Here is a 142,066-nt window from a genome sequence, read left to right as displayed (position 1 = left end):
GCACAGCGGGTTAAGTGCAGGTGGCGCAAAGCACAAGGACCGGCTTAAGGATCCCGGTTCGAACCCCGGCTCCCCACCTGCAGAGGAGTCGCTTCACAGGCGGTGAAGCAGGTCTGCAGGTGTCTATCTTTCTCTCCTCCTCTCTGTCTTCCCCTCCTCTCTCCATTTCTCTCTGTCCTATCCAACAACGACAACAACAATAATAACTACAACAATAAAACAACAAGGGCAACAAAAGGGAATAAATAAATAAAATAAATATTAAAAAAAAACAACTTTAAAAAAAAAGAAAGAAAGAAACTAAAGAAAAAACGGGAGTCAGGCAGTAGCGAGTTAAGCACACATGGTGCAAAGTGCAAGGACCGGTGTAAGGATCCTGGTTCGAGCCCCCGGCTCCCCACCTGCAGGGGAATCACTTCACAGGTGGTGAAGCAGGTCTGCAGGTGTCTGTCTTTCTCTCCCTGTCTCTGTCTTCCCTTCCTCTCTCTATTTCTCTCTGTCCTATCCAACAGTGACAACATCAATAATAACTACAACAATAAAACAAGGGCAACAAAAGAGAAAAGAAAAAAAAAGAGACAGAGAAAATGTGCCTACCCATGTCTTATCTATCTACATGCACATATGGACACCATATGAATACACACATACACTATGGGAGCCTGTTAAATGGGCATTTCAATAGAATGTTAAAAATAAAATTAGTGTACCATTAAAATGTAAATGGTTGTATATATTTAAGCATGTTATGCACTTAAATTGGTGGTTTTATAGACTCCCATAGTCCATACTTTGAGCAGCAAAGGTTTTAGATGAAAACCTCCCTTTCATGGCTGGGGAAATGGCTCAACTGGACCTGCAGGCTTGAGGTTCCCAGTTCAGTCCCCATCACTGCATGTACCAGAGTGGTGTTATAGCTCCTCTCTCTCCCTCTCTCTCTTTCTCTCTCCCCCGTTCCCCATCCCTCTTCCCTCCCCCTCCAGAAAAAAGAAAAACAGAAAAGTTGTATCAGTACAAAAACCTACATACCAATGTTCACAACAACTGCATTCTTAATTGTCAACACTTGGAAGCAACCAAGATGTCTGTCTTTCAGTAGGTCAATGGATAGATAAATTGTGGTCCATCAGACAGTGGAATATTATTCAGCACTAAAAAGGAACTAGCTAACAAGGCAATAAAAGGCATGGAGGAAACTTATATGAATATCGTGAAGTATCACACACTATGATTGGACACTATGGTTGTCAGAAAAGTCACAGCACATTTTTTGCATAGAAAAACAGAAAAATACATCATGACTTTTCCAACAAACCAATATATCTGTATTCTGTAGATTTTCAAAAGCCTGAAAACCCTCTGTATTTTACTAAAATGGCAGCTACCGGTCATTAAGCATTTGTCTAGACTCAGAACATACACCACCAAGAGTGAAACTCTCTGTGTACTGCTGACTTTGGGTGATGATGATGCGTCAGTTATAATGAAAAAAACCTTTCTAGTGGGGATATGGGTAATAAATGGAGGGCAATCTGTTTCAGGAAACATGGGGTGTATTTGAAATCTCTGTGGTTTCCCCTCAATTTTTCTGTGCACCAAAAAACTGCTCCATAAAGATAAAGTCTTGTGTCCTGGGAAGCAGCATAGTAAATAAAGTGTTGAGGCCTCAAGCATAAAGTCCTGAGTTCGATCCCTGGCAGTGCCTATACCAGAGTGCTTCACTGGTTCTCTCTTCCTCTTTCTTTCAAATAAATAAATAAATAAATATTTAAAGAAAAAAGTTGGGGCCAGGCAGTGGCTCATCTGGTTAAGTGCTCACATTACAGTGCGCAAGGACCCAGGTTCAAGCCCCTGGTCCCCACCTGCAGAGGGGAAGCTTCACAAGTGATGAAACAGGACTGCACGTGTCTCTCTCCCTAGCTCCCCCTCCCTTCTCAACTTCTTTCTGTATCTCTCCAAGAATAAATAAATAATAAAAATAGTGAAAGAAAAAAAAAGAATCACTTTACAGAAAAGAAAAAAGTCAAAGGCTTCCACCCTTTTTTATTTTTTTATTTTTTCACAATGTCAGGGAACGAACTCAGGACTTCATGCATATGTGATACTGAACAGCTTCCTTTACCCGTTTTTTATTCTATATTTTTAAAGAGAAGGAGAGAAGGAAAACTAGCAAAGCACTGCTCCACCATCCATAGGATTTCCTTGCTGCTGTCCTTGCTGCTTTCTTGTAGTAGCAGAGATTAAAACAAAAAGTATGTGCTTTCTCCACTGAGCCACCTCCCAAGCCCCTAAAGTACGACCTATCTATCTCTATCTCTTTCTCTCCTTTTTTTTTTCCTGCAAAAGTTTTACTGGGACTTCATACCAGCATGATTTCATTGTTCCTGGAAGCCTCCCCCCCCTTTCAGACATCCGGTGAGAGACAGGGAGAGCAAGACAGAGGAGGAGGAATGCTACCAGCACCACTCCATCATTCATGAAGCTTCCTTCTCATGGTGCCAGGGGTTACAAACTAGGTCTTGAGCTCAGTAAAGTGCACACTCTACTAAGGCAGCTCTCTCTCAGCCCCCCTAAGGTGAAGTCTTAATGCATTTTTAAAAAGCTGGAGGAGGGCCCCTGAGTTTACAAGGAAGCACCAGCTGTGAGCTGACACCTCCCTGTCTTGCCCAACCACCTTTTGTGGTTCTGTCCCCACTTCCTTTGGTTAAATGCCTTAAGGTGGTGGAGGGGTTTCTCTTGGGCAAGACCACTTCTTCCTCCCTTGCTCCCCTCTGCTTATCAGGGTCTTTGTTCCTTGTTGATGACTGTGAATTGCTCAAACCTTCTCTAGCTCTGGAATTGTGCAAGTCACTGACCAAGATAATCCTCTACCCACATGGACCTCTCGGGTCTATAAAGTGTGTGCACAGACTTTTATCAGCTGGATCTCCTCAAATTCATAGGCTAGACTGGGCCAGGAGAAACCATGGCCTGGGCTGGCCAAACTCAGGGCTCTAAGTTAGGAAGTGGCAGGCTGAGGACTCTCTCATTCACTCTTCTTTCTCCATAATAATCCTGGTGTGTGGCACCAGTTGCAAGACAGGATTTTTACCTCCCTCATCTCTTTGCTTCTCCCCAGCACCTCTCAAAGTTTACCATGCACAGAATCCCCCGGGCAGGATGACAAGGTGCAGCTTCTGATGACAGGTCATAGATGGGGCCCAAGATGTCGCATTCCTCATTCTTCCTTCCTTTCTCTTTTCTTTCCTTTTGCAAAGGATTTATTTTATTATTTTTTAAATATTTATTTTATTTATTTATTCCCCTTTGGTTGCCCTTGTTGTTTTTTATTGTACTTATTACTGATGTTGTTGTTGTTGTTTTTGGATAGGACAGAGAGAAATGGAAAGAAGAGGGGAAGACAGAGGGGGGAGAGAAAGATACCTATTGACCTGCTTCACCACCTGTGAAGTGACTCCCCTGCAGGTGGGGAGCCAGGGGCTCGAACCGGGATCCTTACGCCGGTCCTTGCACTGCAGGCCATGTGCGCTTAACCTGCTGTGCTACCACTTTGCTCCTGCGAAGGATTTATTTTATGAGAGTCTAAAGTAGTTCTCCAGCACATACGGTGCCAGGAATCAAACTCCAAACCTCATGTTTGTAAGCCCAGAGCCGAATCACTGTGTCACCAGAAAGACTCTGTTCTAGCACATTCCCAGGCAATGTTTGAACTGCTTAGTTTAGTGGCCTACAATTGAATGGTGTCCCACGGATCAAGAAGCCCTACCCTCAATTTTTTCAGTAAACAATGGAGGCTTCATGGGCTGAGAGAGAGAGCCAAGACCACCCAGGTGTCAACAGTGGAGCAAGACTCAACCCTAGGTGTCTCTGGGCAAATGCAGGGGGCTCTCGTCTTCAGTCCAGCTACTTTGCATTGGGGTCAAGTCACAGTTGGTCCACATCACTGAAATCCTGTGGTGTCACCCTGATGCCATCACCACCAGCTGGGCTGGGCTGCTCAGATGGCTTCACACTCGGTCTGGGCACAGACTTCAAACCTCATGGCCTGACTGCCCAGCTAGGGACATGTTGTGACCACAAAGTCCTTTGTGCATAGAATTACTATGAGATCTATGTTAAAAGCACAGCTTGAGGTGGGGGTGGTCAGGACTCAGCTTATCTGGTTTGACGTATAATTTGCCATGTGTTAGGTTTTGGGCTCAAGCTCTGGCACCGCCACAGATAACACTGGGGAAACTCCATGGGTGGCACTGTGATGCTGTAGTGTTCTCTCTCTCTCTCTCTGTCTTTCTCTCCTTCTCTCCCTCCCTCCTCTCCCCCTTCTCTCTTTCCCTCTGCCTCAAAAAAAAAAAAAACTGGATTCAAGAGATGACTCACAGTATTGTGCATATGCAAGGCCCTGGGCTTATTTCCCTGTGCCTCATTAAAAAAACAAAATGTAGTGTGGAGAGCTCAGAGAGCTTGTAGTGCGGAGAGCTCAGAGAGCTTGCACAGTGGTAGAGCACAGGACTTGGGCTTGCATGCATGAGTCCCCACGTTCACCTGACACCACACACACCAGAGCTGAGTGATATGTTATCTGGCCTCTTATTTTTCTCTCTCTCTCCCTCTCTCTAATTAAATAATATTAAAAATGCACCCTTGGGGGTCGGGCAGTAACGCAGCGGGTGAAGGGTATGTGGCGCAAGGCACGGGGACCGGTGGAAGGATCCCGATTCGAGCCCCCAGCCCCCCACTTGCAGGGGAGTCGCTTCACAGGCGGTGAAGCAGGTCTGTAGGTATTTATCTTTCTCTCCCCCTCTCTGTCTTCCCCTCCTCTCTCCATTTCTCTCTGTCTTATCCAACAATAATGACATCAATAACAATGATAATAATAACCACAACAATGGTAAAACAACAAGGTAACAAAAGGGAAAAAATGGCCTCCAGGAGCAGTGGATTCATGGTTCCAACTCCCCACCTGCAGCAGGGTCTCTTCACAAGTAGTGAAGTAGGTCTGCAGATCTGCAGGTGTCTATCTTCCTCTCTCCCTCTCTATCTCCCTTTTCCCTCCCGATTTCTCTCTGTCACATTGAATAAAATGGGACCCCCCCAAAAAAAAGGAAAAAAAGGCTACCAGGAGCAGCAGATTCATAGAGCTGGCACTGAGCCCCAGCAACTTGAGGCAAAAAAAAATGCACCCTTGATTAAGAGAGTCTGAGAGATAGTCCCACATGTCATTCAACATGCCAAGGGTAGCTATGGGTGCTGTGCTGGGTTCCCTGCAGGGAGACTGATCCATGGGCTGGTTCACCTTGAAGTACCTATTGCCATAGAGCTGAAGCTGGGAAAAGTCATTCCATTTTATTTACATTTTTTCTCTCTCTCTCTCTCTCTCTCTCTCTCAACAGCTTTATTAATATATAATTCACATGCCATAAAATGCTCAGTGCACAGCTTCGTGGTTTTTTAGTCTAGTTACAGAGTTGTGCAACCGTCACCACTCAGTCATTGAAGAATATTTTTATCACCCCCTAAAGAAACCCCATACTCATTAGCTATAACTCCCTGTCCCTCCTCCCCTCAGCTCCTGGCAACGGCTAATCTACTTTCTGTCTCCACAGTTTTGCCTATTCTGGACATTTCCATAGAAAAAGAATCATATGATATGTGGCCTTTTGTGTTTGGCGTCTTTCACTTAACCTCTTGTTCTCCAGGCTCATCCATGTTGTAACATGTACCAGAACATCACTCTTTAGGATCAGATAATGCCCTGTGGTACAAACATGCTGCGTTTTGTTTATCCACTCGTCAGCATGCAGGTTCCAGTTTCTCTGCTGTTTGTCTTTGTTCGTATACTTTCAAAGCTTCTCAGTGGAAACCAACACTTCCATCTGAGCAATGCAAACAGGGCCAGATGCACAATGAGTGTGAGTGAAAAAGCAAGGCTGTCCTTGCCCTTACCCTCGCCCTTGGGAGCCAGCAGACCTGGCTTTAAGGTTGATCTTGCTTTGTGATTTGTTCTCCTGGTAATCATTAGCGTCTCTGAATAGCTTTTCTTTCTTGAGACCAAAAGAAGTCACAGATAAGTAGAGTTTGAGATGCTTTGAACTACCTTCTTTTAAATTTTAATTTATTTTTCTTTGATTACTTTTTAAAAGATTTATTTATTTATGGGGTGGGGTAATGAGAGCATCATTCTGACATGTGAAGAGTCAAGGAATGAACTCAGGACCCCATGTTTGTAAGTCTAATGCTTTACCCACTGTGCCACTTCCTGGACTACTTAAGTTACTTTTCAGAGGGAGTGGGGGTGGGTGAGCATATGGTGGTACACTTGGTTAAGCACACAAGTAGTAAGCACAGGGTTCAAGTCCCTGCTCCCCACTTGCAGGAGGACGCTTCACAAGCGGCAAGCAGGTCTGCAGGTGTCTCTCTTTCTCTCTCCCTCTCTATCTCCCCCTCCTCTCTCAACTTCTCTCTGTCCTACCCAGTAAAATGGACCAAAAAAAAATGGCCACAGGGAGTGGTGGATTCATAGTACTGGCACCAAGTCCCCACAATAACCTGGAGGGAAAGAGAGAGAGAAAGAAGTAAGTTATCAATGATGGGGATCAAACCCAGGGCATCATGAATTTAAGATGTGAACTTTACCACTAAGCCACGTCCCTGGCTTCTGTGTATTTAGTTATTCTGAAATAACGTTAGTTTACAACACTACATGGTTTTAGGTGTACAGTGTCACACCTCAGTATCTGTGTGTTCCACCCACACCCACAACCAAGGGTCTAGTTTCATTTTTCTTTGTAAAGATTTATTCATTTAGGGACTGGGTGGTGGCACACCTGGCTGAACACACGTTACAGTGCATACGGACCCAGATTTGAGCCCCCGGTCCCTACCTGCACGGGGGAAAGCTTTGCAAGTGTTGAAGCAGTGTGTCTCTCTGTCTTTCTCCCTCTTTATCTCCCCTTCCCTCTCAATGTATCTGTCTCTATCCAACAAATAAATAGAGATAATTAGAAAAATAAAATTTATTAATTTATTTTATTGCCACCAGGGTTATTGCTGGGGCTCAATGTATACACAACAAATCTACTGCTTCCTTTCTTTTTTTACTAGTATTTTTTAATTTCTTTATTGGGGGATTAATGTTTTAAAGTCAACAATAAATAAAATAGTTTGTACATATATAACATTCCTCATTTTTCCACACAACAGTACAACCCCCACTAGGTCCTCTGTCATCCTGTTCCAGGACCTGAACTCTCCCCTCGCCCCCACCCACCCCAGAGTCTTTTACTTTGGTGCAATACACCAACTCCAGTCCAAGTTCCACTTTTCTCTTCTGATCTTGCTTTTCAACTTCTGCCTATGAGTGAGATCATCCCATAATCATCCTTCTATTTCTGACTTATTTCACTTAGCATGGTTTCTTCAAGTTCCATCCAACATTGACTGGAAATGGTGAAATCACAATTTTTTAAAAAATATTTTATTTATTTATTAATGAGAAAGATAGGAGGAGAGAGAAAAAAACAGACATCACTCTGGTTCTACCGGGGATTGAACTCAGGACCTCATGCTTGAGAATTCAATGCTTTATCCACTGTGCCACCTCCTGGACCATGAAATCACCATTTTTACTCTGAAAATGTCCAATAGATTTAGTTTATCTTTCTCTTTTCTTTATTGATTTTCTGCCTGGGTGATCTGTCAAGTTGAGAGAGTGGGGTGTTTAAGTCCCCTACTATTATTGTGTTATTGTTAATATATTGCTATAGCCCCCCCCCCTTTTTTTTTACCAGAGCACTACTCAGCTTTGCAGGGGAGTTGAACCTGGGAGTTGACAGAGCCTCAAGCATGAGAGTCTGTTTGCATAACTATTGTGCTATCTAACCCCCCCCCCCCCCGCCACACACACACACACACACACACACACACACACACCTGCTGTAGCTCTTTCAGTAAATGTTTGATATATTTAGTTGAATTCTACTTAGGTGCATAGATGTTGATAATTATTAAGTCCTCTTGATTGATCCTCTGAACACTAAGTAATGTTCATCCCTATCTTTTTAAATTTTATTTATTTTAAGATCTATTGTGTCAGATATGAGCATAGCTATTCCTGCCCTCTCCCTTTTTTATTGTGGTCCGTTGCTTGTATGGTAGAAATCTACTGCTTTCTTTTTTTTTTTTTCTTTTCCTTCTTTTTTTAGATAGAGATAGAGAAAAATTGGGAGGAAAGGGGGAGAGAGGGAGAGAGAGAGAGTCCCCTGCAGCACTGCTTCACTGCCTTGGAGCTTCCCTGCTATAGGTGGGAACCAAGGGTTTAAACCTAGGTCCTTGCAAATGGTGATGTGTACATTCTACTGGGTGTGACACTGCTTGTCCCCAAGATTCATTCATTCATTCATTCATTCATTCATTCATTCATTCATTCATTCATGATAGCTACAGAGAATCAGAGCATCACTCTGACACATATAACACCAGGAATTGAACTCAAGCTTTCATGCTTGTAAGTCTTTTACTCTAGCCACTGCTGCTTTTTTTGATTTTGCTATTTTTCAAATATTGTATTTATTTGATTAAAGAGAGAGACCAGAACATTGCTTAGCTCTGGCATGTGGTAGTACTAGGGATTATGGGATACTGCCAAACAACCTTCTTGGCTCAATTTTTTTTCTTCTATTCTGTTTACTTCAAGAGATGTAGAAGAGAGACACCAAGGCACTGATCTACCATCCATGGAATTCCCTTTGGTGCTGTCCTTGGCACTGCCTTGAGATGCCAGGGCTCACACATGGTAAAGAGTGACTCTACCTGTTGAGCTACTTCCTGGTCCCTAGTAGCTGGGGTTGTTGTTATTCGTTTGCTTGTTTGTTTGTTTGAAAGTCATCCATTCTCAAAGGGTTGTAAATTCAAACTCACTTTAAGAAGGAACCCACTGGAGTGAAGATTTACTTGTTAAGACATAGATCTAGAATGAATTCCCAGCTCTGTCTCTTGCTCTCCATGACCTTGGACTTGCAAATTTTACCTTGGATTTTTCTTCTGTGTAAAAGGAAATTAGATACCACATCACAGGGATGTTGTCAAGATAAACTATCTGTGGTATGCCTGCACCAGGTGGTAGACACCACTATTAAATCATGAAGGACCCATTTATTCCACCAGTACCAACCAGATTCCTACTGCTATGATACAGAGAAATTAAGACCTTAACCATCTGCAGATACAGGTGGGGGAGCAGACATGCTAACAAGTGATCCAGCATCTCAGTTTGATAAGTATACAAGAGGCGTGTTTCAAGTTCTTTGTGATTGGAGAGGAAAGGTGTGGAAAGCAGAAGGAAGTGCCCCTGGGAAGGTCTGAATGGATCTGGATCAGGTGGGAGAGGCCCCTTTTCTGCACCATAGACAAGAAGGTCAAGGGCTCCTGGGGTTGTGGTCTCTCCAAACTACACACTCACTCAGACGCATCAAGGATCTCGAAATGGCCTGTCTGCAAAGGCCAGAAAGGCAGGCCTCTGCCTTATAAATCCAGATCAGATAGAGAATTAAACACCCTTCTTTTTATGTATATATATTTATTTTCCCTTTTGTTGCCCTTGGTTTTTTTAATTATTGTTGTCGTTATTATTGTTGTTGTTACTGATGTCGTCGTTGTTAGATAGGACAGAGAAATGGAGAGAGAAGAGGAAGACAGGGGGGGGGAGAAAGATAGACACCTGCAGACCTGCTTCACCACCTGTGAAGCGACTCCCCTGCAGGTGGGGAGCCGGGGCTCGAACCAGGATCCTTACAAGGGTCCTTGTACTTTGCACTATGTGCGCTTAACTCACTACTGCCCGACTCCCTTAAACACCTTTCCGAAGTACACACCCAGCATTCTGTGTGTCTAAGGCCCAGTGGCCATGGGCCACTATGAATGTATGCAGAGTAAGTATATGGGAGAAAGACACGTACTGTAAACTGGATTGGGGAGGTTGGCAGAATGGTGCAGAGAAAAGAGCTACCAGTTATGACTCTGCCATTTAATAGCCTATTATCTCTAGCAAGTCACAACTGCTCCCTAGAGGAGCCTTAGTTTCCCCACCTGCGTAACAGGGCTAGCTACAGCCCTTCCCATACAGTAAATGTGAAGATGGAGAGAGAATCCATGAATGTGCCACTGCAAAAATGAAATACATGAGAGTTGGTCACTGCAGTCAAATGAATGGCAGGAGAAAATGTGAACTGGCCACACCGTGGACTAGCGAAGGAAGGAATGAGCTACTCATCCCTCTCACAGCACAGATGAAACTCAGCAACTCATGCTAAGTGAAAGAAGAAGAGACACAAGGATCACATACCATATGATTCCTTTTCTAGGAACTGCCCAGAATAGGCAGACAGATAGACAGGTAGCAGACTGGCAGCCATCTAGGGGTGGGGGAGGTGGGGAGAGACTGCTAGTGGGGATGGAGCGTCTTTGGAAGCTCAACAGTGGTGATGTTTGCACAGCTCTGTGTTTGTGCTCAGATCGACTGGATTGTTCTCTGTAGAGACTTTACGTAAGTGAAATGTGTGTGAACTACATCTCGATAAAGCTCTCAAGAAAACAGAAGTAGAATCTAGGTGGGGGCGTAGAGTGTTATTCAGAAAACTGAGAAATGTTTCACATGTACCAACACTGTATTTTACTGTGGACTGTGAACCATTAATTCCCCCCAATAAGGAAAAGAAAGAAAGAGAGAGAGAGAAAGAAAGAAAAGAAAACAGAAGCATAAGTATTTGTCTTCTAGCACTCTACATGGGAAGATACTGTGGGGTAAAGACAAATGAGTAATTGTATTCACTAACTTGGTGTGAAGTTTTCACGTGTTCTTCTTTGAGATTTTTTATTAGCTTATTTATTTGCTCACTTGCTTTACTAACATGTAAGGCTGCCAGGTCCTGTAGCTGTAAACATTTGCAAAGCATCCAGCTGTGCTGAGGACAGTCCTGGTCGCCTTGTCTGGAGGTGGGCAGGCTAGCGCTTGAAGATGCTGGGACAGGGAGGTGGCTCAGCAGGTGGAACACAGGAACCGCATGTTCCAGGTATGAGGCTCAAAGTTCAACTCCTGCCACTGCATATGCCAGGAGTGATGCTCTAGCCTCTCCCCCCCCACACACTCTTGTTAGATAAATAAATAACACACATTAAACAAAAAAGAAGAATGGAATCTCAAGACAAAAGGCTCCTATATTAGGGTGAAGAATCTGAGCCGTCTCCCGAAAGAATCACCATTCACAGGTCAAGAGGGTTCTCAGGGGTTCAGGGTCAACTCTACTGAGAAAGTTTAGTGTCTTGGGGTTTCATACAGCTGGCATTTGGGGGTCCAAACTCACATACTGCCTCCTGTTAGCCAAATAATCTTGATGAAGTTACTTAACAATTGTGTGCCTCAGTTTCCTCCTCTTGTCAAATGAGGGGGAAAAAAAGCACTGGTAACAACTGAATTGTTGAGAATAATGAACTAACCATCATGTTACTAGAATCTGAGAGATCTAGCCTGGCCTTAGACAAATTACTTAACTCCTTTGAGCCTCGGTTTCCCAATCTGTGAAATGAGGGAGAATAATAGGAGCCACATCAGAGAACTGAGATAAGGACGTAATACGGTTACGCACTGGTCTAGTGCTTAGCACCTTGCCTGGTGCAGAATAAGAGCTCGGTCAGCCTGTGCTCAGCTGGTGGGGATTCAGGATGTGAAACGGTGGTGAGGTGGGCGGGCAGGCATGGGTGGGGAGGGTTCTTTTTCCAAGTGAAGGTCTTGGTCTGATGGGGGAGAAGGGAGGGTCCTTTGGAGTTAGGAAAAGAAGACAGACAAGAAAGGCCTCTGGGCTCAGTCTGGTTGGCATGGAGAGGCTGGAAACGCAAGCAGAGCTGGAAGGCAGGTGTGCAGACAGGTTTGGCAAGAACCAGGAAAGTGGGAGTTCATTGTTAGACACTGAACAGCAGGGCGACACACTGAGAATCATGGATTTGGGAAACAATGCTAGGGGGTTTGTATGTTCTCCTTTGTCCTTTTCCCATAGTTTCAAACTTGAACATTACTATAATTTTTGAATTTTAATGTGAAATGCATGCTTTAATATATAGAATTGCATTATTAACTATATGTACGGATACATTTATCATGTGTATATTTGATCTGTTAGAATAGATACTTTGTTCAAATGAATCTTAATTGAAGAGGTATGAAAAGGTTTTCAGTAAAACTCTACCACTTTAACCTCTATTTTCCAACCACCCATCCCATCTCTGAACAACCAATGCTACTCATTTCCTGTAAATCTTTCCAAAGAGATCTTATGTCTGGACCAAGATGTACTTGCTTTAGCATTAAAAATTATGTGAATAATAACACTATAAAAGACCAAAGGACCCATGCAACAAAAGGAAAAAAATACCGGGCTTCAAGTATGCTAGAAATGTTGGTTCTGGGAGCCGGGTGCACCTGGTTGGTTCTGGTGCACCTGGTTGAATGCACACATTACCACATGCAAGGTCCTAGGTTCAAGCCCCTGGTTTCCCTATTGCAGGGGAAATTTTCCATGAGTAGCGATACAGTGCTACAGATCTCTCTGTCTTTTCCCATAGTTTCTAATTTGAAAACCATCACTATTATTATTTATACCTACATATCTATCTATTCCCCCTTCCCTCTCAATTGCTCTCTGTCCTAACATAAATAAATAAATAAATAAATATGTTGGTGTCTCAGAATATATTTTCAATGGAGAAAAATAAAGTCAGTCAATAGGATGGGAGGAAATATTTATAAATCATGCATCTGAGGAGGGATTAATGCCCAGTATGCAGAGAACTCCTTGCCCATAGCGATGCCAAACGGAACGTGCCCAATCTTGTCTGATCACAGAAGCTAAGTAGGGTTGGGCCTGGTTGGCACTTGGATGGAAGTCTCCTAAAACTCAACAACAACAAAAAGGAACTAGATTCAGTGGGCAAATAACCTGAATAGACATTTTTCTAACGAAGAGAAACACGTGACCAAGTAGCATCTCACTAATCCTTAGGTACATCTTTGGGCAAAGGATGTGGGAAATTGGAAATCTTGTGCACTGCTGATTGATGCCTTAAAAAGAAGGAGACTGGGAGTCGGGCTGTAGCGCAGCGGGCTAAGCGCAGGTGGCACAAAGCACAAGGACCAGCATAAGGATCCCGGTTCGAACCCCGGCTCCCCACCTGCAGAGGAGTCACTTCACAAGCGGTGAAGCAGGTCTGCAGGTGTCTATCTTTCTCTCCTCCTCTCTGTCTTCCCCTCCCTCTCTCCACTTCTCTCTGTCCTATCCAACAACAACAACAACAACAATAATAATAATAACTACAACAATAAAACAACAAGGGCAACAAAAGGGAATAAATAAGTAAAATAAATATATAAAAAAAAGATTTTAAAAAAAAAAGGAGACTCTGGCACGTACCACAACGTGGATGAAGCTTGAGGACATTATGCTAAGCCAAGTAAATGACTCAGAAAAAGAGGTAAATACTATGCTTGCATGAGTGACAAATCTAGAGATATCAAGATGATAGAGACAGAAAGGAGGGTGTGGTTGTCAGAGACTGGAGGAGGGAATAGGGAGCTATTGTCTAGTGGATATGGATTCAGTTTTGCAAGGCAAAACGGGTTGGGATGGTTGCACAGCAAGGTGCATGAACTGATGTCACTGAATTGCATACTTAAATATGATTTTTAAAAATTATTTATTTATTAATTTTATTTTTGTTGTCTTTGTTGTTTTTATTGTTGTTGTAGTTATTGTTGTTGTCATTGATGTTGTCATTGTTGGATAAGACAGAGAGAAATGGAGAGAGGAGGGGAAGACAGAGAGGGTGAGAGAAAGATAGACACCTGCAGACCTGCTTCACCGCCTGTGATGCGACTCCCCTGCAGGTGGGGAAGCCGGGGGCTTAAATATGATTAAGATGGTAACTTGTATGTTTAGTGTGTAGTTTAACATAACAAAAAATAGGAGGTGGGTGAGAAGACACAGTGTCAGGAAAAGACTAGGACTGGAGATAACAGATCTGGACATCATTCCCATGAATATAGTAGTTAAATATGGAGGAGAATTAGAAGCTTAAGAAAGAGGGTACAGGGAGTCAGGCTGTAGCGCAGCGGGTTAAGCTCAGGTGGCGCAAAGCACAAGGATCGGCATAAGGATCCCGGTTCGAACCCCGGCTCCCCACCTGCAGAGGAGTCGCTTCACAGGCGGTGAAGCAGGTCTGCAGGTGTCTGTCTTTCTCTCCCCCTCTCTGTCTTCCCCTCCTCTCTCCGTTTCTCTCTGTCCTATCCAACAATGACAACAACAATAATAACTACAACAATAAAACAACAAGGGCAACAAAAGGGAATAAATAAAATAAATAAATATTTAAAAAAAAAGAGGGTACAAACGGAGAAGAGAAAGAAAGCAGCTGAACACTAGCACCATAATTAGCACAGGGGCTGCGCCACTCTGTAGAGTTAGTCTAAGCTCTGACCCTCCACTGAGCCACTTGCCTTCTCTGAGCCTCTACTTCCTCACCTGTCCAATGGGGATGCCATTCATAACCTACGCCACTGTGACGATAAAATGAAATAACACCTAAACAAGACTTTTGCCATGGTGACTGCCACATGGTAAGATACTAAAAAAAAAAAAGTCAACCTCTAGTAGAGACACTATGGAAAACATTCAGAGATGTAACACAGGTCTCAAACTATTAAACAGCGTCTTTAATAAACAAATGCAGTCATCTTCCTAGACAATACTTTCAGTCTACCTGCATGTTAGTTATCAGGCTCAGGCAAAAATTACTGAAGTCATGGGCCACATGGAACATACCTAAAGTAGATTTCTATCTTCTTTCCACATGAAGATCCCCTAGTTTCATCTGCTCTGTTCCTACTTTTGGGTTTCTATTTACTGAACAATTTCCTCTGTATCTTACCACCTTTCAGCCACCAAGTTGCAGATGCTACTATGATGATGCCATTCTGATCTCCCTGGGCAGACGACCTCACCAATGTGTCCCAGAACCTCACCTCTCAAGAGCCCTACCCCACAAGGGAAAGACAGAAACAGGATGAGGGTATGGATCCACCTACCAATGCCCATGTCCAGTGGAGAAGCAATTACAGAAGCCAGACCTTCCACCTTCTGCACCCGATAAAGAATCTTGGTCTGTACCCCCAGAGAGATAATGAATAGGGAAGCTTCCAGTGGAGGGTATAGGACATGGAACTCTGGTGGTGGGCACTATATGCAATTGTACCCCTGTTATCTTACAATCTTGTTAGTCATTATTAAATCACTAATTTAAAAAATAAAATAAAATGAAATAATAAAAATAAGCAGATTCAATTCAAGCTTCAGTGTGGGGGAGGGACAATAGGGGAGACGCTCAGTGTCTCTATAAAGTCTCCAGAAAGTCTGTTGGGGGAGGGAATGTGCAACAATTCCAAATGCTGTGTAGGATGGCAAGACCTGAGTGAAGCATTCAACTTACTAACCTCAAAGGAGTCACTTTTAAAAAGCTAAGGGTCAAAGGGGAGTGAGTGCAAGGTCAGCTATCTGATGCAGACCACTTATCCTCTAGAGGGATCTGGAGATAAGAGCGAGTCAGGAATATGGAGTGCATTACCCACCATCAGACAATCTTACACAATAGTTTCACTGCCCTAATTACCCTTGCTACTTTCTCTCTCTCTCTCTTTCTCTCTCTCTCTCATCTGCCCTTGGAAATCAAAGGTCATCATACATCTTGCTGTCTCCGTATTTTGCCTTTTCTAGATGTTATGTGCTTGGAATCATGTAGAATACAGGTTTCAGATTGGCTTCTTTTGCTTACTGATATGCACTTAAGGTTCCCCTGTGATCTTCCAGACCTTGGTAGCTCATTTCTTTTGAGCCATCACTAATGTTTCATTACCTGGATGCAGTGCAGTTTATTCACTCACTTACCTCCTGAAGGTGTTGACACGTTGGGTTGCTTTCAAGTTTGGAAAATGCTGAATAAAGCTGCTGTGAATACCTGTATGCAGGTTTGTTTGTGAACATGTTTTCAATTTCTTTGGGTAAAAATATCAAGAAACGCAGTTTCCAGATCACAAGATAAGAGCATTCTAATTTTGTAAAAAAAACATCAAATTTCCAAAATGATTCTGCATTTCCACCAGCCATGAATGAGAGGCTCTGTTGCTCCATAAAGTGACCAGCATTTTGTGCTTTCAGTGTTTTGGATTTTAGCCTATCTAATAAATAGGTGTATAGTGGTGTCTCATTTTAAAAATATTTATTAATGTATGTATTTATTAATGAGCGGGAAGAAGAAGAATCAGAGCATTACTCTGGAACATGTAATGCCAAGAATCAAACTCAGGACCTCCTTTTTTTTTATCTTTATTTATTTATTGGATAGAGCTAGCCAGAAATCGAGAGGGAAGGGGAAGACAGAGAGGAACAGAAACAGAGTGACACCTGCAGCACTGCTTCACCACTTGTAAAGCTTTTCCCCTGCAGATGGAGACCTGGGGCTAGAACTCTGGTCCTTGCACACTGTAACATGTGCAGTCAACCAGGTGTGCCACCACTCAGCCACTGGGACCTTCTGTCTGAGGGTCCAACACCTTATGGATCGTGCGACATCCCAGGCTGCTCTCATTGTTATTTTAATACATATTTCTCTGGAAAGAAGTTCTGTGACTTTCAAGTGGCCAAGGTCATCACCCTGATCAGACCTGATGGAGAGAAGAAGGCTTATTTTCTACTAGCTACTCACTACGATGCTTTGGATGCTGTCAAGAAAATTGGGATCATCTAACCTGAGTCCAGCTGGCTAATTCTAAATATAATTTTTTCTTTTAAAAAAAGAATTCTTTGTACATGTTGGATCACAGTTTCTCTTCTGGTTTGTTTTTCAGACAAGGAGACCCAAAAAAATGTTTATAGGCAGATGAGCTGCCAAGATGTTGAAGAGAAAATAAAAATTGTAGGAATACAATACCACAGATTCTGATTTGAACTTTGTTTATTTATATTATTTGTAACTTAAATTTTATATAATTACAAATGTGTAGGAAATTACAAGAATTGAAAGGACTCTTGTATACTTGTATTATACCCATTGTCACCAACTGTTTACATTTTTACTTAAATTTTGTAATTTTCTTTTTTGCGTTGGAGTATAATGGTTATTATCAGTATACACACAAATCTCAAGAGTACAGGCCAATGAATCTTGCATATGTGGAAACTCATTGTAGTCGCCAGCCAGATCAAAATATAGCGCATTCCACCATTCTAGACATTTCCCTGGAGCCCCTCCCAGTCACTAACTCCCGTCAAAGAACCTCCATTCTGGCTTCTGTTACTGATGGATTTTTGCTTATTTTAGAAGTTAAATCGAATCATATTGTACCCATTTAAGAAAAAAATCTTTTAATAGTATGTCTGTGAGAGTCATCAATTAAAAAGGAAGACAACTTTATTGAGATATGAATAGTCATATATATCATATAGTTCATTCTTTTAAAGTATGCCATTCAGTGGGTTTTTTTTCCTAGTCTATTCATAGAATTGTGCCAACTATCCTTACAATTTAATTTCAGAACTTTTTTATTGCCAAAACAAAACAAAAAACCCCCACAAAAAACAAAACAAACAAAAACACAAACAAACAACTGAAACCCAAACCATTTTATTTAGTAACTTCCCATTCTCCCACCCCACCCCATCCCTACCACCTCAGTCTCTGGTAACCTATATATATATATCATCTGTTAATCCACCCCTCAGTCTCTGGTAATCTACTTTTTTGCCTCTATAGCTTTCCTCATTCTGGACATTTGTCTCTCAACCAAGTACTAAACAGACCCACCTTGCTTAGCTTCCAAGATCAAACAAGATGGGGCGTGTTCAGGGGGGCATGGCACTAGACTCATTTGGGATATCTATGTTGATTTTTCTTTTCTTTTTTAATCTTTGAGAAGAGAAGGGGGAGGAGGAGGGAAAGGTGGAAGAGGGAACTAGAATCTCATCACTCTGGTACACATGTTGTCAGGACTCAAACCTGGACCTCATGTTTGAGAGTTCAGTGGCTTATCTGCATTGAATGGCTCCACCTCCCAGGCTGAACTTATTTATTTATTTATTTATTTATTTATTTATAAAATGGAAATATTGACAAGACTATAGGATAAGAGGGGTACATTTCCACACAATGCCTACCATATCTAGTCCCCTCCCTTGATAGCTTTCCTATTTTTTTTGCCTCCAGGGTTATTGCTGGGGTTCGGTGCCTGCACTATGGATCCACTGCTCCTGGAGGCCATTTTTTTCCCTTTTGCTGCTCTTGTTGTTTTATCGTTGTTGTTATTGCTGTCATTGTTGCTGGTTAAGACAGAGAAATCGAGAGAGGAGGGGAAGACAGAGAGGAGGAGAGAAAGACAGACACCTGCAGATCTGCTTCAACACTTGCGAAGCCACCCCCTGCAGGTGGGGAACTGGGGACACAAACTGGGGAACTGGGGAATCTTTGTGCTTGGAGCCATGTGCACTTAATCTGCTGAGCTACAGTCTGGCCCTGATAGCTCTCCTATTCTTTATCCCTCTGGGAGTATGGACCCAGGATCGTTGTGGGGTACAGAAGGTGGAAGGTCTGGTGTTTGTAATTGCTTCTCCGCTGAACATAGGGGGTTTGGCAGGTTGATCCATACTCCCAGCCTGTCTCTCTCTTTATCTACTGGGGCAGGGCTCTGGGGGGCTTCAAGACATGTGGTGGGGTCCTCTGCCTAAAGGGCTGTAACTTTTTGAAGCTGATTTCTTTCATTTAGCATGTGTTTGCCATTCATCCACACTGTAGCATCTATCAGAACTTCATCCTTGTTTATTGCTGAATACCGGGATGCATTGGATCAACCTTCTCGTGGTGCATCCTGTGAGTACCCATTCATTGGGGAAACTGACGATCCTTCCTAGCCGACTGAATCCACATGGATCCCAGTCACTTTCAAAGCCAGCAACAAGCAGCTCCTGACAGCTTTCAACCTGACGCTGTTGACTGGCTATGGAAGAAGGGCAAACGCTAGAAGAAGAAGCTGAATACTATTCCACCGTGTGAATGTCACTTATACCTTCATGGACATAGGAATCATTATTTCTTTGACAAGTAACACTATTTCTCTTTTATTTCTCTGTAGTTACTATATAACACACTCAATTGATCCATGTATGTAATTACTGTCTAGCAGTTTACAGAATGTCTTTTTTGGTCTAAATTTCCTGTGTCCCTCCCAGTAGCCCTGCAGGCTGGGTGAGGCTCAGTGATTGCTATGCTCATTTTACAAATGTGGAGACAGTCGCTCTCTGAGTCTTTTCAAGTCTTTTAAAAAATATTTTATTTGTTCTATGTTAGAGAAACAGAGAGAGAGGAGTGAGGGAGAGAGAGAAAGACTGAGATTAGAGCACTCCTCAGCTTTGGTTTATGCTAGTGCTGGGGGTTGAAGGTGGGACCCTGGAGCCTCAGGTGTGAAAGTCTTTTTAATAACCATTATGCTGTGTCCCCAGCACCCTGATCAAGTTTTTACTTTATTGTAAATAGAGACCTGAAAGAAGCCAAGAGGTAAGGAGAAAATAGACAAGGAGAAAGACAGAGACATCTGCAGCCCTGCTTCACCACTTATGAAGCTCCTCCACTACTGGTGGGAACCAGGGCTTGAGCCTGGGTCCTTCAGCATGGTAATGTGTGCACTACACCAGGTGCACCATCACCTAGCCTCCTGCTCAAGTCTTAATTGAGATAATTTTTTTAAAGTTTTATTTATAAAAGGGAAACACTGACAAAACCATAGGATAAGAGGGGTACAACTCCCACCACCAGAACTCCACATCCCTTCCCCTCCCCTGATAGCTTTCCTATTTAACCCTCTGGGCATATGGACAGTATACAAATGTTTATCTGGAACCAGAAAAGACCTAGCATTGCCAAAACAATCTTGAGAAAAAAGAACAGAACCGGAGGCACCACACTCCCAGATTTCAAACTGTATTATAGGGCCTTTGTCATCAAAACTGCTTGGTACTGGAACATGAATAGACACACTGACCAGTGGAATAGAATTGAGAGCCCAGAAGTGAGCCCCCACACCTATGGACATCTAATCTTTGACAAAGGGGCCCAGACTATTACATGGGGAAAGCAGAGTCTCTTCAACAAATGGTGTTGGAAAAAATGGGTTGAGACATGCAGAAGAATGAAACTGAACCACTGTATTTCACCAAATACAAAAGTAAATTCCAAGTGGATCAAGGACTTGGATGTTAGGCCAAAAACTATCAGATACTTAGAAGAAAATATTGGCAGAACTCTTTTCTGCATAAATTTTAAAGACATCTTCAATTCTTCTTCTTCTAGCATTTGCCCTTCTTCCGTAGCCAGTCAACAGCGTCAGGTTGAGCCTGATGTAAAGTTTCGAGACCTCCTTTGAATCTGGAGAGGTGGCAGTCGTTGACTATGTGGGTCATAGTCTGTCTGTAGCCATAGGGGCAGTTCGGGTCGTCTCTGGCTCCCCAGCGATGGAACATAGCGGCGCACCGGCCATGGCCTGTTCGATAGCGATTGAGGAGGGCCCAGTCATAACGTGCTAGGTCAAAGCCGGGTTGACGCTTGCAGGGGTCTGTGATGAGGTGTTTGTTCTTGACCTCAGCTGACTGCCAACTCTGTTTCCAAGAGTCTGGAACAGAGAAGTTCAGTGTAGGCATAGGAGACCAGATTGGATGACGAGACGTTAAGCGTTGAACAGGGTGGGCGAAGATATCTGTGTATATTGGCAGATCGGGTCGAGCGTAGACGTGGGAAATGAACTTAGATGATGCCGCATCCTGACGAATATCTGGCGGGGCGATGTTGCTAAGAACTGGCAGCCATGGAACCGGGGTGGAATGGATGGCTCCAGAAATTATCCTCATGGAGGAATATAATTTGGAATTGACCAAGTGGACCTGGGGGCTACGGAACCATACTGGGGCACAGTATTCTGCAGTGGAATAGCATAATGCCAGAGATGATGATCGTAGTGTGGAAGCGCTCGCGCCCCATGAGGAGCTGGCCAGTCTTGCAATGATGTTATTCCTCGCACCCACCTTTGCTGCAGTTTTTATGAGATGTTCGTGAAATGACAGTGTGCGATCGAGAGTAACGCCAAGATAGACTGGCTGGGCTTCATGCCGGATTCTCTTATCGCCAAGCTGCACATTAAGCTCACGCGAGGCCGAGGCATGGTGTAGATGGAAAACAGATGATACCGTTTTTGCAGTGCTAGGGATTAGTTTCCATTTTTTACAGTAGTCAGATATCAGAGACATGTCTTTCGTGAGTGTTTCCTCGAGGATGTTGAACTTGGATGCCTGAGTTGCACAGCAGATGTCATTGGCGTAGGTGAACTTCCTTGAAGAAGTTTCTGGGAGGTCATTGATGTAAATATTAAATAGCGTAGGAGCCAGAACAGAGCCCTGGGGGAGGCCACTTGAGACAAGTCTCCATCTGCTAGACTTGTCACCCAGATGCACCCGGAATCTTCTGTTTTGGAGAAGAAACGATATAGTGTTGGCCACCCATGGAGGCAGGCATCTTGAGATCTTGACTAGGAGACCATACCGTGCCATACCGTGTCATAGGCTGCTGTGAGATCAACAAAGACAGCACCCGTCTTTAAATTCTTCTGGAGTCCATTTTCAATGAAATGAATCCAATTACAAAGAAGACTAAGGCAAGCATAAACCTGTGGGACTACTTCAAATTAATAAGCTTCTATACAGCAAAAGAAACCACTACTCAAACCAAAAGACCCCTCACAGAATGGGAGATCTTTACATGCCATACATCAGACAAGAGGCTAATAACCATCATATATAAAGAACTTGCCAAACTCAACAACAAGAAAACAAATAACCCCATCCAAAAATGGGGAGAGGACATGGACAGGATATTCACCACAGAAGAGATCCAAAAGGCCGAGAAACACATGAAAAAATGCTCCAAGTCTCTGATTGTCAGAGAAATACAAATAAAGACAACAATGAGATACCACTTCACTCCTGTGAGAATGTCACACATCAGAAAAAGTAGCAGCAGCAAATGCTGGAGAGGGTGTGGGGTCAAAGGAACCCTCCTGCACTGCTGGTGGGAATGTCAATTGGTCCAACCTCTGTGGAGAACAGTCTGGAGAACTCTCAGAAGGCTAGAAATGGACCTACCCTATGATCCTGCAATTCCTCTCCTGGGGATATCTCCTAAGGAACCCAACACATCCATCCAAAAAGATCTGTGTACACATATGTTCTTTTTTAAAAAAATATTTTATTTTATTTATTTATTCCCTTTTGTTGCCCTTGTTGTTTTATTGTTGTAGTTATTATCGTCGTTGTTGGATAGGACAGAGAGAAATGGAGAGAGGAGGGGAAGACAGAGAGGAGGAGAGAAAGATAGATACCTACAGACTTGCTTCTCCACCTGTGAAGGGACTCCCCTGCAGGTGGGGAACTGGGGTTCGAACCGGGATCCTTATGCCGGTCCTTGTGCTTTGCGCCACCTGAGCTTAACCCGCTGCGCTACAGCCCGACTCCCTACACATATGTTCTTAGCAGCACAATTTGTAATAGCCAAAACCTGGAAGCAACCCAGGTGTCCAACAACAGATGAGTGGCTGAGCATGTTGTGGTATATCATCTACACAAGGGAATACTACTCAGCTATAAGAAATGGTGACTTTACTGTTTTCAGCTGATCTTGGATGGACCTTGAAAAATTCATGTTAAGTGAAATAAGTCAGTAACAGAAGGATGAATATGGGATGATCTCACTCTCAGGCAGAAGTTGAAAAACAGGATCAGAAAAGAAAACACAAGTAGAACCTGAACTGGAATTGGTGTATTGCAAAGACTTTGGACTTTGGGGTGGGTGGGTGGGGAGAATACAGATCCAAGAAGGATGACAGAGGACCTAGTGGGGCTTGTATTGTTATATGGGAAACTGGGAAATGTTATGCATGTACATACTATTGTATTTACTGTGGAATGTAAAACATTAATTCCCCAATAAAGAAAAAAAAAAAAAAGAAAAAGAAAAAGAAACACATAAGCATGGCCAGGGTAGACTGCAGTTGGCATACCTTTATAAGGATTTTCCCTTTGACTTAGAGTACAGCGTCCACAGTGCGTCTGCAGGACCTCCACTTCTCGAGTCCGGTACACAGAGGCCAGCTAGTGCTCCAGGGATCACTGATTAACCACATGGCCTCCCTGGCCAGCCCCATCGTGCCTACCTGACTCATGAGCAGTGAGCCTGCATTTCAGTCCCACAAATGACTCATCCTGCAGGACAGATACTGTTACTGTTGGTGGCCACATTTCCAGAGGATGCTCATTCCTGGCCCTGTGGGTGAGTTGATTTCTAGAGCATTTGTTCAGTAGGTGTGGTGGTGGCCTTGCAGTTGGGGTGGAGGGAAGTCTTGACAACCATCGGTCTACTTATATTTGTCTTTACCTTTTATAAAATGGGTCTTATAGGTCCTTTGTATACAGCCTTTCACGGAGCATGGTGTTTGGAAGGTTCATCTATGAAAGTGTCAGTACAGATGCCTTTCTCTGGTCATCATAGGACCCCTCCCAAGCTCAGTGAATGCTTGAGACCAAGGCCAGGACCAAAGCCTGTGTATGCAAGGATGGCACACCTTTGTGCCTCAGTTTGTAGGAAATCCAGTTTGTAGGGAGTTGGGCGGTAGTGAAGCAGGTTAAGCACATGAGGCGCAAAGGGCAGGGACCAGCATAAAGATCTGGGTTCAAATCGAGCCGCCGGCTCCCCACCTGCAGGGGGGGTTGCTTCACAAGCGGTGAAGCAGGTTTGCTGGTGTCTGTCTTTCTCTCCCCCTCTCTGTCTTCCCCTCCTCTCTCCATTTCTCTCTGTCTTATCCAACAACAATGATATCAATAGCAATAATAACTACAACAATAAAACAAGGGCAACAAAAAAGGAATAAACAAAGATTTAAAAAAACTTTAAAAATATTTATAAAAAAAAACCCAGTTTGTAAATTAGGTACATCAGAACATCTAAAATAATAATAAAACAATCAGCAATATACTTAAAAAACCAAACAGATAAGCCAAAAAGAATTCATATACCAAAGTATAGTACCTATCTACACATTGATGCAGTGCCTTTAAATAAAATTTCTTTATTGGGTGATTAATGTTTTATAGTCAACAGTAAATACAGTAGTTTGTATATGCATAACATTTCTCAGTTTTCCACACAATAGATAGTGCCTTTTATTTTTTTTAATTAAAAAATTTTTATATTTATTTTTCCTTTTGTTGCCCTTATTTTTTATTGTTGTTGTAGTTGTTATTGTTGCTGTTGTTGATGTCGTCATTGTTAGATAAGACCAAGAGAAATGGAGAGAGGAGGGGAGACAGAAAGGGGGAGAGAAAAAGAGACACCTGCAGACCTGCTTCACTGCCTGTGAAGTGACTCCCATGCAGGTGAGGAGCCAAGGGCTGGAGCCAGGAAGATAGTGCCTTTTAAACCTCATTCTCTCTGAGACATTCACACACACAAACACACACACACACACACACACACACACACACACACACTGAACAGAAGTGAGAGTGTTGTCCTAGCATTCTATAATTTGCAATTCCTCACAGAATATCTTAAATTAATAAATACATATCTGCATAAAATTGAATGACTTCCTGGTTATTTGTCATCAGTCTCATAATTACTGTATCTTTATTTTAATAATATTTTAATAATTTGCTACTATAAATTACATTGCAAAGAGCTTTTTTTTGGAAAATGTCTTACTTTTATAAAAACAAAGCATGTAAGCTTTCACCTTTTAAAATCTGTCTTAAGTTCTTCCTAGGAACAATTAAAGTTTGAATATTTAAATGCCACGGTTATAAAATCTAGCAAAGAAAAAACTGAACAATGACAAAGATACATGCGATCTCACCGGACACTTACTGAGATACCTACATACTAGGGCTCTGACTTCCTGTACAGAACGGGTCTCAGGTCCCTTGTCTGCAAATGGAGGCAGTAGACTAGATAATCTATAAAGACTCGAGGCACGTGCGAATTTATAAACTACTGACTAATTTTCCTCAAATTGCTCCCCCCCATTCTGACATCCTTAAGGCAATGACCTTTTAAACTCATAACTATGAACTTTTAAAATGATGAATTCTCAAAAGAAAGTTGATTAGTTTATTTCACCACCTGAATCTATATAAATCCTGGCCAATATGGCTTTCAAAAATTTGATAGGTGAATTATAGTATCCTTTTTTGTGTGTTTGCACTGTCAACAGTAGTAATTCGTTGTCACTGATGTACAAAACCTTCCCTCCTCACACGCTTTTCTTTTGCCTGTAGATCATATTTTTTTTCTTACAAAGTTCACTTGGAAGAATAGTTTAGTCACAATAGCAGGAACAACATTAAAACAGGAAGGAATGGGAGCCGGGTGGTGGCTCAGGGTTAAGTGCACACGAGCAAGCACAAGGCTGGCTGGAGCCCCCGGCCCCCACCTGCAGGGGAGTCGCTTCACAGGCTGAGAAGCAGGTCTGCAGGTGTCTTTCTCTCTCTGTCTTCCCCTCCTCTCTCTTTCTCTCTGTCCTATCCAACAACAACGACAGCAATAATAACAATAATGACGATAAACAAGGGCAACAAAAGGGAAAAAAATTTAAAAAGGGAGCAGTGAAATTTGTCTTTTTAGCTATAATATGTATTATACATTTACCATTATTAAAATAAGGTGGAACTGGCACAGGAATACAGAGGAAGATGGCTGAATACAACCCAGAAACAGATCCAACCACATGTAAGAATGCCATAGGTGATGAAGACGGTACCTGAAATCAACGGGGAAAATACTGATTTTTTTAATCATGTTTATTTATTGGATAGAGACAGAAATTGAGGGAAAGGGGAGATAGAGAGGGAGAGAGAAAAAGAAACACCTGCAGCTCGAACCCGGGTCCTTGCCACGGTAACATGTGCGCTCAACCAGGTGCGTCACCACCTGGCCCCAGGAGAAAATATTGTATGGACAATGGGCTATTATGCTTTTGTTGTTTGTTTTTAATTCAGAAAAAAAAAACCTTTTGTAGTTATATCTAAAAATGAGAAAAAAAGTGTCCTTTGACTATTTTACATATAGTTTATTTTCCCTTTTTTGTGATAAATTTCTGAAAAGCAGCATGTGCTTAATCACGTAGAGGTAAAGCGAGGCTGGGAAAGGCATTCCTGGCAGAGGAATGGACTGGAGACTGAGCCTGCTCTCCAGAGGCTCAAGAATCAAACTGGGCGCCCACCAGGGATCTCTGGCTGAGTTCATGTCCGCCTCCACAGGCCATCGCAATTATGTAAAATAGCACTTTTCCCATATATGGTACTTAAAATCGGTACTGGTAGGATGACACGGGGCTGGGAAAAACAGTCTGGGGCCAATCCCTCTGAACAACCTTCTCCCGCGGGCGAGGCCCAGGCACAGCACCAAAAACCCAGTGACTCTCGCTTTGATTGGGCTTCTCTTGTGTCAATCTTCCTGGGACCCTGGCTCCGCAGGTCCCGCTCTAGGGGGCGGGGCTCCCGCCAGGGACTGGAATGGAAGGAGTGGCGCCCTCAAGGTGCCTCCTTTCCTTCTCATTGGCTAATTCACCTGTCTATCAAGACCAGCAGCGGATTGGAGTGGATGAGGCCCGTCTGGGAGGTGGGAACATCCCTCAGGCCCCGCCCCCGAGCGGGGCTGGCGGGGAATGGCGATAATTGGAGGCGGGGCGGGAAGGCGCCGAGGAACGGAGCTGGGTGCGGTGAGGCGCGCAGATCACCGCGGTTCCTGGGCTGGGCACAGAGAGCTGAGCGAGGTTCATCTGCTGCGGCTCCGTCTTCGAGCGCTCGCCCCACCCGCCTCACCGGAGCGCTCGAGAAAGCCCTCTCAGGGGGAAGCGGCGCCTGTTTCCCGGGGCAAATCCAGGTTCAGGTGAGCGGGTCCCGCCGCCAGGCTCCGCCCCGGGCAGCCAGCCGGGGGCGGCGGGGACGGGACGCGCGGCGGGTCCGGGTCCGGGTCCGGGTTGCGCGGCCGGGCGCGTGGTCCTCGGCCTGGGCGGGCGCCGCATCCTCGCGGGAGGCCGGGAGCCGGCGTGGAGTCCCGCCGCGGGCAGTGAGGCTCGGGGAGGCTCCGGGGACCCCCGCACCCCCTGCCCCCAGCTCGCTCCGCGGGGCACCCGGCGGCCTCCACCGCCCCGCGGTCGCCGGGGCACGAGCCCCGCCCTCGCCTCGCCTCGCCCTGCGCCCAAGTTGGGCAAACTTTTTAACCCCTTCCGGGGAGCGGCTGCTCCCCTCGGACCCGGCCGATCGATCTATGTCCCCGGGGCGGGGGCGCGCTCGGCGCTGCAGCCCGCTCCTTTGCGAAGTTTCCAGTGGTTTTCCCGAGACGAAGGTAACGGGCAGCCCGGGACCGCTTGGCAGCTGTCAGGGCGTCCTCCGGAGTCAACCCCGCAGACCCGCAGCAGACATTGCGACTGGCTTCGGGTTTCCGCCCTCGCTCGCCACTTCCTCATTCGCCCGGCGGGGGAGGGGGGCCCGCCAGGCACCCGGCGGCGAGGCAGGAAAGACGCCCCCACCCTCCAGGGTGCTTCTCACTCAGCTGCTGACTTTGACCTCTGCTCCCCAAGGCAGGAGGCCCCGGAGGACCTGCAGCCACCGGGCGGCCGGGCAGCACACCTGGCTCGGCCGCACCTGGGGGCCACCTGCACCGGCGGGAAGCCGGGTCGGCTCCTGCGGGACCTGCCCTGGACTGAGACGCCCCCCTCCCCCATGGGGCCAGATCCGGGGTCTGAAGCACCTCCCACCCTGCTTCCCTACCCGGGGTGGGGGTGGGGGGTGGGGGATCGTCACCCCATCCTGCCTTAGGGCCACGCCCCAGCACCCTCCTACCGCAGACCCTTCTCCAGAGAGAGAGAGAGGGAGAGAGCTGCTTCAAACTGAAACTGATTACCCTCGGGACTGGGTTGCCGGTTGCCCCAAAGGTGGAGGGTAGGGACGGTGCCCAGGCCGCTGTCTGCCCGGGCCCCACCCAGCGGGCGTGGGGAGAAGGTTCCCGAGACCTGCCGCTCCGGCTCTGGCCGCTGGGCAGTTACGAGGCCCCGCCGCTTCTCCGTCTACTGCACCCTTTGCTGTGTCTAGCAGGGTTTCGAAGTAACTGCTGAGGGTTACTGCCGGCACGGTGGCCATTCCTGCCTGCCCTCCAGGGCATCCGATAACCTCAGGGGTGGCTCATTCCCTTTTTGCATGAGGAAGGGATATTGGCTTTGAGGCCTGTTAGACAGCCGCTTGATTAATATTAGTCGATTTCTATACCAGGCTACCGGGAGGGAGGGGGAGGGCACACAGATGTGTAATTGAGCAAATATTTAACTGGCTTCTCTGTGCCTGGGACTCTGCCAGGTGGTGGTAGGGGTGTGAGGTGGAAAAGATCTGGCCCCTGCCTTCCCTCACCAGATAAATCTGCAGATGACTAAAGGGAAGGAGAAGCCACAGAGATCCCAGAAAGGTACAGTGAGTCATGGGGATTGGGAGAGTCCCACTCTTCAAGAGCCCAGAGCACTCCTTTGCTCTTGGGGACCTTGCCTCTCCTCAAGGGGGAAATAGTGGTCGAATAACTGAAACACAAAGGCAGTCTATGAGTGTCCCAAGCACACCATAGACAAAGGACTCTAGGAATTTCGAAGGGGCCGCTTCTGTCTGGGTCGAGTAGGGAGTCCGCCTCCAAGAAGGAGCACATTGCAGGCTTGGCAAAGTGAGGCAAAGCTCCCCATGTTGGAAAGTGAGGACTCCTTTAGTGGATAATTGAGGGGTAATTAAAAGCTTCAAGAGATTGCCCAGTGTAATTTGAGAGCCACTGTGCCCCCACAGCTGGCTGCAGGGTGACACCAAAGCACCCTGCTGTTCATACTCAGCAAGTCTTGGCAGTGCCTGTGGGTAGATCCAGGTGTTGGCAGAGCCAGGTGTGGGACATGGTGTGTGTGGAGCTGTGTGTGTATGTGTGTGTGGTGGGGAGGGAGCAGAGTCTGGGGAAGGTCAGCCCATGAGGTGCCTCTTGGAAGGCGGGGCCACTTGTCTACAGGACACTTGTTAGTATAGGGAAGGGGATCAGAGCTCTGACTTTCTGGTTTTTATTTTGAAACTTTTTAGCTCTCTTGTGGGATGAAGGAAGCATGTTAATCACAGACCTCTTTTGCCTGCTCTTGGTCCAGGAAAAACAAACAACCCCCCTAAAAAAAAAAAAAACACCAAAAAACCAAAGATCTTTTAGTTTATTACATTTATTTATTTATTTTTTACCAGAGCACTGCTCAGCTCTGGCTTATGGCGGTGAGGAGATTGAACTTGGGACTGGAGAGCCTCAAGCATGAAAGTCTCTTTGCATAACCATTATGCTATGCCCCCCCCCATCTGTTAGTTTATTAAAAGGAGAAAAAGCACACTCAAAAAATGCAGCATTGTTGTGTGGCCTGGTAGGGTATTACTAAAAACAGGGCTAGCTCTGCTTTCTTCACTTCCTCTTCTAGCTAATCCTTCAATAAAGTACTTAGGACAGCCTTACCAGCCTGACATCTTTATTTCAAAAGCAGAGGAGGGGTTGGCTGTTGTTTTCCACTAAGCTTGGCCTTTCCCTTCTCTTGGAGGGGGACAGAGAGAAACCCAAAGGGGTGGGGGACTGTGCTTTGACAGCTTCCTCCCAAGCATCATGTTCCAAAAATATTTAGAATAACAAAATCTGTGTGTCTTCTTAATTAAACAAACGTTCTAATTTGCTGAGCACAAAACAGCGTCTCTGCCCGCAGGGGCAGGAAGTGCATTTTCCCTTTGTGCAGGCCCAGAGAGCCACTGCTTCTCAGCTTTAACCCTTGGTGCACTGCACACCCTTGTCTTCTGGTCATCACAGAAAGGAGTCCTGGCTGCCCGGCCCTCTGGGAAGTCATGCCCCCTGTGACTTACAGAATCCCATTCTTAGAGCTGGGGCAAGTGGGGTCTTGCACTTTGGAGCTCCGTTAGCTAGCTTTTATATAATTTTTTAAAAATATATATTTATTTATTTATTATTGGATAGAGACAGAAAGAAATTGAGAGAGGGGGGAGATAGTGAGGGAGAGAGACAGAGACAACTGCAGCCCTGCTTCACCACTGGTGAGGCTTTCTCCTGCAGGTGGGGACCAGGGGCTTGAACCTGGGTCCTTGTGCACTGTAGTGTGTGCACTTAACCAGGTGCGCCACTGCCTGGCCCCTGAGCTAGCTTTATGAACACAGACTGCCATAGCCTCATGTGTGACGTGGGGTATGTGGTACCTAGCTCCCCTGCAGGGTTAGATGTGAGAACTAAAAGAAGTGAAACATGTAGGAGGTAACACACCAGGTTAAGCGTACAGAGTGCGAAGTGCAAGAACTGGCACAAGGATCCCGGTTCGAGCCCATGGTGAGTATCCGGCTCCCCACCTGCAGGGGGGGGTCACTTCACAAGTGGTAAAGCAGGTCTGCAGGTGTCTGTCATTCTCTCTCTCTCTCTACCATCCCCTCCTCTCTCCATTTCTCTCTGTCCTATCCAACAACAAGAACAGCAACAACAACAGCAGTGGAAAAAATGGCTACTAGGAGCAGTGGATTCATAGTGCAGACACTGAGCCCCAGCGATAGCTGTGGAGGCAAAAAAAAAAAAAAAAGTGAGACATTTAGAGGACATGATAGGTAGCAGCTATAAACATTTTGAAGAAAATATATTATCCATTTTAACCTTGGGTGATCAGTTGAGGAAATGGGAGAAGAGGAGGTTGGTTTTCCTGGCTCCTCTCTACTGCTAATAAGGTGTGTGTGTGAGTGTGTGTGTGTGTGTGTGTGTGTGTGTGTGTGTGTGTGTGTGTGTGTGTGTGTGTGTTTTCATGGGCAAGAGAGAAAAACGCAAGGCTTGGGGGCCCATCTGCAGGTGACTTTTGGATGCACTGAGTGATAGTCTTTGCTGAGTAACCTTATTTGCGGGTCCTAGTGTACAAACTGGCTTCAGTTATAAAATATGGTTTTCCAAGATCCAGGAGACAGCCAGCCAATGATGTGAAAAGACCATGGACTTGAGTGCTTGGAGAGAAACCTGACACACAGCTCTGGCTCTGGTCTGTGTATTTGTGTGTGGGAGGGGTCCTGGAGGGCATCTGACTTTGATAGAAAGTGCCACTATGACCTTACAAAGACATCATACCAGTAATGTACCCACTGGCAAACCTAGAAAACTGAATGAGTCAGTATTTTTGACATCTCCAAGATGCACTCATGTCTCTGGTTCTCTGGATGCTTAGTAAATTATAGCAGTCTTCATTTTTAGAAGGTATAGTAGTTTGGCAGGATGTGTCAAAGCACAGCTTTGACTGAATCTAAGACTTCACCACACAGATAAACTCAGATGTACAAAAGGAAATGTCCAAGGATAGTCTTTACAACATTGTCTTTGGGGGGATGGGGGAAGAGACAGGAAACAAGCTAACTGTCCATATAAAAAGCCAGATAAATCATGGCTCAGCTGTACAGTGGGGATCTTTGCAAACCTTACAAAAGGAGGCAGAGGTATATGTTAACTCATAAATCTTGCTCTATGAAATATGTTGTAAGCGGTGAAGAAATCAGCTGGTAAAGTAGTAGATCTTTAACCTCCTTTGGTATGAAGCATAGTGTGTCCTCGAGACTGCTGGAAAGATGTGGAAATTTGCTAATACTAAATGTTTCAAGAAAGGGCTCAGGAAGCTAGAATGGAGGGGGTGGGATGGGATGGGCATTACAAATGTCACCGAGGGAGTTGAAATTTTATTTATTTATTTAGGTGAAGCTGCGACCTCTCACATGTGTGATTTCCCTGCCCCAGGCCAACTTTTTCATTCAGATAGGCAGAGAGAGAGAGAGAGAGATTACAGTACTGAGCCATGATTCTCCCATGTGGTACTAGGACTTGACCCTGGCCCCTGGGTGTGGCAAGTCATATGGCCTACTTGGCGAGCTGTCTTCCTGCCCCCAAATTTTCTTAACTTCGTTGTCTATAAAAACAAAGTGACTGGAGTGGGGCGGGGGCAGGTGGTAGCGCAGCAGGTTAAGCGCGTGTGGCGCGGAGTGCAAGGTCGAGCCTAAAGACCGCGGTTTGAGCCCCCTGCTCCCCACCTACAGGGGGTCGCTTCACAAGCAGTGGATCAGGTCTGTAGATGTCTATCTTTCCTCCTCTCTGTCTCCCCTCCTCTCTCCATTTCTCTCTGTCCTATCCAACAATGACAGTAATAACAACAACAATAATAACAGCAACAATGAAGGACAAGGGCAACAAAAGGGGAAAAAATGGCCTCCAGGAGCAGTGGATTCGTATTGCAGGCACCGAGCCCCAGAGATAACGCTGGGGACAAAAAGCAAACAACAACAACAACAACTTGTCAGTCTTATAGGGCTCACCTTTAAAATGCACTGGTCTGGATTCCAGACTGCATGTTGAACCTACTGTGCGCAGAGAAGGAAGAAGGAAGGAAAGATCTTTAACTGGCTTTTGTGATCGGAACAGTTTGGGTCTGGTTTTTCTTCTCGATGGCATCATATCACCAGAGTAACCCCTAAAACAAGTGTCTGCTCCAGTCCACTCCCTCATATGCTGGGAAATAATAGATGATTGCTTTCTCTGAGTTGTGTGAGAAAGGGAGGCCTGCAGTGTGTGTCTGGAAAGCATTTTGAGACACCCTTCTGCTAGGTTTCCCATAATTCCCCTGGCTCCAGATCATATGCTGCCCTTTGCTGGGCAGAAGGCTAACCAGTCCATTATTCTCTTCCGGCTGCTTCTGCTTCTTTTTCTTTCTTTCTTTTTTGTTAACCAGAGCACTGCTCAGCTCTGGCTTGCAATGGTGCAGGGGATTGAACCTGGGACTTTGGAGCCTCAGGCATGAGAGTCTCTTTGCATCACCACTATGCTATCTACCCCTGATCTTCTTTTTCTTACAAACATGGGGTCATTGTGTTCACTAGAATGCCTCTTCCTATTCCTTCCTTAGTTTTCTTTCAGACATCTGGCTTGTGGTTTTAATGTATTAATAACAGTGGAAAAGCCCAAATTCCAGGGAAAATGTAATCAAAGGGGCTTTTTGAACCGGAGTGCCTCGATGCTCTTCTCAAGGAAGCCGGCCATAGCCTTGGCTGTCGTGAGTTCTAGAGCAGCTGCCAGCTCTGTTTACTGTGATTGGCACTTTTCCTGTTGAAGACCCCTTCGAAGTCCCAGGGCAGACTTGTGACCCTGCCAGGCAGCCTGTGGCTCTTCTAGAGGGATGGCATGAATCACCATGAGTACACAAAAATTAGCCCTGGGTCCAAAATGGGCCTGCCACCACATAGGCAGCTGGACTGAAGGCTGGTTGCTGGCCAGCCTCCTGTGCCTCTTGCTTTCATGGGGCCAAATACTCCAGGAGACCGAGGGCAACGACCATCTCACTCTGATATGTGCGTCTTTAAAAAGCAACTTAGGCTCCTGTTGGAATTACTCTGGCCCTTCTTTTTGTTCTGCTGACTCGTTTCTGAAGCTTGAAGTGATTCAGCACCCAGAATGGGACACTGCATGCCCAGGCCTGGGATCTTACTTGGCCTTTGGCAGAGGACAAGACCAAATCAGGAGTTTCTCCCCAACCTGACTAGAGTAACCTCTCAAACAGTTGCTCCAATCCACTCCCTCATATTCTGGGAAATGATAATCACTGTGCCTTCAGCATTTTTTCTTCATCTCTAGCCAACTTGACTGCTCCACCAGGAACCCTCCCTCTGAGACTGCAGGGAGCCTTCCAGAACGTTCCGGAAGTGGGCATTGAAGGGCATGGCTTCCTGCCAGGGCAAGTTGGACTAAGTAATACCTGTAGGGAAGTTGAAGGTGCAGCTCTTGCTCCACTTTCAAGTCACTTCCTGGTTGCCTCTTTAAAGCCCTGGTCCCTATGACCCTTCCAGAGAGAGAAAAAAAAAAGACCCTTAGGACATTCCTCTCTCATTTACACTTTGAGAACTTTAGTCTTGGATTTTTCTTTTCCTGTCATTTACCTGTCAAAATCAAATGCAGCAGCAAAACCCTCCCTGCTGAATTCACTGAGAATTATCGAATGTCTGAGCTGGAAGGGATCTGAGGGATAATGTAACTCGCACTCCCACCCCCCCACCCCCCGCCCCCAGTTAGATAGCGAGTGGTTTGCCCAAGCTCTGGCTGGGAATTTGTAGAAGAGAGCACCTCACCTCAGTGTGTTTCTCTCAAAGTCCTGTGACTGTGTTTCAAAGTGTTCACAAACTGTCTTCCTTGCTTTGATGTATTGTTTAGCCAGGCAGCTCAAACTAAGCTCCTTTAATCTTTCCTCAGAACTCTTTTCCACAGCCTTAACCTTTTCCTTCACCTCCTCTTTCTTCTTTTTTTTTTTTTTCTTGGTAGAGGCATACTGAGTTTAAGAAATGAGGTGTGTGTGGGGGGGTAGTCGGGCGGTAGTACAGCAGGTTAAGCGCACATGGCGCAAAGCGCAAGGACCAGGCGTAAGGATCCCGTTTGAGCCCCCGGCTCCCCACCTGCAGGGGAGTCGCTTCACAGGCAGTGAAGTAGGTCTGCAGGTGTCTGTCTTTCTCTCCCCCTCTCTGTCTTCCCCATCTCTCTCCATTTCTCTCTGTCCTATCTAACAATGACGACATCAATAACAACAATAATAACTACAACAACAGTGAAAAACAAGGGTAACAAAAGGGAAAATAAATAAATAAAAGTTAAAAAAGAAAGAAATGAGGTGGGAAGTATTCTGGGTTTTTCTGAATTTCTTTCAGTTAGGGCCACCTTAAGCTAGAAGTTCCCACAACCCAAAGCTCAATATTCACACGGGCTGGTGCCAGGCAGCGGGCTGGCCCATTTGAGAGCCGCATGGGCTTCCACTGTCCTTTAGCCAGTCCTGATTCCTGGTCATTTGATGCCATTGGTGGTTGGTGTGCTGTGCTGTAGAGGGAGCAAACCGGGGCTGTTAGGATCAGATAGGGCTGTGACCAGATCCTTGCCTTTTCTGCTCACTGCTGGACTGGAGTGAGGATTGTAGATCTATGTAAACAGGCTACTCCTTTTCCATTTCCTTCCTTAACACACTTTCCCCCCATCATTTCATAATATCTGTGTGTGTGTGTGGGGGGGGTGGTAGTGGTGGTGCATGTAGGGGATATACATGTTCAGGTTTTAAGGATTTTAAGTTTATCCAGCAAGGATATCCCTTAATAGTTCTTCTTCTAGCGTTTGCCCTTCTTCCGTAGCCAGTCAACAGCGTCAGGTTGAGCCTGATAGTTAGATCTGGTGACTAAAGTGATTAAAACCCTACCGGGCAAGAGTCCCTAGGCTTCGGTGCATCCTTCTTACTACTCTGTGTGGCACAGCTTGTTACACTGATCTGAGCTGATTACACACACACACACACCAGAAAAAAAAAAACCCAAATCAGGCTGTTACAAGCAGTAGAGGTACCTTTATTTAGAGTTGTCTGTGCTCAAAAGCCACTGCATTTCCTGTAGTTTGCATAAAGTCACTGGGCTAGAGAAGCAGCTTCCTGTTTGATAAACATAAAGAGAGACATTTGGAACCCGTTGGGTGACTTAATCTAACTGGGCTGGCTAGAAAGGGGAAGATGTTAAAATCCACTGGACTGTGAGGACTTGGAGGTCAGAGGTGGGTCTTTTCTCATCCTTTATGTCCGGTGGAGTAATTTGGCCTCTTTCTTGCATGAGTGGAGTTCAGGTCTCACTACAGCCTTTGCCTGTTGCCTGTGAGCCTGGGGACTCAAGGCCACCTAAGGTTTAAAGGTGTCCTATTCCACAGAGCATTAGATGCAAGCTAGGCACTTGTCTGAAAATCTCAAAAAGGTACTAGTAAATCTCTTCTTGAAGCGTATTTATTTAAAAATATTTTTAAGTGAGAGCTACACACACACACACACACAGAGAGAGACAGAGAGAAACGAAAGCATTGCTCAGCTCTGGCTTATGGTGGTGCTGGGAATTAACCTTGAGACATTGGAACCCCAGCCATGGACATCTGCTGCATAAGTAGTATGCTATCTCCTCTGCCTTTTGCATTTATTTATTTTAGTATTTAACAGCCAACTTGATAGACTCTTGGCCCCAAAATGTTTTAGCAAATCATCAAAGACTTCTTGAGCTCCTGCTCTGTGGCCTGCACTATGCTAGGCTTGCTGGTTGTGGTGGGAATGGGGGGCAGAAAGTTGGTTCTTGTCCTGAAGAGGTGTCCCCTCCTATAGGGAGTTGGGACACAGATAGACGTGCCACATGATGCACCCTTCACCACACCGCACCCCCAGTGCCTGAGAATTTCTAAGCATCTTGTGCCAACTTCCTGGAGATTAGAATTGCCGAGGAGGAGGGAAGATGAAGAAATTGAGCAAAAAAGGAATAGGTAGATGTCCTAGTGGGAAGCCACTGACCTGGCTGTCAGAATGTTTGGGCTAAAGGCCCAGCTCTGCTCACAGTAGTCTTAGTCCAACTACAACTGCCAGATAAATAAATACCACTCAACATTTGCTATGCTAGTTAGTGCTCTGTTAGATACTGTGCTAGTTGGTGCTCTGTTAGACGCTGTGCTAGTTAGTTAGTGCTCAGTTAGATGCTGTGCTAGTTAGTGCTCTGTTAGACGCTGTGCTAGTTAGAGCTCAGTTAGATGCTGTGCTAGTTAGTGCTCTGTTAGATGCTGTGCCAGTTAGTGCTGTGTTAGATGCTGTGCTAGTTAGTGCTGTGTTAGATGCTGTGCTAGTTATTAGTGCTCTATTAGACACTGCTAGTTAGTGCTCTGTTAGACGCTGTGCCAGCTAGTGCTGTGTTAGATGCTGTGCTAGTTAGTGCTGTGTTAGATGCTGTGCTAGTTAGTGCTGTGTTAGATGCTGTGCTAGTTAGTGCTGTGTTAGACGCTGTGCTAGTTAGTGCTGTGTTAGACGCTGTGCTAGTTAGTGCTCTGTTAGACGCTGTGCTAGTTAGTGCTGTGTTAGATGCTGTGCTAGTTATTAGTGCTCTATTAGACACTGCTAGTTAGTGCTGTGTTAGACGCTGTGCTAGTTAGTGCTGTGTTAGACGCTGTGCTAGTTAGTGCTGTGTTAGATGCTGTGCTAGTTATTAGTGCTCTATTAGACACTGCTAGTTAGTGCTCTGTTAGACACTGCTAGTTAGTGCTGTTTAGACGCTGTGCTAGTTAGTGCTGTGTTAGACGCTGTGCTAGTTAGTGCTGTGTTAGACGCTGTGCTAGTTAGAGCTGTGTTAGACGCTGTGCTAGTTAGTGCTGTGTTAGACGCTGTGCTAGTTAGTGCTGTGTTAGACGCTGTGCTAGTTAGTGCTCTGTTAGACGCTGTGCTAGTTAGTGCTCTGTTAGACGCTGTGCTAGTTAGTGCTGTGTTAGACGCTGTGCTAGTTAGTGCTGTGTTAGATGCTGTGCTAGTTATTAGTGCTCTATTAGACACTGCTAGTTAGTGCTCTGTTAGACACTGCTAGTTAGTGCTGTTTAGACGCTGTGCTAGTTAGTGCTGTGTTAGACGCTGTGCTAGTTAGTGCTGTGTTAGATGCTGTGCTAGCTAGTGTTGTGTTAGACGCTGTGCTAGTTAGTGCTGTGTTAGACGCTGTGCTAGCTAGTGCTGTGTTAGACGCTGTGCTAGTTAGTGCTGTGTTAGACGCTGTGCTAGTTAGTGCTGTGTTAGACACTGTGCTAGTTAGAGCTGTGTTAGACGCTGTGCTAGTTAGTGCTGTGTTAGACGCTGTGCTAGTTAGTGCTGTGTTAGACGCTGTGCTAGTTAGTGCTGTGTTAGATGCTGTGCTAGTTATTAGTGCTCTATTAGACACTGCTAGTTAGTGCTCTGTTAGACGCTGTGCTAGTTAGTGCTGTGTTAGACGCTGTGCTAGTTAGTGCTGTGTTAGACGCTGTGCTAGTTAGTGCTGTGTTAGATGCTGTGCTAGTTATTAGTGCTCTATTAGACACTGCTAGTTAGTGCTGTGTTAGACGCTGTGCTAGTTAGTGCTGTGTTAGACGCTGTGCTAGTTAGTGCTGTGTTAGACGCTGTGCTAGTTAGTGCTGTGTTAGACGCTGTGCTAGTTAGTGCTGTGTTAGACGCTGTGCTAGTTAGTGCTCTGTTAGACGCTGTGCTAGTTAGTGCTCTGTTAGACGCTGTGCTAGTTAGTGCTGTGTTAGACGCTGTGCTAGTTAGTGCTGTGTTAGATGCTGTGCTAGTTATTAGTGCTCTATTAGACACTGCTAGTTAGTGCTCTGTTAGACACTGCTAGTTAGTGCTGTTTAGACGCTGTGCTAGTTAGTGCTGTGTTAGACGCTGTGCTAGTTAGTGCTGTGTTAGATGCTGTGCTAGCTAGTGTTGTGTTAGACGCTGTGCTAGTTAGTGCTGTGTTAGACGCTGTGCTAGCTAGTGCTGTGTTAGACGCTGTGCTAGTTAGTGCTGTGTTAGACGCTGTGCTAGTTAGTGCTGTGTTAGACACTGTGCTAGTTAGAGCTGTGTTAGACGCTGTGCTAGTTAGTGCTGTGTTAGACGCTGTGCTAGTTAGTGCTGTGTTAGACGCTGTGCTAGTTAGTGCTGTGTTAGACGCTGTGCTAGTTAGTGCTGTGTTAGATGCTGTGCTAGTTATTAGTGCTCTATTAGACACTGCTAGTTAGTGCTCTGTTAGACGCTGTGCTAGTTAGTGCTGTGTTAGACGCTGTGCTAGTTAGTGCTGTGTTAGACGCTGTGCTAGTTAGTGCTGTGTTAGATGCTGTGCTAGTTATTAGTGCTCTATTAGACACTGCTAGTTAGTGCTGTGTTAGACGCTGTGCTAGTTAGTGCTGTGTTAGACGCTGTGCTAGTTAGTGCTCTGTTAGACGCTGTGCTAGTTAGTGCTCTGTTAGACGCTGTGCTAGTTAGTGCTGTGTTAGACGCTGTGCTAGTTAGTGCTGTGTTAGACGCTGTGCTAGTTAGTGCTGTGTTAGACGCTGTGCTAGTTAGTGCTATGTTAGACGCTGTGCTAGTTAGAGCTTTCACAGTTTTCTTCCATTTCCTTCACGTGGGAAATTCCCATTTTTATAGATGAAGCGACTGAGCCACAGTTCACACTCAGGCCCTTTGACTCCTGGCCCCTATATGACCTTGCAGGTGTCTTCACTCCTGGACTTGAGGGGAAGGTCCAACCCCTGGGACCTCCTCCTTCTCAGGTGGAGAGTTAGTTGCAGGAGCAGAGCGCTGGAGCAGGACCTTGCTCCATAGTGTACTTGCCTCTGCAGAGCAACACTGCTACTCAGTAGTAGTGCCTGTTACCTTGGCTACCGACTTCCCCTTTAACCTCAACCAGGCGTTTTCCAGATGCACACAGTTGGTCCTAAGGGAGCACAGGTGAAAAGACCGTGGCCAGGAAGTGTCAACGCCAGCTGCTGTTGGCTGGGCCTGCCACAGGGGAGCCCACCAGCCAGAGGGCCCACCACCATCTTGTGGGCTCCTGCCTTCCTTCTTCTATCCTTTGTCATCCAGACACCACCCCTCAGAGCTTACTGTGTGCTAGAGTGAGTACTGGGCTGAATGTGAGGCTGTGAGCGTGAAGGGAGGGAGGGGAGACCCTTGTTTCGCTGGTGTTCTCTGCTGGTGTTCCCCAGGTAGGGTCTGAGCTGATGGTTAGGTGAGGACAAGCATAGCACCTTGGGGAGCCAGGCTGGGGTCCTGTTGGCTTGTTTAGACTCAGATCTTTCTACAGGGGTGCTTGAGGTGGCCAGGCAACCCCTCACATGGCCCAAATGCCTTGCTCCCTTGTATCCTCTCCTGGCAGGTGTTGAGAGACTGCCTGTCCAGTTGCATACTTCCTGGGTGCCTGCAGGGAGTTCTACACAGGTCTGGCTGTGAGGTCAGCACAGGGACTAGAATTGAAGTTTTTTTGTTTTTTTTTTTAAATGGGACTTTAAGAGAGATACTTGTTTCTGGCATTCATTCCCTTTTAATGTTTAGAAAAGGGGGGTCAGGGAGTTGTTTATAGTGTAATAGCAAAAGCAGTAAGCAGATCCGCTCTTGCATCTCTCTGGGGTTCCTGCTCACTCACTTGCATGTGTAACCTTAGTAAGCCACACAGATACTGTTCTGTGTTCTTCCTGTTATAATACAAAGTTTCCTATGTGGCAACAATTTCCACAATTGTTATTTTAATGTTATATTGTAGTCCACTAAGGGGAAGAGCCTCATTTACCCTGCCAGAAAAGTTCCCTGGGTTTTATTGACTTGGGGAAATGTGTTCATCCAGCAGATTGTATTCTCCAGGGCAGCAGTCTGAACCCCCCAGGCCCTGCCTTCAAGAGCCTTACTTGTCTAGACCCCAGGAAAGCTCCCTTTGCTTTGGTATTCAGAGTTGTGATAAAAGTGAGCCCAGGGGGGTTAAGCGCATGTGGCTCCTGGGGAAAAGATCTCCATCTTCCTCCTGAGTGGAGGGTGCAGTTAGGTAGTCTGGGCAGGGAGGAAGTGAGGGGCAAAGGCTCCTAGGGGCCCTGCCAACAGGGAGGCTGGGGAAGGAGCCCCAGGCCCTGCTGGGAGAGATGCCTCTGTGTGTGGGTTGCAGAGGCTGGGTGGGCAAGAGGGGAGAAGGCTGGGATGGTGTCTGAGATGTCCCAGACCTGTAGGCAGGCCACGGGAGCCCTGCTGTGCTCCTGCCTCTGGGGATGATTCTCATTGTAGCAACAAGTTGTAACAGTGTAGTTTAGTTGTAAAGTGGAAGCTTCAGGAATCTGAGTGGCTGCTTTTGAGCTGATAAGCACTAGAGTAAGGAATAGAGGGTCAGGTGGATTGGGTAGGGCATGAGGGGAGAAGATGGGTGTCAGGGATCTAGAAATGGAATGTGATGTCTCTGCTTCATTCCAGACCGTATGGTTTCACGGCTGGTGTCCTTTTTCTTCCTCCCCTATTCCTGTCCTTGTCAGCGCCCCGGTTCAGGGGGATATGACCTCAATTCCAGTGTCAAGCTAGAGATCAGGAGAGAGAGATAGGTTTAGGAGCGTTTCTGTCAAGGCCTTTAGTGTCCTCCCTCTCTTCCTCATCTCACACACACTCAAAACCGAAGGAACCCTAAGCCTTCACCGAATCTATACCATATGTCTTTGCTTTTTCGTCTTCTCAGGGGCCACTGCTCTGAGCAGACTTTTTAAAATATGCTTTTATTCATTTTTGGATAGAGACAGAAATTAAGAAGGAAAGGGATGATAGAGACACCTGCAGCACTTCTTAGCCGCTTGTGAAGCCTCCCATTCTTCAAGTGGGAGCCAGGGACTTGGGTGGATGTGCCCTGTAGCATGTGTACTCTGCTAGGTGTGTCAGCGCCCGGTCTCTCTCTCTGAGCAGGCATTTTCAAATATAAAGAACAAGATGGGGGTGGGGGGTGGGACAATAGCGCTGAAGCCTCCTTCAATGTGGTGTGGGCTGGGCCCGAACCTGGGTTGTGCGCAGGGCAATATAGCAAATCAGTCACGTGATCATCTTATCTTTTTAAACACAGACTTAGCAGTAGTCATAAGTCTGGAACATAACCTAGGGATCTCAGCACTTGGTATTTTATGAGGCTCTCTGGTATTACTGTGAGGTTGTTGTTTTTGTATCTTTTTTATTATTCTCCTGTCACCTTGTTTACCCTGTTTGTGGGGAGGGAGTGGTGATTATAGACTAGTGATGATTTTTGAATTCATACTAGTTTAGTTTAGTTATTGGCTGTTCTCCTGGAGGAGGAAGAGAGGGTATAAGGAACAGAGAACTGGAGCCGAGGTGGTAGGGGCATAAGGACAGGACTGAGTGGCTCCAGCTGACCTTACATCCCATTTTTACTAATTTCTTTGCTGACTGAGTATGTACTATATGTTGGCTGTGTGCTGGAGGCTGTCCACTTTCAGGGGACTTGGGGCTCGATGAACCATCAGCAGCTCTGCATCTTGCTCACTCGTAGCCAACCTGGTGGCAGGGCAGTGACGGCAAGTGCTGGGGCAGAGACAGTGGTCACTTGAGGGCAGGTCCTGCATATCCCAGACTGATGGCTCTTAAGACAACTCATTTCTTCAGTTCTGGGGCCTGGAAGTCCAAGATCGAGGTGCTGGCCAGGTTTGTGCTTTCTGAGGTCTTTCTCCCTTCTTGTGTTGAGTCTGGACTTTGCCTCTGGTCATGGGCCTTCCTGGTGTCTTTGTGTGGGCCCAAACTTCCACTTCCTCCTCTTATATTGGGTTGTTGAAAAAGTCATGATTTTCTTTCTTTCTTTCTTTCTTTCTTTCTTTCTTTCTTTCTTTCTTCTTCTTCTTTTTTTTTTTTGTTTCTTTATTGGGGGATTAATGTTTTACAGTCGATAGTAAATACAGTAGTTTGTACATGGATAGCATTTCTCATTTTTCCACACAACAGTACAACCCCCACTAGGTCCTCTGCCGTCCTGTTCTAGGGCCTGAAATCCACTCCTACCCACCCACCCCAGCGACTTGTACTTCGGTGCAATACACCAACTCCAGTCCAGGTTCTGCTTAGTGTTTTCTCTTCTCATCTTGTTTTTCAACTTCTTCCTGTGAATGAGATCATCCCGTATTCATCCTTCTGTTTCTGACTTATTTCACTTCACATGACTTCTTCAAGCTGAATCTAAGATGGGCTGAAAATGGTGAAATCACCGTTTTTACTCTGGAAATGTCCAATAGTTCTAGTCTATCTACCTCTTCATATAGCTTCATTTAGGTTTTTCTTTTTTTTTCTTTCTTTCTTTTTTTTTTTGCATTGAAAAGCAGGAAAATACTTCAGGACTTTTCTGACAATACACCATCATAAGGATATCAATCAGATGGGACCAGGGCCCACCCTGACAGCCCCATTTTAACTCATTTGCTTCTTTAAAGACTCCATTCAAATATCCTATCTGAGGTACTGTGTTAGGACTTCAGCGGGTAGGTGTGGAGAAGAACACAGTCTTACAGGGGGCATGGGTCGGGGCGTGTCAGCGAGCCGTCTAGCCCAGGTACGTTACATCAGCTCACTTTTCTCGGCCAGTTGTTTATATACCCTGCTTTATACCCCAGACTGTAAAGTGTGGCTAAGAAAAGCCATCTCTAGGGAGTCAGGTGGTAGCGCAGCGGGTTAAGCACACATGGCGCGAAGCGCAAGGGCCGCGTAAGGATCCCAGTTTGAGCCCCCAGCTCCCCACCTGCAGGGGAGTCGCTTCACAGGCGGTGAAGCAGGTCTGCAGGTGTCTGTCTTTCTCCCCCCCCCGTCCCGTCTTCCCCATCTTTCTCCACTTTTCTCTGTCCTATCTAATAACGATGACATAAATAACAGCAACAACAATAAAAAAATAAGTGTAACAAAAGTGAAAATAAATAAATATAAAAAAATTGAAAAAAGAAAAGCTATCTCTGTGTGTCCTTTGTGTAGTTAGGGTGAGGACACATCACAGTGTCCCCCTCATAGCCAGCGTCTCCACACCTTTCCTTCCTCCCACTCTTTTCTCCCCACCCCTTTCCTGAGTCCTACTTCTGATCAAGGTGTTTTAGTAGCTTGAGGCCCAGGAACAGGCCCTTGGGTTTGTTCACTAGTTCCTGACCTGCTCTGCTTTCCTCAGGGGTCATGGCCACCCGTGCCCCATCTGGTGAACCATCTTGTTCTGGGAGAGAATCTCTCTCCTCTGATGAGCCATACATGCTGTTCTTTCACTCAAGCAACGAACACTTGTGGAAAACGAGCGTGGGCAACTGAAAACTTTAAATCTTGGTTGCTGGCCAACGTGTTGGCACATTACCAGGTAAAACTTCCCTGGCTGTGTCCGTGGGGCCCCCAGCCCCACCATGAGTGATGTCTCAGCACTTCTCTGTGCTGTGCTGACCTGCCTGTGGGTTCAGTTTCTGTCCTAGAAGTGTGACAGCTGAGACTTGCACCAGGTCCTTACCCTTTGTGGAAACTTAGGAGTGCCTGCTACTCGGATCCTGGCTCAACATCAGCAGTAGAAGGTCATTATCTCTTGGTGCTTTTGAAGTTTGACACCATGGGGTGCTTAGGTTGGCCCAGGAGTGGGGAGTGGGAATGGCTCAGACTCTCTGCCCTAATCCTGCTCTCCAGCTCTTTGGTCCTGAGTGAGTCACACAGCTCTCTGATCGCCTTGTCTGCAGTGAGAGATAGGAGAACCACCTGGGAGGAGTTTGGTGTTCCATGAAGTTGAGCTTTATTATTTATATGTTCTATTTATATGCAGTTTGTCAAGCACAATGCCAGGCTGCCGATGATAAAATAGATTTAAAAAATCTATTTTAATTTCATTTTCTTTTGTCTCCAAGGTTATCACTGGGGCTTGGTGCCAGCACTATAAATCCACTGCTCCTGGAGGCTAGTTTTCCCATTTTTGTTGCCCTTCTTGTGGTTGTTATTGTTGTTGTTGTTATAGTTGTTGTTGGATAGGACAGAGAGAAATGGAGAGAGGAGGGGAAGACAGGGGGAGAGACAGATAGACACCTGCAGACCTGCTTCACCACCTGTGAAGCGACCCCCCTGCAGGTGGGGAGCCAGGGGCTCAAACAGCATCCATACGCCCGTCCTTGTGCTTTGTGCCATGTGTCGCTTATCCCACTGCGCTACTGCCCAGCCCCCTCTTTATTTTATTTTATTTTTTATTTATTGGTTAGAGGCAGAGAGAAATTGAGAAGGGAGGGATGATATAGAGGGAGAAAGACAGAGCCATCTGCAGCCCTGCTTCACCACGTATGAAGCTTTCCCCCTGCAGGTGAGGACCAGGGTCTTGAACCTGGATCCTTGCACACTTTTAATGTGAGTGCTTAACCAGGTGCATCATTGCCTGGCCCCTTAATTTACTTTTTGTATCCTTAGAAAGTGTAGTCACACCCAGGTCACTGCATCTGAAGGCAGTACTTTTTAAATTTTATTTATTTATTTATTTATTTATTTTTGCCTCCAGGGTTATCGCTGGGGCTCATGGGGCTCGGTGCCTACACTATGAATCCACTGCTCGTGGAGGCCATTTTTCCCATTTCGTTGCCCTTGTTGTAGTTTTATTGTCATAACTGTTGTTATTAGATAGGACAGAGAGAAATTGAGAACGGAGGAAAGAAAGATAGACAACTGCAGACCTGCTTCAATGCTTGTGAAGCGACCCCCATGCATTTGGGGGCTCGAACCAGGATCCTTACGCCAGCCCTTGAGCTTTCCGCCATGTGCGCTTAACCCACTGTGCTACTGCCCAGCCCCCCTGAAGGTAGTATTAATGTTTCCATTTCATAGCCGGAAATTTGAGGGGGGTTTTTTGTTTTTTAATCAAAGCACTGATCAGCTCTGGTTTATGGTGGTGCCTGGGATCTTATAGTGCCTCAGGCATGAGAATCTCTTTGTAGAACCATTATGCTGTCTCCCCAGCCCAGTTTAGACTTAAAAAAACCCAGGTACAAGGAAGAGATGGCAGACCCTCTCCTCTCCTCCGCCACTTATTTTTCACACTGTCTCCTGCTTTCTCTTCATTTAACCCTTTAAGTGGGTCATATTTCTGAAGCTGGGGGGCTTGAGGGCTTGTGATGTTTTTGTACAGAGCCATAAAGTCCTGGGTGTTGAGACCCAGCATCTCGCTGGCTTTTGGTGCCAGGCCTGAAGCACAGGTGGACAGCCGGGTGTGTGATGGGGCCAGCCTGCTCCCTGCAGGGCCACCTTCACCAGTGTGCTTGCTGTTCTTAGCTGCCTTCTGCCCAAACCGGGCCTGTCGCCCACCAACTGTTTTGCTGTGTGTGCCAGTGTGAAGAGGAGGAGTCTGCATCTCGCCAAGCGCTCACAAAAGATAGATACCTCATTATGGAATTAATTCCCCGTCACTGAGCACTGTGGAATTCACAAGACCCCTCTCCTCCGCATCTTTGTGGTGACTTCTCACTGTCTCTGCATCTTTCTCTAACCCCAGCTGGAGTTAGTTCTGCTGGCTTTCTAGTGAGCACTTTAAACCATGGTCCAGGAGAAGGGTGAGACCTGGCAGTTAGTCCTCCCTGTCAATTCCCTTCACCATCCCGGGGCCTCAAGAACTCCAAGTGAGGATTGGGACTTTGGACTGGTGACACTTTGAGGTGACTAAGCCCTGGGTACACAGTAGACCTTCTCAGGATCTCAGCCTGTTACGGAGAGCCTGCCAGGGCTCTTGGTTCTGAGGGCTTTAATTAGGAGGTTGAAGTGGTGGGTCCCCCTCCCCCTCTGGCTTTCAGACAGGAATCTAAAGAATGTGATTCTCTGGTGGACCTGAGTAAAGATCAGGGACTGGGGCAGGATTCAAGCTCTTCCGGGAGCTTTCCCAAGCAGCCTTTGTACTCCGGGACCTGAAACATTCCAAATTGGTTGTGGTCACACTAGAGAGTCGTTGAACATGAGGGGTACATTGTCTTTATATGTCAGGCACCAGGACAACTGGGAGGGGTGGGGGAGAGAAATACCTCTTCTCCCAACACTCTTCTCTCAGAGAAACCAGGTTAAAGGGAGTTTGGGAGGGAAATCATGTCTGGTTTGGTGGTGGTCGTGGTGTTGGTTGGTATTAGCCAGGACTTCCGACTGCTGATTGTGAATGTCGGTGGAGTTTCCCTCTGCTCCTTCCCCTTTCCTTGTTGGATTACTGATGGCTCTTTATCGGGATCTTCTAGCAACTTCTGCTTATTAAGGCCTCTCTGCACCCCCAGAGGCCAGGAGCTGAGTGGCTCAGGGAAGGGGGTGGGAACGGGCTCTGGCTGCTATGACCTGTGTGTGCTGGAGCAGTGCACTTCCTGGGCTTTGGGCTTTTCCTGCTAAAAGGACGCTAACAGAATCTGCCTCCTAGTGTTGTGTGGGCCAGTGGAAGTGAAAAAAAAAAGCCCCCAGAAGACAGTGATAGTTATGTAATGTCACTAGTCCTGTGCGGTGGACTTTGTGGTCCCTGTTTCATACAGGAAGAAAGAGAGATCCAGAGGAGTCAGTAATGTACCCAAATTCCCCTCATCTGTTCGAGGAGACTCTAGTGCCCACAGCCAGGAGGGCCTGACACAAGTATCATATTCCACCCTGACCTGCATGCTCTGGGGTGTGTGCGCACAGGTCTGTTGTGTGTTTACACTGTGTGTATGTATATACCTGTCATTTGGGGGGGGACAGGGGGTTTGGCTCTGGGCAGGATGGCACAGCCCTAGCCTGGCAGCTCTTCAGGGCAGGAGCCACCACTGCTTCTCACCTGCCTCTTCAGCCTTGACCCCTTTGAAACCAGACTGTGACTCTGGCAGAGGAGCGATTCTTGGCGGGTGGTAAAATAAGCTGTGGCCAGATTTCTGCTGAAGGACGTGGTGAGGTCATCCCACCACCAGGCTCCTTGCTCAAGGACACACAGCCAGCCTTTCAGCCCAGGGAGCTACCACAGCCTGCTCTGCTCTTGGAACTGTCATTAGGCTTTTTTTTTTTTTTTTTTTTTTTGTCAAGTGAATGAACTAAGGATTTTATCTCCTCTCTGACTTTTGCGTTAGGGGTGGGGTGGGGGTCTGCTTGTCTCCTATGGCCCCTGGACAGCGTGGCTCTGCCCTCCACTGGCCTGTGTGCACAGGACTGGCTCCATGGTTGCAAGAGGGTCACTGTTTGGTTTTGGATTTCTTGTTCCTGCAATCTAGGGGGACCCGCTGCACCCCCAGGGAACAGGGCCCCCAAGCCCACACCAACGCTTGCTCTTGGCTTGCCCTGACTGCTTTGGCTTACTCTTATCCCGCTTACTCTCCGGACGTACTGAAGGGAGAGGAGCCCTCACACACCTCTATTCATATCATTTTGTTGGAGAAGGAGTCCACATCACCGCCTTTGAACTTGTAATAAGAGGCTTCTAAAAATTCATGGTCTACTCTTGGGGGTCTTTGTGAGCCTCCTAAAATGGCATGCAAAGGGTTCACAGAGCTGTCCTCAAAGTTGTGTGTTCTTGATGGCTGAGAGTGTTAAGGATATCTGTGGTGTGTGTGTGTGTGTGTGTGTGTGTGTGTGTGTGTGTGTGTGTGTGTGTGTTTATAAGAAAACACCAGTCTACTGTCCTGCAGTGGTGTCTGTTCATGCTGTGGTGGGTAATGCCATCCCAGGGTGGGGTATAGATATGTGGGGGGCACCTCCTCTTGCCTTTTCTCTGTAGGACAGTGACTTTTCCCTCCCATATGCTTTCTTTACTTTTTTTAATGTGCTGCATGTGTGATAGATACTGCTGATACTTATTTTTTACTCTATATCTACTTAGAATGAGAGAATGCGTGGGGAGGGGGCAGGATATCAAACACCGATATCCGTTTATGGCGAAGCACTACCCTTTGGTGTTGTGTGTGCTGCTCCCATGTGGTGGTATGGATTGAATCCAGAGCCTCACACGGGTCAGGCATGTGCTCTGTCCTTTGAGTGGTCTCTCTGATCTTGCTTTTCTGTTAAGTCTTCATCATTGTCTTACTTTGGAACATCTCTTCAGATGGGCCAGGCCTGGAGGTTCGATGTTTTCTGGTAGCAGATTTGTTCTGTTATTTTGGATGCCAAGCACATTGACTTCTTTCTGTCTATCTGTGGTCACCCACATGATTTAGGCCCTTAAAGGGTGTTACCCTAATCCTGGCATTTTCTTCACTCACCAATCCCCAGATCTTTTTTTTTTTTAAGGTTGAGGGTGGGGAGCAGTAAACAGGGTGGGACTGTGGCCGTGTCAAGGTTGTAGAGGAAGGGCGTGGTGGAAGGCGGGTGAGAGGCCAATGCGGCCAACATCAGGTTAGGGCTGCACAGCTGCACATGCCCTCTGGGTCCAGACCCCCAGAGCCTTGCTTGGGCCTTGGATTTGAGCTTCTGCTTGGCTTAGATTGCTGTGTGATGTTTACAAGTCAATCACTGCAGTGAATTGGAACCTTTTCTGCTCCATGAAGACTGAGTCAGATTGGTCATTTTCAGACTGTCACTTGAGACTCAATGGTGGGTCATGAATTTTTGTTCACTGGTGGCAACCAGTATTTTTAAAAAGTGAATCCAGCTAGAGTGGAATGGGAAACGTCAGGACACCTTATGTCATTTCTGAAACTTTCAATGCTTGTGTTTTTTTTTTTTTTTTTTTCTTTTTTTCCCCTAGAGCACTGCTTAGCTCTGGCTAGTGGTAGTGCTGGGGATCAAACATGGGTCCTCTCATATTCTTATATTCGAGCCAGTGTGTGCTATTGTGATAGCTCCCCTGCCTCCAAGTGATTTATTTATTTATTTATTTATCTATTTATTTTTTAAACCAGAACATTGCTCAAATCTGGCTCATGCTAGTTTGTGCCAGGAATTGAACCTGGGACCTTGGAGCCTCAGACATGAAAGTCCTTCTGCATTATGTTATTTCTCCAGTCCACGAAAAAGTTTTTAGATTAAGTTTTCTTACTGTGATAAAGATGAGATAAAGATGACAGCGCTCCCAGATCTGTTCCAGCCTCCCTTTGGTGGTTGCTGCCTGTGGGTCTGAGCAGAGCTGGGTCTGTGCTCATTCACTCCAGCTGTGCCCGTGAATGGAGGCCTTTGCAAGATCAAACTCTTTAAGGAAATTGCTCTGCAAAATTCTGGGAAGTGAGCTACATTCCTGGGGTGGAATAAATCATATTGAACTAGACTAGGCAGGATGTGACTTCAAGCCCCTGAAGTGGGCTGTGTGAGGGCCTTGCCTGGTGACTGACTCATTATGAGCTCAGTGGCGACACAGACTTCTTAAGAGGAGCAGCAGAGACGGTGGGGGAGGGGAGCTGGCAGGCCTGGGGCAGCACCAAGCACCGCTGCTTCTCCCTTAGCTCATTCTGATCCTCACAATAGTTCTGTGAGTTCCTTGCAGAGACCGGGCTGCCAGCTTGGCCCACAAGACTGCCTTGAGCGCGCGCGCGCAGCGCGCGCACACACACACACACACACACACACACACACACAGTCTCTCTCTCTCTCTCTCTCTCTCTCATTTTCTTTCTCTTGCCCTCTGTCCTCCTCACTGCTCTCCTCAGAGCCTCCCTTATACAACGGGAGAAACTAAGGCTAGTGGGCCAGCTCAACCTAGCACTCTGTTTTGTTACTTGTGTGATGGGTCTTCTCTGATCGCTTTATGAGTTGGGTTCTTTCTACACCTTCTGAGTCATAAAGAAGTTGCCACTTTCTGGAAGGTCCCCTCCTGCCAGCGATAAGGCCCATTGGGCTAGTGGACCTCAGTGACCACTTGACCAAGTCAGAATGGTTTTTGTGACCCCCTGACTAGTCTTTGGTCTCTCTTTTGAAACTTTTTTTCTCCCCTCCCTTTTTGGGGGGCAGGTGGGTAATGGTTTACCATATAGTTGTTAACGCATAGGCCTCATAGAAACAGAAGGGCTTACACCAGAGTTAGCTGGATGTGTTGAGGGCAGTGATGAGCTTTCTGGAGAAGCTGCATGCATCCTGGGCCTTTGCTTCCTTGTCTACGCAAGGGGAGACAAGTCCCAAGAAATGACAAGTCCACAGATGCGTGCTCACATTCAGGAACGACGACGTGGGGCTATTGGGCTTAACAGTAACCACTTTAACAACGGGCGCGGGATCTGCTGGACTCCATTTAGCATTTGGACCTTGTGGGAAGTTGGCACCTTGCTGCGTTCGTTCAGCTCACTAGGTGTTCAGCACCTACACATGTCTGGCTGTGTGGGTGCCTGGACCCCCATCTCAACCCCAGAACTGCCAGCCTAGCAGCAATAGAGGCTCTGGGGCTGGAAGCGCCTTGCTGTTCTGCTCCCCACCCCCCATATTATTTAAACATCACTAAGAGGATAACCAGCTGCTGAAAGCCTGGTGGGTCTGGGCTGAGTGCACTTTTAAAATGGTCCCCCAATTTCTGATCTTAGGTTGCGTCCTCAGCCAGCACAATGTGGCCTCAGGAAGCCAGTACACAGCCCTTTCCCAGGGAGACAGAGGCCATATAATTAAATCTTTTCAGTGTGGTCATTTTTTCTGCATTGGGTTTCAGCAAATGTTGCTCACATGCTTGAGGAAGGAAAAACTGTCTTCTCAGCAGAACCCGGGGAAGGAATAAGCTTGTTGTAGGAATCTGGAGGGTTCCAGTTGCCCTTCAAACGTGTATATGTGTGTGTGTGTGTGTACACGTGTGTACGTGTGTACTTGCTCCTCAGGCAGGCTGGAAGATGGCATCTGCAGGAGGGCAGGTCTGTGTGCTCAGCAAATGATTCTTAACAGGAAGGCAGCCAAAAAAAAAAAAAAAAAAGCCTCATCACTGGGTAGTTGAGGCCCATGGTGATCTCACTACACAAACACTGAACCAGTAAAGCAAAATGAAGGGTCCAGTGCAGCCTCCTAGCTCAGCCTCTCCCGCTGATGATAGCTGCTTCCCCTGCTACTGATATGTCTGCCCACCCCCTCCCTTCGCTAGACAGGAGGAGGGAGGGCAGGCTACCTGTGAGTCAGTTGTTCTCTTGGACAGCCAGCTTCCTAGGACACATGGGGTAAGTAAGCTGTGAACTCAGGTGTTTTCAGCAGTTCTGCTCATTGGACATGCACTGATTGAGGACCTTCTCTCTGTGGGGCCCTGGATTGTGGAGAGACATTTCCTCCTTCAGGGAGTTGTAGGGATAATGGAGACTGGCAGAGAAACAGGTTGAGGGCTGAAGATGAGTGACTGACTGCCTCTAGGTGTCTAGAGCCTTCTAGAGAAGGCTGCCTGGGAGAGTAGAGAATGGGAGATGGTCCATGGCAGAACAAAAACTATCCTTTGAGGGCCATGGTTAGCATGGAGTGTGCCCACAGGTGGTAGGAGAGGCGGGGCCGCAAACTTGGCTGGCAGGCATTGATGGAAGGAGTTGGTGTCTTCTAAAGGCCAAGGGGCTGAGGAGGTGGTTTAGGTGGTAGTAAGAGTGCAGGATTTGCATGTATGGGGGAGGGGTCCTAGTTGGAGCCCCTGCTCCTCAGTGCTGCATTTGCCAGAGCAGCTCTGTTCTTTCTCTCATACTCAGGAAATAAACAAACATATCTTTGAAAAGTACAGCAGAGGCCCTGGGGACCTTTCTGTCCAGGCAGGATGGGCGGCCGCTGTACTGGTCGGCACTTTAACTGGCAGGGCTATCTCCAGGTTCTGCTTTCTGTTCTGGCTGATTGGGATCTAGACCCTAAGCTGTGTACCTGTGACTCTGAGGGCAGGTGGGTCTGTGTGACAGGAGACCCAGCCAGCCACTTTGGAAACACAGTTGGCAGAGCTTCTGGGAGGCTGAGTGATTTCCCGCGGAGTACATGGCCACAGTGAGCACTGACTCCCAGGATTCTCTGTGAGACAGGCGCTGGCATTGGCTTGTTCCTTGCAGCATTTACTCACTCTCTTCCTGTCTTGGCCATGGCACTCTTTCTTCCTCTTTAGATGGGAAGTTTCCTCCGTTCTAGTCCCGGTCCCTAGTATGTTCCAGCTGCTGACTTCACATGGACCCCTTAAATCGAGGTCAGGGAGGGCCTTCCCTTAAACAGCATGGCCCATTCCTGGAGGCTTCCCCCTAGTCCCTAGAATAAAGCTCACACCCCTCCGTCCAGTTGATATGGGGGGCTAGTTGCTATGTTAGCCCCTCCAGCCTCATCTTCAGTTACTCCCTCCTCCCACAACTCCTTCCTTACACACGGAGTTCAGCTGTCACTTTTGATGATCTGGACTCAGTGGGTACTGAGAAAACTCAAGATGCTCCTCCCACCCCCAAGTCCTGCCCTCCACAGTCTGCCATAAGTAAGCATTTCTTTTTGTTCCCTGGGAGCTCTCAGGGGGTCTTGGGAAGCCCTTGTAGGCAGTGGCCCAGGAGGAGGGTAGGGCAAAGGGGTGGTTTGAAAGGGCCTGGTACTAAATTCCTCTCTGCCTTGTTGTCTCTGGTCTGCTTTTCTTATCTGCTAAGCATCAAGCAGCTTGGGTTGGAGTACTGCTAATGGAAACAAGTCCCAGCTTCTTCTGTAAGCAAACAGCATTCCTGCGGTGGGGAGGGAAGGGGCCATCCAGCATCTTCCCAGCCCTCAGCTCCTCCCTACCTTCAGGGCCCTGGGCGCCTGGGAGAACCCTCTCCCCTTTTCGTAGCGTGGAAGGACAGAGTGAGCACTTGGGCTGGGGTAGTACCTCAGTCAGTTTGGCCACTTTGCTAACTCCTCCTCATACATCACTCTCTGGTAACCCTGATATTTGTGCTGTGAGGATTCAGTGATCCTTTTACTCAGAGCCAATGAGCAGGTAGAACATCTTCCAGGTAGGGGAGCCGAGGCAGGAGCGTGCAGAGGTGACCCCTGGTCAGTGCCAAGCCCGACTCAACGCCCACTCTCCTGCCACAGGCCTTGTGCAGATTCACCAGACCTGCATCTCCCTGGCCAACTTTGAGAAATAGTTTCCCTGCAGGACAATCCTACACACTCACACTGAGGGACAGAGTGAAGCAGGTGCCTGGCTGTGGGCAGGAGAGCCATGGAAGACAACTTCTCAGTCTTCCTGGGTCAGGAACTCCTCTACCCTTATGTATACAGCTAAGGGCCACAGTCACTGAACTGTACCATGTTGTTCTCTGTGGGTTGGCATAACTGGGAAAGTGGGCACTGGCCTTCTGGAAGGTTTTATTAAGTCCTAGGGGTCATTTGCTTGGGGGGGGGATGAGTAATTAGGTCAGGAGGACATAAGAATCGGGAAAAGGGTTCTCTTAAGTGCTGGATTCTTTGCTGGGAACGGGAGATACAACTCCAGTGGCAGGAGGCCATTTTTTTCACAGTCTAAAGCTATGTAAGTGAAATGACCAGCTAGTTCCAGGGACACAGGAATCAGGAGCAGTGTGTTCTGGCCCAGGTCTGTCTGATCGCACAGCCATTCTGTTCCATTTGGTCGCGTTATAGACATCAGTCTTGCGATCGGTAGAATCTGAGTCTCACATGGCTGTGGTTTTTCCTAATTCTGTCTTTTTCTTCTGAGTTGGCACCAAATCATTGTCACCAACATTTGCTCAGCAGGTATAGACCAGAAGCTGTAGGAGAGGCGAGAAGGACAGCTGGAGGCCTCCCTGTGGATGCCAATGGGCAGTGGCCATGACAGCTGAGCTCCAGGCATTATGGTGTGGCAGGTGGCAGGTGATAGGCACATCTACTTTGATTAATCAGGGGGTGAGAGAAGATTCTAGAAAACTGAGGTGGTTTCTTCAACATTATCTAAGATTTCCTGATACCCAGGACTCTTACCTCAGTTCTCTGACTGTCTGGTTCTTTTTGTATAGCTCCAGAAAAATGTTCCAGTCTCTTAGATACCTTCCCCTATTATTTTTTCTTTCCCTTGTTCCTCTTTGATTCATTCACGGATCTTGAACCAGCTCAGGGTTGGGCATTGTGTCAGACATTGAGATCAGAATGTATGAGAACTAGTAGTTGTCCTCAGAACTGCAAATTGTGACATTTCGACAGTTAGATGACTGATGATAGCACTGAGCCCAGAGAGCAGGGCACACAGGAAGTGCCCGCAGCTGTAGTCAGGGAGACCTTAGAGAATTGGCATTGGAGGTGCCGAGGGAGAGCCATGCCCTGCCCCAGGGAGGCACAGCAGCCTCCTTGCCTGACTCGTTAATCGGACACTTGGGAGTTTTTAACTGTAGTGGGAGTAGTGGGTTCTAGTTGGATCACTTAAAATACTGTTCCAAGAGACAGTCACTTCTTGGTGACAGTGGCATCTATAGTGATCATTGATTAGGTCCCAGAAATCATTTTCTTCTGAGGATTTCTGTTTTAAGGAGATTGGGTTTGTACACTTCAGAGGCAGGTGTATATAAGTATCTCTGTAAGCACAAGTCTGGTTTCTATAGCCGGGAAGCGACTCAGTTGGTAGAGCATTGGAGTGTCGTGTCTGAGATTCCTGGTTTGACCCCCAGCACTGAATGTACTGGAGGGGTTCTTTTTCTTCTGGCTTCTCTTTATTTCTCTCTCCTATTCTCTGACTCACATCTTTAAAAAAAAAAAATCTGGTTTCTGTGTAGCATTTGCCAGTGTTTCTGAAGTGGGGGGGGGGGTGTGACTGACTGAACCTCATTACCTTTGTTGGTAATGCCTGGAGACGTCATATTGCTAAGGTTTCACAGAACACCTCATTTTAGAGGTCGTGGAGACCTGTACCCTCTTGCTGGGCCCGAATGTGTTTTGGCCACCTCTGTCCACCTGTGTCTATGCCCATCAGCATTCTCAAGAACCCAGTTTAAATATCTTCTCCGTGAACCTCTCCCATGGGCCTCCATAGCTCCCATGGAAGTGCCCCTTTTCCTACAGCAAGTTGCTTGTTTTCCTCCAACTTCCTTCGCTGAGTCATGTTTTCAAGGGCTCCAAAAAGATACTTGTCCTGCTCACTGGATGAGTATAAGCAGGATTCAACAGCCCCTTCCTAGAAAAGGAGCTTCAGGTTGAGATCACACAGCAAGTGCTTCTTCCTCTTCATGCCCCAGGACAAATCTGCCTTTTGGGTGCTTATGTCTGGGGTTGGGCGTGACAGTGACTAAGACAGGACTTTGCTCTCCATCCATTCCTTAGGGCACAAGCCACTACACTGGTTACGTTTTTTTGTATATAGATTCTCAGTATGTATTAGTGAGTCAATACATGGATCTAATGTGTTTGAAAGCTGTCTTGTTTGTCTGCTTTCATTGAATCTTCCTTAACAGTGGAATCTAGGCTCCTTGGTAGTTTCATTTAACTTACAAGCAATGATTGTAGGGATAAAGAGGTAGGAGTGGACTAGACACACAGTCAGACGTGTCAGCTTATCATTGATTAAGCTGGAACATGACTGCCTGTGTCTGGGTTGATGCTGCTTGGGTCTTTGAACTGGAACCTTGACTTAGAGGATTTATGTGACTCATCCAAGGTCACTCCCTCAACTTCTCAATGTAACTGTAGTGAGTGAAGGTGGCAAAATGGAGTCCCTTGTGCTTCACAGGGAGATGGGGCTTGCCGCATCAAGTTGAAATGATGAATGTCTGCTTTACTAGGTGGAGGTCCTCAGTCTGTTTTCTCCCCACAGCTCCAGAGAACTCACAAGGAAAGTCATTCGAGCCGAAGCTGAGTAGGGCGTTGAAGCTAGGTGAGGTTCGACTTTGAACCTGGATCTGGAGATTTGCCTGAGCCTCCTCCCCATCGCCTATAAAATGAATATAATGTTTACCTTATGAAATGACTGTGGGGATTGAGTGAGAAAGTGGGGAGCTTATTAGCCAGCCTTCAGTAGGTGGTGTCATTAGGATGAGTCATGTAGACTTGAAAGCTCCTAGCCTCCAACTTGACCCGTGGAAGGCTTCATGTAAAATCCTAGTTGTCTAGGAATGGAAAAACTTAAGTGTCTGGACCACTGATTTGGCCCAAACAAATACATTCTGTCTTTAAGGTGCTAGCAGTTTCTTTTCCAAACAAACATACAAGTAAAAAGAGAACAAGAGGAGGAGGGGTTTTTATGGAGGGGGAATTCCTTGGGAAAACAGGAAGGAGTAAAGGGTCTAACTGGATCTTGGGGGAAGGGAAAGGAGGAAGAGACGACAAATAATCAAGGAATTACTTTTTGGGTTGAAAGCAGAGGGTTTTGGTCAACCTATTTACTTTCAGTTTCATCATTTCCTGAAAGTCCTAATTTAGCCTCTGGTTGTGTCTCTCGATTATGGCCTAAAAAGGCAACGACTTGGGTTTCTTGGAATTGGACTGGCACCCACAGGAAGCTGCATGGGAAGCCGGCATGGAAAAGGCGGCCCCAGCCCCGGCTGATCTCCAGTGCTCTCTCCTTAACTCCTTGCTCGCCTGCTGAGCTCAGGCCTGCAGACTCCCAGGGCTTTCTTTCTTAGTGGTGGTCCACAGTGCTGATGTTGTTACAGTCATACAGCGTCCTGCTCAAGTGGGTGCACACCAGTCAGCCCCCTGGAAAGACACGTCGGTTAGAGTACAATAGACAGACGTGTCGGCAGATAAGCTAATAGAGAGCATCAACATGGGTTCAGATGGTAGTACATCTCAGAGCCTTAAAGATGTCTGGATGGTCCTTCACCCCAGTAACTCCACCTCTGGGGATTTATTCTATTGGTCCTCTAGGTGAAGCCTATTGTGGAATTGTATGCAGCCATTAAAAGCGATCTCCAATGAGGCCTCAGAGTCAGGAGTCCTGGGTTTGAGTCCTCATTCTTCCAGCAGTGTGAATAGTGGAGCTAATTCCCTTTGAGAGTCACCGCTTCATCACTTTTTTAAAAAAATATTTTATTTATTTATTTTTGCTTTTGCTGCCCTTGTTTTTTATTGTTGTTGTTATCGATGTCGTTGTTGGATAGGACAGAGAGAAATGGAGAGAGGAGGGGAAGACAGAGGGGGAGAGAAAGACAGACACCTGCAGACCTGCTTCACCGCCTGTGAAGTGACTCCCCTGCAGGTGGGGAGCTGGATCCAAACCAGGATCCTCACGCCGGTCCTTGTGCTTTGCACCATGTGCACTTAACCCGCTGGGCTACCGCCCGACTCCCCACTTCATCACCTCTAAATTGAAGCCTTGGGATCAAAATGACCCGCCAAGCAAACTTTGGCCCTAAAGAGAAACGCTCAGACTGAATAGGGAAAACAGGGCATGCACTCACACTGTCTGTGGCAGCTGAAAATCACATCTTCAGGTTGAGAAGGAGACTCAGTTGTAGAACACGTGGTTTGCATGGGTGAGACCCTGGCTAGCGTTCTTTCTTCTTCTTTTTTTTTTTTTTTTTAAAGATTTTATTTATTTATGAGAAAGATAAGAGGAGAGAGAAAGAACCAGACATCACTCTGGCACGTGTGCTGCTGGGGATCAAACTCGGGACCTCATGCTTGAGAGTCCAAACCTAGCTGGGGTTCTGTCCCCAGCTCACCCCCAGTACTACGTTCAAAAAGATCTTTTTAAGCAAGAGTTACTAGAAGGGGTCACTGAGAAAGAGAAAACTGATAATGGGGGGTGGACTTAGGGGAATATTTTTATTTCACTTTGAAAACGTTCCTACTGAATGCAGTTAAACAGATTTCACAGAGACTGTGTAGAGAAGCAAGGTCCCAGATGAAGGGGAGAAGTTGTTGCTGCAGCATTTAGTAAGCAGCCTCCCTAGGGCCCTTCATTTCACCTTTTCTTCTTTTTTTAAATATATTTAAAAAATTTTTTATTATTTTTATGTATTTGTTGGGTAGAGACAGCCAGAAATTGAGGGAGAAAGGGTGACGGAGAGGGAGAGAGACAGGGAGACACCTGCAGCCCTGCTTCACCACTCATGGAGCTTTCCTACGGGTGGAGAACAGGGGCTCAAACCCAGGCCCTTGCACATTGTAACATGTGTGCTCAACCAGGTGCGCCACCACCACCTGGCCCCTCTTTTTTTCTTTTTTCTCTTTATTTTTTTCCCCCACCAGGGTAATTGCTGGGGCTTGGTGCCAGCACCACAAATCCATGGTTCCTGGTGCCCATTTTTCCCATTTTCCCTCCCCTCCCCATCCCTCTTCTCTCTTCTCCTTCTTTCTTTCTTTTATTAGATAAGACAAGAGAAATTGAGAGGAGTGGAGGAGATAGAGAGGAAGCGTGAAAAAGAGACACCTGGGAGTCTGGCGGTAGCGCAGCAGCAGCAGCAGCAGCGGGTTAAGCGCTTGTGGCGCAAAGTGCAAGGACCGGCGGAAGGATATCCCCCCTCCCCTTCACAGGCGGTGAAGCAGGTTTGCAGGTGTCTATCTTTCTCTCACTTTCTCTGTCTTCCCCTCCTCTCTCCATTTCTCTCTGTCCTATCTAACAACAACAACATCAATAACAACAATAATAACTACAACAACAATAGAAAGACAACAAGGGCAACAAAAGGCAAGATAAATAAATAAAATTAAAAAAAAAAAAAAGAAAAGAAAGACACCCGCAGAGCTGCTTCACTGAAGCTTACCCCAAAGGTGGGGAGTGGAGGCTAGAACCTGAGTCCTTGCCCATGGGAACCTGTATGCTCAACTGCCTGTGCCACTGCCTGGCCCCCTCATTTCACTTGTAACATTTCTGACATTGGCGACTTGCTCCAGAGTTGAGATCAGCTAACCTGCCTGCTCTCCCGGCTTGCCTTCCGGAGGCCAGGAGCCTCCACCTGAAAAAACGGGAATGCAGCTGTGGCCTCATGGCCCTGGCGTCCTTGAATGGGGATGTTCTGTGTGGGCCCGGATGGGAGGGCTCGAATAGAAACCCCATTGTTTATCGTGACTTCCCTGTCAGTCCAAACCCGGTATTGATCTTGGCACTGCTGCTCCCCCGTGTCATTCCAACAGAGTTGTCGAAACCAAATCACCCTGTCCTTGGCCTGGCCAAGCAGTGACCAGCCCTGTTTCGGGAAGATTTTGGAACAGAGAGCTGGAGTTCACTATGCCCACCATCATGGGGGGATCTCAGGACTTAAGGAGTTACAGGGGTCAGGTGGGCCCCTTTCTGTATTGGTAGGAGGTTGTCTTATCCTTTATGTGTCCAAGGTCTTGCAGCAAAGTTGAGAACCAACAGCCTGTGAGGGAGGCCCAGTGCACTGCCATGTTTGCAGGCGGTGATGAGATGGGGAGACCAGGTTCAGGAGCTGGCTGCTGGGACTCGCTGTGGGCAGTGGTCCAGTGGTGCAGAGGGTGGCAGAGAAGAGCTTTCGATGTTCTGGAATGGACTGGCCAGTGCGGAAAGGAGCACAGGCAGAGAAAGCTGCCAGTACCCCTGGGGTGCAGTCACTAGGCTGGACCCCAGGCCTGTGCAGCAGGCAGCGTGGTTTGCAGCCACCCTGTTCCTGCCTTGCTCACTGCTGCCCGACTGTGGGTCTCGCTTTCTTTCAGAGGATGGTCCTTGCAGGTGGATGGCCCCCTGCTCCAGGTGGTGCTGCCAGCTTTGCTCAAACCGGAAATAAAGCTGTGGGCTGTGAGAGCTGCGGGCACTGCCAGGGTCTGCTCCTCAGACGCCTTCCTTCTTGGGTGGGGTGGAGGGAACAGATTTCCTGGAATACAGACTCTGCTGGAGCCAGGCCCAGGGAGCCCCTCAGTCTTGATCTGGAAACTGTTTAATGAGCCCAGATAAGGAGGCCTGGGTGCCCCGACTCTGCCTTTTGTTCTCTCCCTCCAGAGCCTCTGGTCTCTGGCATCCAACGCCCTGCTGGAAGCTGGAAGCTGGAAGCCTCAACACCCGTGTGACTCTGGATTTAGATCTGGGGGTCCTCCTGGCTCTCTGGGCCTGGGGAGGGAGTTTTGATCTCACAAGGCTTGGAAAACCTTCCTGTGATGAACAGGGCAGTGGGCTTCTAGACTTTTGAGGTGCTGTTTTTGGGCATTTCATGCCGGAGCCTCTGAGAAGGACTAACTGCTGTGTATATGCTATTGCAAGGCCGTGGGGCAGGCTGGGTGCGCTCTGGATGAGTGGAGTGGCTCTCTGCTCTTCCTGAAAAGGGCTAGGTCCCTGCTCCCCACCCGCTGCATGGAGTCGCTCTGATGGGACTCTTGAGATCACAGAATGTGTGCAATGAAAGCATTTCACAACCTAGATGACTACTGATGGTTTCCCTCATGTGGAATATAGGGAATTGAAACGTAGGAACTTGCCACCAAAAAAAGTGACCAAACTGTCTCTAAGACTGTGAGAACTATGGTTGTTATGGGGTGGTGGGTGTGGTGTGGGTGTGATCTTACAATCTTGTGAACCATTATTGAATCACTAATAGTAATAATAAAAAGAAAGCATTTCACAAACTATAAAACCACGTGGATGTGAGGGGCTATTTCATCATCATTAACTTGCAAAGGCTCTTTTTTCTTTTTTTCCTTTAAAGCAGACACACACGTGCTAGAGTTCCCCGGGCCTGTAGACTAAGGGTTGCACCCCAGGAGGGGAGGGCTATCATGCCCCCCTTCACCAGAACCCGATTTCTCTTCTCACCTTCCTTATATTTTTGTGTGCTATCAAGATATAATGAAGATACGTCAGCACCATTGGTGTTTTATTTTTTCCTTTGAAGTGGGGAAACATTTTTAGTACTGGGAACTTCCACTATATGCGATTATACCCGGTTACTGCCTCCCCCACCTTTTCTTTCTCTTTCTTTCTTTCTTTTTTTTTTTTTTTTTTGCTTAGTAGAATCACACTTGTGGAAAGAACTTAAATTGTGTGGTTATTTTTCTGGCTTTGCAGGTGTAGGTAGTCTAAATGACTGTCTTTGAGACTCTTATTAGAGGGTTTGTTTTTTTTTTTTAAATCAAAACACTGCTCAGCTGTGGCTTCTGGTGGTGCTGGGGGTTGAACGTGAGGCCTCAGATCGTCTGGCATGAAAACTTTTTTGCATAACCATTAGGCCATTTCCCCAGCTTAATAGCTGTTTATAGACTTGTTTGATGAATGGGTCCCAGGATCTGCCTTACCATTAATGTCTTAGAGAATCCCTGACACCAGCTTGTTTCCTCAGTGATAATGCCTCTTCTGAAAGTGGATACCAGGATGCTCGGGCCTCACAGGCAACCTTGCTGTATGAGCCTCACTGGGCATGTGTGAGGAGAATGTCAGAAATTCTTGCATGACTGACGGAGTTGTAGCTCAGGCTTTGTCCTTTTCTGCTCCCTCAGGCCCTGGCTGTGAGTCACCATGGCGCAGCAAGCTGCTGATAAGTATCTCTATGTGGATAAAAACTTCATCAACAACCCTCTGGCCCAGGCCGACTGGGCAGCCAAGAAGCTGGTATGGGTGCCTTCCGACAAGAGTGGCTTTGAGCCTGCCAGTCTCAAGGAGGAGGTGGGCGAGGAGGCCATTGTGGAGCTGGTGGAAAATGGGAAGAAGGTGAAAGTGAACAAGGACGACATCCAGAAGATGAACCCACCCAAGTTCTCTAAGGTGGAGGACATGGCCGAGCTCACCTGCCTCAATGAAGCCTCAGTCCTGCACAACCTCAAGGAGCGATACTACTCGGGGCTCATCTATGTAAGTGGGGCCCTGCGGCTGGGGTTGGAGGCAGGGCAGGAGGGGGTCTGAGGGATGTTGGGTGGCACCCTTCAACTCTAACATCTGAACATCCCAGGGGGAATCTTCTCAGCATTACTTTTCTCTCTCTTCCTTGTGTAACCATAAATACAACAGGAGGTTGGTTTTAGACCACATGTTGGGAAAATGTGGTAGGAATAAGGGAAGCCCACCTACCAACCTTCACATCTTGGTGGAGGTAGGAAGGTTCAAGGCAGTGTGGTCAGTTCCTTCTCAAGTAAATGGGGAGACCAGGCCCTACTTTCCTACCTCCTTCCTTCTGTAGCATTTGGTCCTCATCCCTCTCACACTGTGTCCAGTCTCTTTTTCGTTATCTCTGCCGTCTTGGTCTTTATAGAGACCTGACATTCTGACTTATTTTCCTGGGAGGTGTGCTTTGGGCAGAGGTGAGCCTCTGAGAGTAGTACTTGAAAACTAGTCCATCCAACACTTTAAGCTGGATCTCTGCTAGACTTAGGGTTCAGAGAGCAGCATTTGCAAAGACCCAGAGCATTTACAAAACAAGGCTTGGCCTCTCCGCTTTCCCCTATCTAGTAGGACTGTGTTTGTAGAACGACAGCTCATCACCGTTTTGGAAAATGTCAAGAGATGAGCTTTTACCCATCTCTTTGTAATGAGCTCCAAGTTCTTAAGACCCTAGGGTCAGAAAATTTCTTCTGATGTCTATCCCTATTTCTCCTGTTCAGTTCAAAGCTATTTCCTTTCGGTTTTGTCCCCAGTAGGGAAAGAAAGATCTGGTTCTTATTATTCCTAAAATAGCTCTTCGTTTAAATATACTGTTATATTCACCTTGGCCTTCTTGGTCTTAGAGCTGAATAAAACACTTATCAGAAGTTTTGAACTAGAGGGAGAAAACATCTGGAGATCATTACAGCCCTCTTATTTCATAGGTGGGAAGACCAAGCCTCCGCTGAGGGATTTGCACACCATTTGATACATACTCACAGGAGGCTCTAGGATTATCCCGTTACACGGTGGTGGGCGGCTCCTGAGGGCCTGGCCACTCCCTTCTGTACAGCTCTGTGTTGGCTTCAGCATACATTTCCACAGCGGTGTCCCTTGTCCTGCTGGAGTGGTACTTTGAGTGCCCTGCAATGTCCCCAAGCCCTATGTTGAGCCACAGACCGTTTTGGGTTGGCCCACAGTCCTGTCCAGGTCAGACTATGACCTAGCTGATTACTAAACCAGCCCGAACTTCCTGCCATCAGTGACACCTTTGGGATTACCTTGATGAGCCAGGACCTATTAGTATGGAGGAACACAGAATGATCTACCTGGAAGGTTTCCTCACAGGCCAGCTTAACGCAACCTTCTAATATGGCCGGTGGGAAGGCTTGAGACCCAGAGAGGGCCACGGGCTTATTTAGGGCCACTCAGCCAGGCATCAGGCAGGTGTCAGCAGGTGCGCAAAACTTAAACACCTTAAGCGATCAGCACTTAGCCCCACGTTGGGCGCCAGGTGTCGGTTGGGGCCTGGTGTCGGGCTGCGCCGCGGAGAAGAGAGAGAGAGGAGGTCCGGAGCAAGTGGGGTACACGATTCTTTATTATTGGATCGGGGGGGGGGGGGCGGGTAGTGGCTCAGGCCACGTGGAGTCAGCCGATAATGGCCGTCCCCACTACCTCACCACCGGGCAAGAGAGAGGGCGCTGAGAGAGAGCCGAGAGAGAACGCCAGGGGGGGGGGGTGAGAGAGCTTTTATTGGGCAACAACCAGGGGTGACGTGTGGGGACAGGATTGGTTGAAGGGGGCACTGCTAGGATTTCACGGGGTGTGGTAAAACTTGGGAGCAGAGACTGCATCAGAATAATTCCTCAGCATCAGTCAGCAGAGCTGAGACTAGAACCTGGGCTTCCTGACTCAGTGTGGTCTCCTTTCTGTTTCTTGATGAGAAGATGGTATAGGCCTGACTGTAGGGGATCAATCACTGAAATTCGGAGTTAGTGACTGGCAAGAAAGCCAAGTGCCTTCAGGAAGCACTCCCACTGCGCAGGAGAAGATGACTGCCACAGTCCTTTGCAGGGAGCTGCATGCTTTTATTGGGAGGCTCCAAAAATCATCTCATAGCTATTTGCTATGTCTTTAAGTGGAAATAGTTTCTGTCCTATTAAGCAGAGCCATTCAGGATTTGAGAGTTAGACCTGGTGCAAACCCCATCCCTGGCCCTTCTTGACCATGTGAGGCTGTGTAGAGCCTCACTCCATCCTTGAGGACTCATGAGAACTTTGTCAAGTACCAGCCAGCTCCGGACTCATTGCAGGCCCTGGACTAGAGCCACTGTCGTGTGCTGTAAGTGCTAACAGCACTGTTCCTCTGCTTGGCCTTTCACTGGTGTCTCTGCTCTGCCTGGGTCCTGTTAGCCACTTGCTGAGAGAAATGTGTCAGACAGCCTGCACATGCCCACATCACCTACCTTTAGACAGTCTCTCTTTCCCACAGAGGGGAGTGCTAGTTGTACAAATGCATTCAACATAGGTAGTTTCCTCTTCCTTCTGAAGCGTGGGCTTTGCTCTGAAGGCACGCCTAGTGGGTAGGGCTTGGGCTTTTTCTCCAGAACTCCTGCTTCTGCGCCTTTGCTATCATTTCCTGTGGGTCCAGCCAGCCTCGTCTCCAGGAGGGAAGCTGATTGTCTCTGCCCATGTGGAACAGAGACCCCAGCAGGTGCACGGCTGTGGGGAGATCAAAGTCACACAGTGGGGCTGTGTGGGCAGGGGGTGCCGCCTCATTCACAGCCCACCTCTGCATACGCTGTTTCAGACCGCGACCCAGGAGCCTTTGTGCAGTGTTTGCTTGGCAATGTGGGTGGCGTGGCTAATTCTGCGCCACAGCTGCTCTGTCTGTTTCTTCGGGGGTGAGGCCTGGGCATAGGGGGTCAGTTGGGCACAAAGAGCCTATGTGGCCTGTGAATGGAATAGCTCCCTGGCATGGCCATGTGGGAGCGAGGCCTTTTGCTCAGTATCTGTGTCCCTGGGAGTCTGTAGTGAGAGTAGCTCACAGCCAGGTCTCCTGCCTGATTGCGAAGCTCAGCTACAGGGCTGAGCTGGGATAAACTCACCTGAGTGGTGGGATCTGCCCAGAGAACTTTGAGGCCCATTAGCCCTCTACAGGCCCACCCAGCTGTCATATAGACTAATCCGAAGAACACCCCCTCCCTCCCCGTCCCCTTGTGCTGTCACCACCAGCTGTTTCACAACATCTGGTTCCGCGGCATGGCCTGAACATATGACCATGTATCCTTGGCTTTTACTGAGCTGGGTTGCCTAAAGTATGGGTTTTCTCTGCCCCCAGGCACAAAGCTCAAATGTTTCTGAGCTCCTGGGATGACTTCCCTGCTTCCGAGCCTTCTCTGGCCCCTCCCAGCAGTCACGTAGAGGGGAAGCTCATAGAGCCCCCTGCTTTTCTCCCATCTTCCCAGAACATCTGAGCATCAGGTCACCAGCACCACGGGTGGGCTTCTTTCTTGGGAGCTTTCCTGGCCTCCTTGTGAAAAGAGTAGTTGGAGGGAAAACAAATGACCGATTATCCCAAGAAGAAAGGAAACCGAGGGGCGTGTATTTTCTCCCCTAAACAGAAGAAGCAGTCAAACACCCTTGTTCAGTTCTAGCTCGGCTGCTCTGGTGTCAGCGCTGACCTGTGGCTGGATGGAGGTTCTCCAGAGGGTCCGGCTTCGGCTTCAGCTTCTGCTTGGGAAGTCCAGGCGCCACAGCTGCTGACTCTTGACTCGTGCTCAGAAGAATCTTTATCCTCACCGGTGGTTCTTGGGTAGATGACTTTAGGTTTAGCCATGACATCCACCCATAGTTTTGGCAACTGGAGAGAGAGGGATGGAAGGGGCCAGCATGGCAGAGCCCCAGATGGTGGTGGCTACTGGCTGGCTGGAAAATCTGTGGACAGTGAGGGTGGAGGCTGCTTAAAGAGCAGAACAGATTCGCGGATCTTGGAGAGCTTGACTGTAAGCCTGTATCAGTCCTAATCTGCTGAGAAAGGCAGAGAGAGAGAGAGAGAGAGAGACAGAGAGATTAAGACACTTTCCCTTGCTGGGATTTGAACTCAGGACATGTGATTCTGGGGACCTGATTTTTGCCTGGTGAAGTTCAACTAGGATTATCCAGTATTTCTAGGTGCTTCACACTGAGGACTCCTTTTCAGAGAAACAGGTCATACAGAAAGACTACTCAAACTGTTCAAAGTGGACATGAAAATAGCCTTTAAATAAGACTTTGAGGACTTTTTCATGTGACTCTCTTAAGAATATGTCCAGGAGAGGTTCCTTGATGGTTAAGGAATGTAGTGGGATTTTGCCATTGCTGGAGATATTTAGGACTTGACTGTCTCTATTATTATTATTATATCAATCAGTTTTTAGAAAAAAATATTTATTAACAAGAAAGATAGGGGGAAGGAGAGAAAGAACCAGGCATCACCCTGGTACATGTGGTGCCAGGAATTGAACCCTCATGCTTGAGAGTCCAGTGCCGTCTCAACTGTGTCACCTCCCAGACCACTTAAATCAGTCTTTGTGTTTACTTTTTTGGTTTTTTTTGTCCCCAGGGTTATTGCTGGGGCTCGGTGCCTGCACTACAAATCCACTGCTCCTGGAGGCCATTTTTTCCCCTTTTGTTGCCCTTGTTGTTTATCGTTGTTGTTGTTATTATTATTGTTATTGCTGTCGTTACTGGATAGAACAGAGAGAAATGGAGACAGGAGGGGAAGACAGAGAGGGGGAGAGAAAGAGAGACACCTGCAGACCTGCTTCACCGCCTGTGAAGCAAGGCCTCTGCAGGTGGGGAGCTGGGGGCTCAAACTGGGTGGGTTCCTTGTGCCCAGTCCCCTTATTTACTTATTTTTAATGGCAGAGAGACACAAGTAGAAAGACATACACACAGATCAATTAGAGCACTGCTCAGCTTTGGTTTACCATGATGCTGAGGATTGAACCTGGGATTTTGGAGCCTTAGGCCTGAAAGTCTTATACATAACCATTATGCTGTCTCCCTGGCCTGGACTTGACTATCTCCTAGAAGACTTCTAGGCAGAGTAATTTGTTTTTCCACAGTTTGCTTGCTGCAACCGAATCCTTTTCTCTTTATCTCTCACAATGACAAACAGGTCTCTTATTATCCTTGGACCTAGACTCTGTAACTGGACGTCTTACCGGGGAGCCCTCCTAACACTCCAGCTCACAGTGTGCAAAGTTGGTGGCAGTCACACAGTCAAGAATAGCTCCTCATTGAAAGAGCAGGGGTGACAGCCCCTGCCCCCTTGCCAGGGCCCCACGCTCTACTTTAGTATCAGACGACCTCAGGGGCCCTTGGAGGCAGCGGTGACTTGGCACCCCCACCCAGACTCCCACTCCCTAACCCATTCCTATGTGCTGCTCTTCTCTCTAGACCTATTCAGGCCTGTTCTGTGTGGTCATCAACCCTTACAAGAACCTGCCCATCTACTCTGAAGAGATTGTGGAAATGTACAAGGGCAAGAAGAGGCACGAGATGCCCCCCCATATCTACGCCATCACAGACACTGCCTACAGGAGTATGATGCAAGGTGAGTGCTGCCACCTTCCCAGTGCCCTTGAGTGTTCACCTGCAGCCTTGTGGGTGCTCATTCATTTCAGGCTACACGGTGTTGGTGGCACCAGTGCTGACAGGGCAGCACAAGGCGAGGTCTGTAAGCCACTGTGGGTGAGCCCGGGACTATCAAAGGACTGTTTATATGTTGATAGAATGTTTTGGGAACTTCTTTTTTAAATTTGTATTTATAAAAAGGAAACACTGACAAGACCATAGGATAAGAGGGGTACAACTCCACACAGTTCCCACCACCAGAACTCCATATCCCATCCCCTCCCTTGATAGCTTCCCTATTCTTTATCCCTCTGGGAGTAGGGGTGCAGAAGGTGGAAGGTCTGGCTTCTGTAATTGCTTCCCCGCTGAACATGGGCATTGGCAGGTTGATCCTTACTCCCAGCCTGTCTCTCTCTCTCCCTCGTGGGGTGGGGCTCTGGGGAACCAGAGCTTCAGGACACAGTGGTGGAGTCGTCTGCCCAGGGAAGTCCGGTTGGTATCATGTTAGCATCTGGAACCTGGTGGCTGAAAGGAAAGTTAACATATAAAGCCAAACAAATTGTTGACTAATTATGAACCTAGAGGCTGGAATAGTGCAGATGAAGAGTTGGGAGTCTCCTTTTTGTAGATAGCTAGTAGGCCTATTTTAGTTATATTCCAAAGGGCCCGTGACTGTACTAGTTTGTTTTTTTTGTTTGTTTGCTTCCCCCCCCCATCCCCCGAGCCTGAAATCTGATAATGCAGGTGGATCCAAGTTATTGTCTGGGGAGATGATGTATGTCATGGCTGGAAAAAGGGCCAGAAAGCCGGATCAGGGAAGAGAGTAGCTTCCAAATATATCAACGTGAAACTTTTTTTTTTTAATTTCTGTATTGGGGGATTAATGGTTTGCAGTCGACAGTAAAATACAATAGCTTGTCATGCATAACATTTCCCAGTTTTCCACATAACAATTCATCTCCCACTAGGCCCTCCTCTGCCATCATATTCCGGGACCCAAACCCTCCTCCCCCACCCCCAGAGTCTTTTACTTTGGTGCAGTACACCCTTTTTTGATTTGTTTTAATAGCATATTCCTACTTTTCATGCCTGAGGCTCCTGGATCCCAGATTCAAGCTCCAGCACTGTCATAAGCCAGAGCTGAGCAGTGCTCTAGTATAAAACAAAGAAGACAGGGAAAAAAAAAAAAAGATAAAAATACCAATTATCTTTGGAATCTCATTACCTGGAACTCCCTTCCCAGACTTCTCTGCTGTCTCAGGTCCCATCTACAAGTTAGTTCCTCTTAGCTTTTTGCTTTTCACCTCTTCTGTCTTCCTGGCCATCTGGAAATAGACTTGAATTCTCCTCATCTTTAAAACATACAGTGTCTTTTGGTCCCAGAGGTGGATTAAAAGTATTGGACTCAAAAGCATGAGGTCCTGAGTTTGATTCCTGGCATGGCATGTGCCAGACTTAAGCACTGGTTTTCTCTCTGTCTCTCTCTTAATTTATTGAAAAAGATGCACTGTCTCTCCTGGATCCCACACTCCCATCAAGCTTATTTCTGTTGTCTGCTCCACCACAGCCCCATCTTTAGCGGAAGTGTCTGTCCTCACCACCACTGCTTTCTACTGCCCTGTCACCCTGACCCTGGCTTCTGCTCCTCCAGAGTCCTAGTAAGGTCACCCTCACTTCTGTCTTGCTACATCTATGTGCTTGAGAGCACCCACTTTACCTACACTCTCCCTAGACCAATTCAGACCGGTCCCTCTTCCTTCCTGTGGCCCTGTGCCCAGACCCCCTAATCCCTACCTTCCCTGCTACTTGGTTCTCTCTTGTGTTTCTGTCCCTGGGTCTCTCTTGCTCTGGAGGAGTACCCTACCCCCTCCAGTTGCTTCCATTCCACTATCATCATCTTCTTCTTTTTCTTCTCCCTCTTCCTTTTTTTTTTTTTTTGGGGGGGGTGTCTCTGTGTGTGTCTTTGTTTATTCACTTATTTTTCTGGTGATTTACCATTGTTGTCATCTCAAGCAGAAGACCTGCTTGGTCACTGGATCAGTAGCAGCCACTTGGCTGCTGTCTGCCATTTCTCCTTCTACCCAGTCACCCCAGCCTGGAGCCTGGCTCATCTTACACCTCCTCTCTCCTCCATGTCACTCCAGTTTCTGTAGATTTTATCTCTTTCCATCTGCCATCTTTTATTGTTCTGACCTCGTCCCTCTTATTCACCCCCCCCCCACACACACACACACACACTCTCATACCCTGGCCTTACCTTCCCCACCTCCCCTGCACTGGCCTTTGTTCAAGCACTCACACATTTTGCCTGTGCCCATACTCTGAGCATCTCACTTTCCCTCTTAGTAGCCTCCCTTCCTCACTCAACCCCTGTGCTTCCATTATTTCATTCATTCCAGGAGGAAGATCTGATCAAAGCCTCTGGTTGGAAGTCAGAGAGTTTTGAAAAGCCTCCTAATTGCCCCGGGATAGTACTGCTGCTCTAGCAGCTTGTAGCCTACAGAGGCCTCTGCTGCCTCCCCAGCTTCCTGGTGACATGGTGTTCCTCCCGGTTCCCTAACAGGTCTTTCTGCTTCACACCTCCTTCTATTCCTGCCCCACCTATTTGCAGTGCCTGGCATCTCCCTTTTCTTCGGGCTAGAGACACCACTGAGGCATTATGACCTCTGGGGAGGATGTCTGGACCACACTGGCATCAGAACCCTGGCAATATATTTGATTAGGTGTTTCATATTTGCTTTTCTCTCCTAGACACGGGCGATGCCTGGTATTCGGTAGCATTTAATGTGATTACAAGTCTAGCTAGACTTATAGGCAGACAATTTTCACATGTCTTGTATTGCTCGTGGATTTTCTCGCTCTCTTTTACTTATTATTATCATTATTATTATCCTCATCATTATTATTTTCTTCAAACTGGTCCTTAATCTAGGTAACTGTGGTAATGAATCTTGTTGCATTAACAAATTTTGCTTCTGCTTTGGTGGTTTAAAATGGCAGCCTGTGGGTCTGTCTGGTACCATACACATGGTGCAGTGGAGAAGCTAAGTTGATGAATTATGTAGGATATACAAGGCTAGCCTAGCCTTTGGCTTCTGTTTACTTCCATCCAAATTCCTTGAGGAAGCCAGGCCTTTCATTTTGAAGCAGGATGTCTGTTTCAAAGTGCTAACCAAAGCAAGTCTGGTGGGAGAACATTCTGTGAGATTCCAGAAGAGCCTGAGTCTTTGTCTCTGGAGGTTATGGGTCAGTTATTGCTGGGTTAGCGTCACGTGCAGGAGAGAGGATCCAGGAACCAAGCTCGTGGTAGTAGCAATACAAATCTTTATTCACATGCACGCCCCAGAGTCGGGTGTGAGCACAGTTGGTTAAGCCACGTGGATCGCAATGGCTGCCTCCTTCTCTGCATGCCTGCCCTTCTCCAGGTCAGGACGTGGAAGAGAAAGAGAGAAGAGGGCGAAACCAGGAACAGAAGTGGGCTTTATAGGATAAAACCAGAAGCTGCAAGTCAGGAATGGAGATGGCTGGGAAAGGGGGTGGAGTAAAGAAAGAGTGGAAAGAGAAGGTAGAAAGCTTCCCTAGCAAAAGGTTGCTGGGGTTAATGGCCGGATTAATGTACCCTGCAGGCAGGGCGGGTCTTGAGGTAGAAAGAAGATAGATCAGGCAAAACAATGATTATGTAAATAGGCCATACTATCAGCAATGCAGCATGGAGCAGGGGGAGCTGGCTTAATGCCCGACAAGTTATCTCTTGATTCTTGATTGGCCCCGGGGTGAGACATAGACCTCACAGTCTGCATCACTAAACTGGAGCCTGCCACCACTACTTGGACCCTGGATTTGCAAGCCTTTCTAAACCCGAGTGCACTATCTTTACCTTTTAGACAAGCTGCTATGGCAAGCAAAAGTCATTACTCAGAGCCTGGTATCAGGAGTTTGAGTCTTTGGGACTGGGCTTCCAGTCTCTCCTCCAGCAACATCTACGTAGAGTTCCTGCCCAAAGAGATTGTCATTTTTATTTGTTCAACAATAGCAAAAATTTACGGGGCAAAAATCAGCTCCATAGACTGGAGATAATTTACAAACCAAAAGGATGTTCGTCACTTTGAAACAACTAGAGTCCTCCTTTATGTTGACCAGGAACTCTTGCTTCAGATCACAAGTGCAAGCATGTGGGCGTTTTCATCTTGTGGAGACCCCCAAACAGGAAATAGATTCACAGGCGCTAGGAGTCTAAGGTCTTGGTGCCGCCACTGGACCGTCCTATCAGTTGCTGGGTCCACATGCTTTGTTTTAACATCTGTGTATTATTTGTTTTGCATAGAGACAGAAATTGAGAGGAGAGGGAGAGATAGATAGATAGATGCCTACAATACGGCTTCACCGCTTGTGAAGCTCTCCCCCCCTCCCCCGCAGGTGAGGCCTGGGGGATTGAACCTGGGTCCTTATGCACTCTACTCCCCTGCGCCCCCCCCTCCTTGTAAATCTGCACTCAACTTCTGCTTAATGTGCACTTGCTAAAGCTCTGTAGCTCCCACGTCAGCTGACAGAGGAATTCTCTCACTGTGCGTGCTGACCTGCAGAGAAGTCAGCCACAGGTTTCTTGTTCTTGGGACGGGAGGAAGTGAATTAGCAGAAGTTGCCCCTGTTCTAACAAGATGGTTCACCCACAGAGTTCCCGAGAGGAACCTTTGGTTTTTTTGCCCTAAGCTGGGGATCGGCAGTGAAGCCTCAGGGTTGGCAACCTATTAGCATCAGCTTCTCTCTTTGGGAGAACATGTCTTTGCACATACTGCACGCCTCCTCCCTCCCCCATTTTCAGGGGGAAAAACAGGTTCGTTCTCACCACTCAAATCTTACAGAGCACAAACAGACAGCTCCCATTATGCTCTTTCCTTAAATAAACTCTAGGAAAAGATTTCCTCGCTGAGCTGACAGTGACTTACGACGACACACTTGCTCTGCCAAACCGAGTAGCTGATGGCTTTGTTGGGGACTTTCGTGAGCTGAGCTCCTGGGCTCCTCCCTCCCTCTTTCATCTCTTCAGTGCTCTGGTTTGCCTGACTTATGCCTGTTGCTTTGCAGTTAGAATCAATAGTGTTCTCTTTCACTTTCAACAACACCCCAGTGCAGAAGCTATACCTCCTTGCTAGACCGCACCGCGACTGCTCAGACTGGGTGCTGCTGACATTTGGGGTCAGATAATTCTCTGTTGTTGGGTGAAGGGAGAAGGAAATTTGTCCCATGCACAGTAGAAGGTTCAGCAGCACCTCCCCAGTCCAATTATCACAACCAGCACTGTCTCTAGACATTGCTACCAAATACGCTCTAGAGAACAGAATGACCCCCCCACACACACACACACACTTGGATTCAACTGGTTTTGCTGTGTCGATTCCTATCCTTCAATACTGACTTACCTAGCCCCGTGTTGGCGTGTATCTGAGACAGATGGCCGAGGGATGGGTTGACATTGCTGTCTATTGTGGGCATGAGATGGAGCACGCTAGCACATAGTGCCCCGTATTAAGCCTTGAGGAGATAGGTAGTACCATAGGCCTTGGAGGATGAACATGTCTCATCTCTCTCCCTGGATCACCAAGGGTCTCCAGGACTGGGAGGCCTATAGCCACAGCTGTCCAGAGGGATGAGTTGCTGTTCCCACCTGGTGCTAGCATGGCTCCAGCAGCAGCAGGTGTCAGGTGTCTGGCGAGCTGAGAGTAGGTGTGGCCCCACGCCCTGGTAGGGGTCGGGCAGCTATGTGTCAATAAGTGGTTGCAGTGCAGCCCAGACGTGCTGGCGCAGTTGTATTTGTTGTTTCACTCCCCAGCCGCAGGTTTAATTAAAGTGGTGGTGACACGGCTGGTTCCCCTCCCAAACCCTGGCTTTCCCGTTTGGTTAATTTGTTGTTTTAGCCATTAATGGGTCTTCCTGCCTTGGGGATTGGACCTTTCCCCAGAATTCTGTCATGTGCTGCTGACTGTGTGCTGTCTGAAGCTACGAGGAGGAGAGCGTGGGCTCACAGCTGCTGTGGATGGATGGGGCATGTCCTGGCTAGGTACAAAGGGCAGAAGTAGGGCCCAGTCTGTACCACTGAGCCACCTTAGGGACCAGGCCTCCTGGGGTCTCCTGTGGATAAGCGTGTGTGTATTCTTACAGGAAAACAAGCCAGATGAGGAGTCTGACTTGAGCTCTGTTATCTCCCCAGTAAGAGTAGGCTCAAACCCCTTCCATGGTAATTAGCTAGACTGCCAGGTTTGGTTCACTTCTGTGACTTCATGGTATTTTAATGAGCTCCCAGCATTTCTGGTGGAGTGGTAGCGGGGTCTGCTTTCATACCAGGCCTAAGCTATTCCCAGAACTATTTAACCCTTTGCTCTGTGCTAACATCAGCTCTGCTTCTCAGTGGAGGCCTCCTCAGAGGTGACTAGGAAGCAGTTGCTCAGAGTACCCAGCGAGTGTCCACATTTCCACTTAATGGTTGACTAAACTTGGGGGGTGGGGGAAGGAGGGCAGTGGGAGAGGGAGCCAGTGAAAGGTAGAATTATATAGCACTGTCTTCACGTCTGAGCACTAGTCTTCAGCTCACGGGGAAGAGACAACCCCAGAATTATTAGTCACTGACTTGTCCGGAGGCTCTGTAGGAAGTCAGCCTCAGAAACCTGGGTTCTTGGGACCATCCTAACCACCACCACCACCACCACCACCACCACCACCACCACCACCACCACCACCACCACCACCCCTCCAGCCTCCCCACCTCCCTGCCTGCCTCACCTTCTCCCTGTGTGGCTGCTTGTTGCTCCCCATCACTGTCTGCTTTCCAGAGTCTTTCCAAGGAAGGACGCTGGGTTGATGCAAAGGAATGTTTCTAGGCTGCGGTGGAGCGCGACCCTGGGCAGACTCAGCAGACCAGGCAGCTGGAGAAGCCACAAATGTGATGACTCTACTTTAGGGAATGTGCCGGCCAGGAGGCCATGCCCTGCCAGCCGCCTGCACACAAAGGCCCTGCTGTCTGAAGGGAGGTTTGGAGCCAGGGTCCGAGCTCGTGTTTGTGTGTGTGTGTGCGTGTGCGTGTGTCTGTGTGTGTCGTGTGTGTGTTTTGGTAGGGGCTTCGGCTCACCCTGGAGGAGGTGTGCTCTGTGCCTGCCTGTGGCACTTGTGTCAGCCCAGAGGCCAGTAGCTGTGGGCCGCTGCCCTTTTATAAGACAGGGCCCTGCCCAGAGGAGAGAACAGGCTAGTCAGGAGGAGAGGAAGAGCCTAGCAGGGGAGTGGGGGCCCCACATAGCCTTGAGGGCTGCTGGTCTAGTGATGGGGGATTTGTTAATGACATGTGTTTCTTACTTTCTTCCTCCTCTCCCACCCCTAGCACTGCTCAGCTCTGGCTTATGGTGATGCAGGGGATTGAACCTGAGACTTTGAAGCTCCAGGCAGGAGAGTCTCTTTGCATAACCATTATGCTATCTATCTGCCCCCCCCCCCCCCATGACATGGTGTTTCTATGTTAGGTGCTCCCCCCCACCACCACCTGGACGGCCTTTGCTTTAGAGAAATGCACCTTGTGGACAAGAAGTGTGGTGTGGCGATGAGGCTATGAGGTTCACACTAGAATCAGTGACTCAGTCTCCCTGTCACTTCCAACTGTGAGTCCAGTAACTCTTGACTGGGCTTTCATTTTACTTTCTGCCTCTGGGGTTTAATGGAAGGTACCTGGCAGGCTTGCTGACGTGGTACTGTGTGTTCGGTCCCTGACTGGTGATAGATGGCCTCTCAGAGCAGCAGGAGTCTGGAAATAGGCTCTTGAGCCTACAGTCCCAACCTTCCGTGCAGCCTCCAAATTCTGTATTCCTTTCATCCCCGCTTCTGCTTGGTTTTTTTTTTTTTTTTTTTTGCCTCCAGGGTTATTGTTGGGGCTCGGTGCCTATACTACAAATCCACTGCTCCCAGAGTCTATTTTTTTCCCTTTTGTTGCCCTTGTTGTTTATCGTTGTTGTTATTGCTGTTGTTGTTGGATAGAACAGAGAGTAATCGAGAGAAGAGGGGGAGAGAAAGACAGACACCTGCAGTCCTGCTCCACTGCGTGTGAAGCCACTCCCCTGCAGGTGGGAGCCGGGGGCTTAAACTGGGATCCTTACACTGGTCCTTGTGTTTCGTGCCATGTGTGCTTAACTCGCTGCGCTACCTCCTGACACACATCACCCCAACCCCCCCCCCCCCCCCCCCGTTTCTACTTGTTTAATGGAGGTGCTCACCAGTACTTCCTCCAGTCCAGGAGGCTTCTTAATCCCTTCCAGGAGGCTCTTACTAGCAGACACACGGGAAGTGGCTTGTCAAAGCAGCTTCCCTGTCACGATCACATGACACACATGTGAGCTCCGGCAGGCACTGTCTTCAACATGTCCAATCTAGTCCAAGGACCTGAAGTGGGCACCTGGAGGCCTTTGGGTCACTCTAGTGCTGCCACACGTGCTCAGGAGATAGCCCTGCAAAGGACCGAAGTGACCCTCTGTTGATGTTGCAGTGGAGAACTGGAGAGGTGTTGTGTGTGTCCACCAGCCAGACTTTGGAGACATTGAGAACTGGTCCCGACAGGAAGCCCAGCGCCTGCAATGAGCTGCTGAGTGCGACACAGCGTCAGGCCCGCCGGTCCTGTTTCTACCAAAAGCGCATTGTAGAATTGGAATCAGCCTAGTGGGTCCTTTTCAAGGATTCAGCTTTGGGTTTGCTGTGTTTTTCTTTAAAGATTTGCTTTTATTAAAGAGAGAGGGAGAACCAGAGCATCACTCTTGCACATATGATGCGGAGAACCAGAGCATCACTCTTGCACATATGATGCTGGGGATTGAACATGGGACTTCATGCAAGGTCTGCTGTTTTGTTCTTATTTCAACCCAGTAAGCCCACTGTACCTTCCTCTGAGGTGGGAGATAGGAAAGAAGTGCTCTTTGGAACCCAAAACTTTGGGGGTGGTTGAAAACTTGCTCCGGTGTCTCTGTCACCTGCTTCAGGCCTGCTTCCCCCTCCCCCCCCCCCCCCCCCCCCGGCGCCATGTGGGGCTCCTCTCCCGCCGCTCACCAGCCTGCTTTTCCTGTTCTCATGCTTGGCTGCGGAGACACATCCGGTATGTCAGGGCTGAGCAGCCATGTGCTGGAGAGAAGGGTTCTCCTTAACCTGCCTGACTTCTGGAGTCAAGCTGTCAGATGAGAATAAAAGATAATCCTCTAAACCCGAAGAGGTTGCTGAGAGCGCGAAAGAACGAAAGGCAGGACTCTGCGAGAGGCTTCTGTAAAAGCAGCACTGTTGGCACAGCGCTCGCCTTTGTACTCAGCTCTATGGACCCATGACTCTTCTGACGGACAGACTGTGCTGACTGGCACTTAGGATGTCATTCTAACCAGGCTTTGCGATTCTGGATGAAGATCTTACTTCTTGAATGTGAGCCCAGCCACACATGGCAGCAGTAGGGCCAAGGTCTGAGCTGAAAGTCAAGCTGTACTAGCCAGTTCTGGCCCCAGAGTTACCAGAATGTCTTCCATTTTGTCTGATTGCCCCTTCTCCAAGGTGACTGACCAGATCCACTGGCTCTGTCTGTCCCTTCTGGAACCCTCCACTAAGTTGGATACTAGTCAGCAGGGGCGCTGCTCAAAGCCCCCGACTCTCCTTGCAGAGCTGTTACTGCTCCGGCTCTTGGCCTTGGCTCAGTGTGCCTGTCCTCTTCCCCGTTTGTGTCTCATTGTCCCTCCTTCCTACCATCTTCCCTCCTTGAGAGACCCAACCCCTGTGAAGAGCTGTGAACTGTGTCCTGCCCTCTGTGCGGCTCCGCTGGGCCGCCTGCCCTCCTTTCTCCCAGGGCTGAACCAGCTGCACGAGCCCTGGTCATTATGGGACTTCAGTGCTCACATGTGACTTTTGAATTTCCCTCCAGTCTGACAAGCCTGTCAGAGTCAGGGGAGATGCTGCCTGGGGAGCTTGCCCATATGCTCTGCTGGGTGCATTTTGGCCAGGAGAGGGCTTGTTCAGAAGCTTGCCCTCAACTCTGCTATAATGAAAGCTAAGAGCAGTCTCTGGGGCTGCTTTCTAGTTATTAGGGGTGCCGGTGGGGGAGGGGAGGGCCACCCTCGCTACTCCTGTGACTGGGGATTCAGGCCTTCATTTTTTTTTTTTTAATTATTTATTCCCTTTTACTGCCCTTGTTTTATTGTTATAGTTATGTTGTTGTTATTGATGTCATTGTTATTGGATAGGACAGAGAGTAATGGAGAGAGGAGGGGAAGACAGGGTGGGGGGAGAGAAAGACAGACACCTACTTCATTGCCTGTGAAGTGACTCCCCTGCAGGTGGGGAGCTGGGGGCTCGAACCGGTATCCTTATGCTGGTCCTTGCGCTTTGCACCACCTGCATTTAACCCACTGTGCTACCGCCTGACTCCCGGATTCAGGCCTTCTATGTAGCGTTTGGGTGGTGGCCCTCCTAGGGGTTTGTGTGGGCTGAGGACAGCAGGCCAAGTGTGCCTGGCTTCTGCTGGGATAGCTGCCGACCAAGCACTAGGACTGGGCCGACCTCTGTGCCTTAGCGGGAGCATCACAACCACTCTGCTATGTGCCTGGGAGCCACCAGCAAGGCCCAGCAAGCCGGCTACAGAGGCTCCTGGCCCCACATCTCTGAGGCTGGGCACCATCTTCAGCCTCTGTCACTCTGCAGCACAGAGGCAGGATCGAAGAAGGTGACACACACATAGGGCCCTGCCCTGGGAAGAAGCTAGGCATCCTGAGACCTGGGCCTCTGGCCCAGCTTTGTGATTCTGGTTGAGTCACTGAGCTTTGCTCTTGGCGCTCTGTCCTGGCTTCTCGGCAGATAAGGCTGTACCTCGATGCTCTCTGAGCCATTCTAGGCCCTAGGTTCTGAGCTTGAACCCATGACTCTCTCTGTGTGTAATATGTGATGGAGAGCTTTGCAGCTTGGCCTGTTGAGATCCTGAAAGGGTCTTGGGTACACCCCAGGCTGCAGGGCTTGCCCGAACCCAGTTTTCATGAGAAATGTCCACCTTTGCTGGCGGGTGGTGTTGCCAGGCTGGCTGGTCAAGGGTCATCCTCTCATGCCACACAGGTGTGCTGCCTGCTTAAATGGCCCTTCACTGTCTTGTCCCCGTAGGCCCTAGTCACTTCCAGTCAGTTCTCAGAAAACCTAGTTGACCCAAAGAGGGGCCCTGGGAGGATCCTCCCACATACCCCAGAGAAGCCTGCCCCCGGAACCCCAGGGAGGCTTTATCTCGCCTGACTCAAGCCCAGGCTGTGGCTGCTGGTGAAATCCAGGCCCGTTCTCTTCCTCCTCTACTTCCTGTGGGGCTGATGTCACCACTCTGTTAGCCCCTTGGCCTTTTATGGACAAGAATCAGCAGCTCCTCTCATAGAGGAAGTGAGCGATAAGGCCTCACAGAAGCCGGCACCTGGGGCTGAGTACCTGCGGTCAGGTTTCCCCTCCTCCCACCTGAGCTGGCTGGAGACACCTCTCCTCATTGGCCGCCCACAGCAGCTTAGGAAGGCCTGGGTGGGGCATCAGGCCTATAAAAGAAAGTCAGGGGAGGGCAGGGCCTCATCCCCAAGGAGGTAACTTAAAACTTTTCTTGTTCTGAGAGAAGTGTGCAGGGGGAGCTCTTGGAAGATGCCCAGGGCTGGGGTGTCCCACCTGTTCATTCTGACCTGTGGGTGGCCCTGCACTCCGTTTCCTCAGAGGCTGAGGGCCGGCATCATGGTGGGGACTGCCTGGAAAGAGGAGACTCAAGGCCAAGAGCACGCAGCCAGCAGTTGTCCCGTCCGGTCCTCTCCCTGCTTGCTCCAGACACCACACAGAAGCTCTCAGAATGAATGTTCTCTAAGACACCGCCCAGTAACTCCTTTTCCTCCCGCTGCCAGTCAGGAAGATCTTACCTTCATTTCAGAATTGAAAATCACCGTAGAGAGTCAGTCTGTCTCCCTCCACCAGTTGCTAACCACCTTTCTCCCAGAAAGGAGCCCGCACCCCAGAACAGGTGTGGGTGGTGGCTGTGTGCCCCAGGCTCTGGGCATGGGTTCCTATTGTCCTGAGGTGCAGAGGAAGTGTGTTTTCATAGAAATTTTTAGTTGTCACAGACTGAAATAAGGACGTGAGCTCAAACAGATTGTGCTGGACTCTTGAGAGGGTGTATGTACACCTGGTGAGATGGATGTAGGGAAGGGTTGATGGAGGAGGGGGTGTTGAAGGGAGTCCCTGCTGGAAATGCACCCACAATCTGGCAGAGTAAACCGAGTCGGGCTGAGTGGAGAATGGCCTTTGAACTCTAACCACCCCTTGTGCCGTGAGCCCAGGAGCAAGTACTGCCTTACTTAAGATCTAAGGTCTTTGTGAAGCTGCAGGACAGCAGACTCAAACCTTCTACAAGAAGACCTTTCTAGATGTGCCTGTCACTCACTGCAGACCGGGTGGAGGGGTGGAGTTGGGGTTCCAAGTGGACCAGAGGGAGGGAGGCAGTGCAGAAGGCTCCTCATCAGTTTTCCTCTCCAAGAACACCTTCTCAAATAGATGCTCTGGCAAAACAAGTGATGGTTTCTTTCAGGTGTAAAAAAAGAATAATGTGTGTGTTGACAGCAGCAGCTTAGCATCAGGCGTTAGAGGTGGAAGGTCAGAGGAGAAGGCGGAGCTGGGGAAGGCGTGGTGGATGAGAGTTTGGTCTCGGACTGGAATTGGAAGCGCATCAGGCGAGCGTGTGCGTCTGTGTGCATGCACGGGCTTGTGTGCACACCCACACGTGCACTTGGGGGCTCTGCTTCCTGTTGCTCCACAGCTCAGCATCGGACTCCTCCTCACACAATTAGAGGAATTCCAGCCATCCCAGGATGGGGCCTGGACAGCCCTGGGGAAATGGTTTCTTCTGGGGGGCTGGCTGGGAATGTTGCCTTTTATGGTAACATGGGCTGCTGTTACCTCCCGATGTGCCAGCAACGTGCAGGTACATTCTTGCCCACTTGTGGGGTTCTGACTAAACATGCCTGAGGCTGGGGCTGGCCAGGGCCTTGCCTTCGGGGAGACCAGTCCCCACCACAGCAGTGTCTCCGAGTCACATGGCTGTGCTTCCCCCATCACCTTTTTCCTCTCTCTGCTCCCTCTGTCGGGCTTTGCCTGGATCCCTTGCTATGCAGCCTTGGAGGACTACTGTGTGGGAAAGTGGAGACTCCCGTGAGCAAGTTTGCCCTTTGGGGGCTGCTCTCATGCTCTCAGTGCCCCCACAGTAGGGAGCAGGCTATGGGGTGCTGGTGTAGGTGTGAGTGGCTGAGTTCCCGGGTTCTAGCCATAGCCGTGTGCTGCTGAGGCCAGGCTGCATGGAGACCCTTTGTGACGAGGCCATGTGGCTGGTGTCTACTGCTCTGCATCACACCAGCTCTGCTTTCTGAGGCGGCAGCCGTTCTCCCAGCGCTCACCCCTGCCGCCCACAACTGGACAGTGGGAGCCAGTGAGTATGTCCTTCCAGATCCCTACTGTCCCTTTGTCCAGTACCAGCACTGCTAGTAACTACAGCTAGCCTTGAGCAGCCTTGGGGCTCGGAGTACCAACCGCCCCACCCTCACTGTTAGTCTTAACTACCTGCTGGCCCTTGGGACCTAGGGATCTGGTTTCAGGACCCCCTTGCTCAGTTACTCAGAGCTTCAGACATTCAAATCTCTCATAGCCAGCCTGGTGTGCTCACAGCTTCCACATCCTCACCCAGCTGGCACCCACAGTTGGAAAAGTCCGTGTGTAAGTGGACCTGTGCAGCTCAAACTCTTGTTCAAGCACCAGCTATACTAGTAGCTGCCAGTACTACTCCTCAGCTGGTACTCGCTCTGCCCCGGGGAGGCCACCACCCTGTCACAGTGGCTTCCTGAAGGGGCAGTGAATCGGTGGCAGCGGTCCACTTGTTGGGGTCACTCAGTTCACAGGATACCATGCCAAGCCCCTCTCATGTGCTATTTCTTTTTCTCAAAGTAATTCTGCCCTGGGAGTTAGTAGTCTGTTTGCTTTATGGGTGAGGAAGTTGAAACTTGGAAATTAAATTCCTCCGTGTAAGACAAATCCATGTGAAGAGCCTGGGTGTCCTGGATCCGGACCAGTTTAACTTCAAGGGGCTGAGGGTGTTACATGGAGTGAGGTGAAAAGGGGAAAGTGGGTTTGCGTTTTTAGCACTGAACTGTGGCAGCCCAGAGGTCTTAGAGCATTTTTGTCAAACTTGGCTTTTGGAGTGTGATATTGCACTTCTTCCCATACCCTGTCTCGCTGATGTGCTGCTGTTCTTTTTTTTTTTAATTATTTATTCCCTTTTCGTTGCTCTTGTTTTATTGTTGTAATTATTATCGTTGTCTGTCTTTGTTGTTGGATAGGACAGAGAGAAATGGAGAGAGGAGGGGAAGACAGAGGGGAGAGAAAGACAGACACCTGCAGACCTGTTTCACCACTTGTGAAGCAACTCCCCTGCAGGTGAGGAGCCAGGGGCTCGAACCAGGATCCTTATGCCGGTCCTTGCTCTTTGCGCCACCTGCGTTTAACCTGCTGTGCTACCGCCCAACTCCCGATGTGCTGCTATTCTTTCAGAGCTGGCTGGGCATTTTTCAAAGGCCAGAGACCAGACTGGTGTTTATACGTACACTGTCTCCCTCCATCACTGGGCCCTACAAGGCTGTGCATGTGTCCAAGGTCTCACACACCTTGTCACAAGACAGCACCTTGCCCCAGGGTCATCCCATTGCAAAGCCAGCCTTGTCTTCTGCCCCACTCCTTCCTCAACCTTTCAACTATGACTCCCTGCATAGACAGGGATAAGACTGTAAAATGCTCAACACGGGCTTTTTTTGACCAGTTCTTAAATGCACAGGTAGGCCCCACTTCAGTGTTCAGTAATCTGGATTCCTGAGGAGCTTTCCACTGATTGATTAGCTTTTTGAAGGCAGTGCCAGGGATTGAACCTCCTACCTAGGAGGCTTTAAGCATGAAATTTTAGTACTCTTAACAGGCTGAGCTATCTCCCTGACCTAAGAAAAAAAATTTTTGCCTCCATGGTTATCGTTGGGGCTCAGTGCCTGCACTATGAATCCACTCACTGCTCCTGGAGGCCATTTTTCCCATTTTGTTGCCCTTATTGTTGGGCTTGCTGTAGTTGTTATTGTTGTCATAGCTGTTGTTGGATAGGACAGAGAAATGGAGAGAGGAAGGGAAGACAGAAATGAGGAGAGAAAGACACCTGCAGACCTGCTTCACCACTTATGAAGCGACCTCCTGCAGGTGGGGAGCTCAAACCGGGATCCCTACGCTGGCCCTTGCACCTAAGAAAAAATATTTTTAAAAATATTAAAAAGAGATTGGTTGACTGATGGATTAAGAGATAGGGGAGAGGGAACCAGAGCAGCGCTCAACTCTGGCCTAAGGTGGTGCCGAGAGTTGAACCTGGTGTAGCCTTTGGTTCCTCAGGCATGCAAGTTAGTACTCTGTGACAGCCAGGACTCGATCCCTGGCCCTTACAATGCCATTCTCAGGCTTGGGAAAGAGGACTGCTCCCGGGCTATAGGGGTGGGGTCTGCAGTGAGGGTGGACAGTTAGTTCTCGGAGCAGGAGCAGCTGCTCAGTGGCACTGTGCAAGAACATCCCTTGTCTGAGTCGTCCTTCGAGCTCATCACATGCCAGCTGCCTTGGCGTCCCCTACCCTTCCCTGGGCAGTGTTCCCAGGTGTCAGAAGATGGGCCATCACATGGAAGCCCGAGGGGAAAATGTTTTGGCTTTTCTGTCTGGCAGAAGTTAATCTCATGTCTCCTTTGTTACAGATCGTGAGGACCAGTCCATTTTGTGCACGTAAGTGTCCTGGGTGGTGGTGTCACCCTTATCTGCTCTTATTCTTTGGGACTCCTGCCCAAACCCAGGGTGGCAAGTTCCATTCCCAGTTCAAGTTGCCCGTCCCTTCCCTTAGGGACAGGACTTCAGGTTGGCTCCTCAGTGGTCTCGCAGCATAGATGGGTTTTGTTGCTTGACCAAAGATTGAATCGCCTTCCTCAAAGGAACCAGTGGGTGACTGGGGGGTGGGGCTGACATCCGCAGAGGAAAAGTGAGTCTTTTCAAGGGAGAGAGCAGTGGGGAACTCATTGGTTCCCCCAGAGCACGTCTCTCCTGGCTTAGAACAGTGGCTTTCTTCACCTGGATTTAAGTAGACACTAGGGCCTCTTACCCTCACCCTCTGAATTTAACAAGGAGGCGATAAATAAACCTTGCTGCAGAGGGAGTTGATGGTACAGAACATTCCTTCAAACAGAGTTTTGAAGAAACATGTATGAGTGTCTTTGACCCCTGAGTCAACAGCTGCTTAAAACTGATTCCTAGGGAGTCGGGCGGTAGCGCAGCAGTTAAGCGCACGTGGCGCCAAGCGCAAGGACCAGAGTAAGGATCCCGGTTCGAGCCCCGGCTCCCCACCTGCAGGGGAGTCGCTTCACAAGTGGTGAAGCAGGTCTGCAGGTGTCTACCTTTCTCTCCCTCTCTCTGTCTTCCCCTCCTCTCTCCATTTCTCTCTGTCCTATCCAACAACGACGACAATAAGAATAACTACAATAAAATAAAATTTTAAAAAACAAGGGCAACAAAAGGGAATATAAATAAATATAATTTAAAAAAAAAAAACAACTGATTCCTAAGAAATTTGGATGCAAGGGCTGCCAAGTGACCAGGGCAGGCAGTGGATGGAAGTTTACTTATGTCTGGCCCCTAGAGGACCCTGGGAAATGGCCTAATGAGGATTCCAGAACTCAGCGTGGGTTCGGCTGTCCCCAGCTCTGCCACTGGGTGCTGGGTCCCTTGTTGGCACCCAATAGAATGGCGGGCAGAGGAACACACTTCAGTGGGAGAGGAGCCAGCTTTGGGGGACTTGAACTTGAGAACTTCCTTGGTTCTCTTGGCAGGGGAGAGTCTGGAGCCGGCAAGACCGAGAACACCAAGAAAGTCATTCAGTACCTGGCTCATGTGGCCTCCTCACACAAGAGCAAGAAGGACCAGGTGAGCGCCCACCCCAGTCTCCTAGAGAGATTGTATCTGAGGATTTATGAGTTGGCTTAAAGTGAGAGCTTATAAGTTGGCTTAAATGTGTGTGTGTGTGTGGGGGGGTGTTGAAGCAGAATCTGGGCCTCCTTCTAGGGAGGCTGCAGTTTGACTGTCCTAGGAATGGGTCTGTGAGGCCGAGGGCCAGCCCACCCCTCCCTCAGCCTCCTCACTTTTGGAAAAAGTTGCTACTAGGAAAACTGGGAGACCAGTTGGGGTTTGCATAGCTGCACTCCCAGCATTTACAGCTAATTGCTGTGTGGCCTCGACCTCTGAGGTTGGAAGAGTCTTGGTTCCAAAGCTTGGTTCTCACATTGCTGGAGACTCAGAGGATCTCAGGCAAGCTGGCGTTCAGTCCCACATCCCTCCCGTGCTGTGCAAGTACCCCCCACCCCACCTCCCCGGGTGGACGGCCTGCCTCAGGAGAGCGAGAAAAAGGCAATTGGAAAGCGATCTCACTTCCCTTTTCCCCCTTTCCCTCTTGGTGGATTATGAATGAACCCAGCAGTCTCCTCTCTAGGTGAGCTGCACGTTTACTGCACGTTCTGCACTGGGAATGCGTGTTCTGCCCATCGTGTGCCCTCAATTTGTGTTTTTTTTTTTCCCCCTGAGCAGCTTGTCACTCCACACCAGTGTCACTTTCTGCAGCTAGAACTCTTCTCCCTAGGCTCAGCTCACTGTCTTGGGGAGTTGGGGGCGGGGGGCAGTGTGACTCACGGACCTCTCTCATGCACTCTGAACTCTGAAATGCTCCTGCAGAATGCGGGGGGGGGGGGGGGAGCTCAGCACCTGGCTACTCTCAGAAACTGGTCATTGCCAGAACCCCCCACCCCTGTGCACGACACTGTAAAGCCCTTTGCTGAGCCCCAGCAGGGTGAGAATCCACTGTCAGGATCTCAAACCAGGTGGGGTTCGGCAGCCCCCTCACCTGCCACCACTGCACCAGTCAGAAGACCCCAAACTAGAGTTCCTTGGAATTGGGAGTGACCAGTCTTAAGCATGCCGGTGTGTTGTGCACTCTCTTTCTCTCTTTCTCTCTCTCTCTTAAGCACACACTCTTAAACTTCCCTGTGACATCTTAAGTGTCCGTGGTGTCCCTCCCAGTCACTGGGGGGGGGGGGGGATGCACCATCTGGATGGCTCCCGGTTTGGGGGGACCTTGTGCAGCGTTTTTGAGTAAGTAGCCACATGTGCCCCCCCCCCCTTGCATGCAGCTGTGGGTGTGACCCACACAGTGTTCCAGTGAGCACAGCCTTCTGGAATCAAACCAAAAGTAATGTCCCATGTGCCAGACTTCTCAAGACATTTCGAATCATTTTCCATGGTGCGTCGGAAGTTATATTTAGAAACCAATGGTTTCTCTCTCTCTGGCCCCCCTCCCCATTTTCTATTCTTTGTAGGAGGCCCATTTTGAAAAAGCATAGCTATGAGGGTCGGAGTGCCCTAACTGTGGTTTTCCATCTCTGAATTTGCTGTAAAATCATTCCCCAACTATTTCTTGAATGCCTAGTATGTGTCTAACTCTCGGGATGGTGACCTTGGAGTCTCCGGCCAAAGCACAGGAGGCAGGGCCACAGTTGGAACAGTATGGAGACCACGTGCCCCTGCCAGGCGCTGTGGCTGCAGAACTCGGACCAGAAGGCATGTTGCAGGGGCTGTGTTCAGTGGGATCAGACTTGTCACATCGTCTTCCACAGGCCATGTGTGATGGACTGCTCTGATCCCACGTCCCACAGGGGTGATTGACTAGGTTGCTCCTGGCTTCCAGTTACTACTCAGGCACTCAGTCGAAAGACCATTGACCAGCTTGGTTGAGATTCTTCGAATCACTGTACATGATTTTCCATGCACAGGGAGCACACGAGATGCTCTTGGCTTGTAGCTAATGCCTTCTCTGGTCTGTTCTCTTGCCCTACTCTGGGAGCAGATACCCCCCTTGCCCCGACACAGGTGCTCATCCCCAGACTTGTTCTGTTCCCTCCCTGGGCATCTCAAATCTCACCTTATTCTTTGAGGAAGAAAAACAAAACAAACCTTGGCCAGGGCTGCAGGCTGGACAAACAGTCTGGGTAAAGGGACTTTCCACGGTCTGAACAGTGATCCTGGGCCCTCCTCCACTTCCTCCCACTGTTTTTTTTTTTTTTTCTCCCCCGTCTTAGGGCTGGGGACACAGCATAATGGCTATGCAGATGATTTCATGCCTCAGGCTTTAAAGTCCCAGGCTCAGTCCCCAGCACCACCATAAGCCAGAGCTCAAAGCAGTGGTCTAGTAACCAAAAAAAGGATAAGGAAATAAATAAAAGATAAGAAGGTAAATTGACTTGTTGAATTAAAAGATATCTTGTTTCATTTCACAAGAGATAGGGCAAGGGTAGAGAGCATAATGGTTATGCAAAGAGACTCAGGTCTGAGGCTCCAATGTCCTAGGTTCAATCCCCCACACCACCATAAACCAGAGCTGAACAGTGCTCTGGCAAAAAAATAAATAAAAATATTTTTAAAAATAAAAGAGAATTCATTCCTTACTTTGAGAGAGAGAGAGAGAAATGGGGAGATAGAGGAGGAAGGGGCCGGGGCGCACTCTGTCATATGTGGTGCCGTGGACGAAACTGAGGACCTCGTCTCACGCTCTCAGTCCGGAGCATCTCCTTTTTCTTCCCTTCCTTTTTATTCTTTCTCTCTTCTCCCCCAACCCCTTTTTGTTGTTGTTTTAAATTTATGGTAAAAAGAGAGAGAGAGGGAGAACCAGAACATCAGGAGTTATATTTGGGACTTCAAGCTTGAGAAGTCAGTGTTTTGTGCCTTGCACCACCTCCTGGATTGCACCTCTCCCTTTTTTGCGCACTCGTCGTTGGCCCCGGTAGAAACACCCCAGAGCAGTAGCCCTTCAGAAAGGATGGGAATGGCCAGCCTCCTAGGCATAGACTGCCTACACACGCCTCATCATTTCACGCTATGCAAGTGTCATTGAGAAACAAAAGTCTCTTTGGTGCCCAGTGATGCATCAACAAAAAGACAAGTCACGGGTCAGTCCTCACGATGGTGGTGTTCCCAGGTTGGCTGTGCATATTCGTACACGTTCCCCCACTACGGCGTCTGCCCCCAGGCAGAGGCCTCTGCTTTGCCCCTATGCTGGGCAGCGCGGATTCCAGTTGGAGCCATGGCTGTAGGCATTCAGCCAGCCTGGCAGCCGGACCCATTCTATGAAAGGAATACTTGAGTGAAACACTTTATGGGCTGCCTCGGTGACTTCTAGGCCTGCCCAGCCCGTGTGTGGGTGACAGACCCATGTCCTGTTACCAGATGCCAAGTGCACATGGAAAGCCTGCCTGTGGGTTGAACTTCTGCCCCTTGACTGGGCTCTGTGGAGCTCCACTTACATAACTTGTATGGACTGAAAGAAGACCCCTCCCCATCCTGAGCAGGGCTGCATCAGCCCCTTTGGGTCTCTGCCTCTGGCTCTCTGAACTCCAGAGCCCCCCATGTGTGCAGAGCTCTGGTGGCTCCCAGGTCTCTTTTTCATCGGGCCCCCACAGCCACTCTTCCCGTAAAATCCTGGCTCTGCTTCAGACTTGCAAATAAGTGCAAAGCCGCGCCTGACCTTGTGTGATGTTTCCCCCAGAGGGTACCCAGGTAGTAAGGTGAACATGACCTGTTTTCCTCAGCTGGAGTCAGTGATTCCCTGGCTGGCTATGCTTCTAGAGTCGGCCCAATCTGACAAGGCAGAGCCCCTTAGTGGGGAGACACAGTAGTGACCCACAGCTAGGAGGTGGCAAGCTTGTGTTTCATTATTAGAATGCCCTCTTTGCCCGGGTGGCTGATTATTCCCGGCCTTCAGCCTTACTTTTCTCTTCTGTAAAATGGAGTTCCTCTCTTTTGCATACCCCCCATGTGTGTCAGGAGGATCCCGGAGTACAAAGGCTTATATAAAGGTGTGTTTTTATAACTACAAACCATCTCAAGACCCTAAACAGGTTTATCATTGTTCTATATAAATGATTCAGAACCTACCTTGTCCTTGTTCCCAGACTCCAATACTTGACATGATGGGAACCGTTTGGGGGCTGGGAGGGCAGCTGGGGAAAGCTGTGTTTATTGCAACGCAGATGAGGTGAGTGGATGTCTTTCATGAATCTGGTTTTCTCTTCCCTTGTCCTGTGACAGGGAAAACAGGTAAGGCATGTCTGAGGGAGATCAGAGGCAAGACAGGGGTGGCTGGCATACGTGGACAGTGCTGGGCCCTGAGGATAGGGAGGGCCTTGGTGTCTCAGCTCACAGCGTGTGCTGCCTTCTAACGCCCCTTCCAGGGTTGCTTGGCGCTGCTGTCCAGGTGCCTAGTGCTGGATGAACTGCCTGCCTTCTCTTTCCAGGGCTGCAGGTCAGTCAGTCCAGACAGATAAGTTCCCACCAGTCAAGTTTCCAGGTACCTGCCAAGAAGGTTGTTCTCGAGTGACACAGGGACTGGGCTGAGATTGGCCTGGCGGATGTCTGGAACCCACCGGAAAGCGTCTGGCCCTGACTCGGCCTGGTATCTCACCTCTGCTGCCCTGCTCCCTCCTGGAGGAGCAGGTTTGGCGGCCCAGACCGCCACCCAACCTTCACTGCGCCTCTGACCATTTCCTTTCCAGGGTGAGCTGGAGCGGCAACTGCTGCAGGCCAACCCCATCCTGGAGGCCTTCGGGAATGCCAAGACTGTGAAGAATGACAACTCCTCAAGATTTGTGAGTACTGGCTACTGTGCCCCGCAGGTGGGGCAGAGACTTGCATCCAGAGCGTCAGCACTTGGTGCCTCTCGGCTGGTTCCTCTTCTCAGAAGAGGGAACAGTTCAAATCCGGCACCTCCTGGTCCTGCTGTCTGGAATGGGGTGGGCTCTGCTGTGGTCTGTGCAGGCCTGCTTTAATTGATCCCCTGCCTTCACCAAAGCTGCCAGATAGCTGGTGCAGGGTGGGATGTCGCCTACTCGTGCTCAGTTATCTTGCTGTGCACTAGCAGTGGCAGTCGGTGCCCAGGGCCAGCTCAGGCAGTAGGGAACTGTTCAGGTAACTGGCTTCCCTCCTTTTCTCTGTGGGCATTGTGCCGCCTAGAGCTTTCTGCTGCCTGCACTCAGCTCTGTGGTGGTGCTGAGTCCTGAGTACCTATACTGGGCTGGGTATAGTTCCAGCGGCTTTCTCCCTCCAGGCTAGGCGCTAGGCCTCTGATCTCCTCTTTTTCCTCAGGGAAAATTCATCCGCATCAATTTCGATGTCAATGGCTACATCGTGGGAGCCAACATTGAGACTTGTATCCTTATGACTGAATGTAATGAGTCCTGGGCCTGCAGGGGAGGGACAAGGCTTAATGGAGAAGCAGTACCCTCCTGACTCCATCCATTTCCCCCTTAGGATCTGTTAGGGCCTTTCATCCTTGACACCTGGAAGTGTGGGTACCAGTGGTCCATGGCCATTGAAAACTCTCCCAGTGCCAGGCACTAGTGAGATCACTCAGTGTGGTCCCCAAGGGGCTGGGCAAGAATGTCCTGATCTTCTTTTTCTCAGGAGAAAGGGCCCCGTTAAATAGACCAGACTCCCAAGTGTGAGAGCTACTCGTTGGCAGGAGCATACTGTTGAAGGGTACAACTTTATTATACTTTTTATGCCAGTGAGGGACAGAGACAAAGATACCTTTCTGCCATTTATGACAGTCTACTATGTATGGCGAGGACTGCTGGAATCCTGGGCCTCACACATACCTTTGCTCTACCAGTGAGTCACCTCCATAGTGTGCTGCTTCCCATTTTGTGCCCTTCTTTCTTTTGGTGAAGTTCAGTTCCTTTGGATGGGGGCTGGGAGAAGAGATGCCTTCCACACTTCCTCAATGATTGCTAAGATCTTTTGGAGAAATCTCGTGCCATCCGCCAAGCCAAGGAGGAACGGACCTTCCACATCTTCTACTACCTCCTGTCCGGGGCCGGAGAACACTTGAAGAGTGAGTCATGGTCCGGCCACCGCATATGCAGATGCTGCCAGCTGCCACCCTTGACCCCACTGTGCCGTGGGGAGTGAGAACTCTGCCCTGTTCTGGGGAGGAGGGACAAGGAAGGACTTGCCCTTTGCTCTCCGGCTCAGAGAAAAGCCAGGGAGGGTCCCAGGTGGAGCTGGCGATCAGCGCCTCAGGGATCATGGGTTTTGTGTTGTCTGTCTCACACCTCACAGAAAATTTAGTATCCCTGATTAACTTCCCTGTTTCCAGGGGTCTGGGGTTACGGGGTGCGCCCTGTCTTCCCGGTCTTTCTTTGAGTTCGTGGTTTTGCCTGGAACCTGTGCTTTCAGGACCTCACTCACCACCCTTGCACCCGCTCCACCCCCACAGCTGATCTCCTGTTGGAGCCATACAACAAATACCGCTTCCTATCCAATGGGCATGTCACCATCCCCGGGCAGCAGGACAAGGACATGTTCCAGGAGACAATGGAGGCCATGAGGATCATGGGTATCCCAGAAGATGAGCAGATAGGTAGGTACAGTATAACCTACCCACAGGGGTTTCGGGGGAGGCCAGAGACTGTGTCTCACCTCTCAGGGGCATTAGGGGACTTATCAGGCTTGGGGAGAGCATCTTGTGAGCTCTGACTCTGAGGAGCCGTCTAGAGACCAGGAGGAAGGCCTAGAGCATGTGGGGCATAGCACTTTAGACTGGAGGTCCAGGGTCTTTTGCCCCAGGGATACCAGAGGCATTTACACAGAGGGGACAAAGGGCAGGTGTTTACCTGCCCAGGGTCAGCCTGCAGTGCACTGCTCTGGCTTCGTCTCCACGGGGCATGGGAGGCGCTGAGCACACATTCTTGGCATGGGTGAAGCCCAGAACACACAATGTGGGATGTGCCTGTGTCTTCTCCAAGAGGACCATGATGGCTTGGGAAGGGGTGAGTGTGCCCCCCCCCCCTTTTTTTTTTAATTTTTATATTTTATTTTCCCTTTTGTGGCCCTTATTTTTCATTGTTGTTATTGATGTCGTCATTGTTGGATAGGACAGAGAGAAATGGAGAGAGGAGGGGAAGACAGACACCTGCAGACCTGCTTCACCTCCTGTGAAGCAACTCCCCTGCAGGTGGGGAGCCAGGGGCTCAAACCGGGATCCTTATGCTGGTCTTTGCGTTCCGCACCACGTGTGCTTAACCTGCTGCGCTACCGCCCGACTCCCAAGTGTACCCCTTTCTATGGCAGTGTCTGATTCGGGGTACCTTTTGGGGAAAGTGGACACTGTAAGTGACTGAGCATGGCCGTGTTCCTATTAAACTTTACTTATTAAAAAAAAAAAAAGTCTTTGTAAAGCTTAAGGCAGCCATATCAGTGGTCTGGATTCAGCAGTGGTGGGGTATGAACACTGGGCTGTCTGAGCTGAGGTCTACAGGAGACTGTGGAGACAGAGCCTCACTGCCAGGGACACGGAGCCCTGCGGGGTGTCTGGTCTAGTGCCTGCTGTGAGCGCAAGGCTGGGTGGCTGCTCCTATTTGACTGGTCTTGCCTGAATCGGGGGGCAGGGGTCAGAAGTCAGCAGTCGGGGGACTACGCCCAACTTGGGGCTTATCCTAACCCTGCCTGGTTCTGAGTTGCCTTTGCTCGTACCCCAAAGGCTTGCTGCGGGTCATCTCAGGGGTTCTCCAGCTTGGCAACATCGCCTTCAAAAAGGAACGGAACACTGACCAGGCCTCCATGCCTGATAACACAGGTATTATGGTCTCTCCCCTGGACTGCGGGGGTCAGCTCAGGAGAAAGTCTTGTAGAAATTCTAGGCTCTACCCTGTCTGGTTGTATGTGTGTTAGTGGCCAGTTGTATCATTATTGGTACTGTTGTTATTAGTATTATTTGTAAAATACACATCAGCATGCATGTTGCTACTACTTTGCAGAATAATCTCCAGAATGCGCTAGCGCTAGAAAAGTCCCAGGCTAGCGGAGAGCCTGTGCTGCTGTTGTGTGAGGCCTTGAGTTCACTACTGAGGGGGCTCTGTGGATGGTGGAGCGGTGCTGAGTTGTCTCTCCCCAGTCTCTGCCTGCCATCCCCTTTCTTTTCTCTTTCTCTCAGAGGAAAAAAAAGGCCTGGGAGGCTGTTCAGCTGTGCTGTGCACGTGCAAGTTTCCTGAGTTCACTCCCTGCCTCTCTGTTAATAGAAAAGAGAGTTTAAAATCCCAGGTCCTGTGCCCCTGGTATCCTCTCATTTATACCAGACACCAAACCAGTTGTTTCCGTTAGTAAAACTGAGTTCAGAAATTGCTCCAACTCAGTGCAGCAGACCTTGCCTGTGAATGTGTCAGAGCCAGAAAGCCCTTGCCTTGGTCACCGCTATTTCCTTGTTTTGTTGGAAGTGGCCCCTTATGTGAGTCGACCTTAACATTCCCTTCCTGAGGCTTTTGGGGAAAAAAGCAACAACTGGAGAATGGATGTATGAGTTTGGGAAGCCGTGCTGGTGAGGTGTGTTGTGTGCTGTGTGACTCGGTGCTGCCTTGGGGTTGGGCCTCTTGCATGTGGCCGTGGGTGAGCAGAAAGTGGAACCGATGCTAGGTCGTCCCCATTAGGACACCTTTCTCTTTGAAATTGTGGCCAGGGGCCAGAGGAAGTTGCCACACCCACCAGCCTGCACTCAGCTACTGGGTGCATGAGGAGAGTTGGTGCCGTATGCCTAGTGAGGGTCCCTGAGCCCGTCATCCTGGTGGTGGCTGTTCAGATGCCATCAGCTGTCTTCCTGCACTCCCAGGTGGAGCAGAGGGACTCGGTCTCCTGGATCTAATTAAAACCTCTTGCCCTTCCCTTCTCACTCTTTGAAAATACCAGCTGCCCAAAAAGTGTCCCACCTCTTGGGTATCAACGTGACAGATTTCACGCGAGGAATCCTCACCCCGCGCATCAAGGTGGGACGGGATTATGTCCAGAAGGCACAGACAAAGGAGCAGGTACGGCCTCCCGTGGGGGCTCCTGTTTCTTTGGGGAGGGCTCTGCAGATGGAATGACTGGGTCACAAAGAGCATGAGGGCTTTAAAGACTTCCGGTATGTGACACTCTGCCCTCTCTGGCTGTCCCCCACCGCAGGCTGACTTTGCCATCGAGGCCCTGGCCAAGGCCACCTACGAGCGCATGTTCCGCTGGCTGGTACTGCGTATCAACAAGGCTCTGGACAAGACCAAGAGGCAGGGCGCCTCCTTCATTGGCATCTTGGACATCGCTGGCTTCGAGATCTTCGATGTGAGCTTCTCCCTCATGCCCTTCTCTGTGCCTCGCGAGCCTCCCGATGGCCTCCTCACAGGGCTAGGCAGCCTCACTCCTGACCCCACACAGAGAGCTGGCCAGCTCCTTCCTTGCTCAGAGACGAAAGATAGCACTTTTGGGCCTTTCTTTCCCCGCCAAAAAGCCTGAAGAGAAGGGGACCCCTAGGATTGTGATCCCATGAAGGAAGTTTCATGGGAAGGTGCCTTTTAGCATTTTTTTTTTTTTCTTTTAAGTGAGCATTGGGATAAGACATTGTCCCTGCCCAAGAGATGTTGAGCTCTGGTTGGAAAAAATGATAATCACAGTAGGCCAGAGGGTCTTAACCTGGGGCTCATAGCCGATTTCTAAGGAACCATGAACTTGGGCCAGGGAGAAATTTCTCCATCTTTTTTTTCACTGCTCATTGCACTGGTGCATTTTCCTCCCCATCTGTGAATGGAGCCCGTGTGCTGAAGCCGCAGCTGCGTTAGCAGAACTTGGCTACCACCAGAGCCAGGCGTTTCTGTAGCATGTCTCTGGCGCCGTAGAGCTGCTACACTCACTTGGCCTCAAAATTTGCGAGTCATCAAGCCCATTAAGTAGAAATGGATCTACTGCTGTGTCACAGTGTTGTGGTAGTTATGTTTTGGCACAGCTCCTTTCCTGTGATCGTTCAGTTTTGAGACATGATTCTTTATTTTTTTAAATATTTTATTTATTTAAGATACAGACTGGAAATGATGGAGGCTGGAGGGGAGGGAGAGAGAGAGAGAGAGAGAGAGCTGCAGTACTGCTTCACAACTTGTGAAGCTTCCCCCCTGCATGTGGGGACCAGGAGCTTGAAGCTGGGCCCTTGTGTCCTGTGACATGTGCGCTTAACCGGATGTGCCACTACCCAACCCCTCTAAGACATGCTTCTGAGAGGGGTTTGGCTAGACTGCTAAGCCCCAGAAAATGAAGAACCCAAACTGCTGGGTGTGAGAAGGGGAGGCCTCTCCCCACCCACTGTGGCCGCTGGTGCGGCCCGGGTGCCCAGTGAGCTCTCCTTGCATTAATGCCCCCCCCTTCCCCCACCCTGAGACCCAAGGCCTGTCTGTGACACTCCCTCCCTCCTGGCAGCTCAACTCCTTCGAGCAGCTGTGCATCAACTACACCAACGAGAAGCTGCAGCAGCTCTTCAACCACACCATGTTCATCCTGGAGCAGGAGGAGTACCAGCGCGAGGGCATCGAGTGGAACTTCATCGACTTCGGACTCGACCTGCAGCCCTGCATTGACCTCATTGAGAAGCCAGTAAGAGTAGTCAGGGTCTCTCAGACACCCTCACCCCCCACCCCCGGCACCTGCTCCTCGCCTTCAGCTCCGCGTTGGTTGTGGGGGAATTGAGTTCCTGTTCCCAACACCGCTGCCTGCAGGCCGAAGTCAGGGAGCTTATTTGTGGTAGATCCTTGGAGGCTGGCCCAGCCGTCCGGGTGGGGCTGTGGCTACAGCCAGGTATCCAGTCTTTGGTCCCAGCAGACCACCACTCAGTGCTTATCTGTCTTAAAGGAAGAGTCATGCGTTTATGGCCTGAGGTCCTGCTCCCTGCCCCCTGCCCCTGTAGCGGTAGCTGGGGACAGTGCAGACCCTGGTGGTGAGTGCTGTGCCTTTGTGGGAACAGCCTGGCCTCCCTCAGAGCCTCGGCCCCTGGAGCTGGCAGTAGCTCGATCTCCCTCCCCATTTCTGTCAGGTCGTATCCAGACTCTGGCCAGCTGCAGTGCAGCCGCCTGCCTGTGCTCTAAGCCTGGAGGGCTGTGCCCTGCCTGGCACAGAGCCACTTGCTCTCGCTGCGTTAGAGTTAACGCACAGAATGCAGGTCTTCCAGTGTGAGACCACGTCTGTCACTGTCACACCCAGAGAAGTTTACACCTTGAAGGCGTTATTCAAAGGCAGGGAGCAACTGAAGCAATCTATAACCTAACATGAAATAATTTGCTGTTAGGGTTATTATTATTATTATTTAATCATTTACTTTTCCAGTAAGCGAGAATTCATTCGGGTCAAGTGTTCTTGGCCGGACTCCACCATGCCTGGGCTTGCTTTCTTGTCTCATAAAGTCTGTACAGAAAGCTACTGGGGCTTCAGAATGCCAGCACTTCCTCCCAGGGCTTGTCCTGATCTCTCCCCACACAGCTGTTCAGGCACAGTGTGTGAGACGATATCCTAGAGAGATACCAGGGCTGGTACCAAGGGCCCTTGCTGAGGGCAGCCTGTTGGAAACTGCTCCTCTGTGACTCAGGAGACTGTCCCAATTGTGTGTCACACCTAACAGGTGAACCTTGGGGTGGCTGGTTCCAGTGTTAGGTACATGGGCCACAGCCCGCTCCCAGGAGGCTTCTTTTTCGATGAGAACTATGAAATGCAGCGTTTTTACTGATGCGCTCAGTAAGGCTCAGGGGAGCACACTGGCCACCTGGTGAGAGGTCTGGGTACTCTGAAAGCCAGGCTTTGGCGCGGCTCCCATGGAGTACTTACCTGAGTGCTACTCTGCTTCCTCCAGGCTGGCCCTCCTGGCATCCTGGCCCTGCTGGATGAGGAGTGCTGGTTCCCCAAAGCCACTGACAAGAGCTTTGTGGAGAAGGTGGTGCAGGAGCAGGGCACCCACCCCAAGTTCCAGAAGCCTAAGCAGCTGAAGGACAAAGCCGACTTCTGTATCATGCACTATGCTGGCAAGGTGAGAAGAGTGGGCGGGTCCTCTGGGGCGAGCTGGAGGCCACTGAGGACGTGAGTGGGCAGCCCGTGGTGTGGAGGCAGGTCCAACAGCTCACCTGATGATATGCCTTTGGTGGCATCATTGGCCAAGGCCCCCGAGTTGCAATGCAGCCACGTGTTGCCAGGGAATTGGGGTTGTTGGTTGTGAAGTTGTTGTGAATTGTCTTGGGGCATGTTCCAGGGTTGAAAGTGAGAATGCGCCAGTGGTATAGGATCTGGAGTTGAGAGGAGACCACTGTGTCACTCTGAATGATGTGACACTGAGCCAGTCACTTCCTTTCCCTGAGCCATGGTTTCCTCATCTGGGAAGTGGGCATGGCCACCCACCCTACTGAATTATGGGCGTCAATGAGCTTGTGAAGCCCAATGCTTAGCACAAGTCAGTGCTCCGAGGGAGGACCTCACAGGCTGCATCAGTGTTAGCACTGGGGATTGTCCTCTGTGTTGTAGGGTGATAGTTGTGACAACCAGAAATGCCTCTAGACATAGTCAAACCTGCCATTGGGGTGGGCACTGAGACACGCTGAGAGCCATTACTAAGTGACGGTTTTGTCATCGCCAGGGCTACTCAGTTTCACACCCACCTGACACATGTCTCCCAGTTGACTGGTTGTTGGGGTTGAAAGCCAAGTGAGCAGGGGTCTCCTAGTCCACAAAAGGCCTTTGGTTTTTCTCAGCATGCTCTGCACTCCTTGTGTGAAGCACCTACCAGTTACCACTCAGACACTTGAGGTGGCTGGGCCCACCTGCTCCTAGTGACAGCCAGCCAGGAGAACCATGAGCTGTCACAGCACTGCTCCTGAGTCACGTGGGCCTTGCCACTGCACTTATGAGCGGCCCCCACCCTGTCTGGCCTCTTCTGCTGAGCTTGTCTGGTTCTAAAGCTGCAAAAGGAACAACTCTAGACTTGTAACTCTAGACTGGTAAAACTACCAGTCAAAAAAGTGTTTTTATAGTTCCCTAAGACCATGCAGTCTGACCCTGCATTGCCACTTCCAGCCGCCTTAAAAATCCTGTACCCCGTGATTCTCATGGGAGGGCTTTTACTGTAGGGTTGTTTATAACACAGAAATAAGGGTTGCGTCGCATTGTCCATTGGTGTGTGTGTGTGTGTGTGTGTGTGTGTGTGTGTGTACGTGTACACACTATGAAGTTGGCCATGCACATCCACACTTAGGCTGTGCTGCCACAACTGAGGAGGACGGGATACGGGTTGTGTCCTAGTGGCAGATGGTCACCACCAGCTCTGGCACTTGACATCCACTGACAAGTCACCCTGCCCCTAGAGAGTCTAGAGAGAGAAGCAACATCACACACTCTGCTGTAGCAGTTATGGCCGTGCAGGGAATGTGGGAGATGGACAGGGGTCCAGAGAGCAAGGTTAATTCTGGATGGTGGTGTAGGTCTGGCGGAGAGCTGCCCATCACTCTGGCTGCTCTGGAATCTACCATTTGTGCTCGGATGAACACATTTCAAGAAAGATAAGAATCACACATGCTCATCGGGAAGCCTGGGTATCCTGAAAAGACAAAGAAATAGCAAGAATCGCTCATCCTATTTCTTAAATATTTATTTATTCCCTTTTTGTTGTCCTTGTTGTTTTATTGTTGTAGTAGTTGTTGTTGGATAGGACAGAGAGAAATGGAGAGAGGAAGGGAAGACAGGGGGAGAGAAAGATAGACACCTGCAGACCTGCTTCACTGCCTGTGAAGCGACTCCCCTGCAGGTGGGGAGCCGAGGGCTCAAACAAGGATCCTTATGCCGGTCCTTGTGCTTTGCGCCACCTGCGCTTAACCTGCTATTTAACAGTCCCCTGGTGCCAGGTATTCGTGGAGTTTTAAGTTTTTGCTCTTATGAGCAACACCTCCTGGAGCCTCTAGTTGCTACACCACTACACTTGTCACTGGTCGTTTCCTTTCTGGGTCAGAGGCTGTTCATCTTTTCTGACTTTTCCACATGTGAGGTGTTCCTTGTCCTGGAGAGCTGTGTTCCCAGACCAGCCTGATTTGGGATTCTCCGACTTGCAGGTGGATTACAAAGCGGACGAGTGGCTGATGAAGAACATGGACCCCCTGAATGACAACATTGCCACGCTTCTGCACCAGTCCTCCGACAAGTTCGTCTCGGAGCTGTGGAAGGATGGTACGCCCTTTGCCCTCTGCCCTCTGCCCTCAGCCCCGCCTTCCTGTGGCTGCCCCCAGCCCCTCCCCACCTTTGTAGCAGTAAACCACAAAGCGAGGGGCACATCGACACCTGGCGTAGGCTCCGTGGCCTCCGTGAGGGTGGCCTCCTCCAGCAGGAAGGGCCGGTAGCCCTTGAGCTGAGCCGTACTTGAACGTGCTGCACAGCCACCCCTCTCTGGGCTCTGCGGGGGTGGGCAGCCACGGGGGCTTCCACTCGTGGAATCACAAGGAGGCCCAGAGTTTGGCCACACCGCTCCCCACCCCACACCTTACTGCGCTTCCTCTTTCTCCCTGGGTGGGGGCTCTGGAGTTGTTCTTTCTGCAGGTTTCTGTGGGTCTCTCCTCTTCCTCTGCCTGGGTTTTGCTTTAACCTCTCTGTTGCAGAGATGCAGAGCTCTCAGAGAGCCTATTTCTATCAGCGCTTTCCCATTCTCCACCTAGAACCAGGTGACTGGCTGGAGTGGCGGCCCTTGTGTGTGGTGCATCCTGGCCTGTGCACGACACGCTTCTGCTGTCTTTACCTGTTGGCTCTTCCTGCCTGACTGTGCCCCCCATGCCTGGTTTACGGGCAGTCTCCCGCACAGCCCTCTCATCACCAGTGTCCTGTAGAAAACCAGGCAAATGAGGGCTGTGTTTGGATATTGGGGGGGGTGTGGTTGCATTATAGATCTTTGAAAGAAAAAAGCCACCCCCCCAAAAAAAAAAAAAGAATGACTTCTGGGCCAGTGAGGTAGCTTGCTGTGTGTGTGGCCCAGTGTGAGTCCCTGGCACCGTATCAAGTCTTGTAACTCTCAGAGAAGCTTTGGTCATGTGGCATTTTTATTTTGTCTCTGCCTGTCTCTCTGTATGTAACATTGATGAAAGTTGCCAGTTTGGAGCAGTGAGATCACGTATACGCAAGGCCCCAAGACCCTCACCAACAAATAGCAGACCTTCCTTAGAACCACATCTTGTAAAAAAAAAAGCGAAGCCTTACTGCTTGATTGGCTGCAGTTGTTGCTGCATGAGGTCTAGGAGCTGTGCATGGTGTTTGTGGGTGTGTTTACCTATACGCCAGAATGGCATTTGTGTGTTGGTTCAAGTCACTCGACAGTTTCTGCACCTGGGCCTCCACGGGGCAGGTTGTGCACATGTGAGGCTTCAGTTGTGGGGTACATTGGACTCATCTCTGAGCAGCCTGGGTGGCCTTCACAAGCCACCTGCTGCAGGGAAGCCATTAGAACAGCCGGGTGGCATTTTTGTCCTCCAGGAATAAGAGAGAGAATGTCTTTCGTTTCATTGACTTCAATATCAGATCCATGTCCATGAGCACCTGTCCATTATACTGTCTTTGAATAAGTTACAGAGATGAGGCCACAGAGGAATGGGAAGTAGCTCGCCACAGAATGCACAGCTTTTGCCTCCAGTCATGGCAGTCTTCAGTTTTCATATCGACTCTTGGTTAAAACTGACCTCAAGGAGGTCGGGCGTTAGCGCAGCGGGTTAATCACACATGGTGCGAAGCACAAGCACCTGCATAAGGATCCTGGTTCGAGCCCCCGGCTCTCCACTTGCAGGGGAGTCGCTTCACAAGCGGTGAAGCAGGTCTGCAGGTGTCTATCTTTCTCTCCCCCTCTCTGTCTTCCCCTCCTCTCTCCATTTCTCTCTGTCCTATCCAACAACAATGACAGCAATGACAACAATAATAACAACAAAAACAATAAACAACAAAGACAACAAAAAGAAAATAATAGCCTCCTGGAGCAGTGCATTCCTAGTGCAGGCACTGAGCCCCAGCATTACCCCTGGAGGAAAAAAAAAACACCTGACCTCAAATGGTTGACCACTTTGATTAGGTCTTGCTGCTGCTCTGTTTTTGCCGTGGAGGTCTGTCTCTAGCTCATAAAAAGAACTGCTTTTCGTTGTCCTGGGCATGAACCACCATGTCAAGGGCTGCATCCTTGGAGGGTGGTTTAGATTATAAAAACCTAGGAACCAGGAGACAGAGCAAGACTCAAGAGCATGATGGACTCTTAGGCTCTGGAACAGGCGCTGTCAGTACTGTTTCCACTGGAAGTCTCTGCTCCTCACACCACGACGTGCCGCTCTGTGCCCCTGACTGAGCGTTCTGGTTGGCGGCGGGGAGCGGGGATTCCAGCGGGTTCAGCCAGAGTGGTCGCGATTTTAGAGCCCCCATGTCCTCACTCCCTCTCCTCTGTCCTTAGGTCAGTGTGAATTCAGGCTACTGATTTTTTTTTTGATAGTTTTTTTTTTTCATTTCAGTCCATTGCATCTACATTTTTAAATTTTATTTATTATTGGATAGAGACAGAGAGAAACTGAGGGAGGAACAGAGACAGAGATACCTGCAGCCCTGCTTCACCACTTGTAAACCTTTCCCCCTGCAGGTGGGGACCAGGGCCTTGAACCTGGTTCCTTATACACTATAGTGTGTGCACTTAACCAGGTACGCCACCGTCTGGCCCCAGGTTACTGATTTTTTTTTTTCCTGAGGATTTAGTGTTAGTAGTTCAGTAAGCCAAGTTTAACACCTTAGAACCAGTTTAATGGAAGCCTCATTATTCCAAAATACACTAATAATGTCTAGCTGTGTGTCTCTGGGTATAGGGCCTTCCAGAGTGGGCTGGAGACAGGTGATTAAAAAGTGGGATTAGCTAGGCCATGGCTCCTCTTAGTGACTTTGCAGTCTTTCCAAACCCTTCCCTGCTTCTGAGATGGCATTTGTTCAGTACCTGGAGATGATCTTAGCCCCCTGCATAGATAGCAAGCCACGAAGGTCCTGCTGTTTCGCACTCTGGCCTCTGACTGTCCACTTGTGTGTCTGCCTTTTTCTGGTCCCTTGATTCAGCCCCACCCTCCCCTGGACCACCCAGCACTCACACGCTTCTATGTGGTCTCTGCAGTGGACCGCATCATCGGCCTGGACCAGGTGGCAGGCATGTCCGAGACAGCGCTGCCGGGGGCCTTCAAGACAAGGAAGGGCATGTTCCGCACGGTGGGCCAGCTCTACAAGGAGCAGCTGGCCAAACTCATGGCCACACTGAGGAACACCAACCCCAACTTTGTCCGCTGCATCATCCCCAACCACGAGAAGAAGGTGAGGCAGCTCGGCCCAGGTCTGATGCCATGAGCAGAAATGGATCCCCAACCCCCAGTGTAGGGAGAGGCGATGCCCCTGCAGGTTGGCTGCAGTCACCCTTAGGAGACAGGCTGTGTCAGCAACACTGACTGTAGCCTGTCCCTGGCCTGACCAAGTGGCTCTGCTGTCAAAACCTGGGGGCTCCAGCCACCCCACTCCCAGCAGCTTGGCCCCACTGAGTCCAGAGAGGCCCCTCCAATTTATACTGCCACTTCCTGGGCCCAGATGCGAGACCCGAGGCCTGTGTCTTCCTCTCTAGGCCGGCAAACTGGACCCCCATCTGGTGCTGGACCAGCTGCGCTGCAATGGGGTTCTCGAGGGCATCCGGATCTGCCGCCAGGGCTTCCCCAACCGGGTGGTCTTCCAGGAGTTTCGGCAGAGGTGAGCCAGGCTCGGAACCCATCTCCCCCACACCAAGGCTGTGCTGCTCCCCACCGGGGCCCTTTACAGATCCAGCGAGAGAGCCATTTCCTCAGGGCTGAGGTCTGACCGGCTCCTCGCAGGCCCTTCTCCACACCAGCCCTCCCCCAAGCAGGTGTGACCCCAACTTCACGACTAACGAAAGTCCCCTTGTTGACCGCTATTCAGTGACGATGGGGAGCATGTGCCGTTTGGTACAGTCTGAGTCTGAAGGGTTATGAAAAGGAATGTCAGAGTATGCCAGAGGCTTGGGTATCAGAGACAAGTTTCTGGGATGGGAAGTCTCGGACGGACCTGGCTGATTTATGCCACACGTGTCAGAAGGCCCGTTAGCAGCTGTCCTCTCTGTTTACTGAGTCTTGTGGCAGCTGCGGCCATGAGGCAGCCTTCTTTCACTTGGACCATCCTGCGGATTAGCAGTCCCCCTGCTGCATCTCAGGGCGCAGATGAGCGCGGCCATTCTGAGTCATGACCACCAATACCGGCAGTTAGTGACCAGCCTCAAATTTGCCCTTGAGTGATGGGAGCAGCCCGTGGGTTTCTGTTTGCTTTCTGGAAAGCACTGTGCCTTTTCTTGTGTCACAGCTTAAGAAACAGGCCTGTGGAATTTGCCAGATGTCTCCTCCCATTTCCTACAGAACTTTGTGAACAGAATGCTGCCATCTGCTGCCCTGTGCAGACACTCCTCCCACAGGTAGCCCAGGCCATGTGCAACTCACCTGGCTCCCATCTCTCTCCTCAGATACGAGATCCTGACACCAAATTCCATTCCTAAGGGCTTCATGGACGGGAAGCAGGCCTGTGTGCTCATGGTGAGTTGAGCTCTGTCCTCACCACCCTCCTCTAGTGGTGAACCTGATGGGGAGTGAGAGGAATGCACTCACATGGCCAGCGCCTGACTTGCGTGGCAAGTGCCCTCTGCATGGCTTGGCGTCCACACTCCAGCATTTGCAGTGCCCCAGTTCTGGTTCTCCTGAGTGACAGACTTCTTGCCCTCTGTAGTGTAGACGGTGCCTGAGAGCTGTTTCTGGAGGTGTCTTCTTGTGCTCTCTTGCCCGTGTCCCTTCCGATCTGCAGTGGCCAGTAAGGTTTTTTCCAAGCTGGGCAGCCAGGCCAGAGCCCTCTAGGTCACCCAGAGGCCTGAGGTCACATCGTTGACGGTTCCTCTCTTGCTCCCACCACTGGGCAGCAGACTGTCTATCCTCTGTCTGAGAAGTGCAGGTCCTGGGGTGACTCAGTGGCCACATACTATCCTGCCTGCTCATCTTTCTACCTTTGCAGGCATCCTGCTGTTTCTGATGCGTCGAGGGTCAGCAGAGGGGATGGGCTGCGGGAGGGGGAGAGAACAGGGGTGCTTTGCACAGAGCACAGCATTGCCTGGCAGTAAGTGGTGGCGAGGTAGAGGATGGGAAAGAGGAGAAGACAGTTCTTGCCCTCTGACGCTTACCCCTTGGTGTCTGCGCACCTTCCTTTCCTGGCTGTGGGGGCTCCTGTCCTCTCCTGTGTCAGGCAGGGAGGTATAGGAGGAAGATGCCCCTGGTGCCCACCCTTTCCTTGTCTAGGACCCTTTCCAGGACAGCCAGGCCTGCTAGATTCCACTGACCTACCCAAGTCCTGCCTTTGCGAGCTCGTTGCATCTCTCCCTGGCAGAGCCTTGGCACTGTGTTAAAACTGCTGGGCGGTCCCAACAGCAACATACCGTGTCCTCGTGTGCTTGGCCCACAGTGAAGCACCTTCTATGCTTCTCATTCCTTTCCACAGCTATGCTGTGAAGGAGGTGTTTTGTGGTTTTTTTTTTTTAATTAAAAAAAAAGTATTAATTACACTGTCCTTCCCACTTCACAGCTGAAGAGACCTGGGCCATCTGAATAGTTTTTGATCCCAGGCCTGGCCTTTTCTGGGACGTGTGCTCATCTTAGCAACAGGATGGTGGCACTGGGCTGGGCCACTCTGGCTGGAGTGTAACCCGACGGGGCACTTGCAGGGCAGGATTGCCGTGTGCAGGGGTGGGGAGAAGACCTTAGGCCCCTGCCACACCGAGGCTCTTTATTCCTCTGTGTGTGACTTGTCACCCTGCCCCTAGGCTGGACTACCTGGTTCTCCTCCCTGTGTCCCCTGAGCCCACTTTCTCACATCCAGCAAAAGACTGCCCCCCACAGGAGCGGGAGTCGGCCTGCAGCCTCTGGGGACAGGCCACCGGGTCGGGGCTTCTGTGGACGGCAGTGACTGCATGCCCTTCCCCCGCCGATAACAGATCAAAGCCTTGGAGCTGGACAGCAACCTGTACCGCATCGGCCAGAGCAAGGTCTTCTTTCGGGCCGGTGTGCTGGCCCACCTGGAGGAGGAGCGGGACCTGAAGATCACGGACGTCATCATAGGCTTCCAGGCCTGCTGCAGGGGCTACCTGGCCAGAAAGTGAGTCCCCAGGTTCTCGACCCCACCGGGCCCGCCTTGCACGTAGTCCCGCTCTCAGCTCTCCTGCTGCAGAAGGTACTTAGGAAGCTGTGGGTGGAACCGAAGGCAGTTAGGCATCTTCCCTTCACCCCCGCTGCCTGGGGCTTTTGCCTGAGGATGAGGTGGACGTGGTAGGAAGGGGCTGCCTACCCCCAAAGCTCCTGCTCGCTGGTATTCCTCATGTGGAGAGAATTACTAGCACCTGGCTGTCTCTGGGGTCCCCTTTCTTCCGAGTGAGTGAGTGAGTGAGTGTGAGTGTGTGTGTGTGAGTGTGTGTGTGAGTGAGTGTGTGTGTGTTTAGGGTGGGGTGGGGAGGAAGCACGTCTTCGTGGAGTCCAGAACAGGGGCCGGGTGCTAGCTCATCTGGTAGAGCGTGTGCTCTTTCTTGAGTCCAGAACAGCCTCTTTGGGTGTCAGGGCTCACCGGCTACAGGTCAGACAGGTGTGGCAACCACATATTAGCCCCAAGTCCCAGGGTCTGTGCTTGGGGACATGTGCTCCAGCCTGCTCTCTGAGCCCATGATTCAGAGAAGGAGTTTGTGGTGTTTGGACCAACACAACCTCTCTTTTTTTTTTTTTTTTTTTTTGCCTCCAGGGTTATTGTTGGGGCTCAGTGCCAGCATTACGAATCCACTCCTCCTGGAGGCTATTTTTTCTATTTTATTGGATAAGACAGAGAGAAATTGAGAGGGGCAGAGAATGATAGACACATGCAGACCTGCTTCACTGGTGCATGTGTGTGCGTGTGTGTGTGTCCCTGTAGGTGGGGAGCCAGGGCTCGAACCGGGATCCCTGTACTGCGTACTATGCGTACTTAACCCATTATGCCACCTCCCAGCCCCCCACAACCTCCCTTTATCCAAAAGCATTCCAGGTGACACCTTTCCACTAGGTATTGTGCCACCAGGTTAGAGCCCCAGTAGTGGGGAACTAGACTCCCTGAGCAGTGGTCACACTTGGCTGAAATCTGGTTAGACACAGTCACTTTCACTCGGGGAGTTCATCACCCTTGGCAGAGGGCAGGGTGCTAGCAACCTATCCTATGCCCCCCTCTGCAAGGTCCCAGAGGACTCTGCCCAAGGCCAGCTCTTCCCTGCACTTCTGTCTTAAAACGTCTCAGACTGGGATTGATACCCTCCAAAAAAGTCTCTGGGGGAGAGATAAGGACTGTTGGCTTGGCAGTCAGCCATCGCCAGAGGTGTTAACTGTGTCCCTTGTCCCCAGGGCCTTTGCCAAGCGGCAGCAACAGCTCACAGCCATGAAAGTTCTGCAGAGGAACTGCGCCGCCTACCTCAAGCTGCGGAACTGGCAGTGGTGGAGGCTCTTTACCAAGGTGGGTGCCGGTACAGCCTGCCCTCGCCGTGGCCCAGGGAGGGCCCTTCAGCTGCCCCTGTGGCTGCAGGAAAGCTCGTGCCCTAGGAAGAGCATTTTGTCTGCACAGCCTACGGCAGGAGTCCAGGATTGGAATCCTTTCCTGGGGCTGGGAGGATGTGAGCTGCAGGCATTTGTCCGGTGTGGACAGCTGTGACCTGCCGTCAGGCTGGCCAGAGCCTCTCAGAACAGCCCCTGCTGTGCTTCCACCTGACACAGGGGCACTGCCCACCTGGGCATATGGAAGGCCAATCAGGAACTGTATACACTCCCTCCCTAGGCAAGATCCCTTTATTATTAGAGCTGGGTTGTTTGTTTTTATCAGAGCACCGCTCAGCTCTGGCTTGTGGTGGTGCAGGGATTGAATGGACTTGGAGCCGCAGGCACGAGAGTCTCTTTGCATAACCAGTATGCTGTGTACCCTGCCCTAGGTCATTTGTTTATGATGATTAATTTATGACAGTTAGAAAAGTTTAGACTAGCAAAAAACATAAAAGGAGAAGTTCTCGGAGTTGGTGTATTGTACCACAAAGTAAAAGACTGGGGTGGGTGGGTGGGGAGAATACAGGTCCAAGAAGGATGACAGAGGACCTAGTGGGGGTTGTATTGTTATGTGGAAAACTGGGGAATGTTACGCATGTACAAACGATTGTATCTACTGTGGTATGTACAACATTAATCCCCCAATAAAGAAATTTAAAAAGAGAGAAGAGAGGCAGAGCAGTTCTCCCAGCATCCTTTCACCCCTGAGGCTGCATCCTCATTGCTGCACTGCCTCTGTTCCCACTGGCTTATCCTTTATTCTTTTCTTTTTCTTCCTTTAAATTTTCATTTTGTTAATGGTATATAGTTCTAACTTTTTTATTAGTGATTTAATAATGATCAGCAAGATTGTGGGATAAGAGAGGTACAATTCCGCATAATTCCACCACCAGAGGTCCATCCTCCATCACCTCCTCCGCTATTCTTACGTAGTTGAGGGGCTGACTTACGTAAAGCACTAAGTCAACATGCAGTTCCCTAGAGGTCATTTCACATTGGTGGTATAGTGGTGAGCATAGCTGCCTTCCCTAGAGGTCATTTCATGATTTACCTGCTTACTTTTCCAACAATGGGTCTTTTGCTCATTCCTGACCCTACACTGTTGGCTACCCCTGGCTTCTCGCTAAGGCGACCTCCTCACAGCTGCTGCCTACTTCCCTGAGTCTCTCCTTTTCCTCCCCTCTTAGGTCAAGCCACTGCTGCAGGTGAGCCGGCAGGAGGAGGAGATGATGGCCAAAGAGGAGGAGCTGGTGAAGGTGCGGGAGAAGCAGCTGGCTGCAGAGAACCGGCTCACAGAGATGGAGACGCTCCAGTCCCAGGTGTGTTTCTGTGCAGCTGCCCCTGTGCTGCCACCTGCTGGCTACCAGTGGATAAGGCCGGTTTGGAACTGGGGGCGTCTTCTATGGGTGTTGGGCTATTCTCTGTGCTCACTTCCCGTGACGGAGCAAGGAGGTGATGCTCAGAAAGTGCTGGGAGCGTGTACCCACTCCAGGCGGAAGCTACTCTTGCCAGCATGGCCCACTACCTCCTGAAGCCTGAGCTAGAGCCTGTCTGTCTGCCTGGGATGGCCCAAGGTCCAGACTTTTCCACTTGCTCTTTGCAGCTCATGGCAGAGAAGCTGCAGCTGCAGGAGCAGCTCCAGGCGGAAACAGAGCTGTGCGCGGAAGCCGAGGAGCTGCGGGCCCGCCTGACCGCCAAGAAGCAGGAGCTGGAAGAGATTTGCCATGACCTGGAGGCCAGGGTGGAGGAGGAGGAGGAGCGCTGCCAGCACCTGCAGACGGAGAAGAAGAAAATGCAGCAGAACATCCAGGTACCCTGCCTGCTCTCCTGAGGAGCAGGGACCCTCAGAAGCAGGGTGGAGCGAGGGCAAGGGCTCGCCAGGAAACTCAAGCTGCGAACGTTGAGATGGGCCATCTCCGCACCCTTCTCCACTCGGGTGACCTGTGAGAGGGCTGCTTCTCTGGGGTCCCAGCCCTCGTTGGATTTACCTTCCTTGGCCCTCATTCCCATGGGCCTAAGGACTAGGTGTCCACCCACTCTGCTTCTGTCCGTGTCGCCACAGAAAGCTTGCTCAAGGGAGTCCCTCAGAGTGATCAGCCACACCGTGGGGCTGGGGACCCATGCCCTGTGTCCTGATGTTACATATGTGATCCTCCCAGGGGTGGGGGCTGGGCCACATCTCGGCCACACCGCCGAGTTGGGAGGCCTGCACCCCTCACAGTGTTGACTACTTGATGGCAGGAGCTGGAGGAGCAGCTGGAGGAGGAGGAGAGCGCCCGCCAGAAGCTGCAGCTGGAGAAGGTGACCACTGAGGCCAAGCTGAAGAAGCTAGAGGAAGACCAGATCATCATGGAAGACCAGAACTGCAAACTGGCCAAGGTGAGGCCTCAATTAACCACAGGGAACCCTGCTTCCCTCCAGCTTTGCTCACTAGTAGACTTCCCTTTTTTCTTTTTATTTATTAAAAGGAAACACTGACAAAACCATAGGATAAGAGGGGTACAACTCCACACAATTCCCACCACCAGAACTCCGTATCCCATCCCCCCAACCTGATAGCTTTCCCATTCTTTAACCCTCTGGGAGTATGGACCCAAGGTCGTTGTGGGATGCAGAAGGTGGAAGGTCTGGCTTCTGTAATTGCTTCCCCACTGAACATGGGCATTGACTGGCCGATCCATACTCCCAGCCTGCCTCTCTCTTTCCCTAGTGGACAGGGCTCTGGGGAATTGGAGCTCCTGGACACATTGGTGAGGTTGTCTGTCCAGGGAAGTCTGGTTGGCATCATGTTAGCATCTGGATCTGGTGGCTGAAAAGAGAGTTAACATATAAAGCCAAATAAGTTGTTAACTAATCATGAACCTAAAAGCTGGAGTAGTGCAGATGAAGAGTTGGGGGGGGGGTCTCTGTTCTGTAGATAGCTAGTCGGCATATTTTAGTTATATTCCAAAGGGCCTGTGGCTATACTAGGTTTTTTGTTTGTTTTTTTTTCCCTGAGCCTGAAATCTGATATGCAGGTGGATCCAAGTTATTGTCTGGGGAGATGATGTCATGGGTGGAAAAAGGACCAGAAAGCTGGATCTGGGAAGAGAGTAGCTCCCAAATATGGGAAAGGTGTATAAATATTGTTGACTGTAAACCCTATCGATTTGATGTGGTCTGGGGCCCATATTTAGCTTAGGAGCCTATGTGAACGCTGCATCACATTCTGTGGTCATGAGTAGGAACATTCCAAGCTGCCCCAATATCAGGAATCATCTTCCTCAGGTGGAGCACAGAGTATGTTGTCCAGCCTCCCTTCAGAGGATGGAACATTCTCTACTGCTGTTGATCCAAGTTGAGGGTAATGGGGGCCCACAAAGGGGTCTATTGTGTTGTTCCTGATAGAGATGACCGGTAACAATAGAGAGAGGGATTTATTCGAGGTCTAGGCCCATCATGTCTGTTTGGGAATCTCATGACTCCCTGTATAGGGCACCAGCACTAGTAGACTTTTCTTCCTGAGGACCCCATGGCCTCTGAGTGCTCCAAGGCCATGTCTAAAGGCTACTTATTTATTTATTTATTTTTGGATAGACAGAGAAATTGAAAGGAGACGAAATAGAGACACCTGCAGCTCTGCTTCACCACTCATGAAGCTTTCCCCCTGCAGGTAGGGACCAAGAGCTTGAAGCTAGGTCCTTGCGCACTGTAGTGTGTGTGCCACTGCCCGGCCCCAAGGTTACTTCTCTTCAGTCAAGATGTCTGGGGGTCAGGAGTGACATTGCACCTTATTATACTTCTTCATGAGTAATTGGAACCCGAGACTCTTCAAAACAGTGTTTGTTTATTTTGGAAGATACACACACAGTGTGTGTGTGTGTGTGTGTGTGTGTGTGTGTGTGTGTGTAGGGAAAGATAGACAGACAGACGCCTCTGCAAGTGGGGACCAAAGGCTTGAACCCCAGGTCCTTGCACACTGTAATGTGTGCACTCAACCAGGTCCACCACCACCTGAGACTCTTTATTTTTATTATTATTATTTATTTTCCCTTTTGTTGCCCTTGTTGTTTAACATGGTTGTGGTTATTGATGTAGTTGTTGTTGGATAGGCCAGAGAGAAATGGAGAGAGGAGGGGAAGACAGAAAGGGGGAGAGAAAAACAGACACCTGCAGACCTGCTTCATCGCTTGTGAAACGACTCCCCTGTAGGTGGGGAGCCAGGGGCTCGAACCAGGATCCTTCTGCCGGCCTTTGCGCTTTGCACCACATGAGCTTAACCCGCTGTGCCACCACCCGACTCCCAAGGAACCTGAGACTGTTAAGATACAAACCATCTGTGTGCTGCACATCGACTACCCCCTGGGTGGGGCCCAGGCGCCTTGGTGGCTTGGTCTGGGAGTGTGGGCTGTCCTTCCTTCAGCCATCCCTAAGATGGTCAGTGCTTCTTCCAAGGATCAAGTTGTGCCCATGCCTTGTGTCCACCCTGGCACTGTGGACTAGAAATGATGTTAGAGAAGCTATGACAGGGTTAGGACACTATCTTCGGTCCACAGAGGTGGCAGCAGGGATTGGCAATGGCAGGTACAACAAGGGCTTGGACACCCACATCCACGCATCTTAAGGAACTTCATCCAGCTATTTCAGGAGTTTCCTTGTATCCAAAGTGCTACTTGGGATTAGGGGAATGATAGGCCTTTGACACATCTGTGAAGTTCCACCGTTTCCAATGGACTCTTTTTAATTTAGGTCAGAGAAAAGAGACAGGGAGGGAGAGAAGAGATACACACCACACACCTGTCTTGCTTGGTGCTATCATGTGGTGTCAGGGACTCAAACTAGATTCCTCAAAGGATTCTATTATATGGGAGTCGGGCAGTAGCACAGCGGATTAAGCACACGTGGAGAGAAGCATAGGGACCACTGTAAGGATCCCGATTCGAGTCCCCGGCTCCCCACCTGCAGGGGAGTCACTTCACAGGCGGTGAAGCAGGTCTGCAGGTGTCTTATCTTTCTCTCTCCCTCTGTCTTCCCCTCCTCTCTCCATTTCTCTGTCCTATTCAACAACAATGACGTCAATAATAACTACAACAATAAAACAACAAGGGCAACAAAAGGGAATAAATAAATAAATTTAAAAAAGAAAAAATGATTCTATTATATACACACAATTTGTATCTATACAAATTTATTAGTTATAGGAAAACGGGGGGTTGAGGGAGTGAGGGCAAGAAAACCAGAACACTGCTTAGTTCTGACATATGGTGGGACTAGATGTTGGACCCGAGGCCTCTGTGACCTCAGGCATACAAACTGGTGTTCTTAACAGGCTGGGTGTCCCTTCAGCACCCAAGAAGTCTAACTGACCTCAGTCAGGTGTTTATGGTTGTGTTGTGTTCAGTCCCAAGTTCTGGGTAAGTCCTGCTCTGACGAGAGCAAAACTGTTCTGTGCTCAACTAACATCTTCTCTGACTCACCCTCAACCTCCTTAGGAAAAGAAACTGCTGGAAGACAGAATAGCCGAGTTTACCACCAACCTCACAGAGGAGGAGGAGAAATCCAAGAGCCTCGCCAAGCTCAAGAACAAGCATGAGGCGATGATCACAGACCTGGAGGGTAAGGGAGTGACTGGCCGGGGCCCCGACATAGCCACCCAGGCAGGTGGGGTTGTGGAGTTGCAAGGCTTGACTGTTGGTGGCGACTCTCTTCAGCTTCATCCAGGACTCAGTTCTGAGACCTGTAGGTCACGGTCCTTTCAACCTGAGTTATCTTACATAACAGATGTTCAGCATTTTATTTAAGAATTCAAAGCCAAGACAGTATGTCACCACCAAGGACTCTTTTGGCTTCTCCCCACCCTCCCTTCTCAGAGCGCCTCCGAAGAGAGGAGAAACAGCGCCAGGAGCTAGAGAAGACTCGCCGGAAGCTGGAGGGAGACTCCACTGATCTCAGTGACCAGATCGCCGAGCTCCAGGCTCAGATCGCTGAGCTTAAGATGCAGCTGGCCAAGAAAGAGGAGGAGCTACAGGCCGCCCTGGCCAGGTGAGAGTGCCCAGAGTACAGGCTCATTGCCAGGTGCCCGAGTCCATGCTTCCTGCCAGGTACTTGGTACGTCACTGATCCTATAGCCTTCTCTCTGCTGTTGTCTCAGAAGCCATTTCCTAACAAAGTACTTTCTGTTCTCTAACAGCGCAGTCTGAATCTTCTGTCACCCAACCACAACAATACTTTCCTTTTCAATCTGTTGGCTATAGGACTTCTTTGGGGAGAGAAAAAATGTCTTTTTAAAGAACATTTTTAGAGTCACAAAACTGAGCAGATGGTACAGAGAATTCCTATACACCACCCCTACACACACAACCAACATCCCCAACACAGTGGTACATTTGTTACTAATTTTTTTTCATCAGTATTTAAATCTTAAATTTAAAGCATTTAACCTTCCTCTGAAAAATGAAGTGAACCTCACTGAGGCTTTCCAGTTGTCAAAATGGTGTTGCCTCTAAGTCTTGTGCTTGTCTCAGATAGTTTTGCTGAGAGACGCTACTAAGTACTATGATTATGCCTTCTGGACACAGCACCAGCTGCACCTCCCTAGAATCTCTTCTGTAAATTCTGCCCCGTCCTGATGCCGTTGGTCTCTTTGACAGAGTGGAGGAAGAAGCCAGCCAGAAGAACATGGCCCTCAAGAAGATTCGAGAGTTGGAATCTCAGATTTCTGAACTCCAGGAAGACCTAGAATCTGAGCGGGCGTCCAGAAATAAAGCCGAGAAGCAGAAACGGGACCTTGGGGAAGAGCTGGAAGCTCTGAAAACAGAATTAGAGGACACCCTGGATTCCACAGCTGCCCAGCAGGAGCTCAGGTGTGCTGCAGGGCCAGTGACCAGATTGTAGAGGAAAGAGGTGACCTCGCTGCCATGCATGGGGCGACATGGATGCCAGTGGCTCCTCAGCAGTTCCTTTCCACTCAGAAAACCTGTTGAAGAAGCCAGTGAGAAGTTTGGGTATAGAAAGGGTGGGCTTCAAGAAGCATCTGTGAAAGTGCCTGTGAGTCAGGGCTGTAGGATGGGCAGCTGAGTGCCGGGCCAAGAGGCTACTCGGAGTGGCTGGCACCCTTCTTGGCTTTTCTGTAGCCGGGGAAGAGCCGTAGGGACAGCATAGCTCCTGGCTCCCATCCTCCTTTCTGAGGACATTTCTCTCCAGGTCCAAACGTGAACAGGAAGTGAACATCCTGAAGAAGACCCTTGAGGAGGAAGCCAGGACCCACGAGGCCCAGATCCAGGAGATGAGGCAGAAGCACTCGCAGGCGGTGGAGGAGCTGGCGGAGCAGCTGGAGCAGACCAAGCGGGTGCGTGGGCTTCCTGGGGCTGACTCCGGGGCTCCGGAGAGAGCAGCCGCTCTGAGATGAGTGGCCCTGAGTTTCAGAAGGCTTTTTATTAGGGATTTAATACTGATTTATAGACTTAAGAGATAACAGGAGTATAATTCCTCACCCTTCCCACCACAAGAGTTCTGTGTTTCCATTCCCTCCATTGCAAACTGCAGTAATTCCCCCAGGGTCACAGATGGGGGCTGACTGTCATTTCCATAACTATATTTATAATATAGTTTCCAATTTTTTTCCCAATGGTCCTGCCTTCCTTTCTAAGTTACACCTAGCTATCCCTGTTACTTTACTTGTTTGATGATTGTAATAAAGGTTGTCGGTTATTGTCATTTCGTTGATAAATATTTTTTGCCAGTGTATCTCCTGGCCAATTATATACAGTGTTTCTTTTAAAGATTATCATGGGATGACAATAATGCTGATGGCTGTCAGAAGAGATTAGGAGGTGTACCTTGCTTACTTTGTTTTGTGTAGTTGAGTGACTATGGGGATGTGAGAGGAGGATGTCTAGGCCTAAGTAGTAAATATTTGATTAGACAATTGATGATGCCTTCTAAGTCTAATCACATCAGACTGTTTAAAATTTTCTTCTACTTTCTTACCCCCTCTCTGTTTCATTTTCTTTCTTTCTCCTTCTCCTCTTTCTTCTCTCTCTTTTTTTAAATATTTATTTATTTCCTTTTAGTTGCCCTTGTTTTTATTGTTGTTGTAGTTATTATTGATGTTGTTGTTGGATAGGACAGAGAGAAATGGAGAGAGGAGGGGAAGATAGGGAGAGAGAAAGACAGACACCTGCAGACCTACTTCACCGCCCGTGAAGCGACTCCCCTGCCTGCAGGTGGGGAGCCGGGGGCTCAAACCGGGATCCTCACGCCGGTCCCTGCGCTTTGCGCCACGTGCGCTTATCCCACTGCCCCACCGCCTGACTCCCGCTTCTTTTCTCTTTTAACCAGTTCTCAGCTCTGGCTTATGTTGGTGCTAGGGATTGACTCTGGGACCTTGATGCCTCAGGCATGAGGACTTTTTTCTTTATTGGGGGGATTAATGGTTCATAGTGGGTGGTAAAATACGTAATTTGAATGTATATAACCTTTCTCAGTTTTCCACATAATCTAACCCCTTCTCCCATTCTCCTCTGCCATCATGTGCTAGGACCTGAACACTCAGCCCACCCAGAGCCTTTGACTTTGGTGCCATACAGCTGAAAACCTTTTTTCTATAACCATTGTGCTATCTCCCCAGCCCCAAAAGACCTTCAGGCCCTTTTCTGAAACCAGGTTGATCTCAAGAACCCCAATCACTGGGAGCAAGAGATGCTTTTTTTTTTTTAATGGGAGTTATGTTTGCTGTTTTTAATATATTTTTTTCCTTTTTGTTGCCCTTTTTTTGTTGTTATTGTTGTTGTTATTGATGTCCTTAATGTTAGATAGGCCAGAGAAATGGAGAGAGGAGGGGAAAACAGAGAGGGGGAGAGACAGACACCTGCAAACCTGCTTCACTGCCTGTGAAGCGACTCCCCCGCAAGTGGGGAGCCGGGGGCTCGAACCAGGATCCTCATGCCGGTCCTTGCACTTAGCGCCACATGCGCTTAACCCACTGTGCTACTACCCAACTCCTGAGATGTTTTTTATTTATTTATGTAATTTTCCCTTTTGTTGCCCTTGTTTTTCATTGTTGTTATTGATGTCATCGTTGTTAGATAGGACAGAGAGAAATGGAGGGGGGGGAGACAGAGGGGGAGAGAAAGACAGACACCTGCAGACCTGCTTCACCGCCTGTGAAGCGACTCCCCTGCGGGTGGGGAGCTGGGGGCTCAAACTGGGACCCTTACACCAGTCCTTGTGCTTTGCGCCATGTGCGCTTAACCTGCTGCCCTACCACCTGACTCCCCCAAGAGATGTTTTGTTTGTTTGCGTTGTTGTTGGTGGTGGTTAGGGGACGAGCAGTGAGAAGCTCTGCTGTTATTAATCCCAGCAGCTCTTAGTCAGCAAATAGTTCCTTGAGCAAACAAGTCCTCCTGTTGTGACTTGCAGCTCAGAGCCGCTCTGGGTGGCGCTGGAGAAATCAAAGGTCCTTGCACATGATAGGCTATGATATGCTTTTGGAAAAGTATGCCATGTCCTTCTGTCTCCATCAGCATGCACTCAGTTCTGTCAGGTTGGAACGTCGCTTGTCTTTTAGTTGTGTTTACCCAGCATGCCTTGATTCACACAGGGTCCATTTCACCCTTGAAGTTGTCCTTGACCCTGTGCCCTGCTTCGTCTTGACTAGAATGGGATTGCCATGCTTCTCCCCCAATACCACCATCCGAGGTGGCATTTATTGAGGACTTGTTGGAAGATAAACTATGACCAGTTAAAATTTCCCTCATCCTATATTGTTAACCCCAGAATCATAATACCGCAATGACTATACCTTGCACTTGAACTTCCCATCCACTCCGTGAGCGAAGTGAGAGTGGCTGCTGGATGTCTACAAATCCGGCCCATCCTCTCAGGTCCAGGGCTAGTGCGCAACCCCCTGAATGTGCCGAGCCCCGTTTCTGCTGCAGGGGCAGCCGTTTCTGGACCTGGACCTGGCAGCTCTCCCCATGTTAGAAGGCCAGCCTACATGGGCACAGATGCCCCTCTTCAAACCTCTGCTCTCTACTGGCAGGTGAAAGCCAACCTTGAGAAGGCGAAGCAGACCCTGGAGAATGAGCGAGGGGAGCTGGCCAACGAGGTGAAGGTCCTGCTGCAGGGCAAAGGGGACTCGGAGCACAAGCGCAAGAAAGTAGAGGCCCAGTTGCAGGAGCTGCAGGTCAAGTTCAACGAGGGAGAGCGAGTGCGGACGGAGCTGGCAGACAGGGTCACCAAGCTGCAGGTGAGGCCTCTGCTCAGCCCTGGGGCTGGGCTGGGCTCCCTTCTACAGCCCAGATCACCAGGGCTCCGTGTGTGTGTGTGTGTGTGTGTGTGTGTGTGTGTGTGTGCGCGCGCGCGCGCGCACACACTTCCATCCTCAAACTGGCTCCTCGATGATTGACCTAGGAGAGCTGGGATGGGCCCTGCTCACAGCCCCTCGGGTCTCTCATCTCTGTGCAGGTAGAGCTGGACAACGTGACCGGTCTCCTCACGCAGTCTGACAGCAAGTCCAGCAAGCTCACCAAGGACTTCTCCACACTGGAGTCCCAGCTGCAGGACACGCAGGTATGGTGACAAGCCCCGGCATCTGGGTCCTGCCTGGGGGGAGGCTGTGTCCACCCTGTGCCGGGCCTGGTTCTCCCCTTGGCACTCATTTCATCGCCCGTCCTCCCCTTCCTCACGTCATGGGGCTCAGCCCTGCCACTGTGCCTGCTGAGCACCTGTCTCCCGTCTTTCCCTCTGATCAGGAGCTGCTGCAGGAGGAGAACCGGCAGAAACTAAGCCTGAGCACCAAGCTGAAGCAGATGGAGGATGAGAAGAACTCCTTCAAGGAGCAGCTGGAGGAGGAGGAGGAGGCCAAGCGGAACCTGGAGAAACAGATCGCCAGCCTCCACGCCCAGGTGGGGCGCCAGTTCCCCCACAGATGCTCTGAACAGCTCAGGGAAACAAGGGGCAGGGGGCTACCAAGTGATGCTGCACGGGGTCGCCTTTGCCACCCTCGGGAGCTCCTGCCCTCTCTCGGCCTGGGTCCCCCAGGAAGAGTTCAGAGATCCGTGAGCTGACACGGAGAGGACGTGGCCTCGCTGTTCCTACCACGGGCAGCTGCCGTTTCCTTCCATATGCACATGGGCAGCAAGCCAGGGCAGTAGCGGTGCCTGCGCCCCGGTCCTCAGAGACCTCCAGTCACTGAGGCCCTGCCACACAGGATTGTGGCTGTGGGATTGCTCTGTCCTCCCTGTGCCTGCCTTCAGGAGTCTGCTCTCGATGTGCTGAGGGAACTGCAGTGGCTACAGTGCTGCGGTGTAGAAAATAATGCCCAGGAACTGTTTGTTTTTTTTTTCTTTTCTGACCAGTATATTTGGCAACCGAATTATTTCATCTCTGGCGTACCAAAACGTTTTCCCAAGACCTTTATCTTCTCTAGACTTCCAGAAGGTCTGTGGTCAAAGATAGACCTAGACGCCCTGTTGTGGATCCTGCCTTGAGACTTCATGTGTGCCAGGCTAGACAGTCCATGCCACACAGCGTGGGTAGGAGCAGCTGCCTGTTGTTCTTTAGGTGCAAGGAAGGGGCTGCAGACAATGCCCGTGTTCTCTTCCCCCAGCAGACAGACTCCCCCAAAGGGTACCTCTGCTCCCTGAGGAGAGGTGAATGGGAGAGGCGCCCTCTTCCGTCCTCTGTAGAATGGGAGACTTCCGGGTCACCCAGGATCAAGAGGCCTCCTGGAGTTGCCCTGCGGTGGCGTCCCAGGCTCAGTGCACCAGGCTGGTGCCCTCTACACGAACTCCATTTCTCTGGCCTCGTTGGGAGAGGGAAGTAACCCAGGGGGAGCCAGCTCTCAGCTGTTCCAGGTATGCAGGGGTCACCAGAACAGGGACCGTCCTGGGTGCTTCCACTTCCTGCTCTTGCCCAGGTGACAGACATGAAGAAGAAGATGGAGGATGGCGTGGGGTGCCTGGAGGTGGCAGAGGAGAGCAAGAGGAAGCTCCAGAAGGACCTGGAGGGGCTGGGCCAGCGCTACGAGGAGAAGGCGGCTGCCTACGACAAGCTGGAGAAGACCAAGACCCGCTTACAGCAGGAGCTGGACGACCTGCTCGTGGACCTGGACCACCAGCGACAGAGCGTGTCCAACCTGGAGAAGAAGCAGAAGAAGTTTGACCAGGTGAGTGCGGCGGGGCGAACACCGCAGCCCCCGATCATGGCCTCTGTGCAGCAGGCAAGACCTGGAGTCGTCTCTCCGCCTGCCTGGGGGAGGGAGGCCAAGGGAGCAGGTCCACAGAAGTCCCTCTCTGCTTCCTGCGTGTCAGAAGGCCTGGGAAGAAGCGCTCTAGGCGCGACCCCCTCGTGTAATAGGTCAGAAGTGGCTTATCTCCTTCCTGGCTTCTTCCATCTTTCAAATGTCCTGTAGGGAACCAGTTTTACTGACACTTAGAATTTTGTTAGTGTTCACATGTCTTCCTTATTCCAGAAGACCTAAGGAAGGTCCCAGAGATGCAGACAGTGGGGCGGAAGAGCAAACTAGAATAAGTCGGAGGTCAGCTAGTTGGCCAGTGGCAGCCTCCTGGGGTGTAGGGTATCGAGGGTCATCGAGTTCAGCCATCACCCCTGTTTGTTGTTGTCTCTAGCTGGCTCATGCCAGAGAAGCAAGACTGAGAAGTTGCTACAGTGACTGCAGCCTACAAAGTCCGAAGCGTTTGCTAGGTGGTCCTTTAAGAGAAAAGTTCAGGCCTGAGGCTCTGAGGTCCCTGGTTCAATCCCCAACACCACCATGAGCAAGAGCTGAGCACTGCGTCAGTTAGAAGGAAAAGAGAGGAAAGGGAAGGCTGATGTGAATATTTGAGGCATGGAGGTTGGGAAAGGGGGAGAGTGAGATACAGCCAGTGGAGAGAGAGAAAGAGGGAGAGGGAGAGGATGCAGGGGACTTTTAAGTTGACATCCCTAGCAGAGATCCACTGAGGGGCGTGGCTTCTGAGCAGCCAAGTTTACCTGTTCTCCTGCCAGTAAGTAGTAGCCAACATCTCTCCAGGTTCTGAGGGTGAGATAATTCCGATGGGTTCTCATGGGAGAGGACCCTGAGTCACATAAATATCGCCTTTTTTTTTTTTCTCTTCCCTTTTGTTGCCCTTGTTGTTTTTTATTGTTGTTGTAGTTATTACTGTTGTTGTTATTGATATTATTGTTGTTAGATAAGACAGAGAGATGCAGAGAGGGGTTGAGACAGACACCTGCAGACCTGCTTCACCGCCTGTGAAGTGACTGCCCGGCAGGTGGGGAGCCGGGGGCTCAAACCGGGATCCTTGCACTTCGCGCCATGTGCGCTTAACCCACTGCGCTACTACCCAACTACCCAACTCTGTTTTGTTTTTTTATTTTAAAGAATTTATTTATTCATGAGAAAGATAGGAAGAGAGAAAGAACCAGACATCACTATGGTATATGTGCTGCCGGGGATCAAACTCAAGACCTCATGGTTGAGAATCCAATGTTTTATCCACTGCGCCACCTCCCGGACTACTCATTTTTGTTTTTTTAAAGATCATTTTAGATCCTTGGGTCTGCCTCCTAGGCCATAGCTAATTAAAATGTCACCTTAAATTTTTCCTTACTTTGTCTCACCTGTGAATGGGATCATCTGGCATTTATCCCTCTCCTGGCATATTTCATGTAACAGAATCATTATTCCTATGTAATAAGAATACTAGAGACTTTAAAGCCTGATGCCAGAAGTGAACTCTGCCTCGTCCAGTCACTGGTACACATTGAACAGCTGTTTCCTCTCGGAACCAACTGGACGGTGGCTTTGTGCTACTTATCTTGGTCCCCGCTCCTGAGACTGAGCAGTGGGACCCTCATTCTGCAGGATGCTTGAGCTGGTGCTGTGCCCAGTAGGGCCTCTCTCTCTAATTTTATTCCTTAAGAAGTCTAATTATGGGAGTCAGGTGGTAGCGCAGTGGGTTAAGTACATGTGGCACAAAGCGCAAGGACCGGCTTAAGGATCCCAGTTCCAGCTCCCTGACTCCCCACCTGCAGGGGGAGTCACTTCACAAGTGGTGAAGCAGGTCTGCAGGTGTCTATCTTTCTCTCCCCTTCTCTGTCTCCCCCTCCTCTCTCCATTTCTCTCTGTCCTATCCAACAACGACAGCAATAATAACTACAACAATAAAACAACAAGGGCAACAGAAGGGAATAAATAAATATTAAAAAATAACAACTCTGTATATATTTGTATATTGTCCTGTGATTCTACTTATTGTTCCTCTGCTGCATTAAAGATCTAAGAGCATAAAGCTTTGTGACCCCCCATGAATGAGTCTCTTGAATTCTGAGAGCCTCTTACTCGGAGCCTCATGGCATCTGCCTCTTTCCCAGCTCCTGGCCGAGGAGAAGACCATCTCCGCCAAGTATGCAGAGGAACGTGACCGGGCTGAGGCAGAGGCTCGGGAGAAGGAGACCAAGGCACTGTCGCTGGCCCGGGCCCTGGAGGAGGCCTTGGAGCTGAAGGCAGAGCTGGAACGGCTTAACAAGCAGCTCCGCACGGAGATGGAGGACCTCGTGAGCTCCAAGGATGACGTCGGCAAAAGTGTGAGTACCCAGCCAGGGGCAGCACAGACGGATGGGGCCGCGGTGACGTCAAGTCTGTGGGCACCTTTTGTCCCTCCGCTCCTGACTTGGTCCTCCGCTGGCAGGTCCATGAGCTAGAGAAGTCCAAGCGAGCCCTGGAGCAGCAGGTGGAGGAGATGAAGACCCAACTCGAGGAGCTGGAGGATGAACTGCAGGCCACTGAGGATGCCAAGCTGAGGCTGGAGGTGAACCTACAGGCCATGAAGGCCCAGTTCGAGCGGGACCTGCAGGGCCGCGACGAGCAGAGTGAGGAGAAGAAGAAGCAGCTGGTCAGACAGGTGTGCTAGCTTCCCACCACCCTGCATTCTGGCTCCCTGCTCTCTCTCCCTGGACTGTGCTTAACTCCCTGGCTCTGCCCCCCGTGTCCTTAAATTCCAGCCCTTTGTCCCAGGGCTCAGTGACTCACTCTCTTGGGCTTTTCACGGGAATTATCCTCACTGACCCCACAGGGCTGTGTCCAGCTCTCCTGGCCTCAGCCCAGGAGCAGGGGTTGTGTGTGGGTCTGGTTTCCTGAGCTGCTGGCCTCGCTACCAGGTGCGGGAGATGGAGGCAGAGCTAGAGGATGAGAGGAAGCAGCGCTCCCTGGCGGTGGCCTCTCGCAAAAAGCTGGAGATGGACCTGAAGGACCTGGAGGCCCACATTGACTCAGCCAACAAGAACCGGGATGAAGCCATCAAGCAGCTACGGAAGCTTCAGGTGAGGTCCGGCCGGGCCAAACTGGGCCTGCACACACCGCAGGGCTCTGCAAGGGAGAATCAAAGCAAACTAATAACAAGACAAGGGACGGAGCACTTTAAACACAGTGCACACCCCCACACACAGGGGCTTGAGCAGGAGAGCCACCCAGGGCAGAGCTCCAGGAGAAATCATGGATGAATAGGTTCTCATCCAATCCAGCCTTTGTCCGTCATGGTGGCAAGTTCCCAGCTGACAGCTCTGTGAAGCAGCCAGTCAGATACACACGCAGGAGATGTTTGCTTCCCAGATCATTAAGGCATAGCCAAAAAAAAGTTTCTGGGATACCACATCACTCCCCACATCCACAGGGCACATACCCTGGGAACTGCTGGTAGTCCCACCTGTTGCCCTCTGACCTTGCCCCAGAGGGTAACGGGACATGTGTTTCGGCCACATAGTGGGAGCTGGGCTGGTAGGGAGGTACTGGCTGAGAGTAGCAGGTGTGTCAACAGGAAGCTCCCTCCGTCTCCAAAGGTGAAAAGGTGGAAGATGAAGAGAAGAGATGTGTTATTTTTAGTTTGCTCCTACTCTGCACTTCAAGGTTAAGTTGACTGACTGTGGCATCAGGCTAAAAAGCAGCCAGGTCCCTGTCAGCAGGGTAGGTGCTGGTGCAAACCTCTCCTCCCGGTCCCCAGGCCCAGATGAAGGACTACATGCGAGAGCTGGAGGACACTCGCGCGTCCCGTGAGGAGATCCTGGCACAGGCCAAGGAGAATGAAAAGAAGCTGAAGAGCATGGAGGCTGAGATGATTCAGCTGCAGGAGGTAGGCGGGGCCAGAGGAGGGCGCTCACATTGGCGTCCTCTCTGCAGCAGGTGGAGACTCAGGGCCTTCGCCTTCCAGCCGAAGAAGCAAGCTAGCCACACTCTGGAATGAGTGGGGGAGTAGTTCTTACCTAAGAGAATTCCCTGCAGGTTTTCATTAATTAGCAAGGCTCTCTGCTATGATGAGAGAGAGAGAGAAGTTGTCACCATTTGGGGCTACTCTCTTGCGTGCAATGAGGCTGTATGGTAAACCACCCTCTGCTGTTCTTCTTCTAGCGTTTGCCCTTCTTCCGTAGCCAGTCAACAGCATCAGGTTGAGCCTGATGTAAAGTTTCGAGACCTCCTTTGAATCTGGAGAGGTGGCAGTCGTTGACTATGTGGGTCATAGTCTGTCTGGAGCCGCAGGGGCAGTTCGGGTCGTCTCTGGCTCCCCAGCGATGGAACATAGCGGCGCACCGGCCATGGCCTGTTCGATAACGATTGAGGAGGGCCCAATCATAACGTGCTAGGTCAAAGCCGGGTTGACGCTTGCAGGGGTCTGTGATGAGGTATCATACCCTCTGCTGTGATAACTCCCAGTGGAAATCCTTGTTAATGACACATGCCCATCATGGCCACTGGATACATTGCCCAGGGCATCTTCAGCAATGTGAGGTGACTGACTTCCTAGTCTGTTCCGTGCCCACTCTTGCTTCACTGAACTGAGGTGACGCCTCCCTTCAAGGTTGCCTGGGGGCGTGTTGGAGCTGCCTCACCCTCGGGGTGAAGCCTGTCTCCTGCCTCTAGCTTCCTACACCCTTTTTTTTTAAATATTTATTTTTTATTTATTTATTCCCTTTTGTTGCCCTTGTTGTTTTATTGTTGTTGTTATTATTGTTGTTGTCGTTGTTGGATAGGACAGAGAGAAATGGAGAGAGGAGGGGAAGACAGAGAGGAGGAGAGAAAGATAGACACCTGCAGACCTGCTTCACCACCTGTGAAGCGACTCCCCTGCAGGTGGGGAGCCGGGGTTCGAACCGGGATCCTTATGCCGGTCCTTGTGCTTTGCGCCACCTGCGCTTTACCCGCTGCGCTACAGCCCGACTCCCTCCTACACCCTTGAGCTCTGGCCCCAGCTCGTTTCTCTGTCTTGTTCCTCGGCTCTTCCGGGAACACACTGGACTCCTCATGCCTGTTCACCTCCATATCTTTGACAGCTGGCCTGGTTCTCGGGGCTTAGACGTGAGTCTCTGTGACCACATGGCGCCTAAACTGTGACCACAAGAAGGAATCAGCCCTGGAGCCAAAGGGATTTATGGGAAAGGGCTTTGTGGAGGAGGCAGGGTTGGGAAGGATTTGAGAGAACAGAGCCACAGCACTGCTAGGACAGGAGAGGCGGGCTTTCTGGGCAGTGGGTACCCTCTGGGCTCATATCCTGTGTGCTCATGGCAGGAACTGGCAGCTGCTGAGCGTGCCAAGCGCCAGGCCCAACAAGAGCGGGACGAGCTTGCTGACGAGATCGCCAACAGCAGTGGCAAAGGGTGAGCTAGGGCCGAGTACCCTGCTGGGTGCCGCAGGGGGTATCGGGAACCACTCGCCTTCAGGACAGACCCCGCTCATCTTTTCCTGTCCCACCCAGGGCCTTGGCGCTGGAGGAGAAGCGGCGCCTAGAAGCCCGCATCGCCCAGCTGGAAGAGGAGCTGGAGGAGGAGCAGAGCAACACGGAGCTTGTGAACGACAGGCTGAAGAAGGCCAACCTGCAGGTGGGTGCAGGGCTGCCCGGCCTCCCTTTCCAGGGAGGACCTAGAGCGAGAGCCCAGGACCTGGTGTTGCGAGGGCTCCACAGGCTCAGCTGACCTGCCTCTGCCCCACACTGCGCCCCAGCACAACCTCTCCTGTCTGCCTTCCCTGGGGTGACTGACCCTTCTTCCCCCCAGATCGACCAGATGAACACCGACTTGAACCTAGAGCGCAGCCACGCCCAGAAGAACGAGAACGCACGGCAGCAGATGGAGCGCCAGAATAAGGAGCTCAAGGTCAAGCTGCAGGAGATGGAGGCCACCGTCAAGTCCAAGTACAAGGCCTCCATCGCTGCCCTGGAAGCCAAGATCGCACAGCTGGAGGAGCAGCTGGACAACGAGACCAAGTAGGTGGCCCGCGCCATCATCTGGCGCCTTTATGTTCCCCCAGTCCCAGAGGCCGCTTCACATCCTGGCTGGCTCTGCTGTGTCCACTGAGCCTTCCGCCGGGTCCTAAGCAATGTTTTTAAGTTGTGATGAACTTTCCCATTTGTTAAACTTTTTATCTAATTTGACAAGACAGAAATTGAGGGGGGAGAGAGTGAGACCTGCAACATTGCTTCACCACTCGAGAAGCTTTTCCCCTGCAGGTGAGGACCAGGGGCTTGAACCAACCAGATGCACTAGCATCCAGCCCCTGTCCTGAGGAATTTGAGAGAGATTTGGACCCACAAAGTTGGGGATGTGAAATTCTGGATGTGAAGGTTCCTGGGCAAGCCCATCTGTGGGTTCAGCAGAAATGGGGCTCACCGGGCTCCAAATCTCACTTTACCCTTTTCCTAGTGTGTGTTCTTTGTGATGTCACTCTCCTTCCTCACTCCCCGATTTCTCATGTGACAGGGTGGGACTCAGTGGCTCCTGCAAGAGATAGGACAGTAGGTGTTCAGTAAAGACGGCCTTATGAGCCCTGTGGGGGAAATAGCAGCAAGGCCCCAGAAGTGTCAGGCCAGCTTATGGCATGTTGGCCAGACCCTTGGAGGAGGGAGTCCCCTGAGCCGCTGCCTTTTTGACCCACAGGGAGCGCCAGGCAGCCTGCAAGCAGGTGCGACGGGCAGAGAAGAAGCTGAAGGATGTGTTGCTGCAGGTGGATGATGAGCGGAGGAATGCCGAGCAGTTCAAGGACCAGGTGAGTGCGGCCCCTTTTCCTGCCGGGAGTGTGTGCGCACACCAGCGCGCTCCTCACCAGGCACCTGCGGCCGCCTACCTCTGCAGGCTGACAAGGCGTCCACCCGCCTGAAGCAGCTCAAGCGGCAGCTGGAGGAGGCTGAGGAGGAGGCCCAGCGGGCCAACGCCTCGCGCCGGAAATTGCAGCGGGAGCTGGAGGACGCCACTGAGACTGCTGACGCCATGAACCGTGAAGTCAGCTCCCTCAAGAACAAGCTCAGGTGAGCCTGCCCCCCGCCCCCGCCCGGTCCCCCATATGCTCATTTTCCCTTTCAAAGGCGGGCTTGGGGCTGAAGAGACAGCTCGGCCTGTCAGCGCCAGCTTGCATGCCCAAGGCCCAGGGACTGCAGGCTCCACCACAGTTCCTCCTTTTGCCAGACAGAGCACTATTCTCTGTGGCTTTTTTTTTTTTAAATTTTTTTTTTCAGTCCCTCCTTTCTCATAATAAATCTTTTTAAAAACGGGGAGGGCAATTAAAAGTGAGCTTGTGCTGAAAATCACATCTTAAGAGCATTAAACAACTATAAATGTAGTTGTGATTCTCAGCTAGTTGCCAGTGAGCAAAGCACATAAAGCAGAACCAAGGCAGCCGGCCAACATCTGCCCTTTGTGGCTTCTCCAGCCCAGTTTTTGTGGATGCTGGGCATGTCGCCTTCGTCCTGCCTGAGAAGTCAGTGCATGTGGCAGCTCAAAGGTCGAGGAGAACCTCTGCCGTGCTGGCTTCTTTGGGTCAGCAGTTGCTGATCGCTGGCGATGAAGTGCCAAATAAGCATTTGCTAAGTGGTGTCACCTTATGAGGTCTATTAAAAAATAAGGAAAAGACTTTTTTTTTAATATTTTATTTATTTTAATGAGAAAGAGTAGATACAGAGGGAAAGATACCATGAGAGAGGAAGAGACCAGAACACTGCTCAGTTCCGGCTTATGATGGTGCAGGGGATTGAACCTGGGATCTCAGAGCCTCAGGCTTGAAAGGCTTTTGCATAACCATTATGCTATCTTCCCCAGCCCAGGAAAAGACTCTTTTGCATGCTTCTTAGAGGGTTGAGACAAAAGACCTTTTCCTTCAAGACTCTCCTTTCTTCCTTCTTTTTTACTGGGATTCCCCCCACACCCTTTTTTTTTAATAATTATTTTATTTATCCCCTTTTGTTGCCCTTGTTTTATTGTTGTAGTTATTATTGTTGTTATAGTTGTTGGATAGGACAGAGAGAAATGGAGAGAGGTGGGGAAGACAGAGAGGGGGAAAGAAAGATAGACACCTGCAGACCTGCTTCACCACTTGTGAAGCGACTCCCCTGCAGGTGGGGAGTCAGGGCTCGAACCGGGATCCTCATGCTGGTCCTTGTGCTTTGCGCCACCTGCGCTTAACCTGCTGTGCTACAGCCCGACTCCCCCCACACACACACACCCTTTTTAAAGCATAAAAACCACAAGAGCAGATGGTCTATTCAGTATTTGTCGTTATAATCTCACTCTATTATTTTCACTGAAAATCAGTTTGGCTTTTTTGGAAAACTGAAGGATATCACCACAGCCAACCTGAGCTTCCACTTGCCCACATCAGCTGGAGCAAGAGTCCTGCTGCCTTGACTAGGGCAAACTACATCAATCAGACCTTGACTTGATTCTCCTATCCAAGTGCTAACCAGACCCGACCCTGCTTAGCTTCTGAGATCAGATGAGATTGGGCATGTTCATGGTGGTATGGCTATAGACACTTGACTTGATTCCCTGCTTGTGTTTTTTGTTTTTTTGATAGAGACAGAAATTGAGAGGGGAAAGGACAATACAGACAGAGAGACACCTGTAGCCCTGCTTCACCACTCTTGAAGCTTTCCTACTGTAGGTGGGGACCAGGGGCTTGAACCTCGATCCTTGAACATTTATAACGTGCACTTAACCAGGTGTGCCACCACCTGGCCCGTTGGCCTTTCTACACAGTTGGCACCGTCTCTCCTGGGGTACTACCCCTAGTCAAGTGATGGCCCCACTAAACAAAGAAAGCCAAACAGAGGGCCATGCAGTGGCATGCCCGGTTATAGTGCGCATAGTACTAAGCAAAAGGATCCCAGTTCAAGCCCCTGGTTCCCCACCTGCAGTGGGGACGCTTCACAAGCAGCAGAACAGGTCTGCGTCTTTCTCTATGTCCCTCTCCCCTCTCAGTTTCTCTCTGTCCTATTCAATAAAATGGAAAAAATGACCACCAGGAGCAGTGGATTCCTGGTGCCAGCACTGAGCCCTGGACACACACACACACACACACACACACACACACACACACCCATGCATTTCCTTATTCCTACTTGCCCTCACTCTGTAGCCAAGTCTCCACACACGTTCCAGGGAGGCCCCGACTTGCTGTGACCCCCACCTCACTGTCCTCATACACCACAGTCCTGGTCTCTCCACCTTCTAGAGTGGCCTTCAGAACTCAATGTTCTGAAGAGAATTTGGATCCAGAATTCTTGACCATAAACCTTTTCTCTGGAGTCTGTAGTTTTATTTTTCTGTGATTATTTGACCCAGGTTAGTCTGCCCTACAGAGCAGAAGCTCCACCAGCTTAGAAACCAGACTGTTTATTTATTTGTTGTTTCCTTCACTGTGGTTTCTGTACAGACACATTTTCGGGCCCAGAGCAGCCAAGCCAGGAATGTTTGTTGAATGAGTCATTCCATGGAGCATCCTTTTCTGCCCATCAGCCCTTTCTAACTACCACATTCTATCTCTCCCTCTTTCTTTGTCACTACTGGGCCCTTACTGTTCCAAGCTGACTTTTTTCAGGTAAAGACAGAGAGGGGCCTAGTGGTGGCACATCTGGTTAAACACATATTACCGTGTGCAAGGATCCATGTTCACACCCTGGCCCCCACCTGTGGAGGGAAAGTTTCACTAGTGGTGAAGCAGAGCTGCAGGTGTCTCTGCCTCTTGCCTTTTCTGTCTCCCCTTCCCCTTTCACTTTCTCCATTTCTATTCAATAAAAGATAAATAAAATATATATACATATATATATAAAAGAAAGAGGGGTCCAGGTGGTGGCACAGGTTGAGCGCACATGTTTCAGTGCACAAGGATCCAGGCCTCCCACCTGCAGGGGAAAAGCTTCACAAGTGGTGAAGCAGTGCTGTAGGGGTGTGTCTATCTTACCTGTCTCTCTCTCTCTCTCTCTCTCTCTCTGTCTCTCCCCTTCCTCTCAGCTTCTGGCTGTCTCTATCAAAGAAATAAAGATAACTGGGGGAAAGAGGAGGGAAAAAGAAAAACAGTGGTAGGGAGGGAAAGGAAAGGCCATAGCACCAAAGCCCCCCGTGCACTGGAGCCTGGGTTCCAGCCTGGGCTGTGCAGCACCCTCCCAGGTGAGCAGTCCTGTCCAGCCACACTCACTCCTGCTGCGGGTCCTTTGACATGTGCAGGCTGCTACCCAGTGTAATATCACTCTAGACGCTAGGATTCTGGGACCAGGGTGTCAGCATGGTCGGAACCTGGCGAGACTTCTCTTCGTGCTCCCTTGGAGTGTAGGGGGAGCATCCTGGGGTCAAGGTTCACTTCCTCCTGTGTGTTCTGAGAGACCAGTCTTCACATGTTGCATAACTGGTCGCTTTTGGAGCTTTTGGTTTCAGCAGTTTTGTACTAAGTTTGGGCAAGGGCCGCATTTTGCAGAGGGTGACTCTCCACCCGTGTGCGCGCGTGCGTGCGTGCGTGTGTGTGTGTGTGTGTGTGTTTATCCATCCGTCCGTCCCCACTCCCCTTTAATCAGTCCTGGTGTCCTGAGATTTCAGTTGAAGTGGGAAGCGTTAGCTCATCCCCCGTTTCTGAGAGCCAGTGTGCTTCCACCTGGCAGAGCTGTGGTTCCACAGGCCCTTTGCTGTGGGCTGGGAGGCCCCTGTTTCCCCTGCAGTCTGTCTTGATGTATGAGCTGCCCCGCCGCCCCGCTGACCCCCTGCCTCTGTCCCCAGGCGTGGGGACCTGCCGTTTGTGGTGCCCCGCCGAATGGCCCGGAAAGGTGCTGGCGAGTGCTCAGATGAGGAGGTGGACGGCAAAGCCGATGGGGCCGAGGCCAAAGCTGCCGAGTAACCTCTCCTCCCGCCACCTGAGATGGATGGACCGACGGACGACTCTGCCTCCCCTTCCAGCCCTCCAACGCCCTCACACACATCTTCTTGGGACTGCTGTGACCCCTCCCCATCCTCACCAGACCAGGGAACCTCAGGCCTGCGCCTCCATGCCCTTATCTCCCACTCCCACCTTGTTGGGGATGTTTGCTTCCTCCGCTGCAGCCCCACCACTCTGCTCCTCCCCCCAGAATCTGATACCAAAGAGTCAGGGCCCCGGGCCAAGAACCTCGAACAGAGTGGCCAGCAGGCTCTTCGGCCCTCTCTTGCCAGGAAGCACAAGATGTTGAGAAGGAGGTTGGGCCACCAGGGACGGGCGAGAGAGTTTTCTATGAATCTATTTTTTTTTCAGACTAAGGAGTTTTTGATAACCAGTCACCCCGGAAGAGTGGCCACCTTCCCTGCCTCTACCGCCAGCTCTTCCACCTCCTCCCTTCTTTGCTGTTGGCAATCACACATGGTGACCTCACATCCTCGGCCCTATCGCCCCCCACCCCCACTCCCATGGGTCCTGGGTGACCCGGCGAGAGCAGGCCCAAGGGACCCCAGTCACCTCTGTGCGGGGCACAGAATACTGGGGCGGGGAGAGGGGGAAATGGCTCCCACCCCCCTCTGGGCAGCACCACCGTCCCCTTCCCAATTCTAAAGCGCCTCAAGTGCAATGTTGCCCCTTCCCCACTTTGCCGAGGGCGCCTGCCCTGCCATGGCCAAGGCTGTTGGGCCAAGCAGACGGGCCTAGTGGCCCAGCTGGAAAGGCCCGCAGCGGCTTCTCCCAACACTCTTGGGGACCAAATATATTTAATGGTTAAGGGACTTGTCCCAAGCCTGACAGCCTGTGGCCCTCCCGCACCACCTTGTGCCTGCGCTGGGACGGGACTCGAGGGCAGCGCTTCTGCACCGCCAACTCAACATAGTTAAGATTTGCTGTCCGCTCAGATGTTTTGAAAAGAAACAAATAAAATAAACCTCAAAAAAAAAAAAGATTTTCTTTTCTCCCCCTTCTTATAATAATAAAATTCCACGTCTTTATCACTGCCTTTCCTCCAGAACCATGTTTAGAAGAGAGTAGCCTCCCCTACACTGGTCTACACTGGTTGCTGAATTTACCTGTATTTCTAACTATTTTGTATATGCTGCATTTAGACTTACTTATGGCAAAGAAGGCATTTTTTTTTAAAGGAAAACTCAATAAATCATGAAGATAGATTAAAAAAAGCTACATATGCCTAAAAAGCTCTGAATTCAGGTCCCAGTTGCTGTCACAAAGGAGTGAATGGAGCTCCCCAGCCTTTTTTATATAATAAAAGTGCCTTAGCATGTGTTGCAGCTGTCACCACTACAGGAAGCTGGTTTACAGATGTTTTCCACTGAGCGTCACAATAAAAGCCATGTGCGACGAGCCTGCGTCTGCTGTGTCTGTGCAAGAGGGGGAGGCGAGGAGGGGCTGGGCCCGCGCCACCTGGGAGGACGTGCAGGCACACGAGCCTTGTACGTGGTGACGAGACGCGGCGGGGCGGCTGTGAGGCAGAAGAGGTACGCTAGGGAGGGTTGAGGATGCCAAGAACAGCTCACGTTGACCTAGGTGAGTTTATTCTGTTTCAGATGAAGTTGTGTTTCATGAGAGAGGAGCTAGAGCGCTTGCAGACTGAACTAGGGGCCTCAGGCGGAGGAGCCCCCCACTCTAGTAGCTGAGTCACATTTGTAGCCAGGTGCCTGCATGTACTGAGCACAGACTGTGTGTCCTGTTCTAGCTGACCCTGAGCATGCACGGGAAAAAAGGAACGCGGATACCGAACACACATCCTGAGGGATAATCACAGACTGATGTAAATACCCGATTTTTATTCATGAATCAAGTTCAATAATTCAAAACTATTTTTTTTTGGAGGGGGGTGGAATGAGGTTTTTTTTAAACAAATGGAAACAAGTGAAAATGAAGACACAAGCTATCAAAACACTTGGGACACAGCTAAAGCAGCACTGAGAGGGAAACTCATAGCCGTACAGTCACACACTAGAGAACTAGAAAAAGCTCAAATAAACGGCCTTACTACACACCTTAAGGACTTAGAGGAAGAGGAACAAAGGAACCCTAAAGCAACCAGAAGGATGGAAGTCACTAAAATTAGAGCAGAAATAAACAACACCGAAAATAAGAGAACCATACAAAAGATCAATGAAGCCAAATGTTGGTTTATTTTTCTTTGAAAAATTAAACAAGATTGACAAACCCCTAGCCAGTCTCACTAAAATAAAAGGGGGGGGGGGAGAAGACTCAAATAAATAGAATTGTAAACGATAGAGGAGATAGCACATCTGACAGCACACAAAGTCATGTGAAACTTCTATGAAGAACTATACGCCACCAAGCTAAAGCATCTGGAAGGAGGGAGTCGGGCGGTAGCGCAGCGGGTTAAGCGCACGTGGCACAAAGCGCAACGACCAGCTCAAGGATTCCGGTTCAAGCCCCTGGCTCCCCACCTGCAGACCCGCTTCACCACCTATGAAGCAACTCCCCTGCAGCTGGGGTTAACATTTTTATAAACACTTATTAGCAGTAATGATGGAGCTGGAGAGTGTTGCACCTTTTTTAATTTTTATTTACTATTGGATAGAAACATAAATTTGAGAGGGGAGGAGGAGGAAGAGAGACACCTGCACCACTCACGGAGCTTCCCCCTGCAGCTGGGGGCCAGGGGCTTGAACCTATAATGTGAGCCCTTACCAGGTATGCCACCACCTGCCCCCGATTTTTTTCCCCTAAAAGGCAGAGAGGGGAAGAAATGGCAGCAACAAAGCATCCTTCAGTGCAGTAGAAACCAGGCTGAAACCTAGGTTGCACGCATGGCTGAGCAGCGCACTCCCAGGAGAGCTACTATTTTGCTGGCCTCGAGCTTATTCTAACCCTCATCAATGTGTCTGCTCTCCGAATTATGCTTCACCAGGGTGCCAGAACCTTTCAGTTGGACACCAACATGCCATTCTAGTATTTTTTTAAATATGTATTTCAATGAGAGAAGAGGCCAGAGCACTGCCTGCACTACTTAGCTCTGGCCGTTTTTCTTTTGTTGAATAGGACAGAGAAATTGTAGCGGAGAGAAAGACAGACACCTGCAGACCTGCTTAACCACTTGTGAAGCGACCCCCCCCCCCCCCCTGCAGGTGAGGAGCCAGGGGCTCAAATCGGGATCCTTGCACAGGTCCTTGTGCTTTGAACTATGTGCCACTGCCTGGCCCTTTTTTTTTTTTTCTTCTAAAGAGACAAATGGTGGGGGGGGGGAGAGACAAATAGGGGAAGAGGCAGAAAGGAGAGACACCTGACACACTGCTCCACCACTTGTGGGAACAGAAATTTGAACCCAGGTCAAAACTATTAGAGATCTGATTTAATCTCCCAAGAGATCTCAGTAATGTAGACTGACCATTTATTTTATAACCTCTTGGTCTGACACTGCCAGATTACACTATTGATCTCCCCTGACTTAAATCTCAGCACACACAAAAATTAACTAACAGACAAGACTTAAATGTAGGCAGTAAGATTAGAAACTCTAAAAGAGGGGCCAGGTGGTGGTGCATCTGGTTAAGCGCACACATTACAGTGCACGAGGAGCTGGGTTCAAGCCCCTGGTCCCCACCTGTGGGGGAAAGCTTCATGAGTGGTGAAGTAGGGCTGCAGGTGTCTCTCTGACTCTCTCCCTCTCTATATCCCCCTTCCTCTCAATTTCTATCTATCCAAAAATAAATGAGTAAAAAAAAAAAAAGAAAGAAACTCTAGAAGAAAATCTGAGGATAGATTTTTCATGATCTGAATTTCAACATGGTTTCTTATATCTGACACCAAAGCAACTGAAAACATCTTAAATTGATTTTCTAAAAAATTTTAAAATGTGCATTAAAGACAGTCTGTGATGATGAAAAATTCGTACGGTAAGTTTTTTTTTTCATTAATAAAAGCAAAAAATATATACTACAAAAGATGTGGCCAGATCCTCCTTCAGAGAAGTTATTCAACAGATACACAGAATGGTCAACCGACACATAAGAAAACCACTGTTAGCCATGGAGATTCACACCACGATGACATAGCACTTCACATACACTGACTGCATTGGCTGTAATGAAGAAAATTAAAAATAAGTGCTGGCAGGATGGAGATGAACTGGAACTGTTCTTGGTCATTGCTTGCAGAAATGTAAAATGATGCAGCCTACGAGTGAAATGTCTCAGTGGGCCCTCGAAAAGTTAGAAATAGCATTACCAGATGGCTCAACAGTTCCACTCCTCGATACAGCCCCCAAAGAACAGGTGTTCCAACAAAGAACCGGCACAGGGATGTTCACAGCAGCACCATTTACAATGGCCAAAAGATAGAAGCAATCCGAATGTCTATGATGGCTGACTAGATCAACTGTGGTGGACCCACCAGCTTTCTGAGAGTGACAATGTTATTCACCTTAGATAGGAATAAATGTAAATGGTCCAACTGCTGTGGAAAAATGGTGGCTTCTCAGAAAAAAAAAAAATCAAGCATAAATTGGTGGTCTGGGAGGTGGCGCAGTGGATAAAGCACTGGACTCTCAAGCATGAGGTCCCGAGTTCAACCCCCAGCAGCACATGTACCAGAGTGATGTCTGGTTCTCTCTCCCCTTCTCTCTCTCTCTCTTCCTTTCTCTTTCTCATTAATAAAATCTTTTTTAAAAAATTATCTGAAAAAAAATCAAGCATAAAATTAGCAACTCCACTTCAGATTATCCACTCCCAGGAATTTAAAGCAGGGATCCAGACCCATGTTCAGAGTAACATGATTCATAGTAGCCAGAATCTGGGGGTAACTCATGGATCTCTGTGTAAATGAAAAAAAAATGTGTAATGTACACAACGGAATATTTCTCAGCCTTAAAATCACCAAGGCAGTTAGGGCACATGCTATAACTTCGCTCTACTAAGGAAAATAAACCAGAAAGCAAACAACCCATCGTGTGATCCCATTTATAGGAGGCACCCAGCGTACATAGTCCAGAGACTAAGAATATGCCTACCAGGGAGAGTGGGGAGGGTGTATTAGTGTTTAATGGATACAGGCTTTCCGTGAAGGAGAATCAGAAAGATCTGTAGCCAGACAGTGGAATGTTGGACAACATTATGAATGTGATAATGTCATAGAATCAATACTTTAAATGGTCTGCTTCATACATTTATCACAATGGAGAACAGAAAAAGTACTGATAAATCTCAGCATGGGTGAACAGTGGGTACAACCAAGTGCAAAGAGGCCATGATGGAGTCAGGTGATAGCGCTGCGGGTTAAGCACAGGTGGCGCCAAGCGCAAGGACCGGCCTTAAGGATCCCGGTTCGAGCCCCCGGATCCCCACCTCCAGGGGAGTCACTTCACAGGTGGTGAAGCAGGTCTGCAGGTGTCTATCTTTCTCTCCCCCTCTGTCTTCCCCTCCTCTCTCCATTTCTCTCTGTCCTATCCAACAACGATGACATCAACAACAGCAACAATAATAACTACAACAACAAAACAACAAGGGCAACAAAAGGAAATAAATATTTTTTTTTAAAAAAAAGATTAAAAAGAAAAAAGAGGCCATAATGAACAGAACTTCCAGTCTGGAATCACCTCTGCAGTTTAATTTACCTATTTTAACCAGAGCACTACAAACTAGGCAGGGGGTTGGACCTGGGCTTCAGAGCCTCAGGCATGAAAATCTCTTGCATAATAATTATGAGGGGCCAAGTGGTGGTGCACCTGGTTGAACACATGTTACAACGTGCAAGGACCTAGGTTCAGGGCCCCACGCCCCCACCTGTAGGGGGAAAGCCTCACAAGTGGTGAAGCAGGGCTGCAGGTGTCTTTGTTTCTCTTCCTCTTATCTTCCCCATCCCTCCTGACTTCTATGTCTACCCAATAAGTAAATAAAATATTAATAATTGTTTTATCTCCTTTGCCCTATCCATGCTGTTTAAACTCACTCAAGTTGTAAAAAGGGAACTTCAGAAACTTTTCCAGAAAATTAAAAGTAGGTAAGAATGGATAAGGCATGTCAGACACGTAGGGCAGGTAGAGAAAAAAATGTCAAGCCTTCAGAACCACATGGAAACACCATGCAGTAAGGGTGCTGTGGTGTCTCTCCTGTGTCTCTCCCTCTAAAAATAGCAGTGTGTGTGTGTGTGTGTGTGTGTGTGTGTGTGTGTGTGTGTGTGTGTGTGTGTGTGCTGGGGAGACACGGAGAGCTGCAGAAATACACAAACACAGCCCCAAATTAACCAAGCCTCCACAGTCTCCCATGGAGTCCTGTTTCTGCAGGGTCCTCAGATGGGACCAGCCTCAGCCATGCACAGGAACCTCATTCCTCATGCCTCATTCTTCCACTCCGCTCCCTTATTTCTCACTTTTCACTTTCTCACCTTCTAGGTATGCTTGCTGGCACATCCTGAGGCACCCAGCTACTGTGGGTGCTGGGGAGCTCTGTGCCAAGTCTGCAGGTAAAATGTGGGTGTGCAGATCAGCAGCTTGAGCACCCCCTGCTGGCCAGAAGTAGTCAGTGAGGGAGGCACAGAGCTCACAGTCCAGTGCCTAGGAGGGCTGCCTCCTTGTTGTCCTACTAAATCTCTTAACTTTTAGAAATTTAATAGAAGAAAGTTCTATGCTCCCTCTGTCTTATCAGGAAAAAAAAAGTGGTCAGGCCTTCCTTATTGAATTAAATGAATGTGAACACAAATGTTACCACTATTCTAACATTCCTTCCAAACTGCCCACATGACCTTGGCATTTGGGGATGAGTTTTTAACACAAAATATCAAAAGCCAATCAACCCACAAAAGAAAATTAGTTATGTGGAATTTATAAAATTAAAATTTTTAGAGGCCGGGTGGAAGTGCACTGGATTAAACACACATAGTACAAAGCACAAGGATCTTGGTTCGAGCCCCTGGCCTCACACCTGCAGGGGGGATCACTTCACAAGCAGTGAAGCAGGTCTGCAGATGTCTATCTTTCTCTCTCCCTCTCTATCTTCCCCTCCTCTTTCAATTTCTCAATGTCCTATCCAAAAGGGGGGAAAAAAAAAGAAAAAAAATGGCACAGGAGCAGTGGATTTATAGTGTAGACACCCAACCCCAGCAATAACCCTGGAGGCAAAAAAAATTTTTAATTAATTAAAAATAAAAATAAAATTTTCTTCTCAAAGTGAACGACTTTGTTCACAGAAATTGAAAAAAAAAAAACATAACTACTAGCTCAGAAAACACATCTGTAAAAAATATCTGACAGTGGTCCAGGGGGTGGCATAGTGATAAAGCTTTGGACTCTCAAGCATGAGGTCCTGAGTTGGATCCCCCATAGCACATGTGCCAGAGTGATATCTGGGTCTTTCTCTCTCCTCCTATCTTCCTCATTAATAAATAAATAAAATCTTTAAAAAAAATGTGACAAAGGGTTCAGACTCAAAATATGTAAAGGATTTTTAGGCCCCACCAATATGTCCTAGAACCTTGCTTCCCCAGAGCCCTACCCCACTAGGGAAAGACACAAATGGGCTGGAGGTATGAATTCACCTAACAATGTCCATGCTCAGTGGAGAAGCAATCACAGAAGCCAGACCTTCCACCTTCTGCACCTCATAAAGAATTGTGGTCCATACTCTCAGAGAGGGATTTAAAAAAAGCAGGAAATCTTCTAATGGAGGGGACAGGCAGAACTCTGGTGGTGGGAATTGTATGGAATTGTACCCCTGTTATCTTACAATCTTGTTAATCATTACTGAATCACCAATAAATCAAATAAATAAAGAATTTTTAGAGTTCAAGAAGAAGAAAACAATGTTGGGAGTCGGGCGGGAGCACAGCAGGTTAAACGCACGTGGCACAAAGCGCAAGGACCAGCGTAAGGATCCCGGTTCGAGCCCCCGGCTCCCCACCTGCAGGGGAGTTGCCTCACAAGAGGTGAAGCAGGTCTGCAGGTGTCTATCTCTCTCTCCTCCTCTGTCTTCCCCTCCTCTCTCCACTTCTCTCTGTCCAACAATGACGACATCAATAATAACTACAACAATACAACAAGGGCAACAAAAGGAAATAAATACATTTTTAAAAAAACAGTGTTATGTGTCAAAAACTGGACACCTCACCCAAACAGATATAAAGATAGTGGAGAAGCATTCATAACTTTTCAATATCATAATATCATATATCATATCACAGAGGACTACACACCAAGGGCCAAGGAGATAGCAGCATTAGCAGCACAACAAAATTTTAGACCTCATCTCAGAGGTCCCAGGTTCAAGCCCTGGTCCCACGATAAACCAGAGCTGAGCAGTAATCTGGTGAAGAGAAAGAGAGAACTATAAATCGAAGCAATAATGAGGTAGACACTGCACATTTCTTAGAACTGCTAAGCTGTGCATAGATGGTGCCAATAGCTAGAGGGTGAGGAACAAGAACTCTTTCAACGTTAAAGGAATGTTTGCATCGACATTGGACGGTTCTTTGGGGCTAGTGGGCTAAAGACTCCCTAAGCCATGGACAGTGTCACTCACCACGGACACCCCAACCCTTTTGAGCAGAGTTGTGGAGGCTTTCCACGTCTCCCTGATTGCCCCAAATCCAGCTCCTGGCTTTCACCTACGTCAGCTTGTACAAAAGGCTGGTAGTCTCTGCAAAGGAAGTGACTGATTCGTGTTAATGGAGTCCGGCCTCTGATTACAGGTTCAAGTGACTAAAGCAAATTTCCCTTAGTGCATAAGCTAGAGCAGTGCTCTGTTGTCTCTCGTAAAATACACACACACTTTTTTTTTTTTAAGTAATGGCTTTGGGGATGTCAACCAGTGACACAAGGATCTTTTTTTATTTATTTTTGTCCCCAGGGTTATCACTGGAGCTTGATACCTGCACCACAAATCCACTGCTCCTGGAGGCTATTTTTTCCCTTTTGTTGCCTTTGTGTTGCTGGACAGGACAGAGAAAAATCAAGAGAGGAGGGAAAGACAGAGAGGGGGAGAGAAAGATAGACACTGCAGACCTGCTTCACTGCCTGTGAAGCGACCCCCCTGCAGGTGGGGATCCGGGGAGGTCGAACCAGGAGCTTCGTGCCACCTGTGCTTAACCCGCTGCGCTACTGCCTGGCCCCACATGGATGAATCTTAAATATTCATGTCTAAGAGGACAAATTCACCCTGAAGAGGCTATACACCACATGACATTTCAGCAAAGGCAAAACTACAGAGAGAGGAAACAGCTCATGGGGTAGGTGGTTTGAAGACTTTCTTTCTGTCTTTCTTTTTCCCCTATTACCAGAGCACTGTTCTTTTCTCGCTTATGGTGATGCGGGGGATTGAACCTGGAACTTAGGAGCCTCAGGCATGAGAGTCTCTGCATAACCACTATGCTATTCACCCCACCCCCGTTTGAAGTATTTCATATGATACTTTGGTGAATACTTGCCACTCTGCATTTCTCAAAATCCATATTTTCCTTTTTAATTTTATTAGTGATTTAATATTGAATTAAAAAATTATGGGATAATGGGTGTAATTCCACATCATTCCCACCACTAGAGTTCAATATCCCCAGTCCACTGGAAAGAGTAGTGGTTCTCCCAAAGTTGCAGATATGGGTTGGCTATTCTTCCTTTCTTTTTTTTTTTTTTTAAAGAATTCATTTATTTATTCTTGAGAAAGATAGGAGAGAAAGAGCCACACACCATTCTGGTACACGTGTTGCTGGGGATTGAACTCAGGACCCCATGCTTGAGAGGCCAATGCTTTATCCACTATGCCAACTCCCGGACTACAGTTAACTATTATTTCTACAACTACCTATATTATTTTTCCTTGCAGCCCAATGAATAAATCAGAACCTATTCAAATACAGCTATTGAATCTGGCAAGGACAGAATACAGAAATGAGACAAAGATCAGATTATATTTTAGAGAAGCATGAAGAAAGCGCAGACGGTGAAGCAAACGGTGCTGAGTTAAGCAGCTGTAGAAATGAACAAAATCTGTAGGGAAAAAATGTACTGGGAGCCAGGAGGTGGTGCACCTGGTCGAGCACACGCTACAATGCACAAGGACCCAGGTTCGAGCCCTCAGTTCCCATCTGCAGGGGGAAAGCTTTGCAAGTGGTGAAGCAGGACTGCAGGTGTCTGTCTGTCTCTCTTCCTATCTCCCCCTTTCCTCTTGATTTCTGTCTATCCAATAAATAAATAAAGAGAATAAAAACATTTTTTAAAAAAATGTAGTGGACAGGGCCGGGGTAGATAGCATAATGGTTATGCAAACAGACTCTCATGCCTGAGGCTCCGTCAAGTCCCAGGTTCAATCCCCTGCACCGCCATAAGCCAGAGCTGAGCAGTGCTCTGGTTAAAAAAATAATAATTTTTTTTAAATTAAAAAAATGTATTGGACATTTAACAGTGAACTGTTTTAGAAAGTTCTCTGCCGTGGTGTGGGTGTGGGGGGACAATAGCTAACAATTCTTGACACCACTACATCTGTAGTCGAAGATAGTGTAAGAGTTAAATAAATGACAGATGGCAGGAACCAGGTGTGTGGCTCTTGAAGTGGAAGTCACAGATAAGAAGGGAAAAGGTCACAGCACCTACGTGATAATGGGTCAGCTCGGAGACATCAGCATCGGCTCATCTGCATCTTGAGTGTTAACACAGAAAGCTTCACTAGGACGTGTGCTGCACTGGTTGGAATCTATGCGCATAACCCTTTACTGGGGGGACAGATGGTTGGTTGGTTCTGCATAAAACTGTAACTAGGTGAGTTGCGTAACTTGGAATACTTGCATATATTTCCTTGCTTTGTCAGCTGAGCGCACTTACCTCCCACACGTAAGTTTTCTTTTTTTTTTTTAATTTTTTTTAAAATTTATTTTCCTTTTTGTTGCCCTTGTTGTCTTGTTGTTGTTGTAGTAGTTATTATTGTTGTTGTTATAGATGTCATCTTTCTTGGCTAGGACAGAGAGAAATGGAGAGAGGAGGGGAAGACAGAGAGGGAGGAGAGAAAGACAGACACCTGCAGACCTGCCTCACCGCCTGTCAAGTGACTCCCCTGCAGGTGGGGAGCCGGGGGCTTGAACCGGGATCCTTATGCCGGTCCTTGCGCTTTGCGCCACGTGCGCTTAACCCGCTGCGCCACCGCCCGACTCCCGTAAGTTTTCTTTTCAATGTGGTGCCAGGGAATGAACTCGGGGCCTCTAACACATACATGATACGTAAGTGGTCTTCCTGGCACCCAGCTTCTTCCTTCTTTTTATTTATACAAACATTTACATATACAAATGGTTTTCTTTTCTTCTTTTGTTCTTTACCAAACTACTACTCTACTCTGGCCTAATTTAGTTCTAGGGATTGAATATGGAACCTCTGAAGCCTGAGGTATGAAAGTCTTTTTGCGCCTAACTACTACGCTGTCTCCCCTGCCCCACACAGTTAAGTCTGAACACCCTCTAATAAGAGGAACCAGGCTTCTTTGAGGAAATGGCTGACTCTAGGACTGAGACAAGTAGGGAGTAGCCAGGGCAGAGCCCCACACCGATGGAATTATGGCAAAGGGGAGGAGATACGGCTAATTGTGGAAAGTTGACAAAAGAGGTTCCTTTTGTTAATGTGCATTTTTCTAGGAAACCACCACCCATTTCCCCCAGGTGTCCTACTTGATGCTGTAACACAAACGGAGTACAAAAGAACCTATTAATAAACTGATTTTCACTACTAAAGGGTCTGCAACTACATACTTAATCGCTAACCAAAATCAATGAAATACAATGGAAAGGGGAGCCAAGAGCCAGGATGCAGCTGGTTGGCCCTGTGAAGAGGATGCAGCTGGAATCTCCCTGTGCTTTGTGAGAGGGAACAGGACCAGAGTGACCTTCAGGGCAGAGCGAAGTGACTGCATTATGGCAACCAGACAGACAGGTTAGAGGTTTAGAAGGAAAACAAAAAAGGCCCTCCTTGCTGATGCCTCCACGTACAGATTTCAGGAGAAAGACTGTGTGAGCTGGCCAGGAGGTGGCGCTGGACTTGTTAAACTGGAGTCTGACTCCCAGCACTGAATGTGCCCCAGGAATGCTCTGATTCTCTCGCCTGTCTCTCACTCAGCAATCTAAAAAGAGAGAAACACTGTCACTAAATCACAGAATTCTTGACATGTGACTTGTAACTTTACCTTCCATAAACCCACTATGAAGAATATATATGGCAGAACCCATTTTTGGAGGGGAGTTTTTCAAACTATCTAAGGACTGTTTCTGGGCCCAAATACTCAGTTTGAGTCTATAATAATTCACATTAAAGTCTAAGTTTGTCTGCTTTCAGTCACTGATGCAACAGGTTGGGGATAGGGAAATAGCGCAGCCTATTACAGCAACTTGCAGGCCCAAGGCCCAGGAGGCCACAAGTCCAACCCCCTGCACCACCTTATAGCAGAATTGAGCAGTGCTTGGGCCCATCTTTCCCCCTCCTCCCTCATTCTTGCTCAGGAAAAATAATATGTT

The 142,066-nt window shown here is 49.1% G+C and overlaps 1 protein-coding gene and 1 long non-coding RNA gene across 3 annotated transcripts in view; one reads left to right on the top strand and one right to left on the bottom strand.

Moving 5' to 3' along the window:
• The first annotated feature begins 26,891 nt into the window (after nt 1–26,891).
• Nucleotides 26,892–130,954, top strand: MYH9 (myosin heavy chain 9). Its single transcript, XM_007519363.3, has 41 exons — nt 26,892–27,072; nt 61,757–62,108; nt 67,556–67,712; nt 83,557–83,584; nt 84,679–84,772; nt 89,443–89,535; nt 90,032–90,095; nt 90,681–90,779; nt 91,164–91,307; nt 92,427–92,522; nt 93,626–93,744; nt 93,881–94,033; nt 95,156–95,329; nt 96,576–96,749; nt 98,815–98,929; nt 101,874–102,067; nt 102,369–102,490; nt 103,272–103,341; nt 104,784–104,944; nt 106,207–106,315; nt 107,583–107,714; nt 107,999–108,205; nt 108,637–108,774; nt 111,867–111,990; nt 112,245–112,416; nt 113,025–113,237; nt 113,578–113,722; nt 116,417–116,623; nt 116,842–116,946; nt 117,129–117,281; nt 118,295–118,543; nt 120,751–120,963; nt 121,068–121,280; nt 121,537–121,698; nt 122,376–122,504; nt 123,935–124,023; nt 124,122–124,245; nt 124,420–124,628; nt 125,299–125,407; nt 125,494–125,666; nt 129,400–130,954. The coding sequence occupies exons 2-41, from the start codon at nt 61,776–61,778 to the stop codon at nt 129,515–129,517; spliced, it is 5,883 nt and encodes a 1,960-aa protein (XP_007519425.1). The 5' UTR covers nt 26,892–27,072; nt 61,757–61,775; the 3' UTR covers nt 129,518–130,954.
• Nucleotides 130,955–135,524: 4,570 nt separating this feature from the next.
• The window catches only part of LOC132537998 (uncharacterized), a 7,498-nt gene continuing 956 nt past the window's right edge, over nt 135,525–142,066 (bottom strand). For both annotated transcript variants that reach the window (XR_009549399.1, XR_009549400.1), the window contains exons 2-3: nt 140,166–141,666; nt 135,525–138,216 (exon numbers count right to left, since the gene is read on the bottom strand). This is a non-coding gene — a long non-coding RNA (uncharacterized LOC132537998). The remainder of the gene's footprint in view (nt 138,217–140,165; nt 141,667–142,066) is intronic.

This window comes from Erinaceus europaeus, chromosome 4 (assembly GCF_950295315.1).
Source record: "Erinaceus europaeus chromosome 4, mEriEur2.1, whole genome shotgun sequence".
NCBI lineage: Eukaryota > Metazoa > Chordata > Mammalia > Eulipotyphla > Erinaceidae > Erinaceus > Erinaceus europaeus.
This window is presented reverse-complemented; position numbering and strand designations above follow the sequence as displayed.

Excerpts from the sequence above, each read along its gene's own strand:
- MYH9 (XM_007519363.3), top strand. The coding sequence starts at position 61,776 with ATGGCGCAGCAAGCTGCTGATAAGTATCTCTATGTGGATAAAAACTTC. Across the intron at positions 89,536-90,031 it reads ATGACAACTCCTCAAGATTT|GGAAAATTCATCCGCATCAA; the intron begins GTGAGTACTGGC and ends CTTTTTCCTCAG. Across the intron at positions 124,024-124,121 it reads GCCAACAGCAGTGGCAAAGG|GGCCTTGGCGCTGGAGGAGA; the intron begins GTGAGCTAGGGC and ends TGTCCCACCCAG.